General features: G+C 38.7%; 4 protein-coding genes across 6 annotated transcripts; 1 reads left to right on the forward strand and 3 right to left on the reverse strand.

Annotated features, from left to right (window-relative positions):
• The first annotated feature begins 7719 nt into the window (after nt 1-7719).
• Nucleotides 7720-10416, forward strand: krt94 (keratin 94). The gene is made up of 8 exons (XM_061988314.2): nt 7720-8213; nt 8354-8436; nt 8509-8665; nt 8748-8909; nt 9190-9315; nt 9702-9922; nt 10019-10032; nt 10239-10416. Exons 1-8 carry the CDS (start codon nt 7794-7796, stop codon nt 10286-10288), a joined length of 1233 nt encoding a protein of 410 aa, XP_061844298.1. The 5' UTR covers nt 7720-7793; the 3' UTR covers nt 10289-10416.
• Nucleotides 10417-37283: 26867 nt separating this feature from the next.
• LOC133624605 (stromal membrane-associated protein 1-like) lies at nt 37284-59790 on the reverse strand. Of its 3 annotated transcripts, XM_061988312.2 has the most exons (11): nt 59742-59790; nt 59501-59644; nt 57258-57391; nt 52769-52854; nt 51143-51218; nt 50979-51044; nt 50797-50875; nt 48496-48626; nt 46831-47035; nt 41160-41497; nt 37284-37937 (listed from the first exon to the last, which is right to left on the reverse strand). In XM_061988312.2, exons 2-11 carry the CDS (start codon nt 59616-59618, stop codon nt 37800-37802), a joined length of 1371 nt encoding a protein of 456 aa, XP_061844296.1. In that variant the 5' UTR covers nt 59619-59644; nt 59742-59790; the 3' UTR covers nt 37284-37799. The 3 variants fall into 3 exon arrangements, with proteins under 3 accessions (XP_061844296.1, XP_061844297.1, XP_061844295.1); XM_061988313.2 differs by having other exon boundaries at nt 50797-50872; nt 59501-59788; XM_061988311.2 differs by having other exon boundaries at nt 59501-59788.
• Nucleotides 59791-63280: 3490 nt separating this feature from the next.
• cenpk (centromere protein K) lies at nt 63281-97786 on the reverse strand. Its single transcript, XM_061987835.2, has 10 exons — nt 97697-97786; nt 89483-89581; nt 89349-89405; nt 85110-85173; nt 83397-83443; nt 83236-83318; nt 83031-83129; nt 68705-68825; nt 68541-68594; nt 63281-64144 (listed from the first exon to the last, which is right to left on the reverse strand). The coding sequence occupies exons 1-10, from the start codon at nt 97697-97699 to the stop codon at nt 63989-63991; spliced, it is 783 nt and encodes a 260-aa protein (XP_061843819.1). The 5' UTR covers nt 97700-97786; the 3' UTR covers nt 63281-63988.
• Nucleotides 97787-110645: 12859 nt separating this feature from the next.
• On the reverse strand, nt 110646-114999 carry lbx1b (ladybird homeobox 1b). The gene is made up of 2 exons (XM_061987834.1): nt 114672-114999; nt 110646-111613 (listed from the first exon to the last, which is right to left on the reverse strand). The coding sequence occupies exons 1-2, from the start codon at nt 114997-114999 to the stop codon at nt 111126-111128; spliced, it is 816 nt and encodes a 271-aa protein (XP_061843818.1). The 3' UTR covers nt 110646-111125.
• Between the last annotated feature and the right edge of the window lie 29180 nt (nt 115000-144179).

Genomic DNA, 144179 nt, shown 5'->3' on the forward strand with positions numbered 1-144179 from the left:
TTATTAGGTCTAGGGTGTGTCCAGCCTCTCGCCCAAAGTCATCTGGGATAGGCTCCAGCTTATCAGTAACCCACATGAGGATAGGTAGTATCAAAAATGACTGATTGAATTAATTTCTAGTTTGGCATTTTGCCAATCACTTGAACACTTATTTTGATTTGATTATTTCTATTGGATGTCATTAATTACAAACCCCATTTCCATATGAGTTGGGAAATTGTGTTAGATGTAAATATAAACGGAATACAATGATTTGCAAATCATTTTCAACCCATATTCAATTGAATATGCTACAAAGACAACATATTTGATGTTCAAACTGATAAACTTTTTTTTTTTGTGCAAATAATCATTAACTTTAGAATTTGATGCCAGCAACATGTGACAAAGAAGTTGGGAAAGGTGGCAATAAATACTGATAAAGTTGAGGAATGCTCATCAAACACTTATTTGGAACATCCCACAAGTGAACAGGCTAATTGGGAACAGGTGGGTGCCATGATTGGGTCTAAAAGTAGATTCCATGAAATGCTCAGTCATTCACAAACAAGGATGGGGCGAGGGTCACCACTTTGTCAACAAATGCGTGAGCAAATTGTTGAACAGTTTAAGAAAAACCTTTCTCAACCAGCTATCGCAAGGAATTTAGGGATTTCACCATCTATGGTCCGTAATATCATGAAAGGGTTCAGAGAATCTGGAGAAATCACTGCACGTAAGCAGCTAAGCCCGTGACCCTCGATCCTTCAGGCGGTACTGCATCAACAAGCGACATCAGTGTGTAAAGGATATCACAACATGGGCTCAGGAACACTTCAGAAACCCACTGTCAGTAACTACAGTTGGTCGCTACATCTGTAAGTGCAAGTTAAAACTCTCCTATGCAAGGCGAAAACCTTTTATCAACAACACCCAGAAACGCCGTCGGCTTTGTTGGGCCTGAGATCATCTAAGATGGACTGATACAAAGTGGAAAAGTGTTCTGTGGTCTGACGAGTCCACATTTCAAATTGTTTTTGGAAACTGTGGACGTCGTGTCCTCCGGACCAAAGAGGAAAAGAACCATCTGGATTGTTCTAGGCGCAAAGTTGAAAAGCCAGCATCTGTGATGGTATGGGGGTGTATTAGTGCCCAAGACATGGGTAACTTACACATCTGTGAAGGCGCCATTAATGCTGAAAGGTACACACAGGTTTTGGAGCAACATATGTTACGAAGATCCTGAGTAGTCTTGGGTTCAATCCCGGGCTCGGGATCTTTCTGTGTGGAGTTTGCATGTCCTCCCCGTGACTGCATGGGTTCGCTCCGGGTACTCCGGCCTCCTCCCACCTCCAAAGACATGCACCTGGGGATAAGTTGATTGGCAACACTAAATTGGCCCTAGTGTGTAGATGTGAGTGTGAATGTTGTCTGTCTATCTGTGTTGGCCCTGCGATGAGGTGGCGACCTGTCCAGGGTGTACCCCGCCTTCCGCCCGATTGTAGCTGAGATAGGCTGCAGCGCCCCCCGCAACCCCAAAGGAAATAAGCGGTAAAAAATGGATGGATGGATGTTGCCATCCAAGCAACATTATAATGGACGCCCCTGCTTATTTCAGCAAGACAATGCCAAGCCACATTCTGCACATGTTACAACAGCGTGGCTTCTTAGTAAAAGAATGCGGGTACTAGACTGGCCTGCTTGTAGTCCAGACCTGTCTCCCATTGAAAATATGTGGTGCATTATGAAGCGTAAAATACCACAACGGAGACCCCGGACTGTTGAACAACTTAATATATCTTATCTTTGCAGTCTATTCATTTGAATATAAGTTGAAAAGGATTTGCAAATCATTGTATTCTGTTTTTATTTACGATTTACACAACGTGCCAACTTCACTGGTTTTGGGTTTTGTAATTCTCTGGAAGACCAAGCCCTTATGAAGTGTATACAGAAGCAGAGTTACAATGCTATAACGGTGGGCTACATTCAAAAACATTATAATGTGTTTATGAGCAGCTAGCGTGATATCTATTTTTCGAATGCCAGTCAAATTTCCAGTTTTCTTTGGTAAATTCACATAAATTACCCTTCTTTTGAAGCACCCCCACCATTCCTATTTTTTTCCCCCCAGAATTTTAGCTTTCATGAACATTTCCGTGAAATTTCCCTTACTATGCAAATAATGACTTGTTGTGGTCCAAATGTAAGGGAAACACTTCAGTATGCGATAGGGATGGAATCTTACAACTCACGATCCGATTCAATTTCGATTTTTGGGGCGTAGAATCGATTCTCGATTCAAGACGATTCTCGATTCAAACTGATTCTCGCAATACATTATTTGGGATAAAATGATAATGAAACCTTTGTAAAACAGGTTACAAAAGCTACTCTTGGCTGTTGACCTATGCTGTACAGTATATGTGCAGCGAGTTAGCACAAAGATGACCTAAAAAACATTTGTCAAAATGTTTTTTCTATTTTTTATTGATTCTAAAAACTTATTTTGTGACATCATTATTCCTTGAGGCGTACATCTAAATCTGGCTTCAAAGAAATGACCAAACATGAGTCTCACCACTTATCACTGAATGTCACCGCAGGGGAGTGAGTGTGTTTTAGTAATGACTTATATATTATTTTGAGTCTTATTATTTGATTAATATTAAGGATTGTGTGGGTTAACATTGCAGTCATTGTATACATTGGCTATGAACAGTCGTGGTCAAAAGTTTACATACACTTGTAAAGAACATAATGTCATGGCTGTCTTGAGTTTCCAATAATGTTTACAAATCTTACTTTTTTGTGATAGAGTGATTGGAGCACATACTTGTTGGTCACAAAAAACATTCATGAAGTTTGGTTCTTTTATGAATTTATTATGGGTCTACTGAAAATGTGACCAAATGTGCTGGGTCAAAAGTATACATACAGCAATGGTAATATTTGGTTACATGTCCCTTGGCAAGTTTCACTGTAATAAAGCACTTTTGGTAGCCATCAACAAGCTTCTGGTTGAATTTTTGACCACTCCTCTTGACAAAATTGGTGCAGTTCAGCTAAATTTGTTGGTTTTCTGACATGGACTTGTTTCTTCAGCATTGTCCACACGTTTAAGTCAGGACTTTGGGAAGGCAATTCTAAAACCTTCATTCTAGCCTGATTTAGCCATTCCAATACCACTTTTGACGTGTTTTTGGTGTCATTGTCCTGTTGGAACACCCAACTGCGACCAAGACCCAACCTCCTGGCTGATGATTTTAGGTTGACCTGAAGATTTTGGAGGTAATCCTCCTTTTTCATTGTCCCATTTACTCTCTGTAAAGCACCAGTTTCATTGGCAGCAAAGCAGGCCCAGAGCATAATACTACCACCACCATGCTGATGGTGTTCCTGGGATTAAAGGCCTCACCTTTTCTCCTCCAAACATATTGCTGGGTATTGTGATCAAACAGCTAAATTTTTGTTTCATCTGACATCACATGGAACACAAATTGAGCTGTTTGGCCACAATAAGGCCAACCCCATTAAAAAAGCAATAAATTCCACTAATCAACCCTGATAAGGCATACCTGTGAAGTTTTGGACACACCTTCTCATTCACAACACAACTGATGGTCCCAACCCTATTGATAAAGCAATACATTCCACTGATCAACCCTGATAAGGCACACCTGTGAAGTGAAAACCATTTCAGGTGACTACCTCTTGAAGCTCATTGAGAGAATGCCAAAAGTGTGCAAAGCAGTAATCAGCGCAAAGGGTGGCTATTTTGAAGAAACTAGAATATAAAACATGTTTACAGTTATTTAAACTTGTTTTTGTTGAGTCCATAACTCCACATGTGTTCATTCATAGTTTTGATGCCTTCAGTGACAATCTACAATGTAAATAGTCATGAAAATAAAGAAAACACATTGAATGAGGAGACAAACTTTTGGCCTGTACTGTATTTGTACTACCGTGTGGCTGAAAGGAAACAAAGTAGAACTCTTCTCAGAATATTGTTGTGATATTACAAAAATAAAGTAGTCATTTTAGCGAGGGAATGTCAAAATTCCCACACACGTGTAATGCATCACTCTGAGACCAGCAGCCTGCATGACCACGACAAGAACACAAAATGTGGTGTTTTAATTAAGGGAACTGTAAAACTTTTATGAAGTAGTCCGCATACTTTTTAACTTCAATTTCATTGCAGTGTAGCATGTTTTTACTGCTCTAACTAAAAAGTTGTCTTAGTTTTCAATATGGCCGCCTAATTAAATCTGTACAGCATAGTTTAATAAAACATATCAGTGCAACCTCTCTCAGCAGTACCGCAGAACCAATCCCTGCTCATGCATGAAGAACATCAGAGGCATGAGTCACTTTCCTTTTGGTCGGGAGGTGATGACCTTGCAAGCCTCTCCCATCTCCACCAGTGGAGAGAAGTTGGCCCAGAGCCCAAAAGTGAGATAAGGAGGTACATTCACACACAAAACGACACACAATACACACTGTATCCTCCCTAAAACATGCAGTGAGAGAGGCCAAAAGCAACACACACACACACACACACACACACACACACACACACACACACACACACACACACACACACACACACACACACACACTCTTGTATTTGTTACCATCTTGAGACCTCTGAAAAATGCCTACCTCTTTAGGACCGCCATTTCTAGATTTATAAAGATTTGTATTTACAACATTAATAATATATACATACTATGCAAATATAAAAAAGCTTGTTGTGAAAAATGAGTTGGAATTTCACAGGAAAAAGGTCACAATTTCACAAGAAATACTTGGCAGCATTAAAAAAAAAAGTCATAATTTTACTCAACGCAAGTCAAAATCTTACAAGAAAATCTGAACATGTGTGCAGTATTATGATAGAAGTCGGAATGTTCCCCAATAATAGTCGCAATTTTACAGGAAAGGCTTAACATTTTGGCAATTTTATGAAAAGAGTCGTAATTTTACTCGACAAAAGTCACAATTTTATAAGAACACTTTAAAATGTTGGCATTATTATAATAATAATCTGAATTTTACTTGGCAAAATTATGACTTTTGTCATCATTTTGCCAAGTAATGAGTTTGATTAGTAACACATTATTTAAATGACACCATAAAACATTAATAACATCCAAACAATAATAGACAATTTTTTTTTTTACAGCATAAAGGGAATGGAACAAGTTTGGGGTGAAATAAATGGCCTAAAATACCACAAAGGAGACCCCCGGACTGTTGAACAACCTAACCGCAGCAGGTCTCCAAGTTTAAATTATTACAAATTCCTTGCAATAGCTGGTTGAGAAAAGTTTTTCTTAAACTGTGCAACAATTTTCTTTTCTTCAATTTTTCTGAAATAAGCAGGGGCGTCCATTATAACGTTGCTTGGATGCTAACATATGTTGCTCCAAATTTTCAAAGATGGCTCACCAAGTCACCTGACCTACTCTCGCTCTTACTCAAAAAATGTCTCTATTTTACAAGAACAACAAAAGAATTGGCAATATCATGATAAAAGTTTGAATTTTATATGACAAGTGTCACCATTTTGCATTAAAAAGTAATAATTTCACATTTAAAAAAGTTATACATTTACGAGAAAATGCTGCAATATTACAGAAACAGAAAGAATATGAGATACTGTACGTGTGTGCAGTATTATGATAGAAGTTGGGATTTTCCCCAATAATAGTTGCAATTTTACAGGAAAAGCTTAACATTTTGGCAATTTTATGAAAAGAGTCGTAATTTTACTCGAGAAAAGTCACAATTTTATAAGAACACTTTAATATGTTGGCAATATTATAATAATAATCTGAATTTTACTCAAAACATTTCTCTATTTTACAAGAACAAAAAAATTGGCAATATCATGATAAAAGTTTGAATTTTATATGACAAGTGTCACCATTTTGCATTAAAAAGTAATAATTTCACATTTAAAAAACATATATATTTACGAGAAAATGCTGCAATATTACAGAAACAGAAAGAATATGAGATATTGTTCCCAATTTTATAAGAAAAAAATCGACACATTGTGAGAAATAATATATATATATATTTTGAATTTGTTGTTTTTAATTGGTTTGTCTGCGATGAGGTGGCGACTTGTCCAGGGTGTACCCCGCCTTCCGCCCGATTGTAGCTCAGATAGGCTCCAGCGCCCCCCGCGACCCCAAAGGGAATAAGCGGTAGAAAATGGATGGATGGATAATTGGTTTGTAATCTTCATTATTTACTTCAAGTTATTACAGTGTGTCTCTATCTACATCCATCCCCATCCATCCATTTTCTACCGCTTGTCCATATTTATTAATTTTTTTTTAATACATTTTGGCCAAAGGGGGTGCATGTCAATTTCTCACACACACTTGTTATTAGATATGTTGGCCAGAGGGGGTGCATTTCAATTTCTCACACACACTTGTTATTACATATGTTGGCCAGAGGGGGGAACACTTCAAATTTTTACACACACTTGTTATTTCATATGTTGGCCAGAGGGAGAGCACTTCAATTTTTTTACACACACTTGTTATTATATATGTTGACCAGAGGTGGAGCACTTTTAAAACCGACACAGTCAATTTGAAAAATCCCTCCTTTTTGGGACCACCCTAATTTTGATAGAATTCACCACTCGGGGTGCAAATGAGACATTCTCTATTAGATGCAATGGTTTTCCGTAATTGGGACCGTGATTTCGGTCCTAACTTGTTCACCGGGTCCTCATATGGAAGGTATTTCATGCTCAGTGGCCTTGTTTTTAGAGTGTCCGCCCTGAAATCGGTAGGTCGTGAGTTCAAACCCCGGCCGAGTCATACCAAAGACTATAAAATTGGGACTTATTAACTCCCTGCTTGGCACTCGGCATCAAGGGTTGGAATTGGGGGTTAATTCACCAAATGATTCCCGGGCGCGGCCACCGCAGCTGCTCACTGCTCCCCTGTGGGGATGAGTCAAATGAAGAGGATAATTTCACCACACCTAGTGTGTGTGTGACAATCAATGACACTTTAAATCTTTAACTTTTTCCTTGTTGATGTCTCAAGAAGGGTAGAAATACAAGAACACACACACACACACACACACACACACACACACACACACACACACACACACACACACACACACACACACACACACACAGGAACTGAGGGGGGATGTTTAGTGTGATATGGTGAACAATGGGGCGGCGGATTCCTTTTTGTTGCTACCGTCAATAAGTAACAATATAAGCTGTCTCGTAGTTAAGAAGAACAACCCTGAGATAAGAAGTTACAAAACAAGAGCAAGGGTGAATGCATCATGGAGTCTTTTTTTTTTTTTTTTTTTTTACATGCAAAGTGTTTGATGATGTGAAAGTTGTGACAGTAACCAACTTTCCATTTGCATGCCACTATTCAAACTCGAACGAAGGAGACCAGACAAGCAGGTATTTAGATAAGCATGCAGAAATTATACAGTAGAGGTGTCACACAAACCAGCAGAACTCTGTGAAACATGAACACAAAAGCAGAAACACACACACATTCCATGAGAGTGCCCTCATAGGGGGAGAGAGGGGAAAAAACCCTGGTCCTTAAAGGAAAACAAATGGTGCGTCTGTTGAGCCAGTGGAGATCTTGCAGAGGAAAACTCCCTCTTCCCCTCCCTCCCTCCCCCTGCCAGGCCCGCCCCAGGACCAGCACTATATCAGGAGCCTGCTTCTCACTAACGGACTCCACTCCTGGTTCCAGTTCTCTAACTCCTCTCGTCTCCTCTCCTGAAGACTCTCAGCAGTTATGCAGTCCAGCTACAGCATCAGCAGCGGGCCAGCGATGATGTCCCGACAGAGCTACAGCTATTCAAGCAGAGCCGCCCCGAGGGCTCAGAGCTTGTCCGGACTGAGCTTTGGGGGTCCTCGCATCTCTTCTGCCACAATGCGCACCGTCTCTTCCGGGTTCGGCGGCGGCTACGGATCCGGAGCGGGCACCTTCGACCTGACCCACGCTTTGGACCAGAACACCGTTCAACTGAACGAGAAGGCCACCATGCAAAACCTGAACGACCGTCTGGCCTCTTACCTGGAGAAAGTGCGCTCCCTTGAGGCTGCCAACGCTAAGTTGGAGAAGCAGATCAGAGAGTACTACGAGCAGAAGGGCCCTGCAGCTGAGAGGGACTTCAGCAACTACTGGGCCATCATCAACGACCTGAAGGACAAGGTACTTCTGCACTATTGTCAATCATTAGAAAGTTTAGCAATGTTACCACCCTGAACCATGATTTGATTGACTTAACTCATCCTTGCTTCAAATGGTAATACTTGGAGTCAGTAAAACAAACTCATTGTTCTCCAATTAAGATCATGGGCGCCACCATCGGCAACGCAAACATCCTCCTCCAGATTGACAACTCCAAACTGGCAGCCGATGACTTCAGAACTAAGTAAGAAGATCTTACCATCTGCTAGCAAACATCGGATTGCCTTATCTTACCCTCTTCTCCAACGTTCACCAGATACGAACACGAGCTGATGATGCGCCAGTCTGTTGAGGCCGACATCGCCAACCTGCGCCGCCTGCTTGACCAGACCACTCTGACCAAAGCGGACCTGGAGATGCAGATCGAGGGCCTGCAAGATGAGCTGGCTTACCTCAAGAAGAACCACGCCGAGGTACCAGAAGCGTCAACCTGTCCGTCAGACACACACACACGTGACCGGATGTTTAAAATGTTAAAATATTTACGTTGTTTAGGAGCTGGCAGCAATGCGATCACAGCTCTCTGGCAACGTCAATGTGGAGGTTGACGCCGCACCCCAGCAGGACCTCAACAGAGTCCTGGAGGAGATGCGCGCCCAGTACGAATCTATCACCGACAAACACCGCCGCGACCAGGAGGCTTGGTTTAACGAGAAGGTAAACCAAATTGCAGTGAAAAACCCAACTAATACCTTTCGAAGGGCATTCAATCAATCGCAACTGAACTGTGCGGTTTGTCTTAGAAGACATTTCCCCTCTCATCCAAACTCATCAATTCATGCTCATAGCCTTAGATTGGTCAGAACTGAACCGTCCAGTTGCGTTCTACAAAAAACCTTCAGAATACGATGACCTGAATGAACTACAACATCCATAGACAACAGAATCCCTCCATTTAGTCTCTTCTCCAAGGTGATTTTCCATTTTCTCTCTCTAGTCTGCCGCCCTGTCTAAGGAGGTGACCATCAGCACAGAAACCATCCAGACGACCAAGACAGAGATCGGGGACTTGAGACGCACGCTGCAGGGTCTGGAGATCGAGCTGCAGTCTCAGCTCAGTATGGTAAGAGACAAAACAGAGCGCCTCACAATCCGGCCTTATATGAGCAAACCTCAAAGATGCCTCTCTTGTCCGCTGATAAAGGCTGCAGAAGGGGGGGGGCTTTTGAAGAATGTGTTCGGGGGGGGTGGTTGGCTGGGAGACGAAAACATTTCACAGCCGTTTGTCAGATCGTGGTAGACATAAAAGCGCTTGAAGGAAAGGGAAGGAATGCAGAACTTGGCTTTGTAAGGCCAAAGGTTCAAGATGGTGACCCTATGACTTTTGCAACAAAGATGTCAGTTATCATAATCCGGTTTGCTTTACTCCTCGGAGCTTTGAATGACACCCGCTGTGTTGATACTGCAACTAAACGCATGCTTCTGCGCCGCTTTGCCATGCCTATGCAGAAAGGGGCGTTGGAGAACACGTTGGCAGAGACGGAGTCTCGCTACAGCTCTATGCTGGCCAGCTTCCAGGGCACCATCAACATGCTGGAGGGGGAACTAGCCAACGTGCGCGCCAGCATTGAGCAGCAGGGCCAGGACTACAGGATGTTGCTGGACATCAAGACCAGACTGGAGCAGGAGATTGCGACCTACAGGAGCTTGCTGGATACCGAAGAGTCCAGGTAGAGCCAGGACACACATTTTGTGTAGAACCTTTCAAAAAGATCACAAGAACATTCCATTTATTCTTGTCTTTTTCCTTTTTCTTCTTGTGTAAGGCCAATTGTCTCAGGTGAGTGAGGCCCCGCTGGCAGTCATATCCTCCTCAGGAACCAGCGTCCACTGTAGTGGACTTTTGTGGGCAAAAACTCGGACAAAATAAATAGAGCAACCACAAATGTCCACTGCGGAGAACACTCGTTCTCAAGAGGTTGTATTAAACATGGCATAAACACTGCCATTAATGTTTACCCCTTTTCTTCCTCTTCTTCTTCCCAGGGAGCACTAAGACCACAGTCACAAAAACCACTGTGCGCAGTTCCAGCTAAAGGGTCCAGTCGACAGGACAGCACACACATGCAAACACACACACACACACACACACACACACACACACACACACACACACACACACACACACACACACACACACACACACACACACACAGACACACACTGAGTAATAAAAGCTGTTACACCAGATAAACAAAGTGGTAAAATAATAGAGAGGAGATGAAAGTTGTTTGATAAGGAGAGGAGAAGAAAATGGGCGGGGCACTATAGTAAGTTACTTGTATTAGAAATACCCTGACTATGAAGTACTGTAGGTCTTTAGCTCCCATTCTATTGCTGCCTTAGTCTGCCGACTTAAAAACACACCGACCTCCACATCACGTAGAACAAAAAAAGCACATTTTAAACATACGCACGAGTCTGAAAAGTCGGAAATGTAAGACAGGTCCCCTTTGGGTTTGTAAAACCACTCAGAAAAAAGTTTGTACGTGTGTGTGTGTTTGCATGTCTGTAAAAAAAAATAAACCTGCAAGAAAAAAGTTGTGTCCTTTTTTTGAATCTTTTCGCCATGACATGGTTGTGTTTGAGCGGTTGTCACGGCGACGGAGTACATTTTGGGAGGTGGGATACGGGCGATGGAAATGTGTGTTACGTAAGGGCGGTGTGGTCAGGAAAGGGTGAACAATGGTGCAAGTAAGCCATGTTCGACTTAGAGAAAATGCAAGCGTAAGATAAACAAGGCAAATGACCCCTGGGTTTACACAGAGGTTCTTTAACGAGACACGCCTAAATGGGTGACTAATCTTTGCCCTGGAGGCTGTCAAAACTCTTACTTGTGTTGCCTAGCAACGAGTACATGCATATTCCCGATATGGACACAAGCAATGTAAACACTGACAAACTGGTCAAACACACACAATATTGCTACTGGACTTTGGACCCGTGTAGTGCATGGGTGCAGTAATGAGGCGTTCTCTTTTTTCCAGCAACAGTGTCGTGTTTGCTTTGGACACGCACGCACACACACACACACACACACACACACACACACACACACACACACACACACACACACACACACACACACACACACACACACACGTGTTTGTTACCTTCTTGAGACCTCCGAAAAATGCCGACCTCTTTAGGACCACCCTTTCTAGATATATAAAGATTTGTATTTACAACATTAATAATATATACACACTATGCAAATATAAAGAAAGGTAAGCTTTTAGTTAGTTTTTAATTGTTTTGTTTGTAATTGGTTTTTAATCTTCATTATTTACTTCAAGTTATTACAGTATGTCTCTATATACATATTTATGTATTTTGTTTTGTTAATTTTGGCCAAAGGGGGCGCATTTCAATTTCTTACACACACTTGTTATTTCATATGTTGACCAGAGGGGGAGCACTTTTAAAACCGACACACAGTCAATTTGAAAAATCCCTCCTTTTTGGGACCACCCTCATTTTGATAGATTTCACCACCAGGGGTGCAAATGAGATCTCGAGTTTTTGTTTTTTGTAATGTGCTTAAAACCTCTAAAGGCTTAGTTGGCCACATGCGTGGACAGCACATTTTAGCTCTTATTTCCAAAATTGTGTACACTACTGAATTGGGGTCTTATGGCCCTTATGTGGACACTTATACTGCCATCTGGTGGTGTTAGAAGAGTATAACATACAATGGAATTTGGAAAAAAAAAGTGTAAAAATAAGAATTAGCATGTCACTAAACATGAAGTACACGTTTGTTATTTATGGACTAAGTACATCATATTAAAAGATGATTCTTAGTTTTTATTCTAATTAGGGTCCAATAAGCCCAAATAGCAAAGAGAAATAAAAAAAAAAACATGTAAACAAACAGCTTGGACTTAAGAGGTTTTAAGGCCGATGACAAACGAGTCACGGACCACAGATGGCCCCTGTGCCGCACTTTGGGAAACCCAGCTGTAGTTGTTTTATCATATATTGCTGCCTTTGCATCTGTCAATGTTTACTTATGTATGAACATTAAATCAACAAAAAAAATCCTGACTTTGGAGCAATGTTCACGGACTCTAGTATCTGGCTCTCTATCAGATACAACGGTTTTCCGTATTGGGACCATGATTTCGGTCCTAACTTTTTCATCGGTCCTCATATGGAAGGTACTTTTCCTTGTTGATTTCTCAAGAAGAACACACACACACACACACACACACACACACACACACACACACACACACACACACACACACACACACACACACACACACACACACTCACAAACATTCTTGTTACCTTCTTGAGACCTCCGAAAAATGCCGACCTCTTTAGGACCACCCTTTCTAGATATATAAAGATTTGTGTTTACAACATTAATAATATATACATACTATGCAAATATAAAAAAGCTTGTTGTGAAAAATTAGTGGGAATTTCACAAGAAAATGTTCACAACTTCACAAGAAAAACTTGGAATTTTGGCAGTATTATAATAAAAGACGTCATTTTACTCAACGCAGGTCAAAATTTTACAAGATAAACTGAACAATTATGCAATATTAGATAAAAGTTGGAATTTTACTCAATACCAGTGGCAATTTTACAAGAAAAGCTTAAAATGTTGGCAATTTTATGAAAAGAGTCGTAATTTCACTCGACAAAAGTCACAATTTTATAAGAAAACTTTTACATTTTGGCAATATTATAATAACAATCGGAATTTTACTTGGCAAAATGATGACAAAAGTCATCGTTTTACTCCAAAAATGTCCCTATTTTTATAACAACCACAAAAAAAATGGCAATATTGTGATAAAAGTCAGAATTTTATATGACAAATGTCACCATTTTGCATTAAAAAGTAATGATTTTGCATAAAAAAAGGTAATAATTTTACGAGAAAATATTGCAATATTACAGAAACAGAAAGAATATGAGAAATTGTTCCCAATTTTATAAGAAAGAAGTCAACACATTGTGAGAAAAAGACTGCTTTTAGTTCATTTTTTTGTTGTTGAATTTTTTGTTTGTAATTGGTTTTTAATCTTCATTATTTACTTCAAGTTATTACAGTATGTCTCTATACTGTATATTACCAAATAGTAGCACGGGCGTTTATTTCACAAAATCGATTTTGGAGACAGGCGTTTAAAAGAAGCAGGCGGTTATTTGCACAAGGCTTTTGTTTATTTTTGCACCAGCCTGCACCAGGCCATTATTTGGTTACAATGGTTACTGTCCAGTATGTTTTTTTCGTACAAAAAACTTTAAATGTAAAAGCTATTGTAAACATAAAAACAAAAAAACAAGAGATCAACATGAGATAAGCTATCAATTGACCTCAACATGGCAGTAGTGCAACAATTGTCAAATAGAATACCAATACTAAAGATAAATAAACTTTTTAAATAAAGCAGCCTACCGGGAAAAATAAAATTATGGTACCAAGTACTCAAGTATAAAACCCACCATCAAAACAGAACAATAATACTGTCACTTAAATAAAATAAAGGCTACAGTACTCCAAGTTTTAAATAAAGCAGCATACAGGAAAAATAAAATTATGGTACCAAGTACTCTATAAAACCGTCAAAACAATAATACTGCAGCAAACGCAACCCCAGTAGCATTTTAATCTAAATTATGCAAATAACAGCCCATGGGCGGCTATTTGGACATAGGCGGTTATTAGGAAGAGGCGGTTAATTCACAAAATGGGGTGAGAACCCGGGCGGCTATTAGGACATGGGCGGTTATTTGCCCAAGGACGTTTATTTTGTAATATACGGTATACATATTTTATTTTATTTTTTTAATTAATTTTGGCCAAAGGGGGCGCATTTCAATTTCTTACACACACTTGTTATTACATATGTTGGCCACAGGGGGCGCACTTCCAAATTTTACACAAACTTGTTATTTTATATGTTGGCCAGAGGGGGCGCACTTCCAATTTTTACACAAACTTGTTATTTTATATGTTGACCAGAGGGGGCGCACTTTTAAAACAGACACACAGTCAATTTGAAAAATCCCTCTTTTTTGGGACCACCCTAATCTTGATAGATGTCACCACCAGGGGTGCAAATGAGACATTCTCTATTAGATGCAATGGTTTTCCATATTGGGACCATGATTTATGTCCTAACTTGTTCACCGGTCCTCATATGGAAGGTACTTTTCCTTGTTGATTTCTCAAGAAGGGTAGAAATACAAGAACACACACACACACACACACACACATTACACAGAGGCCAGGAACTGCTAAAGCAAACCTCCCCCTAAAAAGCTTGAGGGGCCCATATTTGGATCCATCTAGCCATGCATAAGCATCTCTAGCACTCTGTTACACGCACTGTTTGTTTAAAAGTCCTACCCAACAATGCAAACACTCGGATAATTCAAAACAAGGATGATTATAATGTTTGTAGTATAAAGTAAACAACTACTACATGCTGGAGTATAACTTGATTATGTCCAAGTTGCCTTTTTAAAATGTGTCTTGGTTAAAAAAAATGCTGAATGTATGTTGTTTACTACTTTTTTGCCATGACAAGATGTCATATTGTCATATGTATATGTGCTTTGCTTGAGTCTTTTTCCTGGTCTCAAAGTAAGTCCAACTCTCAATCCCTGACCAATCGCAACAGAGTAGGCGTGGTCAAGCAGAAGTATTTTATGATAAGAAACTTGTTTTGTTATGTTAATAGAATATGCTACAGGCCACATAGGGCCCCTGACACACCTGGCTTAGTCCTTTAACAAGTACCAGGACAAGCATGTGGAAATGTTCCAAGAAGCACATCTAAGAAGCCTTGATATATATATATATATATATATATATATATATATATATATATATATATATATATATATATATATGTATATATGTAGCACCTCAACTTATGACCTTAATTGGTTCTGTGACGGAGCTCTTAACTTCAAACATTATCTCAAACCAACATCGGCTATTAAAATGATTTAATTAGTGCTCTAACACTCCCAAAAAATGCAGCACAATTTTAACATGCGACACGCCTTTAAAAAAACAACTTTTAGATAAGAAATATTGCATAAAAGCAACACAATAAGACATAGTACTAACAACAGCAGTTTTATGAAGAGACTTCCACAGTATCTCCTTTCAGCTGCTTCTCTGTCAAACACACCATCAGCAGCTGCTCTAGATAATAGATAATATTTCAACATTCTTAGCTGGCGTTGATTGCTCTGCTTCAGTATGGTACACACTGGCAGTGCTACACTCCAATTGCTTCACCAAGTTTGCAACACGCTCGGTCAAGTTGTTGATGGTTTCTTTCTTTAATTCAATGAATATCATCCACTTCTTCTCGGCACTATCCTTCACCCTTACTTTCTTCATTTCCATGCCTGGGAAACAAAGTTATTTCGATCTCCAGCTATAAGCTAATGCTCGCAAGTAAATTTTTGTTTGCGACCTAAAGCATGACTATTAACCCAGAGACAGCTTTTATCTCAAAACACTCTTAAGTCTTAAGTTGTATTTATTTGTATTTGTCTGGAGTCGCCTCAAGTGACACAGTGCAGCTTGACACGGCTTCCTGTCTTTTTTCTTAATCAGGATTCAAACATAGAAGCCGCCACTAATCAACGTGTGTTTATCTCCACTTCTGTAGTAGCCTTTTACTACATCTTCTTCATAAACGTAATTTATTATTTTATGGTTACATTTTAACAGTGGCGAGGTGTGCGTTTCCCACCGAGGCCTTCAGTGATGTCTGACTTTAATAAATACCCCTCAAAATACCAAAATGTATGTCCCCACATGACCACGGCTGGAGAAATACTATACAGAAACACAATTGTGCACTACTGGATATTGAATCACCTCAAAAGTGTACAAAACAGGCTATATTTCAGCACATTTAAAAATCACCATTTAAAACATACCTTACGTCAGTGGTCCCCAACCACCGGGCCACGGCCCGGTACCGGTCCATGGATCGATTGGTACCGGGCCGCACAAGAAATTAAACAAAAATAAAATAAAAAAATAAAAAAATAAATATTTTTTTTAATCAACATAAAAACACAAGATACACTTACAATTAGTGCACCAACCCCAAAAAAACTCCCTCCCCCATTTACACTCAATCACACTCATTCGTACAAAAGGGTTGTTTTTTTCTGTTATTAATATTTCTGGTTCCTACATTATATATCAATATAGATCAATACAGTCTGCAGGGATACAGTCCGCTAGCACACATGATTATATTTCTTTATGACATTTTTTTTAAAATAAACCCCCCTTCACCCACCCCCGGTCCGTGGGACAAATTTTTAAGCGTTGACCGGTCCGCAGCTACAAAAAGGTTGGGGACCACTGCTTTACGTGGTACTGTCAAAATCAAAATAATTGTAAAGAACATATTAAATGTGGAAAAATAAATAAATAAAATATTTGAACTTTTTCTTTGTGAGTTAAAAAAGTGAGAACCGATGATTTCTCTGTTGGCCGGGTATCGCTCCGGTACCCCTTCCTGTTTTTGTTTTTTTTAGCAAATTACAACTTGTGATTGGATTGTCACTTTGAAGTGACGAGTGAAAATCCAATCACAGTCACGTTCAGCGTAAGGCTACCTAGATGGGCTACTGTCAACAACTCGTGATCTGATTGGCTCTCGTAACGGTCTATCAACTGTCTATCGGGTAGAATTCATACGGCGCTGGCAACAAGCTAGCTGAATTCTGATCGGATAAAAGCTCTAACGTAAAAACAGGCAACAGTGGAGCCTAATAAGAAATGAAGAGAATATGATGAATACTTTATGGAAAGTAGATTAAAATATTTATCTATGATCATGATTTATGTTAGGCGAGCAGAGAAGGCCTTGCTGGCCCTAACGGCACACCACTGCATTTTAACAAGACGGCCCGTTTATCTTTAACCCAGCCTGCCTAACGTTTCCAAATAAAGTAGGGAAGGGATTCATATGGCCCCATTTCTGGGTGGCTCTTGCATGAAAAGAAGGTAGAGGGTTATTCACTTTGCAATGCAGTATGCTGAAAATGATGGAAAGCACCACTGTACGTCGGAATTTATGCAGTGGTCAAAGTTGGAATTGCCGCTAAACACATTTCAAGATATTCAACACAATACATAATAAAGTGGAAATTTGTCACGTTTCATGTGTCAGGTAAACGGGGTCATGTGAATCCACTTCCAACTGTAATATAATTATATCATCTTTAACATAAAGGCCTTTATCCATAATATGGTTTGCAAAGCCAGAGTCTGCACTTACTAGTGATGTTTGTGCATCACCATACCATACCAACTTGATTTGTAAAGCCTTTTCAAAACAACCACAGTTGAAAAACAAAGGGCTGTACACCACAAACAAGTAAACACACAAAAAGCAGATGAATACAAGCAAAGGACAGACTAAAATATACAGTCGCGATCAAAAGTTTACATGCACTTGTAAAGAACATAATGTCATGGCTGTCTTTAGTTTCCAATAATTTCTACAGCTCTTATTTTGTTGTGATAGAGTGATTGGAGCACATACTTGTTGGTCACAAAAAACATTCATGAAGTTTGGTTCTTTTATGAATTTATTATGGGTCTACTGAAAATGTGAGCAAATGTGCTGGGTCAAAAGTATACATACAGCAATGTTAATATTTGGTTACATGTCCCTTGGCAAGTTTCACTGCAATAAGGCGGTTTTGGTAGCCATCCACAAGCTTCTGCTTGAATTTTTGACCACTCCTCGTGACAAAATTGGTGCAGTTCAGCTAAATTTGTTGGTTTTCTGACATGGACTTGTTTCTTCAGCATTGTCCACACGTTGTCACAGATTGTTGGTGACGAACCCCAAGATGCAGAGAAGGCAGGAAAACATGATTTAATGTCAAAAATAAAGAAAACACAAACCAGGAACTTGAAGACAGGAAACAGGATACCAGGAAAACAGGAACGCTGTGACGACAAGTAGAAATGACAATCACATCGACAGCAACAAGTATTACAATGACAATACTCCAGCACAGACTGGCTGGCAAGGCAGGTTTAAATAGCATCTCGCTGATTGACACCAGGTGTGGCCAGGTGCCAATCAGCCGCAGCTGAGGGAACACAGCGCTCAGGGAGGCAAGCAGGAAACAACCAAAATAAAAGCGCTGACAGGAAATAAAGACAAACACAGAGGAAAAACCAAAACATAACCAAACTGTCAGGCACAGGCCTGACACATGTTTAAGTCAGGATTTTGGGAAGGCCATTCTAAAACCTTAATTCTAGCCTGATTTAGCCATTCCTTTACCACTTTTGACGTGTGTTTGGGGTCATTATCCTGTTGGAACACCCAATTGCGCCCAAGACCCAACCTCTGGGCTGATGATTTCAGGTTGTCCTGAAGAATTTGGAGGTAATCCTCCTTTTTCATTGTCCCATTTAAAGCACCAGTTCCACTGGCAGCAAAACAGGCCCAGCGCATAATACTACCACCACCATGCTTGACGGTATGCATTGTGTTCCTGGGATAAAAGGCCTCACCTTTTTCTCCTCCAAACATATTGCTGGATATTGTGGCCAAACAGTAAATTTTTGTTTCATCTGACATCACATGGACAAAGATAAGACCTTCTGGAGGAAAGTTCTGTGGTCAGATGAAACTAAAATTGAGCTGTTTGGTCACAATACCCAGTAATATGTTTGGAGGAGAAAAAGGTGAGGCCTTTAATCCCAGGAACACCATGCCTAAACTTGCCAAAGTACATGTAACCAAATATATTAACATTGTTGTGTGTATACTTTTGACCCAGCAGATTTGGTCACATTTTCAGTAGACCCATAATAAATTCATAAAAGAACCAAACTTCATGAATGTTTTTTGTGACCAACAAGTATGTGCTCCAATCACTCTATCACAAAAAAATAAAGAGTTGTAGAAAGTATTGGAAACTCAAGACAGCCATGACATTATGTTCTTTACAAGTGTATGTAAACTTTTGACCATGACTGTATATGCACATAAAAAATTATCTTAAGAGCAATTTGTTAGATAAAAGGCAGTTAAAAAGCTAGCATGACAGCAGCTGCAACAAAGACAGGGCCTTGATACAAAGCAGTAGGGGGTTTGTTTACATAGCAGCACCAGCCTGTGTGACGGAGAGGGTCAGAGAAGCAAACTTTTCCCAACAAGTACTGCAGAATAAAGTTGTTTTAACTGTCAGCTGTTTGTGGCATTTTTGCATGTGGAGGAGTTTTTGTCTTGGAAGTAAACAAGGACATCAAATGTATTCTTATAGTTCATGTTGGAAATCAAAAATGCAAAATATTCAGTAAAGGCTGTGCATATTTATACATGTGATTTTGTAGTTTTTAAGTCTTAATATATATTAAAACCGTTTTGCATTGTCATTATGGGGTATTGTCGAGAATTTAGTTTATTTCACTTTGGAAATAAGCTGTAACATAATACAATGTGGAAAAAGTGAAGTGCTGTGAATACTTTTCGGGTGCATTGTATTACCAAAAAAAAAAAAAACAGTAAACATTTGATTGCAAGCCGGTCACTCACCCTTTAGCTATGAGCCTCCCACTTACAGGGAGTCTAAACAACTAAATTCTTGCTCGAGCAAGTCGTAAAGTCTGCTAATGAGGAGCTCAAAGGCTAGAAAATAGACCTATGGTCAAATATATGATTTACCATGAAGTTATGACATGCCTACATGAGCCTTAGAGTTGGAAATGTTGCAAAATATATTTCATTAACACTATATTTATAAATGTGAAAAAAACTTGCAAATTTCATTAACACTATATTTATAAATGTGAAAAAAACTTGCAGATCAGGCCCGCGAATAAATGATCTATGGCCCAAGGGATGATATTTGATTAGTATTAGAACCGGTCCGCAGGCCACAGCCGCCTGCTGCTGTTTTGCACGCACCAATACTCCCATCAGTGTTGGCGCTAGGAATTTTCTAAATGGGGTCCCACAGTAAATTTTTGGGGTACCACTTTTTTCTAACCGTTTTGAAAACAAATGATGAATTTATGCATTGTCCTGTTGTATCTCACATTCTATATTGTGTTTTGGAAAAAGGTTGTCATAAACGTTACTTAATTCATTAAAAAAAAGAAATAATACAAAAGAAAACACATTTTTATGCATATGTAAATGTATTCAGATACAAACATTCATTCACTTTCTTCTTTCCTTCATGGAATAAATAAATACATCTTTTTTTCTATTATTTTTATTGTAATATTTTCAGAATGTGTTTGTTCTATTTTTGGCCAAAGTAACACAAAAAAAACAATCTGAAGTTGTCTTTATTTTTTAGTTTTAATGCCATGATTTTAATAGTCCGGCCCGCGTGTGCACATATGTTCCTCCATGCGGCCCCTGAACTAAAATGAGTTTGACACCCCTGTTTAGCCCAGCACAAATTAAATTAAAACCTGTCATGATAAAGAAAGAGATTGCTATATTATTAGAGCTGATTAAGGGTTCATGGTAGCCTTATCCAAATAGGGCCTATGTGGCAAGTGATGAAAGAAAATTAGAGAGGTTCTAGAACAGTGCCTTGCACATACTTGCCAACCCTCCCGGATTTTCCGGGAGACTCCCGAAATTCAGCGCCTCTCCCGAAAACCTCCCGGAAGAAATTTTCTCCCGAAAATCTCCCGGAATTCAGCCGGAGCTGGAGGCCACGCCCCCTCCAGCTCCATGCGTACCTGAGTCCAGTGTGCGCACACAAGGAGACAAAGCAGAAGAACGAGACCATAGTCGAAGAGTGCAGGGAAGACACTTCTCCAGGGCCGATGTATGCTCGGGGCAACACCTTTCACCTTACCCGGCAGTGGGTCTCCACAGCAAACAACTTTAGGGTGAATGATGAGTCCAGCGATTAGTTGCAAATCTTGCTTTATTGATTGCTTGCACACAGCCAATCCAACACAAAACCAACTAGTCCCTCCCCGCACTCACGCTACCGCTCCCTCTCTTCTCTTGCCCACACACTCACTGAAGTCACTCACCTCACATGCTGTCACCTATTAAAGGGCCACACACACACATACTCTACTCTCATAACACACAGTACAGTTAGTAGAACAACTGTGTTTTCATTACTGTGTATTTGATAGGTGCCATTGCCCCGGAATTATATTGCATTGTATTTTCAAGTACAACAATGAGTAGATGAGTGTTATGTGTGTGTATATGTGTAAATAAATGAACACTGAAATTCAAGTATTTCTTTTATTTATATATATAATAAAATAAATATATATATAACTAGAATTCACTGAAAGTCAAGTATTTCATACATATATATATATATATATATATATATATATATATATATATATATATATATATATATATATATATATATATATATATATATGTGTGTGTTGGTGTATCTTGTGTTTTTTATGTTGATTTAATAAAAAAATAAAATAAAATAAAAACCGATACAGATAATAAAAAAAACGATACCGATAATTTCCGATATTACATTTTAACACATTTATCGGCCGATAATATCAGCCTGCCGATATTATCGGCCGATAAATGCGATATTATCGGACATCTCTATTTCTCTACGAGCTATTGCAAAGAATTTAGCGATTTCAACATCTACGGTCCGTAATATCATCAAAAGGGTCATAGAATCTGGAGAAATTACTGCACGTAAGCGATGATATTACGAACCTTCGATCCCTCAGGCGGTACTGCATCAAAAAGCGACATCAGTGTGTCAAGGATATCACCACATGGGCTCAGGAACACTTCAGAAAACCACTGTCAGTAACTACAATTGGTCGCCACATCTGTAAGTGCAAGTTAAAACTCTACTATGCAAAGCAAAAACCATTTATCAACAACACCCAGAAACACCACCGGCTTCGCTGGGCCCGAGCTCATCTAAGATGGACTGATGCAAAGTGGAAAATTGTTTAAATTTCAACATTTTTTTGGAAATTGTGGACGTCGTGAACAAAGAGGAAAAGAACCATCCGGCGCAAAGTTCAAAAGCCAGCATCTGTGATGGTATGGGGGTGTATTAGTGCCCAAGGCATGGGTAACTTACACATCTGTGAAGGCACCATTAATGCTGAAAGGTACATACAGGTTTTGGAGCAACATATGTTGCCATCCAAGCAACGTTATCATGGACGCCCCTGCTTATTTCAGCATGACAATGCCAAGCCATGTGCTACAACTTCACTGGTTTTGTGTTTTGTACCACAAAGTTGACAACAGAGAGAAAGAAGAATGAAAGGAGTTTTCGAAAGGCCGGAAGTTTTGTGGAGCCTTTTTGTGCTGAAGAACGCTGATCGGTGGAACTATCTTGCAGTGTTTTTACTCAGCCGTAGTCTCTAAACTATATGCAGTTTATTGTTGTTTATTATTCTTACGAACTTCATTTCAATACGGGAAGCTACGAGAAGTGGACAGAATCTTTTAAACGTATTTTTGCGGAGACCTCAGGTGCTTACTACTCCAACTTCATTGGATAAATGTGGAAGAAAAGGAAGCCGCACACAAGAGGAAAGAAGTTAAATGAAATCAAATATTAACTTTTTACTTTATTACATGTTGTAAAAGTAGTCAGTGACACTCCATTTGTGTAGTTATTAGCCTCAGCCCGAGTGAACAGAATGCTAATGCTAACAAGCTAACGCTAAAGCCGATGTGTTCATGTTGTCGGCGTGTGATAAATACTGACATTTTTTTATTATCTATACTGTATATTGTTGAAATGGACCAAAAGGGATTGCCTGACCCTCACGAATTCATCATTTACCGAGAGGACAACTTTTTGACTGTTGGACATTGCGGACAAAAGCCTGACTTTTTATGAACAATTTAACTTTATTATATAAATCATATTGTTTTTGTACAAAACCCAAAACCAGTGAAGTTGGCATGTTGTGTAATTCATAAATAAAAACAGAATACAATGATTTGCAAATCCTTTTCAACTTATATTCAATTGAATAGACTGCAAAAACAAGATATTTAATGTTAGAACTGAGAAACGTAATTTTTTTTTGCAAATAATCATTACTTAGAATTTAATGGCAGCAACACATTGCAAAAAAGTTGGCACAGGGGCATTTTTACCACTGTGTTACATGGCCTTTCCTTTTAACAACACTCAGTAAACGTTTGGGAACTGAGGAGACCAATTTTTGAAGCTTTTCAGGTGGAATTCTTTCCCATTCTTGCTTGATGTACAGCTTAAGTTGTTCAACAGTCCGGGGTCTCCGTTGTGGTATTTTAGGCTTCATAATGCACCACACATTTTCAATGGGAGACAGGTCTGGACTACAGGCAGGCCAGTCTAGTACCCGTACTCTTTTACTATGAAGCCACGCTGTTGTATCACGTGGCTTGGCATTGTCTTGCTGAAATAAGCAGGGGCGTCCATGATAACGTTGCTGGGATGGCAACATATGTTGCTTCAAAACCTGTATGTACCTTTCAGCATTAATGGCGCCTTCACAGATGTGTAAGTTACCCATGTCTTGGGCACTAATACACCCCCATACCATCACAGATGCTGGTTTTTCAACTTTGCGCTAAAATCAATTCGGATGGTTCTTTCTTTCCGGAGGACACGACGTCCACAGTTCAAAAACAATTTGAAATGTGGACTCGTCAGACCACACAACACTTTTACACTTTGCATCAGTCCATCTTAGATGAGCTCGGGCCCAGCGAAGCCGGCGGCGTTTCTGGGTGTTGTTGATAAATGGCTCTCGCCTTGCATAGTCGAGTTTTAACTTGCACTTAGAGATGTAGCAACAAACTGTAGTTACTGACGGTGGTATTTTTGAAGTGTTCCTGAGCCCATGTAGTGAAATCCTTTACACACTGATGTCGCTTTTTGATGCAGTACTGCCTGATGGATCCAAGGTCACGGGCATTCAATGTTACGTGCAGTGATTTCTCCAGATTCTCTGAACCTTTTGATGATATTACGGACCGTGGATGGTGAAATCCCTAAATTCCTTGCAATAGCTCGTTGATAAAATGTTGCTCTTAAACTGTTCGACAATTTGCTCACGCATTTGTTGACAAAGTGGTGACCCTCGCCCCCTCCTTGTTTGTGAATGACTGAGCATTTCGTGGAAGCTGCTTTTATACCCAATCATGGCACCCACCTGTTCCTAATTAGCCTGTTCACCTGTGGGATGTTCCAAATAAGTGTTTGATGAGCATTCCTCAACTTTCTCAGTCTTTTTTGCCACTTGTGCCAGCTTTTTTGAAACATGTTGCAGGCATCAAATTCCAAACGATCTAATATTTGCGAAAGTTTTCCAGTTTGATTTGTAAATATCTTGTCTTTGCAGTCTATTCAATTGAATATAAGTTGAAAATTATTTGCAAATCATTGTATTCTGTTTTTATTTACCATTTACACAACGTGCCAACTCCACTGGTTTTGGGTTTTGTATTAGATTGCTTTGTATTTCAATTAGTTACTATTTGATATTATAACTGTGACCAAATATTGTCAGTTTATTTACATGGTATCAGTATAAAAATTTGGTAAACCATTCCTCCATAGGGCCTATTATTATTACAGTGACAACATACAAAGCAAGACTTGTAACAAGGGGGCAAGGGGCAAAAATTAGGCCCCAAGCTGCCAGCCACTAGGGGCACTTCTTTGTTTTCTGTCCTACCACATGGTGTGAAGCGTCGAAGGCGTTGAATATGGGGTATGGTGGCACGTGTCAGTGTGGCATTTATTTTCCGTGGATGCGTATGTGTGGTTAAGCCTGCAGAGTGGCTGTGTTCCGCGAACTTGGTGCTGTCACAAATGCGATAACACAGCCAGTCAGTCCAACAAATGTCAACAAACAACAGGTGTGTGTCCATGAGAGATAGAGAAGGAGTTTATTGCGTATTTGCTGCACTGTCCTCAACATTTTTAAACGACGACCTTACCAGGTCTCTTGCAGCCATGGGAAACAATCCATATTAGAATGTCTGTGTTTGAGCGATCCAAAACAAATTGAAAGTTTTTACTCTAAATTTCCAATTGTGGTCCTCAAATTCATCATGCTTTGCCATGCAGAGTAGACGGTGTCTCCAAGATGTTGTCCAGGTTGCGATTTTATTACAAAATCACAAAATTTGCAGTATATATATGTATGTATATATATATATATATATATATATATATATATATATATATATATATATATATATATATATTAGTCGAGGTTTCTGTGGTTTATCCGTTATACAGTGCTCAATACCGGGGTAGAGCGGATTATACGTTAGGTCAGGAAAAAAAACAGGCTATTTCATCTTTACAAGCCTGTTTCGCAGGTTTTCCTGCTCTTCAGGGGATTTTACATCCAATTGTATATTTATATTTTTGTATTTTACGCTTCATAATGCGCCACACATTTTCATTGGGAGACAAGTTTGGACTACAGGCAGGCCAGTCTAGTACCCGCACTCTTTTACTATGAAGCCACGCTGTTGTGACACGTGGCTTGGCATTGTCTTGCTGAAATAAGCAGGGGCGTCCATGATAACGTTGCTTGGATGGCAACATATGTTGCTTCAAAACCTGTATGTATCTTTCAGCATTAATGGTGCCTTCACAGATGTGCAAGTTACCCATGCCTTGGGCACTAATACACTCCCATACCATCACAGATGCTGGCTTTTGAACTTTGCGCCAAAATCAATCCGGATGGTTCTTTTCTTTGGTCCAGAGGACACGACGTCCACAGTTTCCAAAAACAATTGAAATGTGGACTCGTCAGACAACACAACACTTTTACACTTTGCATCAGTCCATCTTAGATGAGCTCGGGCCCAGCGAAGCCGGCGGCGTTTCTGGGTGTTGTTGATAAATGGCTTTCGCTTTGCATAGTCGAGTTTTAACTTGCCCTTACAGATGTAGCAACGAACTGTAGTTATTGACGGTGGTATTTCTGAAGTGTTCCTGAGCCCATGTGGTGATATCCTTTACACACTGATGTCGCTTTTTGATGCAGTACTGCCTGATGGATCCAAGGTCACGGGAATTCAATGTTACGTGCAGCGATTTCTCCAGATTCTCTGAACCTTTTGATGATATTACGGACCTTGGATGGTGAAATCCCTAAATTCCTTGCAATAGCTTGTTGATAAAATGTTGCTCTTTGTTTGACAATTTGCTCACGCATTTGTTGACAAAGTGGTGGCCCTCGCCCCATCCTTGTTTGTGAATGACTGAGCATTTCATGGGAGCTGTTTTTATACCCAATCATGGCACCCACCTGTTCCCAATTAGCCTGTTCACCTGTGGGATGTTCCAAATAAGTGTTTGATGAGCATTCCTCAACTTTCTCAAATTTTTTTTTGCCACTTGTGCCAGCTTTTTTGAAACATGTTGCAGGCATCAAATTCCAAATGAGCTAATATTTGCAAAAAAATTTAAGTTTTCCAGTTTGAACGTTAAGTATCTTGTTTTTGCAGTCTATTCAATTGAATATAAGTTGAAAAGGAATTGCCGGGATTCACCAAATTTGCATGAATTAGTGCGATCGTGAAATCGCAAATTCTAAGAGGTACTGATATAAATAAATGGAATACAACTTAAAAGTAAAAGTTGCATTACAACTACTCTGACGAGTACAATATATCCCAAAAGTGTCTTAAGTTAATGCAAGGGAGTAAATGTAGTGAGTTACCAACCACCTCCGTCATGATGCATCAGTTTAACCAAAGCCTGACGCTGGCATCTGGAGGAACGTGAAAATGGAGTACAGGAGAGAAGGGGCATTCTTTGCATGGTGTGAGCCGCGTTAGCGTTGACACACCAGCTGAGAGGAATGCCTAACCTCTCTGCAAAACGCTCTCTTGCCATCAAACCTCGCCGTGAGTAAGTGGGAGTGGGAGATGGAACATGACCACATGTCATCATGGCCTCCTGTGCATGCAGGAACACATCTTTATTTGTCTCTTCCTTCCTGCGGTAATTAGCATGCAGGCCGGCCGGACGGTAGGTGCCGGTTTAACAGGTAGAACTGGTTTCAAGTACAACACCCACTTTTAATCCCGGGAGTCAAAGACCAAGTAGGACCGACATGGGCGGGGCTTGTATTAGCTACCGATACACAATGTGCGCTCTTAATAAAGTGAAGGTTTACACAAAGAATGGCTTGGCTCACACACTGCATACCACATGCACCTGTCAAAGCCTCTGGTGGGGTGGGTTTGTTTGTTCTGGAACATATCCCAGTATGAGCCGGGTGAGGAAACAAAGAGGTAGTATGTTTTCACAGCGTTTTGTTCTCATCAACGATTCGCATACAACTGGCATTGCTGGGTGGAAAAAACTAACAAACACTGTGAAGCCTTAAAAGTGAGGATGAATATGTTGCGCGCGTTCGATTTTTCAAAGGCGCACAAATACACAGTCAAAAAACTATTTCAGAACCAGAATCAGAATCGTTTTTATTGCCATTGTTTGAGAACGGGTTCACAAACTAGGAATTTTTCTTGGTGCAATCGTGCAACATAAAACACATATAACACAGAATTTCATGCTTGCACTGTAAAAGCCGCCATTCGAAAAAGGCGGAACGATTAAATCAGGGGTGTCAAACGTACGGCCTGCGGGCCTGATCAGTCCCACGAACGCGTTTTATCTGGCCCGCGAGATGAGTTTGCTAAGTATAAAATTAAGATGAAATTTTAATGAAAGAAACTGCTGTTCTAAATGTGTCCACTGGATGTCGCAATAGCAATTATTTGTGTCCTCTGTCGCGAGGTCTGGGGACACATTATCTGGGCGCACGTAAATATGATTAAATAATTTGTATCCCCCTTCAACTTCATGTGTGACTAATGAAATAAGCCCAAATTCACAGGTTTTGGTGTAGATGATGCTAGATATGTACAGAATAAACCACATGATGTTAGTACATCAGTTGAGGAAAATGGGTAAATAATAATAATAATAATAATAATAATTTATATTATTATTAATTCCATCTTCTGATAGGTTAAAAATGAACACCGATGGGAGCATTTTAAAACTCTGCTAGACTCAATTCCACCTATTTCACTCATGAACATTATAACATCATTTATTCAGAAAGTAGAAATAACAACAAAGGAAGATAGAACACTATTAACAACAACATGCAAGTGTAAAAAAAAAAAACTACAACATTATAATTTGTATATTTTCAGCTTGTGCTTGTTCTATTTTAAAAAAAGAAAACAATCTGAAGTTGTCTTTATTTTTAAGTTATCATGCAATGATTTTACCAGTCAGGCCCACTTGGGAATAGATTTTCCTTTATGTGGCCCCTGAGCTAAAATTAGTTTGACACCACTGGATTAAATGCTCTTCCACTAGAGAGCAGACGATACATTTTTAATCTGCTTCATCTTCAAAGGCGCCCCTTTATTGTTCTGTTTGATACTTTTTTTGGTATGGTTTTATCCCCTTCATATGTACAACACTGAACATAGATTTTCAGCCCCCGCAACATCCTTGTGGCGCCCTCTAGAGAAGGTCACTCTGTAAGGATGAGTACCGAACTCGGTACCTTTATAGCAGTGATGTCAAAGTCTGTATCTATTTTTATCAATGGACACCTGGATGATATTTGATTAGTATTAGAACCGGCCCGCAGGCCACAGACACCCGCTGCTGTTTTGCACGCACCAATACTCCATCAGTGTTGGCGCTAGGAATGTTCAAAATGGGGTCCCATCAAGTCATAAAAATGGGGTTCCACAGTAAATTTTTGGAGTCCCACTTTTTTGGAAGCATTTTGAAAACAAATGATAAATGTATGCATTATCCTGTTATATCTCACATTCTATATTGTGTTTTGGAAAAAGGATGTCATAAACGTTACTTAATTCATTAATAAAAAATAATACAAAAGAAAACACATTTTTATGCATGTATTCAGTTATAAACATTCATTCACTTTCTTCTTTCCTTCATGGATCTAAACGTTACTGCTGCCAGTATTATTTTCTATATTTTCATTGTAAAATTTTCAGAATGTGTTTGTTCTATTTTTGGCCAAAGTAAGACAAAGAAAACAATCTGATGTTGTCTTTATTTTTTAGTTTTAATGCCATGATTTTAATAGTCCGGCCCGTGTGTGCGCAGATGTTCCTCCATGCGGCCCCTGAGCTAAAATAAGTTTGACACCCCTGCTTTATAGGTACCGACCGAAATCCGTTGGTACTACCGGGTATTGACTTAAACGGCATCTATTTTCGATAAAAAAGTGCTCGAAAGTAAGGCTCCACTTTTTAAGATAGCGCGATGCTAATTTACATTATATGCCATGTATACTACTGATTAGCATTAGCGATTTAACATGCCGATTTCAACACTTCCAAATTTTTCTTCAAGACCACCACGAAGATGCATGTTACAATAAAACATCTGTTTTTTAATAAGTACAATACTCCTGCGTGGAGAGATTACTGGTGTGGCCACAGACAATCCCTGGAGAGGTTCCAGTCTGAAGGAGGTGCTGGCTGTTCTAAATCCTGACCAGGTGTGGACCACTTCTCTATGATATGGATAAGGACCTCCTACGACCCTCTCCTTGCCCTAAATGGACTGGACTCTCACATTATCATGAATAATACAGCCCACTTGGCCTCCATTGCAACCGGTCCCCCCACTTTTCCAAGGTTTTTCCTTGTCAGGGGGATGTCACTGTGGTTTGTACAGCCCTTCGAGGCGCTGTGATCAAGGGCTAATTAAATCAACTTTAATTGATTAACTTACAGTATAAACACATTGTGGGGATCATCCAAAGACAAAGACTGGCACATTCAACTCAGTGGCAAAGACTACTTCTTCACTACGGCAACACATGAAGGACAAAGTGAAATGAATGCCTACTTGAATTATCAAACAAGATATACTAACTGGACAGCACAATAAATATCAGCTCAGTGTTAAATTAAAAACATACATTTTATTATTTCAGAGAAGTACTGGAAATTGGTACTGTTAAGTCCCTATACCAATTTACAAGGTACTTGGAAATCGGCACCATATTGGTTTAAATGTGAAAAGGTACCCATCCCATACCTATCAATTATATCTAAAAGGTACATTGAATTTTTCGTGAGATGGTTATGTGTAATGAGGTTGTTCTCATGCTTGATAAAGGTTGGGAGACTTGTTGTAATGGTGCACCCGCACAGTGTACTTTACAGTATGACAGGCATGCCTCTGCAATAACACGTTTTGATTGACACTGCCAAATAGGTATTCACAAAATAGCTGTGGTGGGGATCAAGTTAAACAAATAATAGTAATTTACAAAAGGCACTTGTAGTATGTAAAGCAGGTAATTTAGTTTATGATACTCCCTCAGGAAATGACATGAAGTGAGGCCGTATGCAGAATAGCTGCACTGAAGTTACAACTGTGACTGACTGACTGACTGAAGGTAATGAAACAGTGCCACCAAGGGCTGGTGTGTATAACAGCAGTGGTTTTGTTTACTAAAACCCAGTGAATTTTAAGTTTTTCATCATTGGGTCAAGAGGTAGAAAATGGATTGTACCGTTGTGTTCAAAATAATAGCAGTCCCACATCACTAGCAAGATAAATCACTGTTTTTGTTAGAATTTCCACTTCTACACTGCAAGTACGTTTCTAGAAGGGTTAGTAGAAGGAGCGTTGGCGTTTAACACACTTTTTGTGTCTTTTTACGCATTGAAATCAGAAAGGACGCAAAATCCCGGAAGGCCGACGTTTTGTTTACCATGTTTTCCAAAGTTGAGCTTACCCACCTCAATACTTTTGATGCATCGGTAGGGGTGAAAATGGCCTTAAATTGAAGATGACAGGAAATGCTGTCATCTTCAATTTGATTTCGGATATCCCATGTACAAATACAGGTAAAAGCCAGTAAATTAGAATATTTTGAAAAACTTGATTTATTTCAGTAATTGCATTCAAAAGATGTAACTTGTACATTATATTTATTCATTGCACACAGACTGATGCATTCAAATGTTTATTTCATTTAATTTTGATGATTTGAAGTGGCAACAAATGAAAATCCAAAATTCCGTGTGTCACAAAATTAGAATATTACTTAAGGCTAATACAAAAAAGGGATTTTTAGAAATGTTGGCCAACTGAAAAGTATGAAAATGAAAAATATGAGCATGTACAATACTCAATACTTGGTTGGAGCTCCTTTTGCCTCAATTACTGCGTTAATGCGGCGTGGCATGGAGTCGATGAGTTTCTGGCACTGCTCAGGTGTTATGAGAGCCCAGGTTGCTCTGATAGTGGCCTTCAACTCTTCTGCGTTTTTGGGTCTGGCATTCTGCATCTTCCTTTTCACAATACCCCACAGATTTTCTATGGGGCTAAGGTCAGGGGAGTTGGCGGGCCAATTTAGAACAGAAATACCATGGTCCGTAAACCAGGCACGGGTAGATTTTGCGCTGTGTGCAGGCGCCAAGTCCTGTTGGAACTTGAAATCTCCATCTCCATAGAGCAGGTCAGCAGCAGGAAGCATGAAGTGCTCTAAAACTTGCTAGTAGACGGCTGCGTTGACCCTGGATCTCAGGAAACAGAGTGGACCGACACCAGCTGGACTGCTGCTGAGTGGTCCAAAGTCATGTTTTCTGACGAAAGCAAATTTTGCATTTCCTTTGGAAATCGAGGTCCCAGAGTCTGGAGGAAGACAGGAGAGGCACAGGATCCACGTTGCCTGAAGTCTAGTGTAAAGTTTCCACCATCAGTGATGGTTTGGGGTGCCATGTCATCTGCTGGTGTCGGTCCACTCTGTTTCCTGAGATCCAGGGTCAACGCAGCCGTCTACCAGCAAGTTTTAGAGCACTTCATGCTTCCTGCTGCTGACCTGCTCTATGGAGATGGAGATTTCAAGTTCCAACAGGACTTGGCGCCTGCACACAGCGCAAAATCTACCCGTGCCTGGTTTACGGACCATGGTATTTCTGTTCTAAATTGGCCCGCCAACTCCCCTGACCTTAGCCCCATAGAAAATCTGTGGGGTATTGTGAAAAGGAAGATGCAGAATGCCAGACCCAAAAACGCAGAAGAGTTGAAGGCCACTATCAGAGCAACCTGGGCTCTCATAACACCTGAGCAGTGCCAGAAACTCGTCGACTCCATGCCACGCCGCATTAACGCAGTAATTGAGGCAAAAGGAGCTCCAACCAAGTATTGAGTATTGTACATGCTCATATTTTTCATTTTCATACTTTTCAGTTGGCCAACATTTCTAAAAATCCCTTTTTTGTATTAGCCTTAAGTAATATTCTAATTTTGTGACACACGGAATTTTGGATTTTCATTTGTTGCCACTTCAAATCATCAAAATTAAATGAAATAAACATTTGAATGCATCAGTCTGTGTGCAATGAATAAATATAATGTACAAGTTACACCTTTGGAATGCAATTACTGAAATAAATCAAGTTTTTCAAAATATTCTAATTTACTGGCTTTTACCTGTATATAAAGGGCATTCAATCAATCAATCAATCAATCTTTATTTATATAGCCCTAAATCACAAGTGTCTCAAAGGGCTGCACAAGCCACAACGACATCCTCGGTACAAAGCCCACATTCTTACTCAACAGCCATACATGTCACAGTAAGGGTGGCCGTATAAACAACGCCAACATTGTTATAAACCTGTGCCATATTGTGAAACCACACTAAACAACAATGACAAACACATTTCGGGAGAATATTTGCACCGCAACACAACATAAACACTACAGAACAAATAGAGTAAAACAACTTGCACTGAGCCCAGTCTATAAAATCCGCTACACCTCCCTGATACCGAAGTACATGTCAAACTACTTCCTTAACGTAAATGACCGCCATAACCACAACACCAGGGGGAGCTCCACAAACCACGTTAAACCCAGATTCCGATTTAACAAAGGTCTTAACTCATTCTCCTTCTATGCCACATCAATATGGAATGCACTCCCAACAGGTGTAAAAGAAAGTGCATCTCTACCCTCCTTCAAAACCGCACTAAAAGAACACCTCCAGGCAACTACAACCCTAGACTAACACCCTCCCCCCACCACATCCCACCTCCCCGGATTGTAAATAATCAAATGTATATACTTGTTCTTATGCTTTCTGAGCTCACTATGTTCACTACTCGCTGTACATATCCTAAGAAGTCAGACCTACACTGTTTCAATATACTCTGATGATTAACTTGTGTGATGACTGTATTATGCTGATAGTATTACAAACCCCGTTTCCATATGAGTTGGGAAATTGTGTTAGATGTAAATATAAATGGAATACAATGATTTGCAAATTCTTTTCAACCCATATTCAATTGAATGAGACACGACAAGATATTTGATGTTCAAACTCATAAACTTTATTTTTTTTTTGAAAATAATAATTAACTTAGAATTTCATGGCTGCAACACGTGCCAAAGTAATTGGGAAAGGGCATGTTCACCACTGTGTTACATCACCTTTTCTTTTAACAACACTCAATAAACGATTGAGAACTGAGGAAACTAATTGTTGAAGCTTTGAAAGTGGAATTCTTTCCCATTCTTGTTTTATGTAGAGCTTCAGTCGTTCAACAGTCCGGGGTCTCCGCTGTCGTATTTTACGCTTCATAATGCACCACACATTGTCGATGGGAGACAGGTCTGGACTGCAGGCGGGCCAGGAAAGTACTCGCACTCTTTTTTTTACGAAGCCACGCTGTTGTAACAAGTGCTGAATGTGGCTTGGCATTGTCTTGCTGAAATAAGCAGGGGCGTCGATGAAAAAGACGGCGCTTAGATGGCAGCATATGTTGTTCCAAAACCTGTATGTACCTTTCAGCATTAATGGTGCCTTCACAGATGTGTAAGTTACCCAAGCCTTGGGCACTAATGCACCCACATACCATCACAGATGCTGGCTTTTGAACTTTGCGTCGATAACAGTCTGGATGGTTCGCTTCCCCTTTGGTCCGGATGACACGATGTCGAATATTTCCAAAAACTATTTGAAGTGTGGACTCGTCAGACCACAGAACACTTTTCCACTTTGCATGAGTCCATCTTAGATGATGTTGGGCCCAGAGAAGCCGGCGGTGTTTCTGGATGTTGTTGATAAATGGCTTTCGCTTTGCATAGTAGAGCTTTAACTTGCACTTACAGATGTAGCGACCAACTGTAGTTAGTGACAGTGGTTTTCTGAAGTGTTCCTGAGCGCCAATGTGGTGATATCCTTTAGAGATTGATGTCGGTTTTTGATACAGTGCCGTCTGCGGGATCGAAGGTCACGGTCATTCAATGTTAGTTTCCGGCCATGCCGCTTACGTGGAGTGATTTCTCCAGATTCTCTGAACCTTTTGATGCTATTATGGACCGTAGATGTTGAAATCCCTAAACTTCTTACAATTGCACTTTGAGAAACGTTCTTAAACTGTTTGACTATTTGCTCACGCAGTTGTGGACAAAGGGGTATACCTCGCCCCATCCTTTCTTGTGAAAGACTGAGCATTTTTTGGGAAGCTGTTTTTATACCCAATCATGGCACCCACCTGTTCCCAATTAGCCTGCACACCTGTGGGATGTTCCAAATAAGTGTTTGATGAGCATTCCTCAACTTTATCAGTATTTATTGCCACCTTTCCCAACTTCTTTGTCACGTGTTGCTGGCATCAAATTCTAAAGTCAATGATTATTTGCAACAAAAAAAAATGTTTATCAGTTTGAACATCAAATATGTTGTCTTTGTAGCATATTCAACTGAATATGGGTTGAAAATGTTTTGCAAATCATTGTATTCCGTTTATATTTACATCTAACACAATTTCCCAACTCATATGGAAACGGGGTTTGTAAATATTTGTACCATGAATTGATTAACGTGGACCGCGATTTAAACAAGTTGAAAAAACGTATTCGGGTGTTACCATTTAGTGGTCAATTGTACGGAATATGTACTGTACTGTGCAATCTACTAATAAAAGTCTCAATCAATCAAAGACCCAGAATTCCCTGCAGTACCAACTCTTCCGGGACGCTACACTATTTTATTTGGTAGAGGGTTTAATTATAAGTGTGAACAGTAGATGGCAGTCAAACATAAGAGATACATCTCAAGTAAACTACATCAACATTTTAAATGTCCCATTGAAAATATAGCACAAAAATCTATCAAAATGTTTTAGTAGTAAATATTTTAGTGCCATTTCTAATATAAAGTAGTGTAAAGTTCTTACTTATATCCGTCAATAAACTTGCCATGAAAGCGCAAAAACATACCGGTGTAGTGAGTTCACATTATTCACGTTTAAGACCACCTTTTTCCAAAACACAATATAGAATGTGAGATATAACAGGATAATGCCTACATTTATCATTTTGTTTTCAAAACGCTTACAAAAAAGTGGAACCCCAAAAGTTTACTGTGAGACCCCAGTTTTATGACTTGATGGTGTCCACAGAAAAGTATAGAAAACCAACAGACCCAACAGGAATGACGTGCATGCTGTTGATTCTGTGAAAGAGAATCATTTACTTAAAGGGGCGTGTTCAAAAAATAGTTCAATTCATGAGGTCATTGATTATGTGAAAAAAAAAGGTGTTAAACAGGTGGCCCTTATTTAAGGATCAAGGCAACTGACGCTGCATATGCTGGCTGTGCATTTGCCCTTGAAAAACAGAGTAAAAGGGGTCGTTCAAGACACTGTTCAGAAGAAGAGCGTTCTTTGATTAAGAAATTAATAAAAGAGGGGAAAACCTATAAAGAAGTGCAGAAAATGATAGGCTGTTCAGCTAAAATGATATCAAACGCTTTAAAATGGCAGCCAAAACCAGAAAGGCGAGGAAGAAAAAGAAAAACGACTATTGGAATGGATGGGAGAATAACCAACATGGCAAAGGCTCAGCCAATGATCAGCTCCGGGAGGATCAAAGAAGATCTAAGATTGCCTGTGAGTACTGTAACAATCAGACCACGTCTATGTGAAGCCAAGCTACCAGCAAGCTACCAGCCGTTAAAAAAAAAAGACTTGTGCTTAAGCGGTTTCAATTTGCCAAAGAACAAATTGACTGGCCGATAAAGAAATGGCGTAACATTTTGTGGACTGATGAGAGTAAGGTTGTTCTTTTTGGGTCTAAGGGCCACAGACAGTTTGTCAGACGTCCTGCAAACACTGGATTCAAGCCCCAGTACACAGTGAAGACGGTGAAGCATGGTGGTGCAAGCATCATGATATGGGGATGTTTCTCGTTCCATGGTGTTGGTCCTATTTATCGCATACCAAGGATCATGGCTCAGTTTGAGTACATCCGAATACTGGAAGAAGTCATGTTGCCGTATGCTGAAGAGGAAATGCCCTTGAAATGGGTGTTTCAACAGGACAGTGACCCCAAACACACTAGCAAGCGAGCAAAATCATGGTTCCAGACAAACAGAATTCAAGTAATGGAGTGGCCAGCACAATCCCAGGACCTTAATCCCATTGAAAACGTGTGGGCTGATATAGAAATTGCTGTTCATGAGGCGCAAAACCAAGAAATGCAGAGGAATTGTCGAACGTAGTACAATTGTCCTGGGCTGCAATACCGGTTGACCGGTGCCAGAAGTTGGTCGACTCCATGTGCCAGTGAAGTAATCAGAAACTGTGGTTAGGCAATTAAATATTAGTTAATGATTCTCAGGAAAGTTGAATCCGCAAGCCTTTCTTAGTTTATACAGTACATTTGAGTTTGGTAAAGAAAGATGTCAACACTGCTATTTTTTTGTTTTATATTTCTTGACTTTCTGTAAAATATTATCAAATTCAATTACTTTTGTTGTAATATATCAATTTTTTGGCTTTGAAATAGAATGTGTAGTGTCCCCGATGCATTTGTGTTCATTAAAATACAATTTGAAGAATGTTGGTTTATTCAACTTTTTAAAACACACTGCTATTATTGTGAACATAACATAACTCTTTCAGTTTGACCTTTGAAGTTCTCAACAAAGATGACGTACAAAGCTATTTATGATGTCTTTATTTTTTTTTATAGGGGAACCACAGGTACTTTAAAAGGTTATACAGCGCTGTACACTTGAGAGAAGCGCAGACAGACTGGATAAGTCTAATCTTCTCCTGTTAAATACTATTTATTTAAATGTCCTTTAATCTTATAATGATACAGTGATACAATAAAAGCTCGTCTAGCTGGTCCTGCACGTTTTCTGATATGTCAATATCATTTTTGTTAGGACAGTTATCTCCTTGTATTTGTTTTCCAAAAAAGGAAAATAAAAGCGATGATCAAAAACCATACGACAGGCAGAAACTGCCAGGCGGTAAGACTCCCAGTTCACTCACACAATAGAGAGAAAGAGAGACAGAGAAAAAGGAGAAGGGAAGTAGAGATAAAATGTTTATGTTCTTGAAGGCTGGTCCATGGTGGAAAGACAGTTCCTAGTGAGGCTCAGAGAAGCACAAATGTTTTGCACGTTCTGCAACCGCCACTTTCCCTCTGTTCGTCCGTCACCAAAAAAGCTCACTTCCATAGCTGCGTGCTCAGAGTCTGGCCGGATCCTGGCGCGGCCGCCCAACCCCCCATAGCTGATGGGGGCTGACCGAAGGCCATGTGTCCTGCTGCACCATTTAGATGCAACCCTGACATCTGCTGGCTCATCTGGGGATGGCAGACACATCACAGTCAACACCAGTGCAGGAAAATAACATAGAATTAAACTACAGCAATCAACTTTTATCATCTCCTAAAAGTATATCTTCATTGTACAGAATAATAACATATAAGAGGTCTGCAATCCCATTGCTTAATATGGGCTTCTGTGCACCACTTTCACTTTTTGTAAATAAATATAATAAATTACAGTAAACCCTTATTTATTGTTGTTAATTGTGTCAATTTCCATGAAGTTGGATTTATTAATTAGAGTGTTGTCCCGATACCAATATTTTGGTACCAGTACAAAAATGTATTTCGGTACTTTTCTAAATAAAGGGGACCACAAGAAATGTCATTATTGGCTTTATTTTAACAAAAAAATCTTAGGGTACATTAAACATATGTTTCTTATTGCAAGTTTGTCCTGAAAATAAAATAGTGAACATACAAGACAACTTGTCTTTTAATAGTAAGTAAGCAAACAAAGGCTTCTAATTTAGTCTGCTGACATATGCAGTAACATATTGTGTCATTTTCCATTCTATTATTTTGTCAAAATTATTAAGGACAAGTGGTAGAAAATGAATTATTACTCTACTTGTTCATTTACTGTTAATAGCTGCTTATTTTTAGTTTTAACATGTTCTATCTACACTTCTGTTAAAATGTAATAATCACTTATTTTTCTGTTGATAGATACTTTACATTAGTTTTGGATGATACCACAAATTTAGGTATCAATCCGATACCAGACATGGATCAGACATTGTTAAAAGTACTCATGTGTCCAGGGAAATATTTCCTGAGTTTATAAACATAAATAAATAAATAAATAAATAAATAAATAAAGATTTTGTGATGCTAAGAAATATCGATGTGATCATAGTAGTATCGACTAGATACGCTCCTGTACTTGGTATCATTACAGTGGATGTTAGGTGTAGATCCGCCAATGGCGTTTGTTTATATTGTAGCGTCCCGGAAGAGTTGGTGCTGCAGGGAATTCTGGGAATTTGTTCTGTAGTTTATGTTGTGTTGCTGTGCAAATATTCTCCCAAAATGTGTTTGTCATTGGTGTTTAGTATGGTTTCACTATATGGCACAGGTTTATGACAGTGTTGGCGTTGTTCATACGGCCACCCTTAGTGTGACATATATGGCTGTTGAGTAAGTATGACCTTCATCCACTTATGTGTTCTGTGTTCAAAATCAAGTATATCGAATTGATGGTTAAAGAATGTTCACAGTGTCATCTTGTTATGTCTTGACGTTTGTCACTTAAAGACCATTTTTTAGCTATCACTCATTCTTCAGGCTTGATGCTTGAAATAAATATTTGTTGCCATGGAGACAAGGTTAGCGAGTTACAACACTGCTGACTATGGATAGCCATTAGACGCTAGCTAGTTAGCCATGTCTTAAAGCACCTCTTCCTGAGGCCGTTTCAGTGTCATAACGTCTAGTTATCAAGCCAAAATGTGTCCGTTCTTCCTTTTCTGTCTACACATTGTGTCTGTTTGCAAGTACTCTGTGATTGTGCACTGCCGAACATGCTCGTCTGCAAGACACCGTCACGTCGGGTGGGTTACCGGTAGTTTTTAGAGGCAGTATAGTGCCGAATATGATTCATTAGTATTGCGGTACTATACTAATACCGTACAACCCTAAATCAATATAAATCAAATATTGTCATAGCAAGCTAGAGCATAAAAAAGTAAATACAGTTTAATATTATGAAATCCCTCCCACAGTCACTTTTCCACTTGGACTGGATGCTGCATGAGGCTGGGCCAATCAGTAGCCACGATACTGAACAGTGCGCTCTAATTGGTTTGTTCTCATCTAGTGGCCAATATATAGAGGGGTTCAGATTTTTTCACATTTCCCACAATGCATTGCCGATATCCATATTGAAGGACGGAAGTTAGTGAAACGCTAATTGTCGCCAATATTTTATCTCGTAATATTCATGATGCCAAAGACGTGTGCCACTGTCACCTGCCACAATCAAGGTGGGAGAGATATTAATAACTTGTATTGCGTTCCAAAACTTATTTCTGGACACACAGAAGAGTTAATGGCGAAGGAGAGAATGGATTGCTGCCATCAATCGAGATGTAACGTGCTGACTACGTCGTGTTTGTTCGGATTATTTCAGGTAAAACATATTGATGAAAATAGTACTCACTTCTCTTATCCGGACTGTAGCCTCCACATAAAACAAAAGTGAAGTGACATGAGAACAATGTTCTCTCAATCCTGCCTTACAGTCACAATGTGCTCAGATGACATTAGATTGGTTATCCACGATTATGCAGGATGTCAAACTTGGGTTGGATCATTTCTGTGAGTGCATTACTCTACCCTGGCTTGACGACACAATGTCCACTGGGTTTATACAGATTAACATAAACATCACAAACCCATCCACAAACAAAGCCGTCATAGCTTTCTAGACGGTTATAATTTTGAAAAATCTAAAAGTCTTTCAAAGTGTAAAATGGGCTGGGTTTAACAATTAATTAGTTCACATAGTCCAAGTATGAGACATTGAGGAAGATGTCGTCTCTGCCCAACTCAGACTTGTCAATCTTGTAAGGATCCTTGCATTTAATTACGGCTGTTTGCTCCTTGTAACGACAAAGGGACTTCTTATATAATGACACAGTATTTCTCCATCGTATCACAGCCAGTGCAATGTTATTTTCCACTGAATAGTTCGGAAATATTACGTGTAGCGCTATCAAGAACGATGACGTTCGCCCTTCAAAATGGATGCACTCCTAGGAAAAATCTGAACGCCTCCCTACTACCGTAGTATTGATCTTTTTAGTTCATTGAGCCATTCATTGTATGCTTGAAAATGCTTAATTTAGGCCCAAAGTATGTACAATGTGCATAACAATAGATACATATTCAACCTCTGTTTGAAGTACAATGTGAAGATGGACGACTGTAAACTATATAGAGCGTTATGTCTGCCTTCTAGTGATCCACATTTCCACTGCAGCCAAACCCCAAACCACTTCCTGTACAATAAAACATTTGATACTACCGTACTAGTTGTGTAAAATCGTGTTATCAGACATACAATTGTGTGCATTACAGGCTAAAAAGCATGTAATAAGTAAGGAAAAACATATTCTTGTCGATACAAGAAGGGAGTAGGAATACCTACTTGAAGTAGCAATTTTGAAGGATTATAGGCATTTCTCTGTGTGATACCTGGGCCATGTTCCACTGAGCTTGTTGACCATGCTGGATGGCGTACATGCCCTGAGCAGGCACCATGCCTGCAGGCATTGCACCGCCATGTGGCGCCATCATTCTGGGAGCCATGCCCATCACGCCGCTACCGGGGGCGTTTCCCATGAAACCGTTGGGCACCGTCATTCCAACCATCATACCCGGACTAGGCCCCATCATGGCCGCACCGCTCTGTGCCATCATGGCGCCCATGACGGTTGTAGGCGGCATGGCTGTGCCCATGCCAGGGAAGGCCTGATAACCGGCAGAAGTCTGGACAGGAAACTGCATCTGAGAGGGGCCCATGAACATGCCGGCTGATGGGAGGAAACGTGAAAGACAGACAATAGGGAATACATATTAATATTAATGTACTGAGACGAACCAGGCATTCCTATTTAGAATGTACAAAATCATAAACATCAACTTGCTCATTCTGGCTTTAGCTTTTTAGCTAACAAACTAACTTTTTATACTAGAAATTATTTGTTTTGTAATGAAAATTAAAATACAGGATATTTACATGAAACTCAACGGTAGAGCTACCGAGAAGAGGAAAAAAATAGTCTATAATAAATATAAAATGAAAAAAAACAGCTACAGTGAGTACGGAAAGTGTTTAGACCCCTTTAAATTGACTCTGTTTCATTGCAGCCATTTGCTAAAATCAAAAATGTTTTCATTCATTTCTCATTAATGTACACTCAGCACCCCATCTTGACAGAAAAAAACAAAAGTTAGAATTTTTTGCAAATGTAATAAAAAAACCCTGAAATATCACATGGTCATAAGTATTCAGAGAGAAACACCCTTTAGAGCTAGTACATCCACGAGTCTTCTTGGGAATGATGCAACAAGTTATTCACACCTGGATTTGGGGATCCTCTGCCATTCTTCCTTGCAGATTCTCTCATGTTTTATCAGGTTGGATGGTAAATGTTGGTCTCTCCAGAGATGCTTAATTGAGTTTAGGTCAGGGCTTTGGCTGGGCCAGTCAAGAATGGTCGCAGAGTTGTTCCGAAGCCACTCCTTTTTTATTTTAGTTGTGTGCTTTGGGTCATAGTCTTGGCCGCATTCATCTTTCCTTCATTTGCAACCAGTTGTCCTGTCCCTGCAGCTGAAAAACACCCCCGTAGCATGATGCTGCTACTATCGTGTTTCACTGTTGGGATTGTATTAGGCAGGATGATGAGCAAAGCCTGGTTTTCTCCGCACATACAGCTTATAATTAACGCTAACAAGTTCAATCTTGGTCTCATCAGACCAGAGAATCTTTTTCCCATAGTCTGGGAGTCCTTCATGTGTTTTCGGCAAACTCTATGTGGGCTTTCGTATGTCTTGCACAGAGAGGCTTCTGTCGGGCCACTCTGCCAAAAAAGCCCTGACTGGTGGAGGGCTGCAGTGATAGTTGACTTTGTGGAACTTTCTCTCATCTCCCTACTGCATCTCTGGAGCTCAGCCACAGTGATCTTTGGGTTCTTCTTTACCTCTCTCACCAAGGCTCGTCTCCCACGACTGCTCAGTTTGGCTGGATAGCCAGGTTTAGGAGGAGTTGTGGTCGTCGTAAACTTCTTCCATTTAAGGATTATGGAGACCACTGTGCTCTTAGAAACCTTGAGTGTTGCAGAAATTATTTTGCAACATTAGCCAGATCAGTGCTTTGCCACAATTCTGTCTCTGAGCTCTTTGGCCAGTTACTTCGACCTCATGATTCTCATTTGCTCTGACATGCACTGTGAGCTGTAAAGTCTTATATAGGCAGGTGTGTGCCTTTCCTAATCAAGTCCAATCAGTTTAATTAAACACAGCTGGACTCCAACGAAAGAGCTGAACAATTTCAAGGTGAATCAGAAGAAATGGACAGCATGTGAGTTAATCTCAGAAAAGGGTCTGAATACTTATGACCATGTGATATTAAGTTTTTATTTGTAAATACATTTGCAAAACATTCTACATTTCTGTTTTTTTCTGTCAATATGGGGTGCTGAGTGTACATTAATGAGAAATAAAATGAACTGTTTTGATTTTAGCAAATGGCAGCAATGAAACTAAGAGTGAAAAATGTAAAGGGTTCTGAATACTTTGTGTACTCGGTATCATAGTTCTATAATTTCCAATTGTCTTTGAGGCCGTGAGTACAGGCTGACCTTTAATTAGGGATTGGGGTTGGGGAGTGAGCGAGAGAAGACGGCTGCATGTTAAGAAGAAGTTTGCGGATGTTATTTTGGTGTGCTTTCAGATGATTGATCCACCACCAACGTCCGTGAAGATGCGACAGTATTTTATATAAACATGGAACATAACGATCCGGGAGATTTTTAACTTCAGTCAGACCATTTGCGTGAGTCTCTTGCAGAAATTGAAGAGTTGGTGGCTCTGCGTGGAGTCCACGAGTTGACTAGTTCTCAGAAGTAGCAGCTGTAGCTAAGGATTATACCAGGTCCAATGGAACATTGATATCGAAAAACAAAAACAACAACTCTTATGTTTGCACATGCAAACATAAGATTTTTTCATTAAAAACTGCTTTGGAAACCTCTGTCCAAAGTGGGAGTAAAACTGTGCTTTTTGGTTTGCGTGTCAAGAAATGTGCAACATTATCTTCTGACGTTAACTTATCGTTTTGTGTAGCGGCAGACTTATAACCCGCACAGGTCATTAAAAAATATTCATGTTTTCTGGGCTCTGTGAAAGTGTGCACTGATGTAGAAAATAACGTACTCGTCATGGTACGTCTGAGATCTCACTATATTGATGAAGAGAGGCAGTATAATACCCACAAGGTCATCTGTGGCTACTTTTTCGGGCTTCTGATTGGAAAAAATGTGCCTGACAGCCTGTTTTTGTGTGAATGCAGAGTGTTCAAATGGATACAGCCTAAAGACGGTGAGGAGCTAAACCGAATGTATCATAAATCTGCGGGGATTACATTTCTTGGTTTATAGCAAAAAATACAGTAATTTGGTTGCTGTCTGGTTGTTGGTGTGTCATGGGTGGAGGACAAATACCGACATGCACACATACTGTACATGCGACTTTATTGGGATTGCTCCATGACAGTTACATTTGCTAACCACTCAGGGCTGTCCCGAGCAAAATTTGGGCCCTGAGCAGAATTTTATTTAGAGCCTCACACCCTCCCTGTTATAAAAAAAAACAAACAAAAATGTTTTACATTAATGTAAAACCATTTTTATACTTTTTAATTAAACTTGAATTTAGTCTGATGCATTCATGGGAAATAAATTGTTCAGTAATATATATTTTTTTCTTGCAAAATAAAAATGTTTACGTAATTAAAACATAAATCTATAGACCTGTTTTGCGTTTACCAACCACCTTTCATAATTGAAAGGTGCCCAAATAATCCACAAACCCAAATTAAAGCCACGTCATGTATTCAAAGGATGGGTTTTATGTAAGGTACTTTTACCCCGGTTTTGATCTGGAATTTAAATAACATAAAAATACAGCCCTCCCTTGTTTGTCGCAGGTAATTGGGACCGAACATGACCACGATGTAAGGATTTCCGCAAAGTAGGATTATTATTAATAAATCGAATATTTTCATATTTAGAGCATAAAATACTGTTTACAACCTTTAAATACACTTGTTACCATTATGAGAGCCCTCTAAACATGAATGTCACTTTTACACTCGTTTCTTCCAAGTGAGTGTTTGTTCTATAGTAGATTACAGTACTGTATTTTCAGATAGGCCGGAGAACCCTCCAAGGTCGTCAAGGCTTCCAGCACGACCACTACGTGAAAATACTTCCATCACATCCTGCGTAATTCCTCTAAGTTAGAACTGGGCTTTGAGGGATGAAACCAATGATGTAAATTGTTTTGCACAAAGTTGCCATAGTTACGACCATTAGCTGTAATGTTAGCAATCCATTCTAGCTTTGCGTGTGTTATGTGTTATGGATATAGAAGATGAAGTGCATCAAAAAAGTTAATCTCCACTAGGGCCGGGCAGTATACCGGTGTTACAGTTAATACCGTTATATTTTAGAAAGGGATATATATATATTTGAGACAATACCAACCGGTATCATTTGCTTTTCTCTGCGGCTAATGGGCGCAGCACAGGGCATTTTCTTTGGCTCAATCCTACCCCTTATGTTTTTACGTAGGCTTCTTTGACGCACAATGACAACACAACAAACTTTTCAAAAAGAATTTGGCGGCTCCAGTGCAGACTTCTCGACACCCAAGTGATGCAATGTTTTGGTCACCGACTGCATTTGGTTATTGGTAAGTGACTACAGCTTTATTTAAACATACACCCATTTTCTTGAGAACCTACATCTCTCCTTGTAGCCACTTTATCACTAATCTCATCTGTTTGTTGTTCAGTTCTGTTAGCGACTTTGCACAGCTGCTAGCAATGGCTCCTCTCTGCTGCATGCACGCTGTGTCAAATGTTTAGCTACTCCTCGGCATGAAAGTGCTTCTCCCCAGAGAACGTGCGCTGTTCCCCCTAGCCCTAGTATAGCAGCTGGGTGTCTATAAAGAGTAGTTTCAAACTGAACAGCCAGTGGCCCTCACCGCAGTGAGCAAGTAGAAGCTACAGTTATGCCCCCGTACAAGCTTGAGGCTATAAACCTAACGTTAATGAGCAAAATTAATGAAAACTGCTTTGACATAGTAATGGTTAACTAACGTACGACATGTACGTTACTTTGTACAACAAAAATAATTTGAGTACTCTCAACACTGGTTATCTAGCCAAAAAACACTTTGGCAACATTAAGCACTTTAAACGTTGTGTTTAAGATACCGGTATAAATTGCATATCATCATTCGGCCTAAACACACCGGAATATCAGTGTTGGTCCATATTGCCCCGCCCTGATCTCCACCTTGGCCAGGCATCTGCTGATAGCTGATAGTTTACAGCAGTTTCAGCTAGATCATTCAAGTGCTCTGCCGAATGTTCGATGCTATTTCCAGCAGTTGTCGTTCAACATTATAGCATGGGTGTCGAAAGTGTGGCCTGGGGGCCATTTGTGGCTCGCAGCTCTGAAAAAACGAGTACAAATAAGAAAAAAAGATATGATGTAATAAGAAAAGGCTGAAATATTAAAATGAACAATGATACACTGTCACCAAAGCTGACAAATTGTTTTAGGCATTTTTACAAAAAAGATAAAAAATTCAGAATGGCCCTCGCATGATTAAATTTTTCAGACACAACCTGCATTAAAAGCTCACCATTGTGGAGATGTTTTGATGAGGCAGGAGGTGATGACAAAGTGCATCAAAAAGTTGTTCTGCCAAAAGTTAACTAGAGATTGTCGCGGTGAAGATAGAGTACAAAACAAAATTGGCCGCCTATTGTTAGCAGTGTAACCCTTAACCCGGAAACGGAACTCTGCTTGGTGAATATGTTCACATTGCCACAACATAATGAATAGAAAGAAAGCGAATACAGCACTGTAATACATGTAATACACATAAAACATATTTTAACACTTAATTAAAGCATGTAGAATATGCTTTACAAAAAGTTTACGAAAGTAAGTTTGTTTTTATTATATCTGCAATGTGAAGCCATGAGATTTGAAGCGTGACGTAGTGCGGGACGACAGTAGCTTGACCTTGTTGTAATATTTTATACAATGGTATGGGAAATTTGTCTTACCAGCAGGAGCCTGCTGCGACATGTTGTTGGTTCCATACAGCGACAAAATAGAGTCCTTGGACAGCGGCTTCTTTGCACTGTCTTCAGTCTTAGATGTGTTGCTGCTGCCGTCACTAAACAGGTCGAGGTCACCCTGTCCTGACCCTCCACCTACTGCTGCTGCTTGGACTTGTGTGGGAGTTCCTGCCACGGTGCTGGAGCTTGCCTAGGTGGATGAAAACCATCACTCTGAGCCCCATCGATGCCGAGGGTAAACTGATAGAGCATAACTATCAATTGACGATCAAGGCTTCCAATGAATCAAAAATGACAAAAACTGTAGAGTAGAATGACAACTAGTGTAATGTAGGGGTTCTTTAAACTTTTTTTGATCTTGGGCCCAACGTTCCCACTACAGAGGGTCCCACTCAAATATTAACACTAAATTAGTAATTTTAATGGTATTCAATTATTATATCTAACCTACTTACAGTTTATAACCCTGTCAAATAGTGGAAAACCATGTGTTTAAAACAAAGATTAGTATTTATTTACACAAACACTAAGATAGGGTCAAGCTTTTTAGACCAATAAGTATTAACCAAATATATTGCATTAGAAGGGACTCATAAATAACTGATGAAAAATAAAAGGTATACAAAATTATTTTGTGCTCAAATAAACTCATTTAAAATAGGGTGATTGGCAACACTAAATTGGCCCTCGTGTGTGAATGTGAATGCTTGTCAGTCTATATGTATTGGCTCTGTGATGAGGTGGCGACTTGTCCAGGGTGTACCCTGCCTTCGGCCCCTGTGCAGCCGGTGTAGGCTCCACCCTCCCTGGGGGGAGGGGACAAGCAGTAGAAAATGGATGGGTGGATGGATGGAATAATGAATGTTTCTTAACTAACCTGTCATTACAAATATATTGCAAATGAAAATACAGCTTCACCACTTTAGTCATAATTTTTGCACGTAAGAAACTTCAATGATTTTAGTGCCAGACTTCTTCAGTTTGTTTGATATTGTTATTACTGCCACAAGTGGTAGAGAAGTGTAATACAACTAAGTAAGGCTGTGGCCCATACGGACCACAGCTGAGAAAGATATTTTTGGCAGATATTTGCGGCCCAGCAATGGACCCCTGCCCTATGGTTAAGAGGTATTTCTCATACATTCATTTATTTGTGGCGGCCGGCCATAAATAGATTTGGTGCTACATATTCACCCTCACTCGAAAACACATTATAATGCACCCGGTCTGCCAGTGAATAAAAAGACAAAGCAGAAGGGATCAGTGTTTAGGAATTAGAGCCTGATAGTATCTTTGCTAAAAAGCTACTAGAAACAAATCTAGTGACAACTTAAGGAGACTGACATGAAAGAAGGTCTTTTCAACAGGCAGAGGATGCTGTTCGGGCCACCTCGCTCCATCTAAAAGCACTTACAGACAGCTCTGTCTTGGGCAGTAAAAAAAACTATGAAAAAAAAGCAACAGAAAAAGGTAGTTTCCTCGTATTATTTTTGCTGTTCATGTTTTTTCTTACCGAGTCAAGGCCAATTGTGAAAATGTGACAATTACATCACTCCCGCCACACATTGATTGTGTTGATAAACTGATTGTATGCAATAAGTGTGGACAGTTCACAATATTTTGGACCATAGAGTTCATGTTTGGCTCTACCTGAGAAAACGAAGCAGCTGGCGTGGAAGAGGGTAGTGGGTTGGACACCATAGGACCAAATATATCCAGATCGTTATTGTTCTGGCTTGTGCTCATTATGCCATTGTTGCTTGGTGCAGCTGCCGGTGCATCTATCACGAAAACAAAACAATATACATTTTAACTTTTAAGAATGAAACACACTAAGTTGGTGAGCCCTGTCAGGCACTTGCAATACAATTCAGTAAAAGTTTTGGAAAATCACGTTTATATGTCAATACATGAAAAATAATTTAATGGATCGTCCATCATAACAATTTTTTTATCATGTGTTCTACCAACCCAGACACTTGTGAGGAAGCAGGATTATTAAAAAAAATAAATAAAAATGACTACCACCACCAATGATGTACACATTGACAAAAAGAAAACAATGGCAACCAACACGTTCTCTCTTTAATTCATGAAAATTGTGCTGATGAACGTCCGTAAGTCCCAGGTTGTCCAATATGCCTCCACCCAGAGTGCGTATCTTGGATGAAGGTACACAGTGACAGACCTACATAACGGGGGAGAATGCGACCAGAATCTGTGCAACTATTTTCATTTAAACACATAAGAATAGGGTCCTAAGAAAAATAGGTCTGTTATTTGTGTGTGATTAAAGTAACCTAGTGTTGTTTGCTACATTGAAACACTTAAAAGTTACAAGTCAGCAACAAGCGTCAGACACTGAGTCAGCAACTTAAACTTCCTGCCGACAAAATCCTCTCCGATTCACTGGTATAACATTTTTCGTGCAGAACAGCTGGAGGAAGATTTAACTTTTCATTATAAGCTAAATGTTATGTTGCAGCTGCCTGCTGGTGGATATACAGAGTATAACATGAAATGCACAATATACTAGTGTCTTTATAGACAATATGGCTTTTAGGTTTCCCCAAGGGAAGGGATCATCACCCCCAACACACAAAAAGAAAGAAAGAAAGACAGAGACAGAGACAGAGACAGAGAGAGAGAGAAAGGTATGCTCCATAGTGTGACTTTTACAAAGGTGGAAGGGAACACACCTTATTAAAACCAACACCTGTCATCAAGTCTTCAGTCATTATTATTGCATTATAGTTTGCAGTGTGTGAAACTTCACAGCAAACATTCCGCACATTTTATATTGTGTTTCCATTTTTAAAAAGTGGTACACAGAACCATAACAATTGCATTCTTGCTTAAAAAACAAGCAAAAAACTATTTTCACTTAAGAATTGTAGAACACAAACGTGCCTAAAATGTTTCTTTAAAAAATACTAGATATCCTACACCATTACAAGTGTTTGTTTAGTGTCATGTTTCTCTTTTTTGTTGAGTTCATTGTTGTCTACTATTTACATAGCTGACAAAGGTATCGCTATCAGCGTTTAACGTTTCAAACTGCACAGGAACAACATGAACTCTATCGCTGGGTAATTTTCATAATTTCCATTATATACTTCACAATATTGAGATAAGAAAATACTCTTAGGATGATGCATATATAATACATAAAACAGTAAATTGACAAGTGAGCCTTACCACACACACATTTATGACATAAATGTGATTAGAAAATGTCAGTGTTTTAAGCATATATGCATTATATACAAATATGTATATATATATATATATATATATATATATATACATATAAATTACACACATATTTATATAACACACACACATATACATACATATATTTATATAACACACACACACACACACACACACACACACACTCACACTCACACTCACACTCACACTCACACTCACACTCACACTCACACACATATATATATATATAGACATATATGCATGTATATATATTATTTGTGTGTAGTTAGCAACTTAGCAAATTGTTAGCTGCTTCTGATCGGACTACTTTTGCGTTTATGCACGCGTTCCCTGGTGGGACAGTGGAAATCCTTAATGCCAAAAAAAATTCTCAAACTAATGAGCAATTTTTATCCAATATAATTAGTAAGTGAAACATATGGACGGACAATTGAAAATATATATGTTCCGTTAAAACACTAATGGTAACAAACTAGCCGGTGGGGTTTCAGTTATATTTTTTGGTTTGAAAAATGTAATTGTAAGTTTCAAACAGCCCCTTTATGTGGCAGGTGAGTGCATCGCACACTGCTATATCAACGCTCTACCTCATAATGAGGTCCCTAACACTTTCAAGATATCCGTCTCACAAGCTTAAACAATAAACACTCATAACAATGCATCATTTTTCAAGCGATAAATCCATGACCTATATATCGATGTTCCATGGAGACTCACCAAGTCCTAGTAGGTTCACAGAAGGTTCTGGTGTCTTAACTGGGCTGATTTTGGGGGCTGGCCTAGACTCTTCACTCTTCTTAATATAAAAGGTGAACAGACAAAGTTGATTAGTGGAGGCAAAACATCACTGATGAAAGCCGAGGAGAACGTGTGAATGTGTACAGTACATGGTGACTCACCTTTGTGTAAGATGACACCTTGCTCCCTCGCTCTGTCTCTTTCTCTTTCTTATTGCACTCTTTCGGCTTAGGAAAACACAGATCAAATTAATCCAGAAATCAGAGGCACTGATCATTATTGAGCGATGAATGGTAAAAAGGTACAAGAATAAAGCTCAACATACACTGCCTCCGTTGGTCACATTCTTACTGTAGTATTTCTTCTTCTCATATTTATCCCTGATGAAGAATTCAACTGCTCTGAGGTCACAATTAAGGCAAATTCAGTCAGTACACATGATAAAAAGGTACACAATCAAGAGGTGCAATACAGCAGCATTAAGAAAGCTCATAAAACACCATCAGATACCATATTTTCCAAACTACAGGCCGCTACTTTTTTCCCAAGTTTTGAACCCCTGCAGTTTTAACAAAAGTGTGGCTAATCTATGAATTTTTCTTTGCAAACAGCTACATTAAGCAAAGGAATCTAAAGATACACTTTAAGAAACTGTTCAAACTTAAAGGCTTTACAAAGTTAAAGGAAAAAGAATCCTGATAAACATTTTGTATTTACTTAAATAGGAGAAAATATTTTTCATTTCAAAGGACGAATAAAGACATCATGACTTTTCTGCCGCGTTAGACACCGTTTGGAAACAATTGAGTATGTAAATTAACATTTACTAAATCGTTCTATGTAAATATCTAATTTCACAACATACCTGTATATACCTGCGACTAATATATGAAAAAAAAAACATTTTAGTGGGTGCGGCTTACTTAGCAGTGCGACTTATAGTCCGAAAAATTCAGTAACACTATTAATACTGCTTATCAATTTGAATTCTCTTCCTTGCCCCTTGTTTGTTTTAGCCCTTGACACTTGGTTTAGCACATTCACGTCAATCAAGTGGGGTCTGATTTCTCTGTCGGGTAAGTGGGGTGAACCAAAGGTTAAGGCCACACAGCCCTCGAAACAAAGTGAGCTCGGGACCTAGCTTGCTGGGTAGAAATTCATAGTAGCACACTATAAGGTCTTTTAAATGTTTGTGTAAATAGAAAATTACAGCAAAACAATCAATCCACCATAGAATTGATAAAGTAAGGTATCAATATAAGGTGTGTCAGAAAAGTTCCAAGACTATGTTTAAAATTATTGTGTTCAGACAAATCTTTTTGTGTAAGAATTGTTTCGGCTGACACTTCAGCCTTCGTCATAGCTGTCGTAGCTTCCTGGTGTGACATGTCTGAAAACAACCATTTGTCTGAAGAATTTTAAACATAGTTATGGAGAAGACAAGATGTTGATCACATTCTCTATCTAAGGCGAGTTCTTGCCAGACAAAAAAAACAGCATGTCTACAAAGAGATCCTGTGGCATTTGCATTGTTCAGTGTAGGACAACTCATGACTTATTTATCATGACAACGCTCCTGCCGGCAATGCCTTCAGCATCAACGAGTTCCTGGTCGAGAAGAACATCGTCATGCAGGAGAAACACCCAACTCACCCCATTTTGATGACATCAAAATTGCTATGACGAGAAATAATTTCCAAGAGTGCATAAAGGTGTGGCAGTAAAGGCTAGGAAAGTGCAATAGACTGATTACTTAGAAGCAGAAACCTACCGGATATGGATTTTGAAGTGTAGCTTTTAAGACACCCGTGCTGAAAAAGTTCCCACACACTTTGTTTATCATTATCATTGGCTGTCTTTTTATTCTTGATTTGTTGTCCTTTGAATTTTATAGCTAAGGGGTTTACATACAGAGTGAAAAGGTCAGGTATTTGGAGACATTGAAGGATACTGGTCTGTTTGAGGTCTTCTGAAGTTCTCTGGAAGGTTGGCTTCATAACGTTGCCTGGCCCTAGTGTTTCCCATATCCTGTATACTCTAGGGAAACAGAACACCAATGAATAAAGACATTTAAACATTCACAAATACACTGCCTGGCCAAAAAATTTCAAAACCTACACTTAAGTAAGCAAATAGGCTGCAGTTGTTCAGGCCAAGGTTAAACATGGTGCTGTGCCCAAGGATGGAAGTCATCTGACTAACTGAATATACTGAATGACCATATTATGCAATCAATTATTTTTTTCTTTCCTGATGGCGCACACATATTTTCTAAGATGACAATTGTGCTGAAATTGTGAAGGCTCAGAGAGCATGATACATTATTACTTCGAGGCACTGCCACAGAGTCCAAACCTGAACCCAATTGGGATTCTCAGGGGATGTGCTGGAGAACACCTGCACATCTATACAACACAAGTCATAAATACAAGATTTTGGTGACATTTTAATGCAACTTGAACAGAGATAAACGCTGTGACAGAAGCTTGTGGAAATGATGCAACGGTGAAAGTATATTTAAAAGCTAAAAGCAGCCCAATAAAATATTAGTGTGTTTGACCTTTTTTGGCCAGGAAGAGTATGTAGAGGTGTGTACTTTCATGGTGAATGCATGTATAAATGATTCACTTAAAAAGGGTCCTTTTACGTAAAGCCAACATTTTATTACCTATTAATACCTGTGTTTGGGATGTGCATAATTCCCGAAAATTTTAAATCAAACCAAGGAGGCATGGCGGAGATACTGTATTTATAAAACAATCTTGCCTTTCATCATACTTCCTCCAAACAAGCTGTTTGGAATTTTCCCCATTTGTGACTTTTTTCTCCATTAGTAACATCAGCCTATTATTAGGGGTGCAACAATTGATTTTACCGATTTGATTTAAATGATAATTTGAGGTTGTAGATACGATTAGGGGACGGTATTAGTTTATTTAGACCGATAGAATACAAAACAATTTAGGGAGTTTAAATCGATTCAGCAACGGATTCTATTTGATTCGATATTTGTGGTTGCCAATACAATTCAGATACGATCTCATTTTTTTTTAGAACGATTGTATCCGAAACTATTCAGTGAGTTGAAATTGATTCAGTAACTTTATAGCAAACAAAAATCAACCAGTGTGACTGTGAAATAAATACTGAATACTGGACATTGCAAGGGAAGTTTCCTATATTCTTGTAAGGGAATGAGGTATAAATGAATTATGAATACAAACAAGCAAGTAAACAATCTATGGCCAATTCATTCACATCTCATTAGAATAAAGTACAAACAACACTTTCGGTTGGATTAACAAAAGGAAACCTTTTCTGCTGTCACTATCAAAACAATTTCAACAGAAGTACATTAACCAACATTTTAACAGTAGATTTACCTGCTGCTTCTTTTGTTTTTAAACATAAAAATAATACAACATTAATATCAAATATAAAATGCAACCAACTTAAGAAAAATGTCACAAATTGGGTAAATTACTAACAGCTTGTTTGGAGAAAATATAAAGGGAGGCAAGAGTGTTTTATACATACAGTCGTGGTCAAAAGTTTACATACACTTGTAAAGAACATAATGTCATGGCTGTCTTAAGTTTCCAATCATTTCTACAACTCTTATTTTTTTGTGATAGAGTGATTGGAGCACATACTTGTTGATCACAAAAAACTTTCATGAAGTTTGGTTCTTTTATGAATTTATTATAGGTCTACTGAAAATGTGACCAAATCTGCTGGGTCAAAAGTATACATACAGCAATGTTAATATTTGGTTACATGTCCCTCAGCAAGTTTCAAGTTTAGGCGCTTTTGGTAGCCATCCGCAAGCTTCTGGCAAGCTTCTGGTTGAATTTTTGACCACTCCGCTTGACAAAATTGGTGCAGTTCAGCTAAATGTGTTGGTTTTCTGACATGGACTTGTTTCTTCAGCATTGTCCACATGTTTTCAATGGGGTTTAAGTCAGGACTGTGGTAAGGCCATTCTAAAACCTTAATTCTAGCCTGATTTAGCCAATCTTTTACCACTTTTGACATGTGTTTGGGGTCATTGTCCTGTTGGAACACCCAACTGCGCCCAAGACCCAACTTGATGATTTTCGGTTGTGCTGAAGAATTTGGAGGTAATCCTCTTTTTTCCATTGTCCCATTTAGTCTCTGTAAAGCACCAGTTCCATTGGCAGCAAAACAGGCCCAGAGCATAATACTAGCATCACCATGCTTAACGGTAGGAATGGTGTTCCTGGGATTAAAGGCCTCACCTTTTCTCCTCCAAACATATTGCTGGATATTGTGGCCAAACAGCTCAATTTTTGTTTCATCTGACCACAGAACTTTCCTCCAGAAGATCTTATCTTTGTCCATGTGATCAGAAGCAAACTTTAGACTAGCCTTAAGGTGTTGCTTCTGGAGCAAGGGCTTCCTTCTTGCATGGTAGCCTCTCAGTCCATGGCGATGCAAAACACGCTCGACTGTGGACACTGACACGTTACAGCAGCTTCCAATTCATTGCAGACCTGCTTTTTGGTGGACAGTTGCTCTTGGGACCTTAAGCTGCTTTGAAATGGCTCCAAGTGACTTTCCTGACTTGTTCAGGTCGTTGATTCATTTTTTCAGATGTGTGTTGAGTGCTTTTGACTTTCCCATTGTCGCGTTTGTAACCGAGTCTAATGACTACATCACATGAGCCCTATTTAAATGGTCTCAGAGAAGTCAACAGGTGTCATCAATAATAATCACTCACATGAAGTTAAGAGCCCATGCCATGGAGCTAATTTGATTTGATTGTAACTTTTCTACATCACCAAAATTGACAATGTATGTTGCTGTATGTATACTTTTGACCCAGCAGATTTGGTCACATTTTCAGTGGACCCATAATAAATTAATAAAAGAACCAAATTTCATGAATGTTTTTTGTGACAAACAAGTATGTGCTCCAATCACTCTATCACAAAACAAAGGGAGTTGTAGAAATTATTGGAAACTCAAGACAGCCATGACATTATGTCCTTCACAAGTGTATGTAAACTTTTGACCATGACTGTATGTCCGCTATGCCTCCATGGTTTGATTTGAAATTTTCGGTCCCAAATACACATGAACAGGTACCATTTGGTAAGAAAATTGGTTTTGCATAATAGGTCCCCTTGATGTGTTTGTGTGCATTTAAGTGTAACAATAGCCTCAATTGTAATTTAACTAAACTTGAAAAGTGTGAGACAGTTCTTACAATATGAGGCACAACTCCCTAAGACAGTGTTTTTCAACCTTTTTTGAGCCAAGGCACATTTTTTGCGTTAAAAAAATCCAGAGGCACACCACCAGCAGAAATCATTAAACAACTAAACTCAGTTGACAGTAAAAAGTCGTTGTCGCAATTGTTGGATATGACTTTAAACCATAACCAACCATGCATCAATATAGCTCTTGTCTCAAAGTAGGTGTACTGTCACATCACGCCGTGACTTATTTTGAGTTTTTTGCTGTTTTCCTGTGTGTTAGTTCTTGTCTTGCGCTCCTATTTTGATGGCTTTTTCTTTTTTTCCCCAGTATTTTCCTTTGAGCGATATTTCCCGCATCTACTTTGTTTTAGCAATCAAGAATATTTCAGTTGTTTTTATCCTTATTTGCGGAGACATTGTTGATTGTCATGTCATGTTCGGATGTACTTTGTGGACGCCGTCTTTGCTCCACAGTAAGTCTTTGCTGTCCTCCAGCATTCTGTTTTTGTATACCTTGTAGCCAGTTCAGTTTTAGTCTCGTTCTGCATACCCTTCCCTAAGCTTCAATGCCTTTACTTAGGGGCACTCACTTTCATTTTTGGTTTAAGCATTAGACGCCTTTTTACCTGCACGATGCCTCCCGCTGTTTCCGACATCTACAAAGCAATTAGCTACCGGCTGCCACCTACTGATATGGAAGAGTATTACACGGTTACTCTGCCGAGCTCTAGACGGCACAGACACTCAACAACAACACATAATTGGCAGACTATAATTACCGTACTGGTTTGCAAAAAATATTTTTAACCCAAATAGGGTGAAATTAGATAATCTCCCACGGCACACTAGTGGTTGAAAAACACTGCCCTAAGATGGTAAATGGTAAATGGGTTGTACTTGTATAGCGCTTTTCTACCTTTTCTTTAAGGAACTCAAAGCGCTTTGACACTATTTCCACATTCACCCATTCACACACCCACATTCACACAATGATGGTGGGAGCTGCCATGCACGGCGCTAACCAGGCCTATCAGGAGCAAGGGTGAAGTGTCTTGCTCAAGGACACAACGGACGTGACTAGGATGGTAGAAGGTTGGGATTGAACCAGTAACTCTCAGATTGCTGGCACGGCCACTCTCCCAACTTCGCCACGCGAAGAGAGTGATATATACAAGATATATCAAAGTAAAATACAAAATTATTTGGAAGAAACAATACCTGAATTTGATCTGAGGTCCACTGGTCCAAGTTCACCGATTTCACTCGGGATATATGTACACCAAGGTTCCTATGGATGCCGGCACATCGGATGCAGATAAACACCCCCAGGTTCCAGGACGCCCATCTCGGACCTGGTAAAAAAAAAAAAAAAAAGATGACCCGTTGGTGGATCAGACCACGCTAAAGTATGACTATGCATGACTTCTTCTGTATTATGATGATAGTATATATATGTATCATGAATCAATTTAAAGCGGAACATTATCACCAGACCTATGTAAGCGTCAATATATACCTTGATGTTGCAGAAAAAAAGACCATATATTTTTTTAACCGATTTCCGAACTCTAAATGGGTGAATTTTGGCGAATTAAACGCCTTTCTATTATTCGCTCTCGGAGCGATGACGTCACAACGTGACGTCACATCGGGAAGCAATCCGCCATTTTCTAAACACCGAGTCAAATCAGCTCTGTTATTTTCCGTTTTTTTCGACTGTTTTCCGTACCTTGGAGACATCATGCCTCGTCGGTGTGTTGTCGGAGGGTGTAACAACACGAACAGGGACGGATTCAAGTTGCACCAGTGGCCCAAAGATGCGAAAGTGGCAAGAAATTGGACGTTTGTTCCGCACACTTTACCGACAAAAGCTATGCTATGACAGAGATGGCAAGAATGTGTGGATATCCTGCGACACTCAAAGCAGATGCATTTCCAACGATAAAGTCAAAGAAATCTGCCGCCAGACCCCCATTGAATCTGCCGGAGTGTGTGAGCAATTCAGGGACGAAGGACCTCGGTAGCACGGCAAGCAATGGTGGCAGTTTGTTCCCGCAGACGAGCGAGCTAAACCCCCTGGATGTCTTGGCTCACACCGTCCCTTATGCCACCGAAGATGATCAAGAGAAGAATATCGACCCTAGCTTCCCTGGCCTGCTGACATCAACTCCAAAACTGGACAGATCAGCTTTCAGGAAAAGAGCGTGGATGAGGGTATGTCTACAGAATATATTAATTGATGAAAATTGGGCTGTCTGCACTCTCAAAGTGCATGTTGTTGCCAAATGTATTTCATATGCTGTAAACCTAGTTCATAGTTGTTAGTTTCCTTTAATGTCAAACAAACACATACCAATCGTTGGTTATAAGGCGATCGCCGAATTCGTCCTCGCTTTCTCCCGTGTCGCTGGCTGTCGTGTCGGTTTCGCTTGCATACGGTTCAAACCGATATGGCTCAATAGCTTCAGTTTCTTCTTCAATTTCCTTTTCGCTACCTGCCACCACACTACAACCATCCGTTTCAATACATGCGTAATCTGTTGAATCGCTTAAGCCGCTGAAATCCGAGTCTGAATCCGAGCTAATGTCGCTATAGCTTGCTGTTCTATGCGCCATGTTTGTTTGTGTTGGCATCACTATGTGACGTCACAGGAAAATGGACAGGTGTATATAACGATGGTTAAAATCAGGCACTTTGAAGCTTTTTTTTACGGATATTGCGTGATGGGTAAAATTTTGAAAAAAACTTCGAAAAATAAAATAAGCCCCCGTGACTCCAAAAGGGAATAAGCGGTAGAAAATGGATGGATGGATGGAAATAAAATAAGCCACTGGGACTGATTTTTAATGGTTTTAACCCTTCTGAAATTGTGATAATGTTCCCCTTTAAGTGGACCCCGACTTAAACAAGTTGAAAAACTTATTCGGGTGTTACCATTTAGTGGTCAATTGTACGGAATATGTACTTCACTGTGCAACCTACTAATAAAAGTCTCAATCAATCAAATTACACCATTTTGTAGAACACGTAGTGTGTGAATGTCGTCTATCTGTGTTGGCCCTGTGATGGGGTGGCGACTTGTCCAGGGTGTACCCCGACTTCCGCCTGGATGCAGCTGAGATAGGCTCCAGCACCCCCCGCGACCCCAAAAAGGGACAAGCGGTAGAAAATGGATGGACGGATGGACGAAGGGAACAGCTGGACATGTGCTTTGAATACAGGAAGTTGGGAAAGACGACATGCTGTCATATAGCTGTAAGGCGTTAGCTTGCTAGTTAGCCACTTAGCTTGAGGGCACTCTTGCGGTGTCAGCTGACTACGCTAGTTCCACACATTGGAGTTGGCTTGTTAAGCTAACACAGATAATTCAATGGGGTTTTGACACGTATAGGAAAGTGGAGGTAAAAAGACAGAATATTGTTTTAAAACAACACATTTTTCGACAATCTTAAGTGTGTACCTTTCGCCTCGCAGTCGGCACAGTACTTGTTGTCTTCCTCTCGGAGCATTTTGGACAGGATGGCCTGGTGCTGCTCATTCAGCTTCTGGGCCTTCTCTCTCTCCGAGCGGGTCGTCATGTTCGCTTCTTTACTCACTCGTCAGACTTTAAAAAAAAAAAAAAAAAAACCTACTATAATCCGTCGATGGTCGAGAAAAGTTTCCAATAAAAGAACATAATCGGAAAAGCGAACGACACCTACTGGTATGAAAACACCCGGAACCGGAATCGCTTCTCCGCCCACAGGAATTCTCCAGATGACGCGAGCGACCACACGTGATTGGACGGCCGTGGTGACGTCACGTGACGCACCGCGTTTCGACACAGTCACGTTTCGATTGAAAAAAAAACACAAAAAAAACACAGGTCACGTTTTTCAACTTTCTGGGAAAAAGAACTCCCGGAACACGTTCACTTGTCCTTAAATGACATAAACTTGGGGCACATTGAGTAAAACATTTGATAGTTTTTGAACAGGAAATGCATTAGTACGAGGAACAATAGACAAGGCAAAGCATATACTTACCTGACTAAATCCTTAAAAAAAATTACATTAACGACAAAATAGAGGAAAACACAAATGTATCATGAATCAACCCCGACTTAAACAAGTTGAAAAACTTATTCGAGTGTTACCATTTAGTGGTCATTTGTACGGAATATGTACTTCACTGTGCAACCTACTAATAAAAGTCTCAATCAATCAAAAACTTCACTGTGCAACCTACTAATAATCCATCCATCCATCCATCCATCCGTTTTCTACTGCTTATTCCCTTTGGGGTCGCTGGAGCCTATCTCAGCTACAATCGGGTGGAAGGTGGTGTACACCCTGGACAATAGTCGCCACCTCATAGCAAGGCCAACACAGATAGACAGACAACATTCACACTCACATCCACACACTAGGGCCAATTTAGTGTTGCCAATCAACTTATCCCCAGGTGCATGTCTTTGGAGGTGGGAGGAAGCCGGAGTACCCAGAGGGAACCCACGCAGTCACGGGGAGGACATGCAAACTCCACACAGAAAGATCCCGAGCCCGGGATTGAACCCAAGAGTACTCAGGACTTTCGTATTGTGAGGCAGACGCACTAACCCCTCTGTCACCGTGCTGCCCCCTACTAATAATCAATCAATCAAAAGAGATGTCCGATAATGGCTTTTTTGCCGATATCCAATATTCCCATATTGTCCAACTCTTAATTACCGATTCCGATATCAACCAATACCGATATATACAGTCGTGGAATTAACACTCTATTATGCCTATTTTTGTTGTGATGCCCCGCTGGATGCATTAAACAATGTAACAAGGTTTTCCAAAATAAATCAACTCAAGTTATGGAAAACAAATGCCAACATGGCACTGCCATATTTATTATTGAAGTCACAAAGTGCATTATTTTTTTTTTAACATGCCTCAAAACAGTAGCTTGGAATTTGGGACATGCTCTCCCTGAGAGCATGAGGAGGTTGAGGTGGGCGGGGTTGAGGTGGGGGGTAGCGGGGGGTGTATATTGTAGTGTCCCGGAAGAGTTAGTGCTGCAAGGGGTTCTGGGTATTTGTTCTGTTGTGTTTATGTTGTGTTACGGTGCGGATGTTCTCCCGAAATGTGTTTGTCATTCTTGTTTGGTGTGGGTTCACAGTGTGGCGCATATTTGTAACAGAGTTACAGTTGTTTATACGGCCACCCTCAGTGTGACCTGTATGGCTGTTGACCAAGTATGCTTTGCATTCACTTGTGTGTGTGAAAAGCCGTAGATATTATGTGATTGGAACGGCACGCAAAGAAGTGCCGTTAAGGTTTTTTGGCGCTCTGTATTTCTCCCTAAGTCCGTGTACACAGCGACGTTTTAAAGTCATGAATTTAACTTTTTGAAACAGATACCGATAATTTCCGATATTACATTTTAAAGCATTTATCGGCCGATAATATCAGCAGTCCGATATTATCGGACATCCCTACATATTACACATACAATTAACTTTAAGAAACCATGATCAGATGCAATCAATCTACAGAGACAGCCGTCACAAAAATGACTAATGATCTATTGCTAACCATGGATGCTGATGCGTCATCCATGTTGCTGCTTCTTGATCTTAGCGCTGCTTTCGATACCATCGATCATAATATTTTATTAAAGCGTATCAAAACACGTATTGGTGTGTCAGACTTAGCCTTGTCTTGGTTTAACTCCTATCTTACTGACAGGATGCAGTGCGTCTCCCATAACAATGTGACCTCGGACTATGTTAAGGTAAAGTGTGGAGTTCCCCAGGGTTCGGTTCTTGGCCCTGCACTCTTCTGCATCTACATGCTGCCGCCAGGTGACATCATATGCAAATACGGTGTTAGCTTTCAATGTTATGCTGATGACACCCAACTCTACCAACACGCCGGATTATAGTCACCTGGAGGGATGTCTTAATGAAATTAAACAATGTCAGCTAACTTTTTGCAACTCAACGCTAAGAAAAGGGAAATGCTGATTATCGATCCTGCTAGACACCGACAACTATTTAATAATACCACCTTAACATTTGACAACCAATTACACAAGGCGACTCGGTAAAGAATCTGGGTATTATCTTCGACCCAACTCTCTCGTTTGAGTCACACATCAAGAGTGTTACTAAAACTGCCTTTTTTCGTCTCGATTACTGTAACATATTATTTTCGGACCTCCCAATGTTTAGCATTAAAAGATTACAGTTGGTACAAAATGCGGCTGATAGACGTTTGACAAGAACAAGAAAGTTTGATCATATTACTCCTATACTGTATATACCTTTATATACATATATACCTATACTGGCTCAGCTGCGCTGGCTTCCTGTGCACTTAAGATGCGACTTTTGGTTTTACTACTTACGTATAAAATACAAAAGCAGTGTTTTTCAACCACTGTGCCACGGCACACTAGATCATCTAATTTCACCTATTTGGGTTAAAAATATTTTTTGCAAACCAGTAATTAGTCTGCCAATTATGTGTTGTTGACTGTCTGTGCTGTTTAGAGTTCGGCAGAGTAACCGTGTAATACTCTTCCATATCAGTAGGTGGCAGCCGGTAGCTAATTGCTTTGTAGATGTCGGAAACAGCGGGAGGCAGCGTGCAGGTAAAAAGGTGTCTAATGCTTAAACCAAAAATAAACAAAAAGGTGAGTGCCCCTAAGAAAAGGCATTGAAGCTTAGGGAAGGCTATGCAGAACGAGACTAAAACTGAACTGGCTACAGAGTAAACAAAAACAGAATGCTGGAGGACAGCAAACACTTGCTGTGGAGCAATGACGGCATCCACAATGACTATCAACAAAGTCCCCACAAAGGAGGATAAAAACAACTGAAATATTCTTGATTGCTAAAACAAAGAAGATGCAGGAAATATCGCTCAAAGGAAGACAAGAAACTGCTACAGGAAAATACAAACAAAAAAGAAAAAGCCACCAAAATAGGAGCGCAAGACAAGAACTAAAACACTACACACAGGAAAACAGCAAAAAACTCAAAATAAGTCACGGCGTGATGTGACAGCTGGTGACAGTACACCTACTTTGAGACAAGAGCTATAGTGATGCATGGTTGGTTATGGTTTAAAGTCATATCCAACAATTGCGACAACGACTTTTTACTGTCAACTGAGTTTTGTTTTTTAATTTCTGCTGGTGCAAGAAATGTATCAACGCGAGGAACAACAGAAAACATACATAATACACATACAATAGGACCATACGATGCAGCACTGCCTCGTCTGTCCTCTGCTACCCAACCAGTGCAGCTTAAAAGATCTCGCAGAGTTCAACGACAATGCAAAAGACTGTGTGAAGAAATGGGAAACAGTCATATAACCACATGCATCAAAGACACGAAAAGAAGAAGAAGACACATACAATTAACTTTATGAAACCATGATCAGATGTATTACATATTTACATAATGTGCATGAGGGGTAAAGTGAAAACAAAATATACTAAACAAACATGACATAGTCTACTGTACATTATACAAACATTATAGTGGTTACCTATCACTTTCTTTTGCACCTAAATATTGAGCCATCTCCACGTCATGCAGTGTAGCTGTACAGTGCAGCAAACCACAAAAAAACAAAACAAAAAAATACATTTGACAGATCTTGTCGCATGTCGGTTTTTGTCCTACGGATACACAGTGCATCCAGAAAGTGTGTTTTAGAAAGGGATGCCAGTTTTTGTGGCTGTACTATTGCATATTGTATGAACCTCACTTCTCCCTCACCTTAAGAGCTGTGCTGGATCGTACATATTTCAGAAAAAAATATGAATGAATTCCTTTTTGAAATCAGGCTGCCACTTAAGAACATTTTGGATGCGCTGTAAACAGCAATGCTTCTATTCACTGATAGTTTTCACCAAAATGACCAGATACCAGGTATGAAAAAGGAAACCGAAATGCTCAACTGCTTCAGAAAAAAGTTTCCAGGCGGATCTTGAAGTTGTTTTCTTGATGTCTCACAGCAATACCATATCGGAGCAGCATCTCTACGTATGGCGGCCAAAAAGTGGAGTCTATTGTCACGTAAGGGTCATGTGATGTGTTCAGGACCTTGTTCATGAGCAGCTGAAAGGGACAAGAGACAGTGGTTATAGGTAAGCTGTGAATATGGTGCAGTCTTTTCCATACATTCATTTATTTGTGGTGGCAGGCCAAAAATATATATTTGGCCTTTCCCCCAAGCAGGGCTGGGCGATATGAACGAAAAAGTATATCTCGATATATTTTTACTTAAACTCGATATTCGATATATATCTCGATATATTTTGCGGTGAAAGTATACATATAAAGATATTAATTTTTGAGCGAGATTCAGTGAAATTGAAGTGAATGACAACTGTACTGTAAACAGTCAGCGGCACTTTTATTAATCCACTTAGTCAAGATGGGTATTAACAGCACAGAAAAGAAACCGTCTAAGTAGCATACATAACATAAATAAAATAGAAAAAAAATATTCCAACATAAAATAAATAACATAGCTGTGCAAATAATACAAAATGTATCAAACTCAGATAACAAATACATTTGCAGGCAGACAATTTTTAATTCCCAGTCGACGATGTAATGGACTGTCATAATTGTACGGTTCTGGTCAGTGCCAAGTAAGTAACTTGACTTATTTGTGCGACTATGATATCCCTCACATCGGCAGCATTTCTCTTGCGAAATATGCCCGACTTGGCAACTGGAGAACAATTTTGATTTGGGGTTACATGGTAAACAACTCAAATGAATGTTTTAACCAGACGCATGCATTTGTCCAAATGTGGCCAAGTAGACACATTGTGTGTTTCCTGGACGTGGTCTACATCGCTAAAAGAAACATCGAAAGAAGACAATTCCTCTGCCATCTTGCACTAGTTTTTTAATATATAAATCACCCACTTGAATATTCCCTCTTCTCTTCTACGACTCTCTCGTCATCATTTGGGATGTCTGTTGCGATTTCCCTTCCTGGTTCCATGACCCGCCTTATCTTGCCTCTGTTTGGCCTGTCCCTAATGTTTTGCCCTAATCTCAACCAATCGTGTCTCGTCATTATAAACAACCAACCAATCAGGGATGTTCTTATACGTGCGAGCTTTTCTTGGAAGGAGGAAGGGGAGGGGTTTAGTAGCCCATGAGAGGGATTGAGAAGCGGGGGAAAACAAGGAACACAACAAATAAGCGGTGTTTGGTCATTTTAACATGAAATAAATTATATCGATATATATGTTCTTAATTCATATCTTGTCTAAAAATATAGCGATATATCTCACAAACTCGATATATCGCCCAGCCCGACCCCCAAATAGCCACTAAGCAGAAAAAAGAACAATAGTAATGATTCAAATTTATATAGCTCTTTTCTAGACACTTAAAGCGCTTCAGAGAATTGAGAACCCACACATTGATGGCTAGGGATGGGAACTGATAAGATTTTTCTGGTTCCGCTTCCACTTAACGATTTGGTTCCTTAACGGTTTTCTAATCGATTCTTATTTGGAAAGAAAGAGAATGGAAAAGTGGATAAGCCTCCATCCATCCATCCATCCATGTTCTACCGCTTGGCCCTTCCGGGGTTACGGGGGGTGCTGGAGTGTATCCCAGCTGCATTTGGGCGGAAGGCGGGGTACACCCTGGACAAGTCGCCAACTCATCACAGGGCCAACATAGATAGACAGACAACATTCACACTCACATTCACACACTAGGGCCAATTTAGTGTTGCCAATCAACCTATCCCCCGGTGCATGCCTTTGGAGGTGAGAGGAAGCCGGAGTACCTTCTCATTGTGAGGCACACGCACTAACCTCTGTGCCATCGGTGATGAAGCCCCTTCTCGTAAAAACTGTCATTTGTCTATCATTCCTTAATTGTCCAGAAATGCTGATCCGACTCTTTAGCACCAAGAGTATGCCCTGTGTATTTCCCATGACATTTCTCCTAACCAGTCCCTGAACTGGGGGTCTTCCTTTCACTCACTCTTGAAATTGGACTGTCTTCCAGATATTGTCATTTACTTCTGCAGGCCTCAAATTTTTACTTTTTAAGGTCAAAGCAAGTGTTGCCTTAAAGTAGGGCTCATATTTTAGGGCACAAAGGCAAGTTAGAAGGGCACCAAGGCAAACATTATTTTCTTTTGAGGTAGGGGCTCCAAAGCATGCATAAATATGTATATGCGTGTATATATATATATATATATATATATATGTGTCCTGGGCATGACGTTAAAGTGCATCCGGCAGTGGAGGCTACTCTATGGGGTCTTGGGGCACTAGGAGGTTAACCCCTTTACTACTGTTACCCCAGGTGGCCCTTGGCAAAGGCCTAGTACCTGACTGCCCCCGAGCCTGGGATACGTTGAAGACCTCAACGGCGGAGCAGGCGGAAGACGGTAGATGTAAAAACCACCATAACGGCTGCGATGGCGGAAGAAGGCAGCCCCGCATCCATGTGGGCCCAGTTATGGGGAAATAACAACCCAAAACCTAAATGGTGGAACAAGCGGAGGATGATTGCTAATCCTATAGAGCGTCACAATGGCTGGGATGGCGGGTAAAGGCTGCAGCAGAAAAGGGTCCCCAGTCGTCTTGGACTCCATGCCACTGGACCCTGACCCGGATCTGTCAAGGATCGTGTGGTGACTGTCTGTGCACCAGTCTCCCCACATTAAACAAAGTCACGCACAGGCATCCTCCATAAAGGGATACCCCCCTACCAGGAGGTTCGTCATACTCGCTTCGAGTGACCGCCGATGATGATTTTTTTATATATACATATATATATATATATATAAACTGTTTTTTTTATTCATTATTAATATAAACGTGTCAGCTTTTTGTCATTTCATGATGCCTTTATTTCTATTTTTACATTTTGATAGAGGGAGGTATTTTCCGTCTGTGTCATATTTCTTTAAGTGTAGCTTGATCACTGTGTACTAAGACAGCACAGCCCGAGTATGTATGTAATGTACAACTGAATATCTTAGTTACTCAGACTGCAATGTGTTTGTACAGTTCAGATTGGGTAATGTCATCTCTTAATGGGGAAATACGTTAATGTCTTTTGCATTCTTGTTAGCATTTAAGATGGCTAATAAGCTACTCCTAGTCCGGGGTCAGCAACCAGCGGCTCTTTAGCACCGCCTTAGTTTTATGATGTGCGTGAATGCACAAAGGGGAGCTTTGTTGACGTTATTGTAATGCGTGGAGTGCTAATAACCCATGCTAACATGCTATTTAGGCTAGCTGTGTGTACATATTGCCTCATTATGCCTCGTTTGTTGGTATATTTGAGTACATTTAATATCCTTTACTTATGTCCTCTGTATATTTAATTTAATATTTGCATGTTTCATGAAACATTATCTGTATGGAATATTGGCTGCATTTTTAATTGTGTGCCATGTTGTTCCAGACCACAGCAAATGCTACCATGTTGTTGCAGACCACAGCAAACGTTACCATGTTGTTGCAGACCACAGCAAACATTACGCAGCTTGCAAAGATTGAAATAAATCCATTAGAAGAAGACAGCCTGTCCTTTCCTTTAACTTGGGCACACACATCTATACCTTTGGCAGTTTTAAGCCAGTAATTTCCAGGAGTTATCTAACCCTCTGAGACACTTTGTTGCCTTCATTATAACACTTACATAATAAGGCTTTTAACTTTTTGCGGCTCCAGACAGATATTTTTTGTATTTTTGGTCCAATATGGCTCTTTTAACATGTTGGGTTGCTGACCCCTGCCCAAGTCAGTCCGAGAGTTTCTCAAAGTGTTTTTTTAATCTATCCCGGTTTTCGATAATTCATATTTAAAACTGTAATACTAACTTTCTGGAATTTTATTGCGGTTATCATTAATACGGTTTATTGTTACATCCCGAGCCGCGGGAAATGATCCAATATCACTCACTTTAACTGATCCGACAACACATTTTTATTAACTATACTGTAAATGTATCTATTTATGTCAGCGACGTACAGTGCCAAGCAGAACAAGTACATGCTCTTCCACTAAATGGCAGAATACTCATAGTTAAACTGTATCAACATGTTGCCAGTCATAGAACATTTTGTTTGGTGTGAAATATTTCAAGGGTAAACTAAAGTTGGCCCAATCAAGTTTGGGGAACACTGATTTATGCAACATCGCTGCAACAAATCCACAAATGCAGGAGACATCCAAGGTTTACAGCAGGGGTCCCCAAACTTTTTGAATGGGGTCCGCATTGGGTTAAAAAAAATTGACTGTAAGAGAGCACACTTGCCGCGCGCTTGCCCGATGTCACGTTTTCCATGGGAAAATGCATTTGTAGACATTATGATTTGCCTGGGTATCTAGGAGACCCCAAGAGTAACAAGCGATAGAAAACAGATCAGAAAGCTAATAAAAAAATGTATCCGCGGGCCTGATTTTGTACGCTGGCGGGCCGTAGTTTGGGGACCACTGGTTTACAGAGTGCAACCTACCTCGAGAATGTCACTGAGTGAAATCAAATCTTCATTTGTTTCCTCTGGGATATTCTATATAGAAAAAAAAATCATATTGAGCTATATTTGACTAGAAACGGCAGATATGTTGCATGTGTCTAAGCTGCAACAACAATGTCACAACAACAACAACACCAAGTCACCTTCTTGTTTGCACTGACCGGGGGTGGAATGTGTTTTTCTAGAATTTCTCCCAGAGACTCCATGAGTTTTTCCTGGTAGACTTTCATTTTCTGGATCTTGTCCTTGGTGTCCAGCAGCACACTAGAATATAGGTGGACACACACGATCAATACAATCATTTTCATTTTCAGGAATGACAAAATGTGTGCCTGCTTGATGAATAAAATAGGGTACAAGGTTTTTTCTGACAAATAGTGACACCATAAAAAAAACTTTTTCCACCAAGGGCAAAACACTGAAAAATTAAAGCATGTAGGTACCATTTTGATATTTTTCATTTTCAAAATGTAATGTAATGTAATTGTAACCATTAGTACTCCCCTCAATTTTGGTGAATGTCATAAGTTTTGGGGACCCAAAAGTGTCTCAGTCATTAAAGTGTTAAAAACAGGTCATATAATAATTTATATACAGTTGTGGTCAAAAGTTTACATACACTTGTAAATAACATAATGTCATGGCTGTCTTGAGTTTCCAACAACTCTTATTTTTTGTGATTGAGTGATTGGAGCACATACTTGTTGGTCACAAAAACATTCATGAAGTTTGGTTCTTTTATAAATTTATTATGGGTCTACTGAAAATGTGACCAAATCTGCTGGGTCAAAAGTATACATACAGCAATGTTAATATTTGGTTACATGTCCCTTGGCAAGGTTCATCGCAATAAGGTGCTTTTGGTAGCCATCCACAAGCTTCTGGTTGAATTTTTTACCACTCCTCTTGAAAAAATTGGTGCAATTCAGCTAAATTTGTTGGTTTTCTGACATGGACTTGTTTCTTCAGCATTGTCCACACATTTAAGTCAGGATATTGGGAAGGCCATTCTAAAACCTTATGGCACGGCGTTCCTGGGATTAAAGGCCTCACCTTTTCTCCTCCAAACATATTGCTGGGTATTGTGGCCAAACAGCTCAATTTTTGTTTCATCTGACATCACATGGACAAAGATAAGACTTTCTGGAGGAAAGTTCTGTGGTCAGATGAAACAAAAATTGAGCTGTTTGGCCACAATACCCAGCAATATGTTTGGAGGAGAAAAGGTGAGGCCTTTAATCCCAGGAACACCACACCTACCGTCGAGCATGGTGGTGGTAGTATTATGCTCTGGGCCTCCTTTGCTGCCAATGGAACTGGTGCTTTACAAAGAGTAAATGGGACAATGAAAAAGGAGGATTACCTCCAAATTCTTCAGGACAACCTAAAATCATCAGCCCGGAGGTTGGGTCTTGGGCGCAGTTGGGTGTTCCAACAGGACAATGACCCCAAACACACCTCAAAAGTGGTAAAGGAATGGCTAAATCAGGCTAGAATGAAGGTTTTAGAATGGCCTTCCCAAAGTCTTGGCTTAAACGTGTGGACAATGCTGAAGAAACAAGTCCATGTCAGAAAACCAATAAATTTAGCTGAACTGCACCAATTTTGTCACAAGGAGTGGTCAAAAATTCAACCAGAAGCTTGTGGATGGCTACCAAAAGCACCTTATTGCAGTGAAACCTGCCAAGGGACATGTAACCAAATATTAACATTGCTGTATGTATACTTTTGACCCAGCAGACTTGGACACAATGTCAGTAGACCCATAATAAATTCATAAAAGAACCAAACTTCATGAATGTTTTTTGTGACCAACAAGTATGTGCTCCAATCACTCTATCACAAAAAAATAAGGTGTAGAAATTATTGGAAACTCAGGACAGCCATGACATTATGTTCTTTACAAGCGTATAAAAACTTTTCAACACAACTGTAAGGATAGGCCGTAAGGTGAACCCGTTTTTCGTTTCATCTCGTTCCCATGTCTGGGCACTTAATATTTTTTGGTTCTTAAAAAATATATTTTGGTTTTCAATGAGAAAACAATAGTTCTCCACTGGACATCCAGGCAAATTTTTTAAATTAGTGTTTAGAGTCGGGACTATTTCTTGCTTGGCGTAACAATATTTTCGTCTCAAGAGGTGACGTTTTTGTCACATGCTTCACATTCGACCAATCGGGTAGCCGCGCAGATCCAAGATGGCGATGTCAACAACGTCTAGCGATGAAGAGGAAAATACTCCAAAACACCTTAAAAAAGTTCGAAAAAGGAACAACAAAACATGCTACATGCATGCTACGTCTGTTAGGAATGAAGAGGTAAGTGATTTCACTATCAGAAGGTGGGGTACTTCAATCAATCAATCAATCAATCAATCAATGTTTATTTATATAGCCCTAAATCACAAGTGTCTCAAAGGGCTGCACAAGCCACAACGACATCCTCGGTACAAAGCCCACATAAGGGCAAGGAAAAACTCACCCCAGTGGGACGTCGATGTGAATGACTATGAGAAACCTTGGAGAGGACCGCATATGTGGGTAACCCCCCCCCTCTAGGGGAGACCGAAAGCAATGGATGTCGAGTGGGTCTGACATAATATTGTGAGAGTCCAGTCCATAGTGGATCCAACATAAAAGTAAGAGTCCAGTCCATAGTGGGGCCAGCAGGACACCATCCCGAGCGGAGACGGGTCAGCAGCGCAGAGATGTTCCCAGCCAATGCACAGGCGAGCGGTCCACCCCGGGTCCCGACTCTGGACAGCCAGCACTTCATCCATGGCCACCGGACCTGTGCCCCCCCCCTCCACAAGGAACAGGGGAGCAGAGGAGAAAAGAAAAGAAACGGCAGATCAACTGGTCTAACAGGGGGGCTATTTAAAGGCTAGAGTATACAAATGAGTTTTAAGATGGGACTTAAATGCTTCTACTGAGGTAGCATCTCTAATTGTTACCGGGAGGGCATTCCATAGTACTGGAGCCCGAATAGAAAACGCTCTATAGCCCGCAGACTTTTTTTGGGCTCTGGGAATCACTAATAAGCCGGAGTTCTTTGAACGCAGATTTCTTGCCGGGACATATGGTACAATGCAATCGACAAGATAGGACGGAGCTAGACCGTGTAGTATTTTATACGTAAGTAGTAAAACCTTAAAGTCACATCTTAAGTGCACAGGAAGCCAGTGCAGGTGAGCCAGTATAGGCGTAATATGATCAAACTTTCTTGTTCTTGTCAAAAGTCTAGCAGCCGCATTTTGTACCAACTGTAATCTTTTAATGCTAGACATAGGGAGACCAGAAAATAATACGTTACAGTAGTCGAGACGAGACGTAACGAACGCATGAATAATGATCTCAGCGTCGCTAGTGGATAAAATAGAACAAATTTTAACGATATTACGGAGATGAAAGAAGGCCGTTTTAGTAACACTCTTAATGTGTGACTCAAAGGAGAGAGTTGGGTCGAAAATAATACCCAGATTCTTTACTGATTCGCCTTGTGTAATTGTTTGGTTGTCAAATGTTAAGGTGGTATTTTTAAATAAATGTCGGTGTTTAGCAGGACCGATAATCAGCATTTCCGTTTTCTTGGCGTTGAGTTGTAAGAAGTTAGCGGACATCCATTGTTTAATTTCATTAAGACACGCCTCCAGCTGACTACAATCCGGCGTGTTGGTCAGCTTTAGGGGCATGTAGAGTTGGGTGTCATCAGCATAACAATGAAAGCTAACACCGTATTTGCGTATGATGTCGCCTAGCGGCAGCATGTAATTACTAAAGAGTGCAGGGCCAAGAACCGAACCCTGAGGAACTCCGCACGTTACCTTAACATAGTCCGAGGTCACATTATTATGGGAGACGCATTGCATCCTGTCAGTAAGATAAGAGTTAAACCACGACAAAGCTAAGTCTGACATACCAATACGTGTTTTGATACGCTCTAATAAAATATTATGATCGACGGTATCGAAAGCAGCGCTAAGATCAAGAAGCAGCAACATAGATGACGCATCAGAATCCATCGTTAGCAGTAGATCATTGGTCATTTTTGCAAGGGCTGTCTCCGTAGAGTGATTTGCCCTGAAACCGGATTGAAAAGGTTCACAGAGATTGTTAGACACTAAGTGTTCATTTAGCTGCTGTGCGACAATTTTTTCGAGGATTTTCGAAATAAAGGGAAGGTGGGACACCGGTCGGTAGTTTACCATGAGGTCAGGATCAAGGTCAGGTCTTTTGAGCAGAGGATGAATACCGGTAACCGCTTTCTTGAATGCTAGGGGAACAGTGCCAGAGGAAAGTGATACGTTTATAATATTTAGCACTGATAGACCTAATAATACAAAAAGCTCCTTGATAAGTTTCCCAGGAAGTGGGTCAAGTAAACATGTTGTTTGTTTTATCCCACTTACACGCCGTAATAGTTCCTCTAATGTTATTTCATCAAAAAGAGAGACTATTTTGTATTGCAGTATCCGTCGTAGATACAGTTGTATCTGTGTTAATAAAACCCAGTTGTAGCTGGGATGCGTTGTCTTTAATCTCCTTTCTAATGAGTTAAATTTTCTTATTAAAGAAATTCATAAAGTCATCTGCCGAGTGGGTGGAGCTATTGGGAGGAGTCCCTTGTTGGGTTAGCGATGCTACTGTACTAAACAAAAATTTAGGGTCGTTTTTGTTGAGGCGGATGAGATTTGAGTAATATTTAGCTTTAGCTAAGGTAAGCATGCGTTTATACGATATTAAACTATCACTCCATGCTTGATGGAAAACCTCAAGCTTGGTCGCGCGCCATTTGCGTTCCAACTTTCTACATGATAATTTATGAGCTCTGGTTTCTTCTGTAAACCATGGGGTGCGCCTTTTAGGGGCCCTTTTTTGTTTTAGCGGTGCTATACTATCAATGGTTTTGCGCAGGGCATTGTCAAAGTTGTTAGTTAGGTTATCAATAGAGCCGACATCATTTGGGAATGGTGCCATTACCGAAGGCAGTAGGTCAGCAAGAGTCATCGTTGTGGCAGCATTAATGTTGCGGCTGCTATAGCAGTTATTATTATTATTACTTTGTTGACAATGAGTCAGAACTTCGAATTTTATAAGGTAATGATCGGACATTACTTTAGTATACGGGAGTACCATAACTTTGGAGGTGGTGACACCCCTGACCAGCACTAGATCTATCGTATTACCGTTGCGATGCGTAGGTTCATGTATTATTTGTGTAAGACCACAGCTATCAATTATAGTCTGGAGCGCCACGCACTGAGGGTCCGATGGGGTATTCATATGGATATTAAAGTCCCCCATTATGATTATATTGTCTGCGTGCGTCACTAGATCAGCAACGAACTCTGAGAATTCATTGATAAAGTCCGAGTAGGGCCCTGGGGGGCGGTAGATAACAGCCATATCGAGAGGCAGCGGTGTGACAGACCTCATAGTAAGCACCTCAAACGATTTGTATTTATTATTTAGGTTAGGGGTAAGGTTAAAGTTTTCATTGTATATTAATGCGACACCCCCACCCCTTTTAAGGGGACGGGCAATATGCGCATTCGTATAGTTAGGAGGAGATGCCTCATTTAGCGCAAAAAAATCGCCTGGTTTGAGCCAGGTTTCGCTAAGACCAATGACGTTAAGATTGTTGTCTCTAATGACCTCATTAACTAATAACGTTTTGGGAGACAATGATCTTATGTTTAAAAAGCCCATATTATAAGTATTGGGCTGTTTTGACGAGTTTTTGTTTAAATTATCCGTAGTAGCAATATTAATCATGTTGCGTTTATTATACGTAGTGCACTTTAAATAGTTACAGGAATTGTTTAAAACGGTGACTTTGCTGTGATGGCGAGTCTCATAAAGTAGCCGAGACATTCAAATCCTGTATCGATGTTGAATTTAAAGATATTCCTGATGACGCTGGGCTTCACCCGACTTGTTACCGGCGGTTCATTGATAAGAAGCGTTTGGATTCTGCCGAAATACTGGCCAATCGGCTGGATGTGGGTCAAGATGAGTTTGTGGCATCGGACAACACTTCAGTCTCGACAAGTGACATTCCAAAGAAAAAACTAAGATCAAAAACGGGCCTGCCTATCGGTCCTGCTGGCCCTGTGCTCCCTGCCATTTGGATCATTTGCAAGAAAACGGACAAGAGAGTTACTGTGGGAGGCAAACGGCAGAAGGATCATCTTTCACAGGCACAAACGCTTTCAGCAGGTAAACACACACACACACACACTCACACACACTTACACACACTTACACACATACAAACCATTTAATCATCTTTTATTTTTAGGCCAGTTGATGAACGCTGCCAGGATAAAGCAAAACAGTAGCATTCTCTTGCATATTGAAGACAGAGACTGTGTGGCCATGGAAGTGCGGTACCACAAGTCCTGTTCCAGATAGTACACCAGCATCATGACAAAGTCTGATGTAACAGTTACTGGAACCGCAGATGAAGAAGTGTGAGTTATTAAATTGCATTATCAATTATATACACACTATAAATTACAATTCATATTATAGATGCATGACAGATACAGTGTCAATAATTATGAAATGAATATAGAATAAATAAAAGTTTCACTTTTTGAATTGACTTTTCCATGATATTACATTTGTTTTAGATGCACTTGTAAAGGCTGTTTGTATGTAGCTACAATCTTGACTACATACCTTTTGGCACATATTAAATGTGTGTGTGTGTGTGTGTGTGTGTTTCTTTTTAAAAGTGAACCAACCTTTGATGCCAGCTACAACATATTCTGCGAGAGGATCATCCGCCAAAGGATAATTGTTAATCAGGAGGTGCTGAGAATAAACCAGCTACGACGAATGTTTTTAAATACGGTGCAAAAACATGAAGATTGTGATGCTTCAAACTACAGGTAACAACAGAAGCTTTTTTTGGCAGCGATGTGAAACACTTTTATGCTGGAAAATATCAAAATAATAAATAATTTAAAAAAAGGCTTTGATAGTATATTTAAACTACAAACCCCGTTTCCATATGAGTTGGGAAATTGTGTTAGATGTATATATAAACGGAATACAATGATTTGCAAATCATTTTCAACCCATATTCAGTTGAATATGCTACAAAGATAACATATTTGATGTTCACACGGATAAACATTTTTTTTTTGCAAATAATCATTAACTTTGAATTTGATGCCAGCAACACGTGACAAAGAAGTTGGGAAAGGTGGCAATAAATACTGATAAAGTTGAGGAATGCTCATCAAACACTTATTTGGAACATCCCACATGTGAACAGGCAAATTGGGAACTTGTGGGTGCCATGATTGGGTATAAAAGTAGATTCCATGAAATGCTCAGTCATTCACAAACAAGGATGGGTCGAGGGTCACCACTTTGTCAACAATTGCGTGAGCAAATTGTTGAACAGTTTAAGAAAAAACTTTCTCAACCAGCTATTGCAAGGAATTTAGGGATTTCACCATCTACGGTCCGTAATATCATCAAAGGGTTCAGAGAATCTGGAGAAATCACTGCACGTAAGCAGCTAAGCCCGTGACCTTCGATCCCTCAGGCTGTACTGCATTAACAAGCGACATCAGTGTGTAAAGGATATCACCACATGGGCTCAGGAACACTTCAGAAACCCACTGTCAGTAACTACAGTTGGTCGCCACATCTGTAAGTGCAAGTTAAACCCCCCCCCCCCCTTCAAGGCGAAAATCGTTTATCAACAACACCCAGAAACGCCGTTGGCTTCGCTGGGCCTGAGCTCACCTAAGATGGACTGACACAAAATGGAAAAGTGTTCTGTGGTCTGACGAGTTCACATTTCAAATTGTTTTTGGAAACTGTGGACGTCGTGTCCTCCGGACCAAAGAGGAAAAGAACCATCCGGATTGTTATAGGCGCAAAGTTGAAAAGCCAGCATCTGTGATGGTATGGGGGTGTATTAGTGCCCTAGACATGGGTAACTTACACATCTGTGAAGGCGCCATTAATGCTGAAAGGTACATACAGGTTTTGGAGCAACATATGTTGCCATCCAAGCAACGTTACCATGGACGCCCCTTCTTATTTCAGCAAGACAATGCCAAGCCACGTGTTACATTAACGTGGCTTCATAGTAAAAGAGTGCGGGTACGAGACTGGCCTGCCTGTAGTCCAGACCTGTCTCCCATCGAAAATGTGTGGCGCATTATGAAGCCTAAAATACCACAACGGAGACCCCGGACTGTTGAAAAACTTAAGCTGTACATCAAGCAAGAATGGGAAAGAATTCCACCTAAGAAGCTTAAAAAATGTGTCTCCTCAGTTCCCAAACGTTTACTGAGTGTTGTTAAAAGGAAAGGCCATGTAACACAGTGGTGAACATGCCCTTTCCCAACTACTTTGGCACGTGTTGCAGCCATGAAATTCTAAGTTAATTATTTTTTGCAAAAAAAAAAAAAAAAGTTTATGAGTTTGAACATCAAATATCTTGTGTTTGTAGTGCATTCAATTGAATATGGGTTGAAAAGGATTTGCAAATCATTGTATTCCGTTTATATTTACATCTAACACAATTTCCCAACTCATATGGAAACGGGGTTTGTACTAATACTTATGAATATATCTTTATTTACACCCTTGTGCTCCTCTTTCCCTGTGTTCTTATGTTGCAGGCAGGATAAATTAAAGAGAAGGCTGACTCTGGACTTTCCCCAACAAGCGCAACATCTGCAAACTGTTTTTTGTTGAGACATTGTCTGCAGATAAGCTGATAGATAGGCTACCTCATCCATCAGGTACAGACACAACTGAGTCAACTGAAGTAAGCCAAGGTGAAAGTGACACTGAACACATAGCAAAAACAACAGCTGGTCCGCAAACTACTGAGAACACGAGGACACTTTATAGTGCAGTGCTGATATTGAAGCAGCTACTATGTGACTCTCCCGGTATGACGTGCCCCTGGCCACCCACATCAGATGATTTAAATGTGTCCGATGTAAAATCTGTTGTGTCACTTGAACTGTACAATGTTATTGCTTGGATTGTAGGTGCAACAGAGGAACCAACATTAGCCTGTTATGTTGATATTCCAGAAGATGTGAACCTAAAAGTGATATCTGTTTGTCAAGACATTATGTATCTTGCATCTAAAGGTCGGAGGCAGACACCCAAATCATTATGTCTTGGTCTAAGTATTCGGCATTTAACAGGTTCCTCACAAGTTGTGTCACTGCTGAGTGGACTAGGACATTGTGCTTCATGAGACATTCTCTCAAAAGGTATAATGTCTGCCCCTTCACCCAATGGCAATGGATGGCACATTGCGGATGGGGAGTTAAAGGGGAACATTATCACAATTTCAGAAGGGTTAAAACCATAAAAAATCAGTTCTCAGTGGCTTATTTTATTTTTCGAAGTTTTTTTCAAAATTTTACCCATCACGCAATATCCCTAAAAAAAGCTTCAAAGTGCCTGATTTTAACCATCGTTATATACACCCGTCCATTTTCCTGTGACGTCACATAGTGATGCCGATACAAACAAACATGGCGGATAGAACAGCAAGTTTATAGCGACATTAGCTTGGATTCAGACTCGGATTTCAGCGGCTTAAGCGATTCAACAGATTACGCATGTATTGAAACGGATGGTTGTAGTGTGGAGGCAGGTAGCGAAAACGAAATTGAAGAAGAAACTGAAGCTATTGAGCCATATCGGTTTGAACCGTATGCAAGCGAAACCGACGAAAACGACACGACAGCCAGCGACACGGGAGAAAGCGAGGACAAATTCGGCGATCGCCTTCTAACCAACGATTGGTATGTGTTTGTTTGGCATTAAAGGAAACTAACAACTATGAACTAGGTTTACAGCATATGAAATACATTTGGCAACAACATACACTTTGAGAGTGCAGACAGCCCAGTTTTCATCAATTAATGTATTCTGTAGACATACCCTCATCCGCTCTCTTTTCCTGGGGGTCTGGCGGCAGATTTCTTTGACTTTATCGTTGGAAATGCATCTGCTTTGAGTGTCGCAGGATATCCACACATTCTTGCCATCTCTGTCCTAGCATAGCTTTCGTCGGTAAAGTGTGCGGAACAAACGTCCAATTTCTTGCCACTTTTGCATCTTTGGGCCACTGGTGCAACTTGAATCCGTCCCTGTTCATGTTGTTACACCCTCCGACAACACACCGACGAGGCATGATGTCTCCAAGGTACGGAAAACAGTCGAAAAAACGGAAAATAACAGAGCTGATTTGACTCGGTTTTTGAGAAAATGGCGGATTGCTTCCCGATGTGACGTCACAACGTGACGTCATCGCTCCAAGAGCGAATAATAGAAAGGCGTTTAATTCGCCAAAATTCACCCATTTAAAGTTCGGAAATCGGTTAAAAAAAATATATGGTCTTTTTTCTGCAACATCAAGGTATATATTCCCCTTTAAAGGTCACATGGATGACTACAAATCCTGCCCCGGATAGTGTGTTAAAGGGGAACATTATCACCAGACCTATGTAAGCGTCAATATATACCTTGATGTTGCAGAAAAAAAGACCATATATTTTTTTTACCGATTTCCGAACTCTAAATGGGTGAATTTTGGCGAATTAAACGCCTTTCTATTATTCGCTCTCGAAGCGATGACGTCACGTTGTGACGTCACATCGGGAAGCAATCCGCCATTTTCTCAAACACATTACAAACACCGAATCAAATCAGCTCTGTTATTTTCCGTTTTTTTCGACTGTTTTCCGTACCTTGGAGACATCATGCCTCGTCGGTGTGTTGTCGGAGGGTGTAACAACACGAACAGGGACGGATTCAAGTTGCACCAGTGGCCCAAAGATGCGAAAGTGGCAAGAAATTGGACGAATGTTGTTCAAAATACGAGGGTGTGGGGAAAGTCGACGAAATGGTCAGTCGTTTGTTCCGCACACTTTACCGACGAAAGCTATGCTACGACGGAGATGGCAAGAATGTGTGGATATCCTGCGACACTCAAAGCAGATGCACTTCCAACATTAAAGTCAAAGAAATCTGCCGCCAGACCCCCATTGAATCTGCCGGAGTGTGTGAGCTATTCAGGGACAAAGGACCTCGGTAGCACGGCAAGCAATGGTGGCAGTTTGTTCCCGCAGACGAGCGAGCTAAAGAATATCGACCCAAGCTTCCCTGGCCTGCTGACATCAACTCCAAAACTGGACAGATCAGCTTTCAGGAAAAGAGAGCGGATGAGGGTATGTCTACAGAATATATTAATTGATGAAAACTTTATTTATTACTCGCGGTTTTACGTAAATTATTATACATAAACTGTGTTTACCAATAATTAATATTGCAACACTTAAAAACAAACACATACCAATCGTTGGTTAGAAGGCGATTGCCGAATTCGTCCTCGCTTTCTCCTGTGTCGCTGGCTGTCGTGTCGTTTTCGTCGGTTTCGCTTGCATACGGTTCAAACCGATATGGCTCAATAGCTTCAGATTCTTCTTCAATTTCGCTTAAGCCGCTGAAATCCGAGTCTGAATCCAAGCTAATGTCGCTATACCTTGCTGTCCATCCGCCATGTTTGTTTGTATTGGCATCACTATGTGACGTCACAGGAAAATGGACGGGTGTATATAACGATGGTTAAAATCAGGCACTTTGAAGCTTTTTTTTTAGAGATATTGCGTGATGGGTAAAATTTTGAAAAAAACTTCGAAAAATAAAATAAGCCACTGGGAACGGCGTGGCGAAGTTGGTAGAGTGGCCGTGCCAGCAATCGGAGGGTTGCTGGTTACTGGGGTTCAATCCCCACCTTCTACCATCCTAGTCACGTCCGTTGTGTCCTTGGGCAAGACACTTCACCCCTTGCTCCTGATGGCTGCTGGTTAGCGCCTTGCATGGCAGCTCCCGCCATCAGTGTGTGAATGTGTGTGTGAATGGGTGAATGTATGGCGTCACATTAGTGCCAAAAATCCGAGCGCATAAAACCTGTTATCGCGTGCTGATTCTCCACTTCGTACGCGCGCGACACCCTTTTGCGCGCGCGTGGTGCCTTTCTGCGCGCGCGCCGTCTCGGTCTGTGCGCTCTCCGTGTACTCCTGGCATCTCTCCTCGCGCTGTCTGTTTCTTTTTGGCACTTTGGGGGCGGGTATGCTTAGACGGCCCCTCCTTTCTGATTGGCTCTGAGCATTTTTCCTATGACCAATGATTCTCCAGCGTAGCAACGTTGTAGCCATCTTACTTCGGACAGCTAGCCTCAATCATTACATTGATGTCAATGGTACATGTACTAATTAAATTACCATAACTTGCTTGATTTTCGACCAATTAACAAACGGTTTGCCTTGTTACAAATCTTATTACATGCAGATATGACATAGGATGCTGTACCTGTTGAAAGTACCTCTTTCGCTTTAAAAAAAAAAAAAGACTTAATTGTGCAACATAGTTGTGTAGGGTCAGTGTTAGTCAGTTCTCTGATTATTTTAAACTGTTTCAGAATACATTATTAAAAGGCTATTTTTATCATTTTAAAAACAAAATTCAAAGATTATTTCATACATTTTATCAAAAGAAATTCCATAAATTAGAAAACAAATGTTCAAGAAGAAGTGAAAATATAAAATAATGTTATTGTTGGATGTTATTGCTGGTGGACCAGTTCTGGCTGAAAGATGTGATTAAGGTGTTTGTTGTCTTATTATTTATTTGGGTCACATTTTGTATTACCCTGTATTGTGTTTATGTGGTATGAAATAACCTTCATCAGTCGCACCGGCCGAAAATGCATAACAAAGAAGGGAAAAAACATATATAAGTCGCACTGGAGTATAAGTCGTATTTTTTGGGGAAATTTATTTGATAAAACCCAACACCAAGAATAGACATTTGAAAGGCAATTTAAAATAAATAAAGAATAGTGAACAACAGGCTGAATAAGTGTACGTTATATGAGGCATAAATAACCAACTGAGAACGTGCCTGGTATGTTAATGTAACATATTATGGTAAGAGTCATTCAAATAACTAACATATAAAACATGCTATACGTTTACCAAACAATCTGTCACTCCTAATCGCTAAATCCGATAAAATCTTATACATCTAGTCTCTTACGTGAATGAGCTAAATAATATTATTTGATATTTTACGGTAATGTGTTAATAATTTCACACATAAGTCGCTCCTGAGTATAAGTCGCACCCCCGGCCAAACTATGAAAAAAACTGCGACTTATAGTCCGAAAAATACGGAATATATTTTTTATTGCTGCTAGTATTTATTTATTAGATGCCTTTTACTGAATATGCACAATATTCTATGAATGTTACGTGATAAAGCCTTTTATACTATATTTTTTGGTTTTGTTTCATGTACTGTATGTGATTGTATGTCTACTTGGACGTTGGAGTCTGCAATAAAGCTTGATGATCTATATTGTTTTACTTTCAATGTTTAAATATCTGTAGATCAACTTCAGATCTATCCGTTGACCTAAAGTTTGAATTTTCTAAAATGTTTTATGCCTTTTTGTCAAGGAACCCCCTGTTTAATGGGAAAAACACAAACGATATTTTCCCCCCAAAAATGTTCGAAGTAGAATATAAAATTTAAAAAGGTAAATAATTCATAACAACATTGCTTTTGGTTATTTGTTTTTTTTTTTTTAGCAATGATGGTGTTAAAAAAAATGACTACCGATACATGTATTGGGTATCCAAAAGGGCCCCCATCACAAAAGTGTTACAAACAATTCATATATTAATATATGATATATTATTTTTACTTTCAAGGCTTAAATCTTTAGATCAACTTCAGATCTACAGAATCCGTCGATTATGAGTTTTTAGTATTTTCTTTTAGGTTTTCTAATGTTTTATTCCCTTTTGATTTATTTATACGGCAAAGTGAACGCGAAGTAATTTGAGCACTGAATAGGTCAATAATTCATACAAACATTGATTTTTAATTCAAACCAACATTGATTTTAATTAATTTATTATTTTTTGAGTGATGACAGCTTTCAAGTAAAAGACATCTTGCATTGCAGCTTTGCCCTATTAATGTCAATATTGCAACATTTTCTCTTTACATTACACCTGTTTGTGCTTTTATCCCACTTTTGTATATTTTTTTCTTGGTAATAGCATTTTTAAAATAAGCCGTGGGCCGTGAAAAAAAAGAGTTGCGGGCCGCAAATGGCCTCGGAGTCACACTTTGGACACCCCTGGTTAAAATGCAAGCCAATATCATCCAATATTTATTCTTCGGCTGATACCAGATGTATTTAAGATCGGGACACCTATAATAAAAACTTTACAGTACACACAATTTACAGAATAACCGCAGAATATACAATATATGTATTATAAGAGGTACAGTTATGCATGTATTTTTCAGGAGTAAGAATATATTCATATGGTTTACTCAGGCAGTATTACTATGACATATCCTGTATATTAAACTATACTTTGCCGTCACACTCACCTGTGTTCTGATAATTTCTCATTTTGCTCTTGTATGAGATTAGCATGACTGGTGGCAGCATTTAGCACCTGCCTTTTCTCTTCCAACCACTTCTCTTCACTGGAACACACAAAAAGACAAAAAGCAAGGAATGCGGTAAGTAGTCAGAGCACAATGCATGACGGGAGACTTAAGACGCTTAAGCAAAAAAAATAAAATAACGTACAGCTTTTTAGTTTCTCTCAAGTTGTCTCTCTTTGCTTCAACACAAGAGAGAACCATCTCAAGTTCAGAGCACAACTTGCGCATCTGTGGAAAACAGAGAATTTAAACATGAATGTTATGTCGTAACCATACACCTTTTTTGTACACAATCACATACAGTACCTCTTCCTTTCCAGCTTTAAGTAAAACTTCAGGGTTTTCTGCCAGCACTACACAGAGTAAAACAAATAACAGAACATTTAAATGCAATTCCTTTCTTTGATTTGTTGCCTGGGTTACACAAAATCCACACTCTCACTTTCTTGATATATCCAGGATCTGGATATACAAAACCCAAAACCAGTGAAGTTGGCACGTTGTGTAAATCGTAAATAAAAACAGAATACAATGATTTGCTAATCCTTTTCAACTTATATTCAATTGAATAGACTGCAAAGACAAGATATTTAATATTCAAACTGAGAAACGTACATTTTTTTGGCAAATAATCATTAACTTAGAATTGAATGGCAGCAACAAGTTGCAAAAAAGTTGGGACAGGGGCATTTTTACCACGGTGTTACATAGCATTTCCCTTTAACAACACTCAGTAAACGTTTGGGAACTGAGGAGACCAATCTTTGAAGCTTTTCAGGTGGAATTCTTTCCCATTCTTGCTTGATGTACAGCTTAAGTTGTTCAACAGTCTGGGGTCTCCGTTGTGGTATTTTAGGCTTCTTATTGCGCCACACATGGGAGACAGATCTGGACTACAGGCAGGCCAGTGTAGTACCCGCACTCTTCTACTACAAAGCCACGTTGTTGTAACACGTGCAGAATGTGGCTTGCTGAAATAAGCAGGGGCGTCCATGAAAAAGACGTTGCTTGGATGGCAACGTATGTCACTCCAAAACCTTTATGTACCTTTCAGCATTAATGGTGCCTTCACATATGTGTAAGTTACCCATCACAGATGCTGGCTTTTGAACTTTGCACCTATAACAGTCCAGATGGTTCTTTTCCTCTTTGGTTCGGAGGACACGACAACTTCAAAAACAATTTGATATGTGGACTTGTCAGACCACAGAACATTTTTCCAATTTACATCAGTCCATCTTAGATGAGCTCGGGCCCAGCGAAGCCGGCGGCGTTTCTGGGTGTTGTTGATAAATAGCTTTGGCTTTGCATAGTAGAGTTTTAACTTGCACTTACAGATGTAGCAACCAACTGTAGTTAATGACAGTGGTTTTCTGAAGTGTTCCTGAGCCCATGTGGTGATATCCTTTACACACTGATGTCGGTTTTTGATTCAGTACCACCTGAGGGATCGAAGGTCACGTGCAGTGATTTCTCCAGGATTCTCTGAACCTTTTGATGATAAAACAGACCTTAGATGGTGAAATCCTCAAATTCCTTGCAAAAGCTCGTTGAGAAATGTTGTTCTTAAACTGTTCGACAATTTGCTCAAGCATTTGTTCACAAAGTGGCGACCCTCGCCCCATCCTTGGTTGTGAATGACTGAGCATTTCATGGATACTGCTTTTATACCCAATCATGGCACCCACCTGTTCCCAATTAGCCTGTCCACCTATGGGATGTTCCAAATTAGTGTTTCATGAGCATTCCTCACCTTTCTCAGTCGTTGTTGCCACTTGTGTCAGCTTTTTTGAAATATGTTGCAGGCATCAAATTCCAAATGAGCTAATATTTGTAAAAAATAAAAACATTTTCCAGTTCGACAGTTCAGTATCTTTGCAGTGTGTTCAATTGAATATAGGTTGAAAAGGATTTGCAAATCATTGTATTCTGTTTTTATTTACAATTTACACAACGTGCCAACTTCACTGGTTTTCGGTTTTGTACTCTGAATGTTATAATGTCTGCATTGTTACTTACATTGAGGTTCCACTGTGTGCCACCGGTCCAGTTCGGCTTCGGTTGCCAACAGCCGATTCACTGACTTGAAAATACATATGTCATTAATACTCAAATACATATACTGTACATGATTGTCACTACTTTTACATTAGGGCACATAAAAAAAATAAAAGTAGTTCGATACCCTTGCACAGTACACTTCTATAATCCCCTACACACTGTACTATTAATTATTTGTCATGCTATTGTCAGAGAAGTATTAACAATTACTGTTTGTTATTGTGGTTTATGGTAGTTTACTGAACTAGCATTTATAATATTTTGACACTTCGGCTTGATAAACTGTATTTTCTTGACTAGAAACCGTTACTTTTTTTCCCACGCTTTGAATCCTGCGGCTTTTAAAACAGTGCGGCTAATTTATGGAGTTTTCCTTGTTAACGGCCATAATGTTTTGTATTCAACAAACAGTTTTCATATAACACTGACGGAGACACTGAAAAGTGTGTTTGTGCTATGGCGCCATTTTTTTGGACGAATTTGCTCAGTGCAGGGGTTTTGGGTTGAAAAAGTACTTCTAGTTTCGTGCCTTGAACTGGAAGTACTATATTTCCCGGACTATAGAGCGCACGGGCATATTAGTCACACCCACTAAATTTGAGGGATTCCCCCCATATATTAGCTGTACTGGACTATAAGCCGCAGATATATACGTTGCGAAATGTGTTATTTACACAGCAAGATTGTGCAAATGTTTATTTGCATACCTTAATTGTTTCTAAACGGTGTCAGTAACACGGCAGTAAAACGGCTGATCAAACAAAACACAAGTTATCGTCATGAACCCACTAGCGAGCGAGCTGGCTCGCTTTCCAGTCAGCTTAACAGACTCAATAACTCCACTGTGAAGTTATGGAGAATTTACCGAGGAATTTGTGAAACTGAAACAATACAAAAATAATGCCATTGTAAGCTAGTAATACTAACACAGATACCCGTAAAAGTGTTAGCACATTAGCTAATGCTAACGAAGCTAGCGTCATTACATTACAATAGCAAGTACACATATGCATGAAAACACTCTTACAGACGTCACACATGAGACGGTTTAGTAAGAATAAACTGTTTTAGTTATACTGTAAAACTTATGAACGATGCTTGTAGTCATAAATGAAGAATCCATACGAGTAGAAACGCTATTGACAGCAAGAAGACTCAACAGCAATTGTACTTCCTAAAACTACTACCGGTAAATGGAAGGACACTGCAGCACCTGCAGTGAGCAAGCTCGTCTAAAAAATGGCGCCATAGCACTAACAATAAAACACAATCTCAGTGTATTAGCTTGTTTTTTTCCCTACACTTTTTATAATGCCCTTGAGCAAAGAAAAATCCATAAATTACCCGCACAGTCTTATAAGCCGCAGAGTTCAAAGTGTAGGGAATAAATAGCGACTTAGAATCCGGATTTTATGGTATATCCCATTGTGTCTACTATTTGTCTAGCGTTTCTGCTCAAAATAATTCTTCACTCATCACTCCAAGTAACGATTGTAAGTTTGACAATATAACTAAAACCGTTCATACTTACTGGACCGTCCCATGCGTTAGGTCTGTAGGAGTGTTTTCCTGCATATACGTGCTATTGTAATGTAATCAAGCTAGCGTCGTTAGCATTAGCAAATATGCTAACACCAGCACAGTACAGTGCAAGCATTTTAGTTGCATTTGCTGAAGTTTAAAAACAAAAAAAACGAATGCACACGTGCGCATACAGATTTGAACAATTTCATTGCATTTTACTCCCAAAATCAATCCATCCAAAGTTGTTAATGCGAGACTAAAATGTTCACCTATCTGTATAGAGTGTTTAAAAATAAACCCAAACCATTACCAATAACCAAATGGACAAGTGATTGACGTAGAACTGTCCTCCCCTTCCTCCATGCACAGAGGGGAGCTGAGTTCGAGTAGCTCACACACATCTTAAACACGGAATAAACAAGGTCTTAATTGGAGGAACTGGTCAGTAAAATACAACACCTAAAATACTTGACTGCACTGTAACTACGAGGGTTAGTTAGTTTCAGTTTATTTCAAACATGCAATACCATTTCGACGGAGGGAATATTGAACAACAAATCATTGATTTACAAACCCCGTTTCCATATGAGTTGGGAAATTGTGTTAGATGTAAATATAAACGGAATACAATGATTTGCAAATCCTTTTCTACCCATATTTAATTGAATGCACTACAAAGACAAGATATTTGATGTTCAAACTCATAAACTTTATTTTTTTTGCAAATAATAATTAACTTAGAATTTCATGGCTGCAACACGTGCCAAAGTAGTTGGGAAAGGGCATGTTCACCACTGTGTTACATGGCCTTTCCTTTTAACAACACTGCGTAAACGTTTGGGAACTGAAGAGACACATTTTTTAAGCTTCTCAGGTGGAATTCATTCCCATTCTTGCTTGATGTACAGCTTAAGTTGTTCAACAGTCCGGGGTCGCCGTTGTGGTATTTTAGGCTTCATAATGCGCCACACATTTTCAATGGGAGACAGGTCTGGACTACAGGCAGGCCAGTCTAGTACCTGCACTCTTTCATTATGAAGCCACGTTGATGTAACACGTGGCTTGGCATTATCTTGCTGAACTAAGCAGGGGCGTCCATGGTAACGTTGCTTGGATGGCAACATATGTTGCTCTAAAACCTGTATGTACCTTTCAGCATTAATGGCGCCTTCACAGATGTGTAAGTTAGCCATGTCTTGGGCACTAATACACCCCCATACCATCACAGATGCTGGCTTTTGCACTTTGCGCCTATAACAATCCGGATGGTTCTTTTCCTCTTTGGTCCAGAGGACACGACGTCCACAGTTTCCAAAAATAATTTGAAATGTGGACTCGTCAGACCACAGAACACTTTTCCACTTTGTATCAGTCCATCTTAGATGAGCTCAGGCCCAGATAAGCCGACGGCGTTTCTGGGTGTTGTTGATAAACGGTTTCGCCTTGCTTAGGAGAGTTTTAACTTGCACTTACAGATGTAGCGACCAACTGTAGTTACTGATAGTGGGTTTCTAAAGTGTTCCTGAGTCCATGTGGTGATATCCTTTACACACTGATGTCGCTTGTTGATGCAGTACAGCCTGAGGGATCGAAGGTCACGGGCTTAGCTGCTTACGTGCAGTGATTTCTCCAGATTCTCTGAACCCTTTGATGATATTACGGACCGTAGATGGTGAAATCCCTAAATTCCTTGCAATAGCTCGTTGAGAAAGGTTTTTCTTAAACTGTTCAACAATTTGCTCACGCATTTGTTGACAAAGTGGTGACCCTCGCCCCATCCTTGTTTGTGAATGACTGAACATTTCATGGAATCTACTTTTATACCCAATCATAGCACCCACCTGTTCCCAATTTGCCTGTTCACCTGTGGGATGTTCCAAATAAGTGTTTGATGAGCATTCCTCAACTTTATCAGTATTTATTGCCACCTTTCCCAACTTCTTTGTCACGTGTTGCTGGCATCAAATTCTAAAGTTAATCATTATTTTGAAAAAAAAAAAAAAAGTTTATCAGTTTGAATATCAAATATGTTGTCTTTGTAGCATATTGAACTGAATATGGGTTGAAAATGATTTGCAAATCATTGTATTCCGTTTATATTTACATCTAACACAATTTCCCAACTCATATGGAAACTGGGTTTGTACCTGACAAACTTGCCATTCAAACAATACAAACAAGAACGTACAGCCATGAAAGCACTTTCAATCTATTTATTAAGCAAAGTAACACAAACCAGTGAAAAATTCAAAAGAGCTGCCGTCAGAACCAACAAACTGCTGCTGCTAGCCTGTCGAGCTAACAAAAACAACTAGTTTACAAGTTAGTATTATTCACTTACAATGGCATTATTTTTGTTTTGTTTCAGTTTGATAAATTCACCAAGACGCCACCGTGGAGTTATTTAGTCTGCTAAGCTGATTGGAGAGCTTGCTTGACTTCTGTTTTGTTTGATCAGCCGTTTTACTGCCGTGTGACAGGAACCGCTTGGAAACGATTAAGGTATGTAAATAAACATTTATAAAATATTTTGTACCAGTAAATACCTGCAGCTTATGGTCCGGTGTGGCTAATATATGTAAAAATATTTATTTCTTCTCAAATTTGGTAGGTGCGGCTTAAATAGCCCTACAAATACGGTGTTTCCTCCAATTTCACATTATGTGGCCTCACCTGTTCTTGGGGATTTTCGCTTAAATCTGGCTCACATAGAATAATCTCATTTTGAAGCTGAAAAAAAAAAAAAAAAGTATTTTGTTAGGTTCCAAAGAAGTGTAAGTTGAATTTGCACGAGAACACAAAAGTACCTTTTCCAGCTGTTCAAACTGCTGCTCACATCTGATCATTAGCTCCTCCTGCGCAGCTTTTGACAGCTTAGACTCGGCATTGTCAGCGGGCACTTCATCCTGGGCACACAGGGATGGGTGGCGTAAGAAGGAACAATGGGCACATGTATCCTGCCAAGGCCAGCCCATGGCATAAACATTCTACGTCAGGGGCCACATCGCAGTCAAGGCTGCCCTCAGAGGGCCACTTGTAACAGTGAATGTAAGAATATAAAAGTATAATGGCCTCAATATATTATTGCCTATGCATTTGTTTATTTGATTTTTGTACGTACAAATTGATGGATAACTTGCTTTGAAATCGTAAGTCAAGGTGACAAGCAGATATTTAAGTATTTATTGTTATTTTTACAAACTATCATACGGTATATAATAATTAGGGGTGCTAAAAATGGTTATTTATCACATTCGAATCACGATTTTTTAAGTAATTTTCAAAAATCCATCCATCTTCTTCCGCTTATCCGAGGTCGGGTCGCGGGGGCAGCAGCCTAAGCAGGGAAGCCCAGACTTCCCTCTCCCCAGCCACTTCATCCAGCTCTTCCCGGGGGATCCCGAGGCGTTCCCAGGCCAGCCGGGAGACTTAGTCTTCCCAGCGTGTCCTGGGTCTTCCCCGTGGCCTCCTACCGGTCGGACGTGCCCTAAACTCCTCCCTAGGGAGGCATTGGGGTGGCATCCTGACCAGATGCCCGAACCACCTCATCTGGCTCCTCTCCATGTGGATTTCAAAAATCGAATTTATTTTATTTTTTTGGACGAATTAATGAAAAAAAACAAAATACTTTAGGCCATCTCTATGCTTACTTGGTGCACGTATGTGTGATACGTCAGAAACTAAAAGAAGGTTTTGTAACCTGTAAGCTGTTTTGTTATGGTGTTATTATTATACCAATTAAATACATAGCAAAAATCAGTTTGAATCGAGAATCGTGTTGAATCGAGTATCGATTATGAATCAAATCCTCACCCCAAGAATCGGAATCGAATGGCGAGGTGCCCAAAATTCACACCAATAACAATATTTGTATGCATATCAAAGTTTAAAACACGAAATTTCATGTATTGTATACATTATCTGGTAACACTTTAGTATGGGGAACACATTCACCATTAATTAGTTGCTTATTAACATGCAAATTAGTAACATATTGGCTCTTAATTAGTCATTATTAAGTACTTATTAATGACTTATTCTGCATGGCCTTATTATACAACCCTAACCTTAACTCTAACCAACTAACTCTAAATGTTACTTAGAATGTTACCCTAGTGTCCAAATACCTCTAAATTAAGTATTTGTTACTTAGAATATGTTCCACATACTAGAGTGTTACCCATTTTTTTTCTGTGAAAATGGAAACAATTAAAACATTTAGTAAGAAAGTATGAAGTATCCACATTATTTCAAGGCTTTCGCGGGCCACATCATAAAACGTGTCGGGCCGGATCTGGCCCCCGGGCTTTGAGTTTGACACATGTGCTCTACGTGGTTGTTTATAGCCACAACCACACATGGACTACATGATCATGGACTGGAATTTTCTGAAGATGTGACGATTTATTTCCTTTCATTTAAATCAGTCAGTTCAACAATATGATGTCATACAAGTTTAAATAAAATCAGTTTTGCTGTGACAGATGTCAAAACGTCATCAAAGTTCACGTCTATGCATTCACACAGAGCGACAACAATTAGGGAACCAGGAGTTTGTGATACAAGAAAGGTAAAAATATGATACAACTAATTGCGGACAATGTTATGTTTCAGTTTCACTTTTGCATCTCATAGCACAGAACTGTGGTGCATTCAAGACACCTTGATTGAAGTTTGACACAAAGTGTGGGGGATGAGGTTAGAACAGGCCTGGGCAATTAATTTTTACTCGGGGGGTCAAATTTAGAGAAAAGAAATGTGTCTGGGGTACTACACACACACACACACACACACACACACACACACACACACACACACACACACACACACACACACACACACACACACATTCTTGTATTTGTTACCTTCTTGAGACCTTCGATAAATGCCTACTGTTGCGTTCTGACCAGATCATCCTCCCAGGGAATTTAAGTTGCTGGTCAATCCCAAGTTCTTTTGATGACACATAAGCTGAGTAAGAAGGACCACCAGAGACAGAATAGGTATTTTGTAATTTATTTCCAAAGCCTTGGAAACAAACGTGAGACCAATCCAGTACAGAAGCATTCACTAGCGCAGCTAAAATGGTCTGACTAGCATCACGGAAATCACTCTTCTATAATGTGTCCCTCGCCCCCACCCTCCAGAAGTAATACAAACGTCCATTGTTCAACTCTGAGAAGAGACATGAAGCGATAAGATAAGAGAAAGGAGTATTGCTACTCCCTGCATTCCGAGCTCAAGGTTGACACACACAGTACTTGTAGACAACCAAAAGAGAACAACTGGAAGAACACTAGCTGTTTTGTAATATGACTAGGAAAATAAAGAAGTAACACTTAAATATGGATAAATGTAAATATCTGCCTCCGTCACTACCTCTTTAGGACCACCCTTTCTAGATATATAAAGATATATATTTTTAAGAACACTAATACAAAACCTCACAATGTCTGATTAAATGCTAAAAACGTTATGACAGACCACCTTAAAAAACGGAATGGAATTTTAATTTTTTTTAACTGACTGAGACACCCAGAATGTACATGGAAATAAAGAATGTGGGGTTTACAATATTAACTATGAACGATAAAACACTGAATATTGACAACATATGAACCTCACATATTCGACATATTTTACAATCAAGCGAAACGCAAAAAAACCGCAACAAACAGCGAAATATGAATGCTAAGGGTAAAAAAAAAAAACACGTGTGATCTGATATATCACTAAGCTTTAGAAGTTTGTTGTAAAAATCTCCTTTCGCGTCTGTCCCTGACACCCACATTTCAGGCTCTGTGGAAACGCTCCCCACCCACACTGCTTGGTGCCTCGTCTGAGCTGCTGTGACTTAGATTACCGTAGTAACTAATTAGATGACCATAGTACCTAATTAGATTACCAAAGTAACTAGTATATCATGCAAAAGATTCCAACCATTGAAATACTTTGTATAGTTCAAGACTTACATCATAAAGGCAGCTACACATTCCATCTTTAAAGATCTAAAATAATTATTAGGGAATGTCCGGCGGGCCAGATTGAAAAGCTTAATTTGGCCAGGTCTGGGACAGAAGGTACCTCAGTTTACTGATGTGCTCTAATTGGACTGCAAAAACACTTCCACGAGACCCTGATGCAAAAGAGGCAAAAACATGTTACACACCGAGAGCAAGCCAAGAGCAGGCATGCTAACTGCAACTCATTCCGACAGAACACCAGCCCCGTGCATGCAGGAATACTTTTCTGGACTGTCTTCTGGTAAGCCTATTGCTGTCCAGAGTTACAATTCTCATCATCTTGTATTGACGACGGGAGAGTTCGAAAGTTTATTTTGAAACTTCTCCAGCAATAAAGCAAAACATGTTCTAGACTAAAAATCACTCCGTATTCTCTACTGCGCGCTAGTGTTACCATATGAGTTATTGTGCAGAAATATGGGGAAACAACTACAAAAGTCCACTTCATTCATTAACTGTGCTACAAAAAAGATCAGTCAGAATAATACATAATGTTGGATACAGAGAACATTCAAACCCTTTATTAATTGAATCGAAAATAGTGAAATTCCACGACATAGTGAATTTGCAAACAGCTAAAATTATACACAAAGCAAACTATAACCTGCTACCCAAGAATATACAACACTTCTTCTCAACAAAAGAGAAATATAATCTTAGAAAAAAGTGTCATTTAAAACATTTGTAGTCACGTACAACACTTAAGACCTTCAGTATATCAGTATGTGGAATTAAAATATGGAATGGATTAACCCGCGGCTCTTTAGTGTTGCCCTAGTGGCTCCCTGCAGCATTTTAAAAAAAGGATTAAAAACGGAAAAAGATGGGGGAAACATTTTTTTTTTTTGGTTTACCGTATTTTCCGCACTATAAGGCGCACCGGATTATTAGCCGCACCTTCTATGAATTACATATTTCATAATTTTGTCCACCAATAAGCCGCCCCGGACTAAAAGCCGCGCCTACGCTGCGCTAAAGTGAATGTCAAAAAAACGCTGCGCTAAAGTGAATGTCAAAAAAACAGTCAGATAGTTCAGTCAAACTTTAATAATATATTGAAAACCAGCGTTCTAACAACTCTGTCCCAAAATGTACGCAAATGTGCAATCACAAACATAGTAAAATTCAAAATGGTGTAGAACAATAGCAACATAATGTTGCTCGAACGTTAATGTCACAACACACAAAATAAACATAGCGCTCACCTTCTGAAGTTATTCTTCATTCGTAAATCCTTCGAATTCTTCGTCTTCGGTGTCCGAATTGAAAAGTTGGGCGAATACGGGATCCAAAATGGCCGGTTCCGTCTCGTCGAAGTCACCGGAGTCAGTGTCACTGTTGTCCAGCAGTTCTGTGAATCCTGCCTTCCGGAAAGGTCGGACCACAGTTGTGACCGAAACTATCTGCCCAGGCATTTACGATCCACTGGCAGATGTTGGCGTATGTCGACCGGCGCTATCTGCCCGTCTTAGTGAAGGTGTGTTCGCCTTCGGAGCTGTGTGAAAAAAGCCACACGGCCTCTTCGCGTAAACTTCCCTTAACCACTCGCTCATCTTTTCTTCATCCATCCATCCCTTCGAGTTAGCTTTTATGATGACGCCGGCTGGAAAGGTCTCTTTTGGATGGGTGGAAGTTAGCATGGCAAGCTAGAACCACAGTGAAGGATGACTTCTCATTCCCTGTGGAGCGAATATTCACCGTACGTGCTCCCGTTCCACAGTGCGGTTCAGTTGCTGTGAAATACGGTAGTAATCCGTGTGCGGATGGAGAGATTGCGTCTTTTTATGAACCGGATCGTTTTGTAGGAGCCATTTTGTGGTCTTTACAGATGTAAACAGGAAATGAAACGTACGGTGATATCCGCGCGTTTTTTCTTCTTCTTCCGGGGGCGGGTGAAGCGCTTCCTGTTCTATGGGGGCGGGTGAAGCGCTTCCTGTTCTATGGGGGCGAGTGCTTTCCTTGGCGGTTGCTTGCGTAGAAGAAGAAGCGCTTCCTGTTCTACCGGGAAAAAAGATGGCGGCTGTTTACCGAAGTTGCGAGACCGAAACTTTATGAAAATGAATCGTAATAAAGCGCACCGGGTTATTAGGCGCACTGTCAGCTTTTGAGAAAAATTGTGGTTTTTAGGTGCGCCTTATAGTGCGGAAAATACGGTAGTATGTTTTTTGTTTGAGGACAAACATGACATAAACCTTCCAATCCAATCCACTTGATTTGTTGTTAGAAAGCCCAGTTTAATATGCTTGTATGTATACTTCACTGATGAGAGTATTTGGTGAACATCGTTTTGTCCTACTAATTTTGGTGGTTCTTGAACTCACCATAGTGTGGACTGTGACACAACGGTTTGTTTACATGTAAAATCTTCCACTCCTTCTTTGTCTCATTTTGTCCACCAAAAGTTTTATGCTGTGCGTGAATGCACAAAAGTGTGATTTGTTGATGTAATTGACTTGTTGGAGTGCTAATCAGGCATATTTGGACAGTGCGTGACTGCAAGCTAATCAATGCGAACATGCTAATTAGACTAGCTGCATGTACATATTGCATCATCATGCCTCATTTGTCGGTGTATATGAGCTCATTTAATATCCTTTACTTTTATCCTCTTTGTATGTAATTTAGTTTTACATGTCTCATGACACATTATCTGTATGTAATATTGGCTGCATTTCTGTGCCATGTTGTTCCAGACCACAGCAAACATTACTTAGCTTGCCAAAGATTGTAATAAATCCATTAGAAGAAGACAGTCTACCGTTTCCTTTAACTTGGACACACACATCTATACCTTTGGCCATTAAAAGCCTGTCATTTCCAGGAGTTATTTCATCACTTCTAAGTAGCCTATGATTTACCGGTACTAATGGTTTCTAATGTTGTAAAAACGTGTAGAATAAATATCAAATTTCAACATTTCTGTCAACAAAAATTTTGATAGTAGGCTATCATAGCTAACATAGACACGTACATCATGTGTTGCCGTCATTATAAGACTTATCTGTCTGACAGATTTGTTTTTTGTATTTTTGGTCCAATATGGCTCTTTCAACGTGTTGGGTTGCCGACCTCTGAATTAACTAAAGAAATCAAACAATGTACTAATATGATCCATTTCAAGAAACTCTTCAAACTTAAAGTGTTTACAAAGTACAAAGAAGAAGAACCATGATAAACATTCTGAATGTATTTCAACCATCCATTAATTTTCTAGATACTCTTATTTATCTCACCATATGAAATATAACGTACGTCACTAATTATTATACATTTTTAATGTTACTAGTTATGGAGTGAATAAATTGAGAACAGGAAGCGAACACAGGTTTTAGCAACTGCTATGTAAAGGAAAAGGGGTAGGATTAAATAAGCTCTGCTTCTTCCTACTCCTTTTCAAACACGTCAATAATGAATAAAGCAAAACATGTTCTAGACCAAAAATCACTTCATATTCTCTACTGCTCGCTAGTGTTACCATATCTGAGTTATTGTGCATAAATATGGGGAAACAACTACAAATGTGCGCTTCATTAACTAACAGTGTTACAAAAAATATCAATAGTTGGAATTGGGGGTTAAATCACCAAAAATGATTCCTGGGCGCAGCCACCGCTGCTGCCCACTGCTCCCCTCACCTCCTAGGGGAGTGGGTGCCCGAGCTTTCAGCCGCTCTGCCCCACATCTTTGGAACTCTTTACCACCAGACCTTCGCAACTTAGATTCAATATCCCTCTTCAAATCAAGACTCAAAACACACCTATTCCTGACTGCTTATTCATTGTAATCATATTTTCTTCTCTATCTTTGTTGTTGTTGGGTTTTTTTATCCAATTTGATTTTGTACGGTGTCCTTGAGTGCCCAGAAAGGCACCTTATACATAAAATGTATTACTATTATTATTATTATTATGGGTCAAATGCAGAGGACAAATTTCACCACACCTAGTGTGTGTGTGACAATCATTGGTACTTTAACTTAACTTAATAAGAACAATACATAATGTTGGATACAGAGAACATACAAACCCTTTATTTATTAAATCACAATTATTGAAATTCAACTATTTGGTGCATTTGCAAACAGCTAAATTATACACAAAACAAACTATAACCTGCTACCCAAGAATGTACAACAATTATTCTCAACAAAAGAGGAGAAATATAACCTTAGAGGAAAATCTAATTTAAAACAGGTGTATGCACGTACAACACTTAAAACCTTCAGTATATCAGTATGTGGAATTAAATTATGGAATGGATTAAGCAAAGAAATCAAACAATGTACTAATATGATCCACTTCAAGAAACTCTTCAAACTTAAAGTGTATACAAAGTACAAAGAAGAAGAACCATGATAAACATTCTGAATTTATTTCATCCATCCGTTCATTTAGACTTAGACAAACTTTAATGATCCACAAGGGAAATTGTTCCACACAGTAGCTCAGTTACAAAGGTTGGAAAGGATAATGCAGGTTTTATAGGTTTTCTACATAATCTTATTTATCTCACCATATGAAATATAACTTACCTCACTAATTATTATTTATTTTTTAAGTTACTAGTTATAGAGTGAATAAATTGAGAACAGGAAGTGAACAAAAGTTTTAGCAACTGCTATGTAAAAGAAAAGGGGTAGGATTAAATACGCTCTGCTTCTTCCTACTCCTTTTCGAACATGTTGAAAAGATTAACTGGAAATTGTGATGTATCATGTTGTATGCATGCATGTTACAAATAAACTCAAACTCAACTCAACACATCCTATACGTGTAAAAAGTGAGGATTACATGTCCAATGACTTCCGAAAGTGTCATCTTGAAATATGAACTCTATCCGTCATCATTCATTTCGATTACAACTCGGGCAGCTGTCATTTCGTTTATCATTGCAGATCCGTGATTCAGCTGTTTAAAATACGACATGTTCAAGTAGCGTACGCGCCTACAACACCAGCGGAGTCATTGTAAGATCATAAATGAAGGGACAAATGCTCACCATAATTGTTTTGTGTTCCTGCAGACGCTTCTTCTTTCGCAAAACCGCGCCAATGTTGATGACGTCAGTTTCCCGCGCTTTCGGAGAGTGTTAAAGAGCGTCAATGCTGCGCTGGCATGCGCAGTCTCATTTTTAAAAGACGTCTCAAGCGTTTATAGTTGTAAAACCTAAACCATTTTTTAAAGTATATTAATAGATACATTTTCGTGGCCTGCTATTAAACTTTGACCTATAGTGTAATTTTTTTTTAAACATTTTAAAACTAATTTCTGGTCCTATCTCGACTAAAAGAACCTAACAGAACATTTCACTGACTTTTCACATTTTAAAATGTAATACACAGAGCATTACAGTTCATTACACCAAATTGTTGCATGGTTGCAAGGCAAAAAACGTGGTTAGTATTATTTATTATTTATTATTTATTATTTATTATTTATTGTTTATTATTTATTATTTATTATTTATTTATTTATTTATTCACTGTTCGGTTACAAACAGAGAACAAGGAATTGGGATAACATTGTTATGATATGAAAAGGGGTAGGATTAAATAGGCTCTGCTTCTTCCTACTCCTTTTCGGACGTGCTGTAATGAAACTGGAAATATGTGATGAATTACATTGTATCGTATGCATGTTCCAAATAAACTGACACGGAACGGAACTGAACTGAACTGTAGTGTGGTGTACATGCCTTTGCCCCAATCTACCAGCAGATGTCACTGTTTCATCGTCAACATTCTGCTCGTTTCCTCTATTTTAGCTCTCATGTATTTTTAATGAAATTCTCAGAGATCAAATTGTCCATACGAAAAGAATGGGATAAAATTGCTATGATATGAAAATGGGATAGGATTGAATAAGATCTGCTTCTTCCTACTCCTTTAGCCATTTTGATTGAGACTTCTATTGGTAGATTGCACAGTACAGTACATATTCCGTACAATTGACCACTAAATGGTAACACCTGAATAAGTTTTTCAACTTGTTTAAGTCGGGGTCCACGTTAATCAATTCATGGTAAATAATAAACAAGTAATACACAGCAACTCTACTATTCACTCATTTGTCCTTACTTAAGTTACTGTGCAGAAGTTTGGGGAAATAATTATAAAACCAACATACATCCCTTAAAAATCTTACAAAAACGGGCACTTATATAATTATCCATAATGTGGGCTTCAAGGAGCACACCAATAGCTTATTTTTAAGGTCAAAACTGTTAACATTTCCAAATTTAGTGGAATATTTGACAGGGCTTATCGTGTTTAAAGCAATAAATTATCAATTGCCTGCAATTATTCAAAGTTTATTCATAGAAAGAGATTTGGGGTATAACCTCAGAGGAACGGTGTCAGGCTTTGTCCCTGACAGTTTGACTGTGTTAGTTTTTTCTCTGCGTTTGTCTTAGTTTTCTGTCAGCGCTTTTATTTTGTCTTTATTTCCTACTTGTCTCCCTGAGTGCTGTGTCCCCTCAGCTGTGGCTGATTGGCACCTGGCCACACCTGGTGTCAATCAGCCAGCTGCTATTTAAACCCGCCTTTTCCTCCAGTCAGTGCTGGATCATTTTCATTTTCATTGTCATTGTCGTTCCTACCTGTCGTGTCGTTGTTCTTAATACTTGTCGTTGTAGCTCTGTCTACTTTTGTTTCACTCTGCTCATGTCCTAGTTCCTTCGTGTCACAGTAAGTGTTTTTGGTTTCTTGTCCATTGTTAGCCTCTGTGCTATTTTAGTTCATAGCCAAGTTTGTTCTCCGCCTTGTGCGCGCCTTTTGTTACCCTTTCGTTTGTTGTTTTGCCTTAGTGTTTAATTAAATCATGTTTTCTCGTACAATGCCTTCCGCCTTCTCTGCATCTTGGGGTTCGTCAACAACACACCTTGACAAACAGCAAAATATAAACACGCTTTAGCACTTAAAACAAGGAAAAGTTTTTGTGTCAGTCTGAGGGGTGAAAATATGGAACAGCCTGAGTGATGAACTCAAACATAAGGATGATACTTGAAACCGATTTTCCCGGTTGTTCGAAAAGAAAAGAACCGAGTCCTCGGACTCAAATCCCTTTTTGAGAATCAGTACCCGTTATCGAGACCACTATAGTAAAGAAAAGAGTTGGTTCTTTATTTGAATCCCGTCCCGACCAGAAATGCCCCGTGGGACATCACAAGAAATGTCGTCACGTAGCTGTCATTAGGCGCAGATAGGGAAAGCAGGAAAAACAATGGACTGGAAAAAGCGCTCCAAGGTGTAATAAAGTTAAAAACAAAAGGTATAATCCAATCAATAACTTTACTGAGAGATTTGAGCAGGGTACAAACACATGACGAACACTTTTAAGACCAACCGGAAACATAGCAACCAGGCTAGCAACACACCTCCTTTACGGCAGCTGTCGCAACGTTCTTAAAGCAACCGCAGCACATACATATAGCCATCCATCCATCCATTCATCTTCTTCCGCTTATCCGAGGTCGGGTCGCGGGGGCAGCAGCCTAAGCAGGGAAGCCCAGACTTCCCTCTGCCCAGCCACTTCGTCCAGCTCTTCCCGGGGGATCCCGAGGCGTTCCCAGGCCAGCTGGGATACATAGTCTTCCCAACGTGTCCTGGGTCTTCCCCGTGGCCTCCTACCGGTCGGACGTGCCCTAAACACCTCCCTAGGGAGGCGTTCGGGTGGCATCCTGACCAGATACCGGAACCACCACATCTGGCTCCTCTCGATATGGAGGAGCAGCGGCTTTACTTTGAGCTACTCCCGGATGACAGAGCTTCTCACCCTCCTAACCCTGCAGCCACCAAACCGGATCCCCTCAACGCCTTGACTGCGCTTAGAAATTCTGTCCATAAAAGTTAAGAACAGAGTCAGTGACAAAGGGCAGCCTTGGCGGAGTCCAACCCTCACTGGAAACGTGTCCGACATACTGCCGGCAATGTGGACCATGCTCTGACACTGATCATACAGGGAGCGGACCGCCACAATCAGACAGTCCGATACCCCACACTCTCTGAGCACTCCCCACAGGACTTCCCGAGGGACACGGTCGAATGCCTTCTCCAAGTCCACAAAGCACATGTACACTGGTTGGGCAAACTCCCATGCACCCTCAAGGACCCAGCCAAGAGTATAGAGCTGGTCCCCAGTTCCACGACCATGAAGAAAACCTCACTGTTCCTCCTGAATCCGAGGTTCGACTATTCGGCGTAGCTTCCTCTCCAGTACACCTGAATAGACCTTACCGGGAAGGCTGAGGAGTGTGATCCCACGATAGTTAGAACACACCCTCCGATGGTGGTGGTTCTTAAAGAGAGGAACCACCACCCCGGTCTGCCAATCCAGAGGTACCGCCCCTGATGTCCACGTGATGCTGCAGAGTCTTGTCAACCAAGACAGCCCCACAGCATCCAGAGCCTTAAGGAATTCCGGGCGGCTCTCATCTACCCCCGGGGCCTTGCCACCGAGGAGCTTTTTAACTACCTCAGCAACCTCATCCCCAGAAAAAGGAGAGCCCACAACAGATTCCCCAGGCACTGCTTCCTCATAGGAAGACGTGTTGGTGGGATTGAGGAGGTCTTCGAAGTATTCCCTCCACCGATCCACAACATCTGCAGTCGAGGTCAGCAGAACACCATCCTCACCATACACGGTGTTTATAGTGCGCTGCTTCCCCTTCCTGAGGCGGCGGATGGTGGTCCAGAATCGCTTCGAAGCCGTCCGTAAGTCGTTTTCCATGGCTTCCCCGAACTCCTCCCATGTCCGAGTTTTTGCCTCCGCGACCGCTGAAGCCGCACACCGCTTGGCCTGTCGGTACCTGTCCGCTGCCTCAGGAGTCTTATGAGCCAAAAGAACCCGATAGGACTACTTCTTCAGCTTGACAGCACCCCTCACCGCTGGTGTCCACCAGCGCGTTCTACGATTACCGCCACGACAGGCACCAACTACCTTGCGGCCACAGCTCCAATCAGCTGCCTCGACAATAGAGGTGCGGAACATGGGCCACTCTGATTTAATGTCCAGCACTTCCCTCGTGACATGTTCAAAGTTCTTCCGGAGGTGGGAATTGAAACTCTCTCTGACAGGAGACTCTGCCAGACATTCCCAGAAAACCCTTACAATGCGTTTGGGCCTGCCAGGTCTGTCCGGCATCCTTCCCCACCATCGCAGTCAACTCACCACCAGGTGGTGATCGGTAGAAAGCTCCGCCCCTCTCTTCACCCGAATGTCCAAAACATGAGGCCGCAAATCCGATGACACAACTACAAAGTCGATCATAGAACTGCAGCCTAGGGTGTCCTGGTGCCAAGTGCACATATGGACACCCTTATGTTTGAACATGGTGTTCATTACGGACAATCTGTGACGGGCACAAAAGTCCAATAACAAAACACCACCCGGGTTCAGATCCGGGCAGCCATTCTTCCCAATCACGCCTCTCCAGGTTTTACTGTCGTTGCCAACATGAGCGTTAAAGTCCCCCAGTAGAACGAGGGAATCACCCGGGGGAGCACTCTCAAGTACTCCCTCAAGTGAATCCAAAAAGGGTGGGTACTCTGAGCTGCCGTTTGGCGCGTAAGCGCAAACCACAGTCAGGACCCGTACCCCCACCGGAAGGCGGAGGGAAGCTACCCTCTCGTCCACTGGGTTGAACTCCAACGTGCAGGCTCTGAGCCTGGGGGCAACAAGAATTGCCACCCCAGCCCGTCGCCTCTCACTGCTGGCAACGTGTGTACATATATATACAATATATATGACATGATCTCCCTTTTTTAACTTTAGTTTTTCTTTCCTTATAAACAAAACAAAATCACACTGTATATGTGTTGTCTGTCTAATTATAAATAATGCAGACGAGGCGTGTTGGCTGAGTTCTTGACGTTTACTTTCACAGCGTGCTCATAACCTCATTCTTAGCTGCCGGGTGGCGACATGCAACAACACTTTTCGGGGCTACCGCGCAAGCTCGTCACTCCCGTTGCATGCTGGGTAGTGTAGTTGTTATATTCCCTAGCTCATAACATCACATCTTCCCCCCTATAAAGAAATAATGTTAACGCAATAAAGTGTATTTCTTCTTTTAGCTTTATTTGTATTTTTTTTTAGCATTTTAACCACATTTGCAAACAGCCTTTCTCTTCATAGAATTTTCTTTCAATAAAGAAATAAAGTGCAAAAATGTCAAAGCATCATAACAAACAGTTATGTCAAATAGCAGCAGAAGTGCACTTTTTGGAGAGCTGTATTATTTTCAGTTTTGTGCCCAAGGGACTGATTATATTTAACACTATATTATTATTTATACACCTATAGTGTTCACAGAGACAGGTTGTTTTCGTGTTACTGTATATATTTGTTTTTCTGAAAAATCCCACTTAATATACTTTGGGTAACAACAGTCAATATTTATTTATTTTATTTTATTTTATTAGGGGGGGGGGGGTAACAGTCAATATTTATTTATTTATTAGATTTAATTTTTTTCTTATATAATAAAAGTGAGCTTTTGTTAAACCAAATATTGTGTGTTTTTTCCCATATACAACAACCTATCTGGACTCGATAAGAGAATCGATAAGGAATCGGTTCGATAAGAGGATTCGATAATAGGCTCGAACTCGATAATTTCTTATCAAACATCATCCCTGTTCAAACACTGTCCAAACATTGAGCATTTTAAGAAATTGCACAAATGTAATATTTTGGTTGGGTATAGTGAGGTCTAGGCTTTTTTGAACATGAGTATGAATGACTTATATGACTTACTTATGATGATATATTGAGAATTGTAAGCACATAGTTCTGGGCAAATTGAGTAATGTGGATCCAGATGAATGTGATAAAATGTGGTTCAGAGGAAACTGGATATTAGTTAAAGTACTGTAACTGCCTAAAAAAAAAAGGGGGTGGGGGGTTCAATAAGTTTATGATTCTTCCCATTACCCTTTTGAGATATGTTTAATTTAATTTGATTTAATTTTATTTTATTAATTCAATTTTATTTATTTTTTGTGAAATAATATTGCCATTGAACACAAGACTGTTCAATGGAGGTATGTATGTATATTTTGTACTACATGTATGATGTGGAGCTGACTATGACATACTCAATAAACAACGAAACAACTGGAAATATGTGATGCATTACATGATGTATCGTATGCATGTTCGAAATAAACTGAACCGAACTGAACTGTAGTGTGGTGTACATGCCTTTGCCCTAATCTGCCAGCAGATGTCACTGTTTCCTCGCCAACATTTTGCTCGTTTTTTCTATTTGAGCTCTCATGTATTTTTAATGAAATTCTCACAGATTATTAGTTGTCCGTAGGAGAATAATGGGATACAATTGCTATGGTATGAAATGGGGATAGGATTGAATAAGATCTGCTTCTTCCTACTCCTTTTCGGACGTGCTGTAATGAAACAACTGGAAATATGTGATGCATTACATTGTATCCGAAGAAACTGAACTGAACTGTAGTGTGGTGTATATGCCGTTACTCTAATTTGCCAGCAGATGTCACTGTTTCCTCGTCAACATTTCGCTCGTTTCCTCTATTTGAGCTCTCATGTATTTTAATGAAATTCTCACAGAGATTAGTAGTTGTCCATATGAGAAGAAAAAATATGAAAATAGGTAAATACACGCCTCAGACAAAAGTGGTGAGGTGTAATTTATTTGGATTATGTACAGTGAATTATAGTGGGGGATATAGTGTGCACTGCCTCTGCAAACCCAACTCATATATCATCTTTACCACACAATGTTCTTAGTCTAGTTCATTTATCTAGCTGAAAAAAAATATTTCATGATATAGTGTATACTAACAGTGGGGTATTTATCATCACAAAACTCCTGCATGTACAAATACTGCTGCACATACTGTATCATAGACACACTTCTACTACAGTTGTTATTATGCATGATTTAAAGGTAGGCTGTTTTCTGTTCATGTTGTGTCAGTTTGGTAAAATTAAGTGTTTGGTGCAAATTGTTCCACTTAGTGGGCGTACTTTCTCTGCTTTCAAGCTGCCTGGAAAAAACCCCCCACTATATATTATTTGAATGATCAACTAGAATTTGATTAATATGCAAATTTGCCACCAAACCGTTCCATGTGAGCCTTCAGCAAAGCCTAATTAATCAACAGTTAAAGGAAATTAATACATACATCAATTCTGTCAGAAACATGCTTAGCTCAATCGCCCGTAAAATTGAAGTTTGAAGTATTAACTGGCTCTGCAGGAAGGCTATGATTAAAACTCTGCATTCCCACTCCATTTAGATATATAGAGTGACTTAACTGCAGGCTAATATCAAGTCGTTCATTGGTCTATTTTTACCACCACCACCACCACCAACAACAACAACAACAACAACAACAATAATAATGCTTTATACTTTTTAAGGCCTATTGCCAACCCCATTCTTCCATTTCTTTAATGCTGTCACTCGACCTGCAGTGTCTCAAAAATTCATTTTGCTTTGCACCTGAGACTGTTTTCCACAAGGTGCAAATAATCAAATAAAAGAGAAACCACAGGGAGGCCAAGGGGAGGACTGTACTATTGTTTCAGTAGGGACTCATGCATCAAACTTCAATTTTCCGGACGATTGAAGTAGTGATTTTCCCCCCATCTCGAAGTGAAATACTGAAATACATTTAAGACCTCCAGATTAATTACCATGAAGTGGTCCCACAGACTGTAATATTACTTATCATGGGGCCGCCTGACAAGCCTCCATAAAATAAACAAGTGAAATCCATAAACTTGGCCTGCCTTAACACTCCCTTCATGACTATATGTGCTTGATTCAGGAAGGATGGAATATAATAGAAATAGAGTAGAATGTTCAGCAAGACTCCCAACTCATTGGCAACAATACATAATAATTGTACTGCGGTGTTGGTTATTGTAGTTTTTATTCATTTTATTATTTTATTATTTTAAATTTTAATGTATAGAACCACATACTGAGCAATTAACCACAGTTTCCTTGGGTTATGAATCAGTGGTAATAAGTGTCTTATTTACTGTACTGAAATATTTATTTTAATTGATTTGTATTATTGTATAGCACTGCTTCATAACATAAGCAAAATATTTCGCTTATGTTATGAATCAGTGCTAATTATTTTCTAACTCACTTTACTCAATTTTTTTATTTTTCCAAATTATTTGTATTATTGTAATTTTAATGTATATAACTGCATACTGAGAAGTTTAATATATTTTGCTTAAGTTATGAAGCAGGGTTATTTTCTTTTCATATTTTACTGCATGACTTTATTTTTTAATGATTTGTATTATTGTTATTTATTGAGCAATTAAACACATTTTGCTTATGGTATGAAGCAGTGTTAATTATTTTCTTTACTTAAATACTTAATTTGTTTAATGATTTACATTATTGTAACTGCATATACTGGGCAAAGAAACACACTTTACTCATGTTAGGAAGCTGTGGTTCTCAACCTTTTGTCAGTGGTATATTATATTATAATTCATTTATATATTTTTGGTTGGAAAAATAAATAGATAAAACAAAGAATTAAAACAGCATTTTATCACTTTCTAATTCTGCATGTGCTTATCTGCAGTGCATAATGAAACATAATTATTGTCGAGAAAATAGCAATAATTAATCCATGCATTGAAAGCTTTGTGCACATATATAGTTTTTAGAATTTACAGATGTCTTCCTAAATTATATATATATATATATATATATATATATATATATATATATATATATATATATATATATACAAATTCAAAAAATGCCTTATTTCCGCCCCAATCATGTTGTTGTTGTTATGTTTTGCCTTTCTTGAATTAAATTGTATTTAAATTAATCCCAATTTAATTGTTAAGATCTTGAATTAAATTACAATTAAAATATTTGTTCTTTTACTTTTTGTTTTCATCCTATATCACAATAACATCTACAATAAAAGGTATAGACTATTCAGTGTGGGGATTTTTTTGCTTTCGAGTACCATTCTCAAATCAAATTTAAATGTAAATAAATGTCAATTTAATTATAAGATGCTACATTAAATTAAATCTCATTTAATTAAATATGTGTTTCTTTTATATCTTAATATATTACAGTAACATGTATAAAAGGTGTGGACTGTTCACTGTTTTTGTTGTTGTTTTGCCTTATTGTACCCCCACTGTGTTTATATTAGAAACTTCTCGGTATGTTTTCCAGGTGTGCCTAATGTTGTGGCCATACAGGATTAATGGGCTTTTAATTAGGACTTGGGGATGTACAATAGTCATACAGTCCTATATATTCAAGTTTTAAGATGTGGAAAAAAGAAGAAGCAAACACTATAAAACAAGTCCCAAAAGAGACAGGCCTACTTATCATTTCTTTCAACAAAGCGGGTTAAACTGGAGGCAAACCTTTTGAGTTGCTGCTCTTTTTTCCCCCTCTCCCATCACCATGTTTTCTACTTCATTAAACTCCTGAAAGACAAAAGAAATAAAGAAGAAAACAAACAAAAGGCTCCCTAAGCAGACTTTGGCATCAATGCCACAACTCTTTATGGGCTGCCTGCTTAACATTAAACAAAAAAAAACCAAAAAAACAAAACTTTCCAATCTTGTTTAGAAACCCTTCTTGGACAGAAGTCAAACATATTATCCCCCGAACACAAAAAAAAGGCCACTTTCATTGTAATTCATTGACTTGTTGTAAACGGCAAGGCAAAGAAAAGGGCCAGACAGATGCCCTCATGAAGGCAGAGTCTATGTAGGCTTTGTTCACACCCACTTAAACTGGTTAAAAGGAGGGTTAACGCAATCCATCAAATTGTCTGAAATTGTGAGGAAATTTCCAAAACCATATGGCCTCCAAACGTTTTTGTGCGGTGGGACACACTTGTCTCAGTATTGCGGCCGGCGGGGGGTCGGCCCTGCGCCTTTGTGGCTCGTCCCATCAGGGAAGGCGGCTCATTTGTCCACACTTTTCATGCTTTACGCTCAAAATTACACAAAAAAGGGCCTCCATAAAAGGCCCTGAAACTTTGCTTTTTTTTGCTGTCTTTATTTGCCGGGGGCCAGATTTGTGCTTCTCACATAAATTTTTGGCCCCCGAATGGAGAAACACGTCTGCGGGTCAAGAAGCCACGCTACGCATTTAGGACGTGAAAGGAGAGGAGAGAGCATCCTCCTATATAAGCAACACAAAGGGGTAAAATAGCCTAGCACACAGGTGTCAAACTAAAGACCCGGGGGCCAAATCTGGCCCGCCGCGTTATTTTATGTGCTCCGCAAAAGCCTTTAAATAACATGCGTTAATAAAATGCTTAATCTTTTTTTACTAAACATATTTGTTAAAGTTAAAGCACCACTGATAGTCACACACACACTAGGTGTAGTGAAATGACTCTGTGCATTAGTTTTTCATGTTTTAGTGTCTTACTGTATATCAGGGGTGTCAAACTCATTTTAGATCGGGGGCCACATGGAGAAAAATCTACTCCCAAGTAGGCCGGACTGGTAAAATCACGGCACGATAACGTAAAAATAAAGACAACTTCAGATTGTTATAATAATAACATAGCATAATAATAACATCCCCTTGTTTCACCCCCTGGGAGGTGAGGGGAGCAGTGAGCAGCAGCGGTGGCCACGCTCGGGAATCAAAAGGGTTATTTTCCTTTTCACATTAAAAATCATGCACCGCATGCAATTGCATTTCTTTTAAAATTCAATATCGTCAAAATCAAAATATCACATTATTATTATTATAGTCCAAAACATTTTTTTTGTTCAAGTAAAAATAAATATCTGCCTGACGTATTATTTCAAAACAAATTATTAGTCAATTTGTAGACTGTAAAATTGACAATAGATTTGACGGTTAAATTCCGCCGACTGAGGTTTTTTGTTTTTTTTTACTGTAAAAACAACTTTGGTACTGTTTTTTTTCCCCACATACAGCAGGGGTGTCAAACCTATGGCCCGAGGGCCGGATCAGGCCCGCGAACAGGTTTTATCCAGGTTTGCTAAGTACAAAAATTAACCTGAAATTTTTGAATGAAATAAACTGCTGTTCTAAATGTGTCCATCGAATGTTGCAATAGCAATTATTTGTATCTCTGTAGTGGATGCTACATATGTACAAAATAAACCACATGATGTTAGTACATCAGTCAAAGAAAAAGATCAAACTACATAAATAACATCCTTTAATTTGATTTTGATATCATTTTTTTATCTTGATAGATGGAAAATTAACACCAATGAGTTGACTGATGAACATTAGCACATCGTTTAGTCAGAAAGTATAAATAACGACAAATAAAGATAGAATACTATTGACCGCAACATGTAAGTGTAAAAAAACAACAACAACATTATGATTTGTACATTTTCAGAATGTGCTTGTTCTATTTTTAAACAAAGAAAACAATCTGAAGTTGTCTATATTTTTAAGTCACCGTGCCGTGATTTCACCAGTCCGGCCTACTTGGGAGTAGATGTTTCTCCATGTTGCACCTGATCTAAAATGAGTTTGACACCCCTGATATACAGTAAGACACTAAAACATGAAAAAACAAGCAAAAAAACAACAACAAGATTTTAATGTAAAAAACAAACTGGCAGATCTTGAATTTTACCGCTAAAAACAGCGGTATTGTTTTTCCATTCCATTTATTAAATTTTTTTTATATGCTGTAAAAAAAAACACTGCTTTTACTGTAAAATTCTGGTGACTGAGCTAAATGTAAATATTCTTTCTGCAGCTTATGTAAAAAAATATCTTGTTTATGTATTATATATATACACAAGCGGCTCTGAGATGTGGCCCTCAATGAAAACGAGTTTGACACCCCTGGCCTAGCATATATAATATGTCTAAACAGGCGCCTTTGATAAAGAATTATAGCAGGGGTGTCAAAAGTATGGCCCAAGGGCCGGATCAGGCTCGCGAACAGGTTTTATCCAGCCCGCAGGATGAGTTTGCTAAGTATAAAAATTAACCTGAAATTTTTGAATGAAATAAACTGCTGTTCTAAATGTGTCCACTGGATGTGGCAATAGCAATTCTTTGTATCTTTGTAGATGATGCTACATATGTACAAAATAAACCACATGATGTTAGTACATCAGTCGAGGAAAATGATCAAACTACATAAATAACATACTGTAATTTGATTTTGGTATAATATTTTTTATCTTGATAGATGTAAAATTAACAACAATGAGTTGACTGATGAACATTATCACATAATTTATTCAGAAAATATAAATAACGACAAATAAAGATGCAATAGTATTAACCGCAACATGTAAGTGTAAAAAAAATAATGATTTGTACATTTTCAGAATGTGCTTGTTCTATTTTTAAACAAAGAAAACAATCTGAAATTGTCCTTAATTTTAAGTTATCGTGCCGTGATTTTACCAGTCCGGCCCACTCGGTAGTAGATTTTTCTCCATGTGGCCCCCGATCTAAAATGAGTTTGACACCCCTGATAAGACACTAAAACATTAAAAGTCAAACAAAAAAAAAACATCAAAACAACAAGATTTTACGGAAAAAACAAACAAACTGGCAGCTCTGTTGCTTGAATTTTACCACTAAAAACAGTAGTATTGTTTTTCCAATCCATTTATTCAAATTTTTTATATGCTGTAAAAAAAAGTTTGTCTAAGTCTAAGTCTAAAACTCACTGTTTTCACTGTAAAATTCTGGTGACTGAGCTAAATGTAAATATTGTTTTGCAGCTTATGTAAAAAAATATATTGTCAATGTTTTATATATGTATATATATACACAAGCGGCTCTGAGGGCAACCATAACTGCGATGTGGCCCTCAATGAAAACGAGTTTGACACCCCTGGCCCTAGCATATGTAATAAGACAAAATAGGCGCCTATGTAAAGAATTAAAGGAAATATTCCGAAAAAAAAGCCATTTTATTATTCCCATTGTTGCCTATGTACATTGCAGTCTGTGCAGTAACTGGTTTGCAAATCCTGATTTTTATAAGAAAAGGCACTTATAGGTGTACAAAACATGTATCCAAACAATCCAAAAAAATCACCGCAATAACAACAACAAAACAAAAACAAAAGTTCAATTTTTTTCCGTCATAATGTGAAGGGACAAATATTTAAATAAAGTCCAAAATAAATACATCACAAATCATGCATTTCCATGCAAACAATAAGAACAAAAAAAAAGAACTGGGGTGTTAAAATGATAATAATAATAATAATAATAAATTACAAGTGTGGTTTTTGACCGTATTGCTTTGATTGCAAAGTTGTTACTGTATTCATGCGTGTTCATATAAAAGTATAATTACATTTTGGTACATTGTTCTGAAAAGTGAAAGTCCTTTTCCTGTTTATTCTAGTGTTCTTCGCCCTCATTTTTGTCTGTCAGTGCAACCCCACGCCGCGCCGCATTAGTCATCCACGTCAATCTCCACGTCCTCGTCCTCCGAGCACTCTTTACTCGTTGTGTGGTCCGAGAAAGGAGACAGCGGGGCCCTGCGCAGTTTCTGCCCGAGATCGAGCTCCTGCTGGCCGCCCCGCGCGGGGGACTCCGGGCGCGGATGGCCCAGCGTGCCGTTGGCGCATTTCTCCAGGTCGGCCAGCTTGGCCAGCTTGTCCAGCGGGACCTGACCCACCGCCTTGGCGGACTCCACGTCCGCCTTCATCTCCTCCAGGTCCCGCTTTAGCTTGGCTCTCCGGTTCTGGAACCACGTGATGACCTGCGCGTTGGTCAGGCCGAGCTGCTGCGCGATCTGGTCGCGGTCCGCCGGAGACAAATACTTCTGGTACAGGAAGCGCTTCTCCAGCTCGTAGATCTGGTGGTTGGTGAAGGCCGTGCGGGACTTCCGGCGCTTCTTCGGGGTGGTTCTCTGGCCGAACAGGGTCATGCCGTCCCGGCCTGCGGAGGAGGGCGGAGAACCGTTAGTCATTGCGCATGTGCAAAAATGCATTTTCAAAATAAAGTATGTTACAAATGCATAAACACAAATTATTCCAAAGCGATCCAACACTAAAATGACTTAAGGCAATAATGAATTAGAATATAGTAAAATATTTTTTTTTTTTTAAATTTTTATGAAACACTGAATTGTATTAGCTGTAAGCTATAATCATCATCAAAAAGGATGAAAGACATTTAAGAAATAAATGATCAGGAACTACTTTTTTATAAGGAAACAAGCCGTCGTTGCCATTTCCTTGAAATAACACACACATGTAAAACACATAAAAAATATATATTGTAAAAAGGCTCAGATGTGACCCCGGTATAGAAAATAGATGTATGGTACAAATGTCATTTTGATTACATATTTTTTCACATTTACATATCCTCCTGAGCGTCCTCTACAGGGGACATGAATGGAAGCCTTAAATTCAACAATAAATTGCTCAACATTAAAACAAACAAAACATGGCTCAATGAGTTTATGCAATTTTCGATTAGAGTACTTGTACATATGTTTTAATGAAACACCATATTTTATTAGAGATAAGCTATAATCATCTAAAAAATGAATTCGGAAATACATTCTATATCATCCTGATTGTCCTATACAGTGTTTTTTATTTTTTATTTTTTTTATGAACCACTTGCTGTAAGCTATCAAAAATGATAAGATAAATTTAAGAAATAAATAACATATCCTCCTGAGCATCCTCTACAATGGACATGACTGTAAACCTTAAATTCAACAATAAATTCCTATAAAAATAAAATATGGCTCAATAAGTTTATGCACTTCTCGATTAGAGTACTATTTTTTACATGTATACATGTTTTAATGAAATATTTTATTAGGGATAAGCTATAACCAATATAAAAAAAAAATCAGAAATACATTCCATGTCATCCTGATTGTCCTATGTAGTGGATACGAATCTCCAAAACAGTAATTCAACAATGAATTATTAAAAAAGAAAAAAGAAAACATATTTTTTCTCATCTAGATTAAAGCACATGCATTATGACATGTTTTTTAAATGTTTTCATTTTTTATTTTATTAGCTGTAAGCTATAGTTTTTTAAAATTTTTTTTAAAGAAAAACATTTTTCTCATCTCGATTAGAGCACATGCATTATGACATTTTATTTTTTTAAATTTTTTTTATGAACCACTGAATTTTATTAGCGGTAAGCTATCAAAAATGATGAGAGAAATTTAAGAAATAAATTACATATCCCCCTGAGCGTCCTCTACAGTGGACATGACTGGAAACCTTAAATTCAAAAATATATTATACTCAACATTAAAACAAATAAAACGTGGCTCAATACGTTTATGCACTTCTGGATTAGAGTACAATTTATACATGTATATATGTTTTAATGACATATTTTTTTTAGAGATAAGCTATAATCAATACAAAAAAATTCAGAAATACATTATATATCATCCTGATTGTCCTATGCAGTGGACACGAATCTCCCAAAAAAATAATTCAACAATTAATTATTTCTAAAAAAAGAAAACCTATATTTTTTCACATCTCGATTAGAGCACATGACATTGTTTTTTTTTTAAGGAAACATTGAATTTTATTAGCTGTAAGCTATAATTATAAAAAAAATAAGGTGACTGGTAACACGTTTTCAAAACATAAATTCAACAATAAATTAGTAAAAACATTTTCTTGTGCATCTCAATTATGATATTGTTTTTTTGAAACATGGAATTTTTTTAGCTCTCAGGTATGTATAATCATAAAAAATGATGAGAGACGTTTCGAAAATAAATTCTATACCTCATGAGCGTCCCCTGAATTAGTTTTTGTACTTCTGGAATAGAGCACATTTTTAACATACACTGAATTTTATTAGCTGAAAATAATTCAGAAATATATTATATTTCTTCTCAGCGTCTTCTGCAGTAAACATGACTTTGCAAAAAAAAAAATACCAAAAAAAAATAATATATATATATATATATATATACTGTATATATCATCAATAAATTAGAGTATAGTAAAAAAAAAAAAAGGTTTGCATGCACTTCTCGATTAGAACACACTTTGTATGTAAAAATAATAATAAAACAATTAAACACTACTTAATTAGACGACAACCACAAAAACAATCTGAATGAAATCCAACATCCTCTGCAGTGCACACGACATTCCAAAAATATTAATCAAAAAAATACATTAGAATAAAGTAACAATAATTGACAACCATAATAAAAACTCGTGCTCAATGAAAGTAACTTTTTATGGACATTTTTTTAACAAAACACAGCATTTTATTAGATTTTATAAAAAAAAATAAAAAAAATAATATATACGTCCCGGCTACATATATATATATATATATATATATATATATATATATATATATATATATATATATATATATATATATATATATATATATATATATATATAATGCATTTTATAAAAATGATACAGAAATAAATTCTCTATCTAATCTTGAGCATCCTCTGCAGTGGACATTTGTGTCTTGCTATGGTAATTTTCTATATACCCCAAGTGTGTACAGTAACACACACACACACACACACACACACACACACACACACACACACACACACACACACACACACACACACACACACACACACACGCACGCACACGCACACGCACGCACGCACGCGCAGAAACACAAGGCCAAAAAAAAATAAGTCCACTGCAGAGGACGCATGGTGCATGGGAGGGATATTGGAGAGGATATTGAAGAATTAAAATAAATGCTATTTTCTCATCTAAATGAATATTACAATGTATGTGAATTATATCGGCTGAATCATTGCATATATATATATATATATATATATATTTATGCATATATATATACAGTATACTGTATATATACTGTATAGGCTATTTCATCCCGACAAGCCTGTTTCGCAGCTTTCCCTGCTCTTCAGGGGAGTTTTGTAGATATTTCTATATATATGTGTATATATTTATTAGTAAAAGTGTTGCACCATGCATGCACGTACCTTCCGCCGCCTGCAGCACGCTGACTTCCAGGCCCTTGAAGGTCTTGCTGGCCAGCTCCTCCAGGGCGCACAGAGGCGAGGTCTGGGTGAGCAGAGCGCGGCTCGACAGGGGCAGGCTGGAGGCGCGGTGCTTCTCCGTGGACGAGATGAGGTGAGCGGTGCCACAAATGGTGTAACTTCTCTTCACCGACGGCTTGTTGAGGATGTCCTCGATGCTGAAGGGGGTGAGCGGCTTGTTGGAGTTGGCGGGGGGCGGCAAGTGGTCCAGCGGGCTGCGCCTCCTGCTCTCCCCCGCGTCGCACTTGGCCACTTCTTTGGAGGTCATCATTTGGAGTTGGTGCAAAATGACACCCCAAAAAAAAAAAAAAAAAAAAAAAAAAAAAACCACACTAAAAAAAATCAGGGGTATAAAGTGGAGATGGAGGAAAAAGTCACATAACAGAGAAAGGTGGATGGTTTTAATCCAGAAGTGCGCAAGGGGGGGAGAAGAAGATCCGCTGCAGCCAGGAGCCTCCTTGCAAATGGCGACTTGACGATTACTAACAAGTTATCATTGACTGCTAGCTAATCAATTATTTCCACTGGCACTTTCACCCTCTTCCCTTTCACTCTTTGACTATGTTGCAGTCCGGCGCAGAGCTTTTTGCGACTGGGGGTGGGGGGGTGGAGGGTGGGGGTGGGGGGGATAGGGGGGTCCCATTAATTAGGACGCATGGCTGGAAGGAGGAGGAGCCCGGCGGAATTATCATGCCTTGTTCTCATCTCATCTTTGCTCTCATTTAGTCGTGTGGTGACTTTTCCAGAATAGCTTTGTGCGCTAAATGAGGAGAGAGAGAGAGAGAAAGAGAGAGAGAGATAGAGGGATGGAGAAGACCCGGGGAGGGGAGGGGAAGAACCGGGGGGCCCACTTGCAGGGGAGAGAGGGAGAGAAATAATCATATTTAAGCCTTTTTTACGCGTAAAAGTTCACTTCTGTTTGGATTACATCGACAAGAAGTTTTTTTTTTTTTTTTTTTCCTCCAACGGTGGATGATTGTTTGTTGCGTAAAGGTAATATAGAGACGCGCCATAGATCAGCCGTGATGACGCGTCCTCAGGGGCCGCGCGCGGGCCTCGAAAAGCGCTCATAATTCAGACCATGCATTAATTTTTTTATTTTTTTATTACTTCATCTTTCTCTCAAACATTCCTTCAGGTTTGCTATCGCAGGTTTAATGTATTAATCATTATTTCTAATATCTTTCTTTAATCTTAATTTTAATTCAAATGTAGAATGAACGTCATATGTTTATGTTGCATATCATATTGTGAGGATATGCAAAACATTTTTTATTATTATTGTTAAACACATTTGAAAATGTAATTTCAACATCTCCCCCTGTCATTGTCGCCGACAATGTGTTATTAAAAAAAACAAAAACTTATGCATTTTTTTTAATTGCTCATTTCAAATGTAGAATTTTGTTCGTTTACTAATGCAACGTTTTGTGCTGTAGTCATACAAAAAAGTATGGAAAATTAGGAAAAAAAACCCCACATTGTTTACCAGGATTTCACAACAATATCATTTCACAGTAAATACTGCAATCAAAGTGAAAAAAATACTGTAAAAATTATAGCACCCTTATATTTCACAGTAAATTACTATGAATGTTAGGTTAATAATGTACATTTTACTGTACATTTACAATGGAGGTGTTTACAGTGAAACTTAGAAGTATTCTTCAATAATTATGAATGCATCTAAAACGCATGCAAACGTATTCAATATTTACTTAATAACAATAAGCCATGCATTTTTTGATAGATAAATGCTATACTGTACACTGTGAAAAATAGCATTTCACAGTAAAATACATGCAATCAAAATGAACTCTAACCTTGCAACAAATGACTGTAAACATTACAACACCCTTATATTTCACAGTAAATTACCATAACTGTTACATTAATTAATGCAAATTCTACTGTAAATGTACAATGTAAATGTTTACAGTGGAACTTACAAGAATTCTTCAATAAATGTAAATACATTTAAAACACATGCAAACTTATTTAATTAGTTATTTTTATGTCAGCATTAAATATTTACTGAATAACAACAAGCCATGCATTTTTAGATAATACAGTTTCACAGTGAAATACTGCAATCAAAATGAACTCTAACCTTACAACAAATTACTGCAAAAATTACAGCGCCCTTATATTTCACAGTAAATTACTGTGAATGTTACTTTAATTAATGCAAATGTTACTGTAAATTTACAATAAAAATGTTTACAGTGAAACTTAAAAGTGTTCTTCAATAAATATTAATACATTTAAAACACATGCAAACTTATTTAATTAGGCTAAGTTATTTCTTACACGGGAATTAAATATTTACTTAATAACAATAAGCCATGCATTTTTAGATAGATACATGCTGCTACACTGTAAAAAAACAAAAAACAAATTCACAGTGAAATACTGCAATCAAAATGAACTCTACAACCTTACAACAAATTACTGTAAACATTATAGCGCCCTTATATTTCACAACATTCAACTTCACAGTAAATTACTGTGAATGTTACGTTAATTAATGCAAATTTTACTGTAAATTTACAATAAAAATGTTTACAGTGGAACTTAGAAGTATTCTTCAATAAATATGAACACATTTAAAACACATACAAACTTATTTAATTAGTTATTTTTATATCAGAATAAATTATTTACTTAATAACAATAAGCCATGCATTTTTAGATAAATAAATGCTGCTATACTGTAAAAAAAAAAAATACAATTACACAGTAAAAATACTGCAATCAAAATTAACTCTAACCTTACAACAAATTACTGTAAAAATTATAGCACCCTTGTATTTTACAGCAAATTACTATGAATGTTATGTTAATTAATGCAATTATTACTGTAAATGTACAATGAACATGTTTACAGTGAAATTTATAAGTATTCTTCAATACATATGAATACAACTAAAACAATGCAAACTTATTTATTTAGTTATTTTTATATGGGAATGAATTATTTACTTAATAACAATACGCAATGCATTTTTAGATATATACATGCTGCTATACTGTAAATAAAATAGTATTTCACAGTAAAAATACTGCAAGCAAAATGAACTCTAACCTTACAATACATTACTGTAAAAATTATAGCACCTTTATATTTCACAGCATTTAACTTCACAGTAAATTACTGTGAATGTCACATTAATTAATGCAAATTTTACTGTAAATATACAATAATAAATGTTTACAGTGCAACTTAGAAGTATTCTTCAATAAATATGAATACATTTAAAACACATGCAAACTTATTTAATTAGTTATTTTTATATGGTAATTAAATATTTACTTAATAACAATAAGCCATGCATTTTTAGATAGATACATTCTGCTATACTGTAAAAAAAAAAAAATTTCACAGTAAAAATACTGCAAACAAAATTAACTCTAACCTTACAACAAATTACTCTAACAATTATAGCGCCTTATATTTCACAGCATTTAACTTCACAGTAAATTACAATTAATGTTATGCTAATTAATGCCAATTCCACTGTAAATTTACAATGAAAATATTTATAGTGAAACTTAGAAGTATTCTTCAATAAATATGAATGCATTTATGCAAACTTATTTAATTAGGTTAAGTTATTTTTTATATCATAACTAAATATGTACTTAATAACAATAAGCCATGCATTTTTAGATAGATACATGCTATACTATAAAAAAAAAAAAAACAACAACAACTTTTTCACAGTAAAATACTGCAATCAAAATTGACTGTAACATTACAGCAAATTCATGTAAAATGCATGCAAATTCATTAGTGGAAGTTTGTGTGCCCTTATGTTATTTCACAGTAAATTACTGTAAATGTTACTGTGAAATCCATGTATTATTAGCCACAATTCCTTGTAAATAATTCCATAACACTTTAAAAATATTATTTTTTATTTATTGTTGTCAGCTGAGACTATTGCACAAATGACCCCCTTTACACCTTTCCACGCCCACTTCAGTCACACCCTGCTTTTTCTGTCCAGCTGACCTCCTTTCGGTTTGCATAAGTGATTCAGATGGACTCGTTATGTGGAACCCCTGTCCTCCAAAAATGCTCCTGCAGTCTGCAAAGGCCCCTCCCCTCTCTCTGCTCTTCCCCAACCAGGTGTTGATGATTGGGCCGTGCAGGCACACTGCGGTCTGTTAGCTCCAAGTGGCGTCCAGCGATGTGTTAGTGACCTCATGCAAGGAGACGCAGCGCCCGCTGCAAGCTCAGACGGCTGTTAGCCGACAGCTGCGGGGGGAGAACTGTACACATTGTAGCCATTTTGTGAGACCCCAAAGTTGGGTGTCAGGTCTCTACTCTCCCAAAGGCCTCTTAACTCCCAGCACAGCAAATATAGATGGGAATAGAGACAGAGTGATACCTCAGCTTGTGTCCCTCTGTATAAAACATGTACTGTATAAATCACACATCATTACAGGAAGGGTCACTCTCGGAGGCGTGCCATTGGACGCTTTTTCTTCGCCAAGGCCGGGCTGTGATTGGAGGAGAGCGGATTTATCTGGCGGTGGGCTCTCCGGAGAGGCGGCCATATTTTATGTGACTGGAGATGTAATAACAGGCCCCTTACAAATCCCTGACGGCCCGGCTTTTTCCCTGCCTTGCAGTGCTGTTGGAAGCTTAGTTCACAGCCATTAGCGCAGTGAGAACAGTAGAAGCAGTAAGAACAGTAAGAATACAGTAGGAAAAAAACAAGAACAGCAAGAACAGTCGGATCACTACTAATCATTGACAGTCCAAGCACATTGACAGTACATTTTTTTAAAATCTGATTAATCACACTTTTGAATTTGGATTAATCATGATTAATCACAAGTTGTTATGCGCTAAAATAATTTAAATTAATTTAGAAAATTACACAAAAACTTTATAATTTGACAGAATTAATGTTAACTAGTGCTGTTTAATGATGCATTTTTAAAATCAGATTAATCACACTTTTGAATTTGGATTAATCATGATTAATCACAGGTTGTTATGCGCTAGCAGGATTTAAAGTAATTTAAGAAATTACACCAAACGGTATAATTTGACAGAACTAGTTTTAAATCGTGCTGTTTAATGATGCATTTTTAAAAATCAGATCAAGCACTCTTTTGAATGTACATTAATCATGATTAATTCATGCACTACCATAATTTAAATTAGTTAAGAAAATTACACCAAAACTGTATGATTTGACAGAACTAATGTTAACTAGTGCTGTTTAATGATGCATTTTTAAAATCAGATTAATCACACTTCTGAATTTGGATTAATCATGATTAATCACAGGTTGTTATGCACTAGCATAATTTCAATTAATTTTTAAAATTATACCAAAACGGTATAATTGGACAGAACTATTTTTAACTAGTGCTGTTTAATGATGCATTTTTAAAATCAAATTAATCACACTTTTGAATTTCGATTAATCATGATTAATCCATGCACTATCATAATTTAAATTAATTAAAAAAAATAACACCAAAACGGTATAATTGAAATAACTAATTTTAAGTAGTGCTGTTTAATGATGCATTTTGTAAAATCAGATTTAAAACATTTCTGAATTTGGATAAATCATGATTAATTACAGGTTGTTATGCGTGAGCACGATTTAAATTCATTTAAGAAATTACACCAAAACGGTATAATTTGACATAACTAGTTTTAACTTGTGCTGTTTAATTATGCATTTTTAAAATCAGATTAATCACTCTTTTGAATTTGGATTAATCATGATTAATCACAGGTTGTTATGAGCGAGCATAATTTAAATTAATTTAGAAAATTACACAAAAACGGTATAATTTGACAGAACTCATTTTAACTTATGCTGTTTGATGATGCATCTTTAAAATCAGATTAATCACATTTCTGCATTTGGATTAACCATGATTAATCAGAGGTTGTTATGCGCTAGCATGATTTAAATTAATTAAAAAAATTACACCAAAACGGTATAATTTGACAGAACTAGTTTTAACTAGTGCTGTTTAATGATGCATCTTTAAAATCAAATTAATCACACTTTTGAATTTAGATTAATCATGATTAATCCATGCACTAGTATAATTTAAATTAATTAAAAAAATTACACCAAAGCTGTATGATTTGACAGAACTAAAATTAACTTGTGCTGTTTAATGATGCATCTTTAAAATCAGATTAATCACATTTCTGCATTTGGATTAACCATGATTAATCAGAGGTCGTTATGCGCTAGCATGATTTAAATTAATTTAAAAAATTACACCAAAACGGTATAATTTGACAGAACTAGTTTTAACTAGTGCTGTTTAATGATGCATCTTTAAAATCAAATTAATCACACTTTTGAATTTAGATTAATCATAATTAATCCATGCACTAGTATAATTTAAATTGATTAAAAAAATTACACCAAAACTGTATGATTTGACAGAACTAAAATTAACTTGTGCTGTTTCATGATGCATTTTTAAAATCAGATTAATCACACTTCTGAATTTGGATTAATCATGATTAATTACAGGTTGTTATGCGCTAGCATGATTTAAATTAATTTAAAAAATTACACCAACACGGTATAATTTGACATAACTAATTTTAACTCGTGCTGTTTAATGATGCATTTTTTGAATCAGATTAATCACTCTTTTGAATTTAGATTAATCGTGATTAATCCATGCACAAGCATAATTTAAATTAATTCAAAAAATTACACCAAAACTGTATGATTTGACAGAACTAAATTTAACTTGTGCTGTTTAATGATGCATTTTTAAAATCTGATTAATCACACTTCTGAATTTGGATTAATCATGATTAATCGCAGGTTGTTATGCGCTAGCATGGTTTAAATTAATAAAAAAAATTACACCAACACGGTATAATTTGACAGAACTAGTTTTAACTAGTGCTGTTTAATGATGCATTTTTAAAATCAGATCAATAACTCTTTTGAATTTAGATTAATTATGATTAATCCATGCACTAGCATAATTTAAATTAATTAGAACAATTACATCAAAACTGTATAATTTGACAGAACTAAATTTAACGTGTGCTGTTTAATGATGCACTTTTAAAATCAGATTAATCACACTTCTAAATTTGGATTAATCATCATTAATCACAGGTTGTTATGCGCTAGCATGATTTAAATTAATTAAAAAAATTACACCAACACGGTATAATTTGATAGAACAAATTTTAACTTGTGCTGTTTAATGATGCATTTTAAAAATCTGATTAATCACACTTCTGAATTTGGATTACTCATGATTAATCACAGGTTGTTATGCGCTAGCATGATTTAAATTAATTTAAAAAATTACACCAACACGGTATAATTTGACAGAACAAATTTTAACTTGTGCTGTTTAATGATGCATTTTAAAAATCTGATTAATCACACTTCTGAATTTGGATTAATCATGATTAATCACAGGTTGTTATGCGCTAGCATGATTTAAATTAATTAAAAAAATTACACCAACACGGTATAATTTGACAGAACTAATTTTAACTTGTGCTGTTTAATGATGCATTTAAAAAAATCAGATTAATTACACTTTTGAATTTAGATTAATCATGATTAAACACAGGATGTTATGCACTAACATAATTTAAATTAATTTTAAAATTTTACACCAAAATGGTATAATTTGACAGAACTAATTTTAACTAGTGCTGTTTAATAATGCATTTTAAAAATCTGATTAATCACACTTTATCACACTAGCATAATTTAAATTACACGTTGTTATTAATCCATCCATTTTCTACCGCTTGTCCCGTTCGGGGTCGCGGGGGCGCTGCATTCGGGCGGAAGGCAGGTTGTTATGCACTATCATAATTTAAATTAATTTCAAAAATTACACCAAAACGGTATAATTTGACAGAACTAATTTTAACTAGTGCTGTTTAATGATGCATCTTTAAAATCAGATTAATCACACTTTTGAATTTGGATCAATCATGATTAATTACCGATTGTTACTTGCCTGTGTGATTTAGATGAATTTAAAAACATTTTAACTAGTACCGTCAAATGATAATAAAAAAAAAAAAATCAGATTAATCACACTTTTGAATTTGGATTAAACATGATTAATCACAGTTTTTTTTTCCATCTTGCATAATTTAAATTATTCAAAAAATACCCCCAGGTTATTACTTGCTTGCATAGTTTGGATAACATTAGAGAAATGCCCCAATATTTGGACACAAATGCAATATTTATTTCAGAATGTCATATAGGACCATTTAAAAAAATGTTTTAATTGAATGGACATCAATTATTGGATCGAAACTTGCTAACAGTTTGACTTAAGTCCAGCCAGGGTGTATTTTGTCACAAAATGTGTCACATAGCAAACCAGTCGGAGTTCCCTTCGTCATCTTTGCACTGATGTATGCATTGACCTGATCACTGACTGTAGAACAGCCTTTCAGGTAGTCATCCACGATTAGGGTAAAGGAGCATGTGCAGGCAAACTAAATTATAAGATAAATCTGTGTACATATATGAATAATGTGATAACTTTTTGTAATTAATCAGATGAGTTAATTTGGACAGCTTTATAGTTTTAACCAAACTATTGTGGGCTTGTGGAAGACATTATATCAACCAATTTGGTTACATTGGAATATAACATAAGTATCATTAGGCATCTGCAACCTTCACTATTAAAAGAAAACATTTTCTGCCTCTTCCACTTAAGAAAAAGAGTATAGAGCCGCAGAACGTAATACATATAATAAACTTTTAAAAGTTGGCATCTTTTTAATTTTTTATTTGACAGGAAGAACAATCTGTCCACGTGAAATTAAACAATGTTTTCTTTTGTCTTTTATTTTAATTACAGAGAGCTCATGTCATTTAATAGCATTTAAGTGCCACCAGGACAAAAAAGTCCTCAGGGAGTTAAATAATTTTTGGATTTGTTATTTCTTCTACTTTTTTTGCTCAAATCTCTCAATCAACTCCAGTTCTACATGTTTATTTTTTAATTTTTTTTTTAATTTTAACCTTTTGATTATATATTTTGAAAACTCTTTGTGAAATGACTTATTATCCTTATGCCAATAGAGTAAATGTATAAGACAAAGGTGTCAAACGTACGGGCCGAGGGCCGGCTAAGGCCCGTGAACAGGTTTTATCCGGCCCGTGGGATGAGTTTGCGAAGTATAAAAATTAACCTGAAAATTTTGAACGAAAGAAACTGCTGTTCTAAATGTGTCCACTGGATGTCGCAATAGCAATTCTTTGCATCTTTGTAGATGATGCTACATATGTACAAAATAAACCACATTATATTAGTACATCAGTCGAGGAAAATGATCAAATTACATAAATAACATCCTGTAATTTGATTTTGATAGCATTTTTTTTATCTTAATTGAAAATTAACACCAATGAGTTGACTGATGAACAAAATCACATAATTTTTTCAGAAAATACAAATAACGACAAATAAAGGTAGAATACTATTAAATGCAAGTGTAAAAAAAAACCAACAACATTATGATTTGTACATTTTCAGAATGTGCTTGTTGTATTTTTATACAAAGAAAACAATCGAAGTTGTCTTTATTTTTAAGTTATTGTGCCGTGATTTTACCAATCCGGCCCACTTGGGAGTAGATTTTTCTCCATGTGGCCCCCGATCTAAAATGAGTTTGACACCCCTGGTATAAGGGCTGGTATACTGGTGTAATTATCAGGCCTGAAAATTCATTTTGTATTAGTAATAAAACGGCATTGTTTTAATTTTTGCTGTGTCAGGTTCCAAGCCAACAGCCGTTTAGTATCACGGGACAAAAAAGTCCCTATTGACTATCATTACAACTGAAATGTGTACAGTCATTACAAAAAAATAATCATGCACTTTCTAATTTCAGGGATTAATTTGTGAGAAAAATAGCACAGACAGCACTCACTTGGGCGAAAATTGTTTTCCAATTTATTGTTGATTTACTTGTTGATCACTTGCCAGGAGAACGGTACATTTCGGACTGCATTGTGCCGAGTGTGACAATTGGTGGAGGAGGAATTATGGTGTGGGGTTGTTTTTCAGGAGTTGGGCTTGGCCCCTTAGTTCCAGTGAAATTAACTGTGAATGCTTAAGGATACCAAAACATTTTGGACAATTCCATGCTCCCAACCTTGTGGGAACAGTTTGGAGCGGGCCCCTTCCGCTTCCAACATGACTGTGCACCAGTGCACAAAGCAAGGTCCTTAAAGACATGGGTGACAGAGTCTGGTGCGGATTAACTTGACTGGCCTGCACAGAGTCCTGACCTGAACCCGATAGAACACCTTTGGGATGAATTAGAACGGAGACTGAGAGCCAAGCCTTCTCGACCAACATCAGTGTGTGACCTCACCAATGCGCTTTTGAAAGAATGGTAAAAAAATCCTATAAACACACTCCGCAACCTTGTGGACAGCCTTCCTAGAAGAGTTGAAGCTGTAATAGCTGCAAAAGGTGGACCGACATCATATTGAACCCTATGGGTTAGGAATGGGATGGCACTTCAAGTTCATATGTGAGTCAAGGCAGGTGGCCAAATACTTTTTACATATAGTTCAACTCAAAAAGTGTATATAAACAAATACCATTAATACACATTTAGGTAACAGACTATGTTTGCCCTGCTAGTTGAAATATCAAATATACAGAACAACAAATGAAATAACTTACTTTTGGCTTTCATGGCCTGCAGAGGTTCTGCATGAGGCAACTTCCTGTTCATGTTGTTTGTGTAACATTCTAAATGTTTCAGAGGGGGTCTTTTAGGGTTATTCAATTGGGGAGAGACTAACATATTAGCAGCAAATTCCTAAAAACATTAAGGTGCACTTTTAGAGAGAAACTTGGACAAGTGTAAACACATTGGCTATCCGTGCATTGACATTTGAACCTCTCAAAGGCCACCATCCACTGCAGTTGACACTTGTATTTATAAGAAATGGACCAAAAACAAATATCCACAGAGGATGCAGGTTTTTAAAATAAGAATAATAGTGAATGGAGATGTCTAGACCTCTGGTTTCTTAACTTGTTTTAAATGTGGCCCCCAGAACAGATTAGTTGAACAGTCCTATGTAGGGTTGTAGGGTATACCGGTATTAGTATAGTACCGCGGTACTAATGAATCATATTCGGTACTATACCGCCTCTGGGTTCCCTCCGGGTACTCCGGCTTCCTCCCACCTCCAAAGACATGCACCTGGGGATAAGTTGATTGGTAACACTAAATTGGGCCTAGTGTGTGGATGTGAGTGTGAATGTTGTCTGTCTATCTGTGTTGGCCCTGCGATGAGGTGGCGACTTGTCCTGGGTGTACCCCGCCTTCCGCCCGATTGTAGCTGAGATAGGCTCCAGCGCCCCCCGCGACCCCAAAGGGAATAAGCGGTAGAAAATGGATGGATGGATGGATGGATACCGCCTCTGAAAAGTACCGGTCAGGATCTACACCTAACATCACAACATCTTCTTTTCGTTTAAAAAAAAAATCATATTATGTTTATAAAGTCAGGAAATATGTCCCTGGACACATGAGGACTTTGAATATGACCAATGTATGATCCTGTAACTACTTTGTATCGGATTGATACCCAAATTTGTGGTACCATCCAAAACTAATGTAAAGTATCAAACAACAGACAAATAAGTGATTATTACATTTTAACAGAAGTGTAGATAGAACATGTTAAAAGAGAAAGTAAGCAGATATTAACAGTAAATGAACAAGTAGATTAATAATTCATTTTCTACTACTTGTCTTTAATAATTTTGACAAAATAATAGAATGGAAAATGACACAATATGTTACTGCATATGTCAGCAGCTAAATTAGGAGCCTTTGTTTGCTTACTTACTATTAAAAGACAAGTTGTCTTGTATGTTCACTATTTTATTTAAGGACAAACTTGCAATAAGAAACATATGTTTAATGTATCCTAAGATTTTTTTGTTAAAATAAAGCCAATAATGCCGTTTTTGTAGTCCCCTTTATTTAGAAAAGTACCGAAAAGTACCTAAAAGTATCGAAATAATTTTGGTACCGGTATCGGTACCAAATTATTGGTATCAGGACCACACTAGTCCTATGTTAGGGTAACAGGACTGAGTGAAACCCAAGGCACACGGCTAAAATGTAAATTTTAACAGATTTATTCCCTTTTCCCCCGTTAAAAGTAACACTTATATGTAAAAAAAAAAACATTTCAAAATTATTTAAATGATTCTATTTTTATGATAAAGTCCCATTTTTGGAAGTGGATACAGACAACAAATGTTAGTTTTAAAGTGTTCAAGGTCCTTCAAATACATATTTTATATTGTACTTAATAAAAATGTAATCAAATTAATGTGCAGGACACATTGCCTAATTAAAAAAACTAAAACAATAGGGTTAATTTTATGGTGAATTTATTTTATTTCCTTAGGATGCAAACGACGCAATTTCGGTGGAATGGCCCTTAAACATTACAAATGTCCTCTTTTTGTAACATTGCATGCATAGGTTGTGTTTTATAAAATATCAATTGTTTATATTGTGACAACTTTATGATAATTCACACTAGAATTTCCTATACGTTTGACGGATACAATACATGTTTGTTTACACAAGGCCTTTACTGGTTAAACAATTGAATATTGTGGTTAAAAAACAGTTTATCTTCTTTTTTCGATTTTTTTTTATTAATCAGTCCAACAAAACAATACACAATAATACAATAATAATACAATTTCAATTCCAAAACCAGCAACATTCAGAATAGCAATCAACAGAGCAATTGAGAGGACACACAAACATGCACACAAAACAATCCAAAAGTAGTCAAACAAAAATGAATAACATCAAGAACAGTATCAATATTAATAACAATTCCAACATAGCAGTGATTAGAATCCCTCATTGACATGATCATTACAGCCATTTATACAAAATAAAATAAAAACATTTAAAAAAAATGAACGATAATGTCACAGTGGCTCATAAGCTTGACAACACATTGTGTCCAATATTTTCCACAAAGATAAAATAAGTCATATTTTAGGTTCATTTAATAGTCAAAACAAATTTAAATAATGGATCCAATATTCCAATATATGACTCATTATTATCTAAACTAAATGCAGTTTTTTCTACTGATATCATCTCCATAGCTTGTGTATACCAGTCAGTAAAAACAGTTTCTAAAATATTAGAGTCAGATATGATAAAGATTATTTCTAAACAATAATATGATTTTTTCCCGCTTAATAAGGAACATCACTTGGTTATTGGTACGATTAAACAAGTTCAAAAAGGAGAAGGATAAAGCAGAATCTATTTGAAACTACCCCTTAGCACAGGGGTGTCAAACTCATTTTAGATCAGGGGCTACATGGAGAAAAATCTACTCCCAAGTGGGCCAGACTGGTAAAATCACGGCATGATAACTTAAAAATAAAGACAACTTCAGATTGTTTTATTCGTTTAAAAATAGAACAAACACATTCTGAAAATGTACAAATCATACATTAAAAAACAGTAAAAAAAAGAAAAAAGAAAAAAAGAAGCAGTTTAGTCCCCAAAAATGTTGCCGTCAAAATAAAAGTGGATTCTTTTTAGATTTAAAGTACCGTAAAAACAAAAAAATGACAGTACAGTTTTTGAATTTATAGAAACTCATTTTACAGTGAAATTCTTTGGACTGAGCTGCAAGTTTTTTTTGTTTTTTTTTACCATAAAAATATTTTTACAGTGTAGAGCAGTGGTTCTAAAACAGAGGTGTCAAACTCATTTTAGACTGTGGGCCACATGGAGAAACTGGTAAAATCACGGCACGATAACTTAAAAATAAAGACAACTTCAGATTGATTTATTTGTTAAAAAATAGAACAAGCACATTCTGAAAATGTACAAATCATAATGTTGTGTGTTGTTTTTTTACACTTACATGTTGCGGTTAATAGTATTCTATCTTTATTTGTCGTTATTTATACTTTAAATAAATGATGTGATATTGTTCATCATGTTCATTTTCAATCCATCAAATTATACAAAAATCAAATTTCAGGATGTTATTTATGTAGTTTGCTCATTTACCTCAACTGATGTACTAACATCATGTGGTTTATTTTGTACATATATAGCATCTACAAAGATACAAATAATTGCTATTGCGACCTCCAGTGGACACATTTAGAACAGCAGTTGTTGTTGGGTTTTTTCTTACACTTACATATTGCGATTAATGGTATTCTATCTTTATTTGTCGTTATTTATACTTTCTGAATAAATGATGTGATAATGTTCATCAGTCAAATCACTGGTGTTAATTTGCAATCTATCACGATAAAAAAATAATATAAAAATCTAATTTCAGGATGTTATTTATATAGTTTGCTCATTTTCCTCAACTGATGTACTAACATTATGTGTTTTTTATTTTTTATTTTTATTTTTTATTTTTTTACATATGTAGCATAAGCTACATAGATACAAAGAATTGCTATTGTGACATCTAGTGGACACATTTAGAAGAGCAGTTTCTTTCATTAAAAAATTTCGGCTCATTTTTATACTTAGCAAACTCATCCCGCGGGCATGTCTGTTACTGATAATTAATTGACAACATATATTTTATTAATGTATTCATTCATTACAATATTTATTATTGTTTTATTTGTGGAATGACATATTCATTCATCAATATTTCCTTCACTCTCATTTTGTTTTTTCAATTTTTGTTCACTTCTTGTGTGAGCAAAAAATGAATAGGTGCAGTGTAAAAACACAAATGCATATATAAGGATACACAATGTATCATATTATTTAAACAAAGTGTTTTTAAAAACGATGTTGTCTTTTTGTCCGTGCGGTGAAATTGATGTGATTTCTTTCACCACCTTTGAGAGTTGGCTGAATGGATAAGCAGGGACATAAAAAATGCAGCTGAACACACCAGTCAATAAATTACACGTCAGGACATTCCCCCCCTCCAATGTAAGGCGCAGCTAAAACAGGTGCATAGACTCCCAAGAAATACAAGAAGCACAGACATTGCCCCATGGGGAGTGCATAATGCAGTGTTTCTCTTTCTCTAAAGAGACCTTTTCATGGCTCTCTGCTTAGGACAGAATCACTGCCATGAACACTTCGCCCAGTAGATATTGTTTACATGAATGCCTTTATTGTACAAACTTGAGGCACATTGTGGGAAGGGTGTAAACACAAACATGTGCGGGTCATCAAAAGCACAATTAATGTTATTATTCTCAGGCCCCGAGCGGCAAAGGCTGCGAGAGCTCTATTGTCATTGCTCCGTGCATTATTTCTCTCCAACTTCCATCGCAACTTTGAGGCCCCTAACGTGCACAAAAACTCACCAATTTTTGCAATTAAACTATTTTTTTCCTTTTGTCTTTTATTTTAATTATAGAACTCTTTTAAAAAAAAAAGAAGCAAACTTTTTAGAAAAAATCAGAGGGAGCTATGGCAGAAGGGCCACATGTGGTTCCACAGCCGCGGGTTGCACACCCCTGCTCTAAGTTATATGTCATTTAACAGCATTTTTAAGTGCCACCAGAGTTCAATCATTTTTGGATTTATTACTTCTACTTTTTGTTTGCTCAAATCTCTCAATCAACTTCAGTCCTAAATAAACATATGTGAGATGTTTTTTTTTTTTTTTTTTTTTTTTTTTTTTTAACCACTTTGAATGCCAATTTTAACTAATTATATCAGTTTTTATCTTATGGAAACTTTGTGTTAAATTACTTATTATCCTTATTCCAATATAGTAAATGTATAAGGTGTACATTATCAGGCCTGAATATACATTCTTTATTAGTAATAAAACGGCATTGTTTTAATTTTTAATTTGTTTTAAAACGCTACTATGCAAAGCGAAAGCCAAATTGTCCAACAGTTTAAGAACAACATATATTAAAAAAGTAATTTCACCATCTATGGTCCGTAATATCATCAAAAGGTTCAGAGAATCTGGAGAAATCACTGCACACAAGCGGCAAGGCCGAAAACTAACATTGAAAGCCCATGAAAATCGATTCCTCAGGTGGTACTGCATCAAAAAGCGACATCAGTGTGTAAAGGATATCACCACATGGGCTCAGGAACACTTCAGAAAACCACTGTCAGTAACTACAGTTCATCACTACATCTGTAAGTGCAAGTTAAAACTCTACTATGCAAAACGAAAGCTATTCATCAACAACACCCAGAAACGCTGCCGGCTACGCTGGGCCCGAGCTCATCTAAGATGGACTGATGCAAAGTGGAAAAGTGTTCTGTGGTCTGACGAGTCCACATTTCAAATTGTTTTTGGAAACTTTGGACGTCGTGTACTCCGGGCCAAAGAGTAAAAAAACCATTGTCATCGGTGCAAAGTTCAAAAGTCAGCATCTGTGATGGTATGGGGGTGTATTAGTGCCCAAGGCATGGGAAACTTACACATCTGTGAAGGCACCATTAATGCTGAAAGGTACATACAGGTTTTGGAGCAACAAATGTTGCCATCCAAGCAACGTTATCATGGACGCCCCTGCTTATTTTAGCAAGACAATGCCAAGCCACATTCTGCACGTGTTACAACAGCGTGGCTTCATAGTGAAAGAGTGCGGGTACTAGACTGGCCTGCCTGTAGTCCAGACCTGTCTCCCATTGAAAATGTGTGGCGCATTATGAAGCCTAAAATACCACAAGGGGACTGTTGAACAACTTAAGCTGTACATCAAGCAAGAATGGGAAATAGTTTCACCTGAAAAGCTTCAAAAATTGGTCTCCTCAGTTCCCAAATGTTTACTGAGTGTTGTTAAAAGGAAAGGCCATGTAACACAGTGGTAAAAATGCTCCTGTGTTTTTGTTTATTTTGTTTTATTTTAACCCTTTGAATGCCAATTTTAAGTAATTATATAATTTTTTTCCTTTTAAAAATTTGCGTAAAATGCATGCTTATGCCAATATAGTAAATGCATAAGGGCTGGGAAACTGGTGTAATCATCAGGCCTGAATGTAATTTTTTTATTAGTAATAAAACTACATTGTTTTAGTTCTTGCTGTGTCAGGATCCAAACCAACAGCCGTTTAGTACCATGGGACAAACAAGTCCCCATTGACTATCATTACAACTGAAATGTGTACAGTCATTACACAAAATAATCATGTATTTTCTAATTTCAGGGATTACTTTTTGAGAAAAATAGCACAGACACCACTCACCTGGGCTAAAATAGTTATCCATTGTATTGTTGATTGACTAAATTATTTGAGATACAGTCGTGGTCAAAGGTTTACATACACTTGTAAAGAACATAATGTCATGGCTGTCTTGAGTTTCCAATAATTTCTACAACTCTTATTTTTTTGTGATAGAGTGATTGGAGCACATACTTGTTGGTCACAAAAAACTTTCATGAAGTTTGGTTCTTTTATGAATTTATTATGGGTCTACTGAAAATGTGACCAAATCCGTGCAATATTCTCCAACTTCAATTGCAACTTTGAGGCCCCTAACATGCACAAAAACTCACTCAAAGTTTCAATCAAAGTTTATTTTTATAGCCCTAAATCACGAGTGTCTCAAAGGGATGCACAAGCCACAATGACACCAATTTTTGCAATTTAAAAAAATATTTTGTAGCTACCGAACACATCATTTTAAAATTGACTCTCAAGTGCCCCCTTGAAAATGTTTTAAAATTAGCCCCTGCCACAAGATGCACGTCCATAATAACAGGATGCACATAAAAGTCTCAAAAACCTATATTTGAAAACAAACAGGGATTCGGCCAAATAAAAACAGAATACAATGATTTGCAAATCCTTTTCAACTTATATTCAATTGAATAGACTGCAAAGACAAGATATTTAACGTTCGACCTGGTAAACCTTATTTTTTGCAAATATTAGCTCATTTGGAGTTTGATGCGTGCAACATGTTTCAAAAAAGCTGGAACAAGTGGCAAAAAAGACTGAGAAAGTTGAGGTTGTCATGGAAGGTCTGATTTGTTTTAAAATATGCACATTGAACTTATTTTTGCTGTGCGCTTAATTTGTTTTTTAAAAGAAAGTGTTTGGTCCAACGTACTTGATGTCCTCTAAAACAGTCAATAGTCTCTATTTATATAGCACTTTTACTATACCTGCACAATAACCAAAGCGCTTTATATTATACGTCACATTCACCCCTTCACACGCACATTCACACACACATTCACACAGTGATGGCGGAAGCTGCCATGTAAGGCGCTAACCACGACCCATCAGAAGCAAGGATGAAATAAGTGTCTTGCCCAAGGACACAACAGCCGTGACGAGCGATTCGAACCAGAAACCCTTAAGTTGCTGGCACAGCCGCTCTAGCATCTGAGCCACGCTCTAGATCTACAAACCCCAAAACCAGTGAAGTTGGCACGTTGTGTAAATTGTAAATAAAACAAAATACAATGATTTGCAAATCCTATTGAACTTATATTCAATTGAATGGACTGCAAAGACAATATATTTAATGTTTGAACTGGAAAACTTTGTTATTTTTTGCAAATATTAGCTCATTTGGAATTTGATGCCTGCAACATGTTTCAAAAAAGCTGGCACAAGTGGCAAAAAAGACTGAGAAAGTCTGAGAAAAACTTATTTGGAATATCCCACAGGTGAACAGGCTAATTGGGAACAGGTGGGTGCCATGATTGGGTATAAAAGCAGCTTCCATGAAATGCTCAGTCATTCACAAACAAGGATGGGGCGAGGGTCACCACTTTGTGAACAAATGCGTGAGCAAATTGTCCAATAGTTTAAGAACAACATATCTTAAAGAGTAATTTCACCATCTACGGCCCGTAATATCATCAAAAGGTTCAGAGAATCTGGAGAAATCACTGCACGTAAGCGGCAAGGCCGAAAACCAACATTGAATGCCCATGAAATTCGATTCCTCAGGTGGTACTGCATCAAAAAGCGACATCAGTGTGTAAAGGATATCACCACATGGGCTCAGGAACACTTCAGAAAACCACTGTCAGTAACTACAGTTGGTCGCTACATCTGTAAGTGCAAGTTAAAACTCTACTATGCAAAGCCAAAGCCATTCATCAACAACACCCAGAAACGCTGCCGGCTACGCTGGGCCCGAGCTCATCTAAGATGGACTGATGCAAACTGGAAAAGTGTTCTGTGGTCTGACATGTCCACATTTCACATTGTTTTTGGAAACTGTGGACGTGGTGTCAAGAAAACCTTCGTAACCAGCACAGGTCACTACACATCAGCTGAATAAGTTTATTTGTGTTTTGTGCCAATTTGCACTTTGAAGACAGTAGTTTTACTAATCGGCTGTGGCGGGCCGTGCGTTTCTCACCTAGGCCTTCAGTGATGTCCTACTTAGTCCCACTTCACCTCTCAAATTACCATAATTGATGTCACCACATGGACACGGCTGGAGATAATTTACAGAAACACAGTTGCACACTACTGTGCATTGAAACCTCTCAACAGTGGACTAAACTGTCTATTTTTCGGCGCGTTTAACATTCAATAAACCCGCTTCAGCAATTAAAACATATCTTACCTGGCACTGTCAAAATTAAAAGAATTGTATAAAACAAATGACACATGAAAAAATTAAGAAATAAAATATTTAAACTCACAATTTGTAGCACCCATTCGACACCGAAAAGGCAGTGGTACCGCTCGTAGTCGGTAGTTTATCGTAGTCGGTTGATTCGTGTGAAAGTCGCGGGCAAACTATTTCACCACCGTGATAACTTCCGGTGTTGGTCGACCTCGTCTCAAAAGATCTATCCATCCATCCATTTTCTACTGCTTGTCCCTTTCGGGGTCGCAGGGATCTATCCATCCATCCATCCATTCATTTTCTACCGCTTGTCCTTTTTGGGGTGGCGGGGGGTGCTGGAGCCTATCTCAGATGCATTCGGGCGGAAGACGGGGTACACCCTGGACAAGTCGCCACCTCATCGCAACGCAGGGATATAGTTTCTCTTAAATATCCTTCTTGAAAATAGCCTTGCAAATATATATCTGCCACCTCTCCTTCTTTGTGAGTACCGGTGAGTTTTCTGTGGCTTTCTATGGCTCGTATGGCTCCGGTGCCACTTCCTATTCTCGCAACTTGTGATTGGATACTCACTTGGGACTCCCAAGTGAGTATCCAATCACAGGACGCGTAAATGTCACGTTCAACGTTAGGCCAGATAGAAGGCCTTACTGACAACAACTCGTCATCTGATTGGCTATCGCAATTGTCTATCAACTGTATGTCCCCGTTCACTTACAGTGCACGGACGCCTGAATTGTTGATTCTAAAATTTGGTACAGCATGGCAACATAAAATAGCTGAATTCTGATTGGATACAAACTAAAACTAAAAACAACAGCACTGGAAGGAGCATAATATGACATGAAAGGAATATGAATACTTTTAGATATTTAAAGAAAGTCAATTAAAAATGACTTTCATCTTTAATTATGATCATGATTTCTGGTTATGTTTGGCCAGCAGAGAAGGCCTTGCTGGCCCTGATGCCACACTAATTGCTATCTACTGTTGAAGTACAGACTGCAGGGATAAACAGCATACGTATAATAGAGTGTATGGGTGTGTATACATATATATGTCATTTCAAATAGGTAGCAGACTTTATAATAATAAATCATAGCTTGTATACATAGCTTTATAGGAATTAAAGCCGTTGAAATAGACAGTTTTATCAACATTTAAGACGATTTAAAACATAATATAACTTTAATGTATGATATTTTTTCAGCCGACGGTAGTAGTTTCAGTCAGCGTGAGGGGGGCGGGGCATAGAGACCACCTGAAAAAAATTCCAGTTCTTGACCGAAGGGGGCTGTTGTAAATTCACTAGTATTACTGTTGTTTTAGTGCAGGAATTGTTCTGTTTATTGTTTGCATCAGGCACCTGACTGGGCAGCTAATGGATCCTCAGGCCGCGAAGGGGTCCTTTTGAAGCCAGCAGTTATTCACATTATTGCTGGTTTCGCCACAGCTAATGAAATTGGGGTTGAAAAAAATGCACGGATATTTTACTGGCTACCTCCCTTTTGAAAATTCCAGACACTCTGAACAATATAAGGAAGTGGTTCTTAACCTTGTTGGAGGTACCGAACCCCACCAGTTTCATATGCGCATTCACCGAACCCTTCTTAAGTGAAAAATAAAATGTTTTTTTTCAAATTCAAGACAAAGTTGTATGTTTTTGGTAACACTTTGATATGGGGAACATATTCTAAGTAACAAAGTCTTAATTTAACGTTATTTGGTTAGTGTTAGGATTAGGGTTATAGGGTTAGGGCCAGGATTAGAGGGTTAGGGTTATAATAAGGCCATGCCGAATAAGGCATAAATAAGTACTTAATAATGATTAGTTAAGAGCCTATATGTTACTAATTTGCATGTTAATAAGCAACTAATTAATGGTGAATATGTTCCCCATACAAAAGTGTTACCATGTTTTATTAATATTGCACAAAATGAACCATGCATGAACATCACCTTGTTCAAAGAATAAAACCAACACAGTGCATAAACTCACAACAAATTACACACCTGCAAATCAGTCTGACTTCTGCTGTTGCCGTATCCGTAATACGCCGATAGGGAAAAGTTTTTATTTACTCGATGAGTCGGGTGTGTCTTGATCTCCGCCGAACCCCTGAGGCCGACTGACCGAACCCCTAGGGTTCGATCGAACCCATGTTAAGAACCACCGATATAAGGCTTTTTAAGGCCTTGAAAACTCTAAGTTGTATTTAAAGGGGAACATTATCACAATTTCAGAATGGTTAAAACCATTAAAAATCAGTTCCCAGTGGCTTATTATATTTTTCTAAGTTTTTTTCAAAATTTTACCCATCACGCAATATCCATAAAAAAAGGCTTCAAAGTGCCTGATTTTAACCATCGTTATAAACACCCGTCCATTTTCCTGTGACGTCACATAGTGATGCCAACACAAAAAAACATGGGGGAAAGAACAGCAAGCTATAGCGACATTAGCTCGGATTCAGACTCGGATTTCAGCGGCTTAAGCGATTCAACAGATTACGAATGTATTGAAACGGATGGTTGTAGTGTGGAGGCAGGTAGCGAAAATGAAATTGAAGAAGAAACTGAAGCTATTGAGCCATATCGGTTTGAACCGTATGCAAGCGAAACCGACGGACACGACAGCCAGCGACACGGGAGAAAGCAAGGACGAATTCGACGATCGCCTTCTAACCAACGATTGGTATGTGTTTGTTTGGCATTAAAGGAAACGAACAACTATGAACTAGGTTTACAGTATTTGAAATACATTTGGCAACAACATGCACTTTGAGAGTGCAGACAGCCCAATTTTCATCAATTAATATATTCTGTAGACACACCCTCATCCACGCTCTTTTCCTGAAAGCTGATCTGTCCAGTTTTGGAGTTGATGTCAGCAGGCCAGGGAAGCTAGGGTCGATATTCTTCTCTTGATCATCTTCGGTGGCATAAGGGACGGTGTGAGCCAAGACATCCAGGGGGTTTAGCTCGCTCGTCTGCGGGAACAAACTGCCGCCATTGCTTGCCGTGCTACCGAGGTCCTTTGTCCCTGAATTGCTCACACACTCCGGCAGATTCAATGGGGGTCTGGCGGCAGATTTCTTTGACTTCATCGTTGGAAATGCATCTGCTTTGAGTGTCGCAGGATATCCACACATTCTTGCCATCTCTGTCGTAGTATAGCTTTCGTCGGTAAAGTGTGCGGAACAAACGTCCAATTTCTTGCCACTTTCGCGTCTTTGGGCCACTGGTGCAACTTGAATCCGTCCCTGTTCGTGTTGTTACACCCTCCGACAACACACCGACGAGGCATGATGTCTCCAAGGTACGGAAAACAGTCGAAAAAACGGAAAATAACAGAGCTGATTTGACTCTGTGTTTGAGAAAATGGCGGATTGCTTCCCGATGTGAGAGCGAATATTAGAAAGGCGTTTATGTCGCCAAAATTCACCCATTTAGAGTTCGGAAATCGGTTAAAAAAATATATGGTCTTTTTTCTGCAACATCAAGGTATATATTGACGCTTACATAGGTCTGGTGATAATGTTCCCCTTTAAGACACTTTAATGATCCGCGGGGATCCTTAGTAGGGAAAATGGACAGCTGGATAATTGTACTCTGACGAAGAGTTCATCAAATATATTTTAACACAGCTCGCTCAACAGAACATATATATTTTTCAAAGTGTCTTTATTTTTCACAATTACTAATTATTAAGCATTCCAAGAGAAGCAACTAAAAATTTGCAGTTTTGTTGTTTTTACGATAAAATATCAATTCAATTATAGCGGACATTAGTAGGTAAACGTTGCCAAATCGCTGCTGATAGCTGACAAAACACAAAGCTAACGCACGTGCCTGGCTGTTATGTATGTGTAGTTATGTCATTAATTGTTAAATGCATTTATTTATTTGATGTAGGACACTGCATATTCAATCCAATCAATCCAATCCAATCCACTTTATTTATATAACACATTTAAACAACAAAATGTTTCCAAAGTGCTGCACAACAATATTAAAAACAATTAAAAACAATATAAAATAGATATGATTAAAAACGATTTTAAAGGGTAAAACTAATTAAAACAGTAAATAGAAATCACAATTTTAAAAACACAGAGGACAACAGAGGACCACACAACTCACGTAGTGTTAAAAGCCAGAGAATAAAAGTGTGTCTTAAGACGAGACTTAAAACACTCCACTGTGGGAGCAGTTCGAACATGGAGGGGCAGAGTGTTCCAGAGCTTTGGGCTGACCACAGAGAAGGCCCTGTCTCCCCTGGTTTTAAGTCTGGTCTTGGGCACCACGAGCTGGAGCTGGCTCTCGGACCTCAGAGCGTGCGCAGGATTGTAAATTTGGATGAGGTCCGAGATATAATGAGGTGCCAGTCCATATAAAGCTTTAAAAACAAACAGCAAGGTTTTAAAATCAATTTTAAGATGAACAGGGAGCCAGTGCAAACTCAAGGATTGGGGTTTTATGCTGGCGTTTCCTGGCCCCTGTTAAAAGTCGTGCTGCCGCGTTCTGGACTAACTGCAACCGGGAGAGAGCTTTTTGGCTAATACCAGCATAAAGTGCATTGCAGTAGTCCAGGCCACTTGAAATAAAAGCATGCACGACTTGTTCAAAAAGGTTAAAAGATAAAAACGGTTTTACCTTTGCTAAAAGACGAAGATGATAAAAACACGATTTTAAAACGCCATTGACTTGTTTGTCAAGTTTAAAATCGCTGTCTATAGTGACGCCAAGGCTGGTGACTTTGGGACGCACATAATTTTGCAATGGTCCCCAGTCAGTGAGGGCCGGACCAAAAACTAAAATTTCCGTTTTTCCCTCATTCATTATTAAAATATTCTGGGCTAACCAAGCCTTGACGTCGCATAGACAGTTGAGAAGGGGTGTCAGGGGGCCGTGGCCTTTTGAAATCGGCATATAAATTTGGCAGTCGTGTGCATAAAAGTGATAAGACACTCCATGCCTCTTAAAAATCTCTCCAATCGGGAGGAGATATAGAGCGAACAGGGTGGGGCCTAGAATTGATCCCTGGGGGACACCACAGTAAAGCGGAGCAGAAGAAGAGGTGGCGTCCCCCAGCCTGACAGAGAAGGACCTTTCTGACAGGTAGGATCTGAACCACTCTAATGCAGTCCCCCTGACACCCACACAGTCTCTCAGGCGATCTAAAAGAATTGTGTGGTCGACTGTGTCAAAGGCAGCTGTAAGATCTAAAAATTCATCAACATAGAGCAACAATGTAAATATGCCGGAGTTTGCACAATAGCTAATTTTCATCCGTTGTCCTAAGTGTCGGAAGAGGGCTGGATATAATGCTTACAACAAAAGTTAGCGTCCGCTATGCAGCTGCTTAGGGTTGCAGATATTCACTTTAAAGGGGAACTGCACTTTTAAAAACATTTTTTGTCCGTCATTCATAATCCTTTTGTAAAACAATAACATGTATCTTTTTCTTTTCTGTGCATTCTAAATAGTGAAAGACCGCTAGCAAGAAGTGGCTAACAATGCAGGTAATGGGAGTCATCTATTCCGCCTGCAAAGCCCTCTAAAAATTATTCTAAAAACCACCAACAATACTCCATTTACTTTTGTACATGCCATGACATATTACCAAAGTATGAGCAACATTGTTATTGTAAAAGCTAACACAGAGGAACTACTTTTAGTAACACAGCACCTTGCTCACAGAGAGGTAAGCTAGCTACTGAGATACTCAGCTGCTGCTGCTGAATCACCTCTGAGTTTGTAAAATGTATTGCTGGATTATAAATCATGCCCTGTATTGTAAGTTGTAAACCGCGCAGATGATCAAATTTTCGATTCAATCTAAACTCCTCTATGCCTGAGGCTATGTCCACACTAAGCCGCATAACCCCTTAAACAAATAATTTGTCACGTTTGGGTCGCATCTTTATGCGGGGTCGTTCTCCCAGGAATGTAGACAGACCACTCCGGACAAAACCTGCAGGTAAGAACATGATTTATTCTCAAAAATAACGCAAAGTACCAAAAACAGAAAACAAGCAAAAGTAATAACGTGTTGATCGCACTCGAAACTAAACTACCACTTAGCATTCAAGATTCAAGATTCAAGATTGTTTATTGTCATATGCACAGTTAAACAGACAGTTTGCCATACAATGAAAATCTTACTTTGCTAGTCCACCCTTCAACAAGTCACACGGTACTTAGCTAAAAATAAAAAATAAAAATAAAAATGTATATACAAGGCACAGTAAGTAACATAACATTATTGCACATTCTGATTGACAGTCAACAGTACAAATATGGAGCTGACCTTGGGTCACAGTAGCAGTTAAAGTGTCTTTAGTGATCAAAGGTGAAAAGTGTCTACAGTGATGGTTCACGGTTCGGGGGTGGTCATGGACTACAAACAAGCAAAACTTACGTAGACAAGGCTACCACTTAGCATTGGCTAGGAGACACGCAAAACTTACGTTGACAGGTTGCTTGAAGCAAACAATGACGCCAGCCGACTGAATGGCAAAGGCAAGCTTAAAGGCCTACTGAAATGCGATTTTCTTATTCAAACGGGGATAGCAGGTCCATTCTATGTGTCATACTTGATCATTTCGCGATATTGCCATATTTTTGCTGAAAGGATTTAGTAGAGAACATCGACGATAAAGTTTGCAACTTTTGGTCGCTGATAAAAAAAGCCTTGCCTGTACCGGAAGTAGCAGACGATATGCGCGTGACGTCACAGGTTGTGGAGCTCCTCACATCCTCATTGTTTACAATCATGGCCACCAGCAGCGAGAGCGATTCGGACCAAGAAAGCGACGATTCCCCCATTAATTTGAGCGAGGATGGAAGATTCGTGGATGAGGAAAGTGAAAGTGAAGAAGAACTAGAGGGCAGTGGGAGCGATTCAGATAGGGAAGATGCTGTGAGAGGCGGGTGGGACCTGATATTCAGCTGGGAATGACTAAAACAGTAAATAAACACAAGACATATATATACTCTATTAGCCACAACACAACCAGGCTTATATTTAATATGCCACAAATTAATCTCGCATAACAAACACCTCCCCCCTCCCGTCCATATAACCCGCCAATACAACTCAAACACCTGCACAACACACTCAATCCCACAGCCCAAAGTACCGTTCACCTCCCCAAAGTTCATAAAGCACATATATATGTCATCTTTCGGGAATGTAAACAATGAAACACCGGCTGTGTTTGTGTTGCTGCAAATGCCCGCAATACACCGCTTCCCACCTACAGCTTTCTTCTTTGCTGTCTCCATTGTTCATTGAACAAATTGCAAAAGATTCACCAACACAGATGTCCAGAATACTGTGGAATTTTGCGATGAAAACAGACGACTTAATAGCTGGCCACCATGCTGTCCCAAAATGTCCTCTACAATCCGCAGGCGTCATCATACCGAGACGTTTTCAGCAGGATATTTTGCGCAAAATTTAAAATTGCACTTTAGTAAGCTAACCCGGCCGTACTGGCATGTGTTGCAATGTTAAGATTTCATCATTGATATATAAACTATCAGACTGCATGGTCAGTAGTAGTGGGTTTCAGTAGGCCTTTAAATAATGACTCTGATTAGTGCTCGGGAAGCAGGTGAGCGGGCGAGCGCTAATCAGAGACAGGTGAACACAATGAGCAACCATGTCAACCAAAACAAACTCAGAGGTGCACAAACAAGAACTAAAGGAGTCCATAACTAACAGAAAATACAAAACATGATCCAGACCACAGATCATGACATAATTATTTAGCCTAAGCCTCGTTTCAGTCACACTAAACCAGCGTTTAAGGTTCCCCTCCTCGGATAATTTTTTACACGGGTAAGTGCGCAGTGTATTTCTTGAATCTCCAGCTCTTAGCTTTGTATGGACTCATTGATTGTTTACAAACTGAGTTCGGAGAGGAAGTGAAGTAGGAAGACCGCAGCCCCACACAGGAAGTGACGTGAGAAAGAAGGCGCCACAGCCAACTTCATAACAACCGCAGCCAACCACTGGAAATATGGAGGCGAGTCATCCAGACATGCCCGTGTTTCTCCTTCTTCTACATGTGCAGACACTTGTGGAAATCACACATGAATACCTTAAGAGAAAGCGATTGCAGCTATTTCAGATACAACACTTCTTAGACGACAAGAGAACTTTCCAATGTCCAGGTCAGCTGTGATTCTATTTAGCGAAAAACTTTGTCCATTTGTCGGAGGAGAGGTAACGAGAATGCGAGCTCCCGTGGATGTGATAAAAAAAAGGTAGCGCATACCTGGTCGTCGAGGGAAGACAAACTACGGAAAACGGCGAATGCTTTTGGACTGGCAAAGCAGACTGTATCAGTTATTGTCCGCCATGTATGTCGCGGACTCAACGTCTAGGTCCAGAGTATATAAAGTCACCAAAAACGAATGGACAATGAAGGTGAAGGCAAAAGAATGAGAAGTGTCCTGACCAGATATCTAGATCCCTAGATTGATTGATGTAAAATGTTCTTTATCACATTGTTTACGTATCTAATAAAGATTTGATTAATTTTTGATGTTTTGGTGTGATTCACTACAATAGGGCCCCACAGCACACTGGATTCCAGTTAATTGAAATACCACAACACTGGCTATTGTTCAGATTAGTTAAAGTTAAGAACTTGCACATAAAGCAACTATGACGTGCACATTTTCCGTGCATACGTATTAGGTAGCGCTGCGCCGGCGGACCGGGGGGGGGGGGGGGGGGGGGGTGTCTTAAACGGTGGCATTGTTGTGTATGGACACGGACAAAGTTAGGTGGGATTTACCCTGGATAACTTTATCCGGCTTAGTATAAACAAGGCCTGAGTGAAGATTAAGATTTATTCATCATCTAAACAGGGAGCAAGAGTCAAACATATATAAACATCCCATCAGTCAGCATCTCAGTGAGAGCGGATATTGTTCAGTAAGTGATTGTTTTATTGTTTTATATTGTTATATTATTTTGTATTTTCTTGGTCAGCATTTATCAATATTGCTACATGATGTTTATTATTTCACTAGAGCTGAAGCTGCTTATATTCATCATGTGCCATAAAGTAGTCATTGTTGGCTCTCACAAAATCTGCCATGATTAGTAATAGTCGTTGTTGTTGATGGAAATAGCGATCGTTGCTATGCCAGGAAAAAAGTTCTGGTAATTCTTAAAATGACCAACATACTATGTATATATATATATATATATATATATATATATATATATATATATATATATATATATATATATATATATATATATATATATATATAGTATATTATCATTAAAGTGCCTGCTACTATATTACATATATACTTGCAGCATGTATATAAAACTGTGTTAGAGGTTTTTCAGAGTGCTTTGTAAATATTTATATAGCGCTTTACTGTACCTTTGCTTTGCATTATACGCCAAATTCACCTATTCACACATACATTCACACACGGATGCTAGAAGCTGCCATGCAAGGAGCTAGCTATGACCCATCATGGGGGAAAATGGGTGAAGCGTCTTGCCCAAGGACACACGTCCGTGACTAGGACGGCGGAAGCTAGATCCAAACCAGCGACCCTTAAATTGCTGGAACGGTCGCTCGACCATCCGAACCATGCCGCCTCCCTTTATAGGCAGAACAGATCAATCCCCATTGCCTGCATTGTTAGCCACTTCTTGCTAGCAGTTGTTTACTATTTAGGATTAGCAAGACATGTGACAAAGATGTGTATTTTTGTCTCACCTTTTAGTGGATTGTGGATGATAGACAACATTCCAAAAAAAGGTGCAGTTCCACTTTAAAAGGGAAATATATTCAGCCTGTCGATTAATTACCAACTG

The sequence above is a fragment of the Nerophis lumbriciformis genome, linkage group LG27 (assembly GCF_033978685.3).
Source record: "Nerophis lumbriciformis linkage group LG27, RoL_Nlum_v2.1, whole genome shotgun sequence".
Taxonomy (NCBI): domain Eukaryota; kingdom Metazoa; phylum Chordata; class Actinopteri; order Syngnathiformes; family Syngnathidae; genus Nerophis; species Nerophis lumbriciformis.

Coding starts and splice junctions, on each gene's coding strand:
- krt94 (XM_061988314.2), top strand. CDS start 7,794: ATGCAGTCCAGCTACAGCATCAGCAGCGGGCCAGCGATGATGTCCCGA. Junction 8,910..9,189: donor AGGCTTGGTTTAACGAGAAG/GTAAACCAAATT, acceptor TTCTCTCTCTAG/TCTGCCGCCCTGTCTAAGGA. Junction 9,316..9,701: donor TGCAGTCTCAGCTCAGTATG/GTAAGAGACAAA, acceptor ATGCCTATGCAG/AAAGGGGCGTTGGAGAACAC.
- LOC133624605 (XM_061988312.2), bottom strand. CDS start 59,618: ATGACGACCCGCTCGGAGAGAGAGAAGGCCCAGAAGCTGAATGAGCAG. Junction 51,219..52,768: donor AGAAGACCTCAAACAGACCA/GTATCCTTCAAT, acceptor TTGTGACCTCAG/AGCAGTTGAATTCTTCATCA. Junction 50,876..50,978: donor AGGTGTCATCTTACACAAAG/GTGAGTCACCAT, acceptor TTTTATATTAAG/AAGAGTGAAGAGTCTAGGCC.
- cenpk (XM_061987835.2), bottom strand. Junction 83,444..85,109: donor GCACACAGTGGAACCTCAAT/GTAAGTAACAAT, acceptor TACTCTGTGTAG/TGCTGGCAGAAAACCCTGAA. Junction 68,595..68,704: donor CGGTCAGTGCAAACAAGAAG/GTGACTTGGTGT, acceptor TTTTCTATATAG/AATATCCCAGAGGAAACAAA.
- lbx1b (XM_061987834.1), bottom strand. CDS start 114,999: ATGATGACCTCCAAAGAAGTGGCCAAGTGCGACGCGGGGGAGAGCAGG. Junction 111,614..114,671: donor CGTGCTGCAGGCGGCGGAAG/GTACGTGCATGC, acceptor CCTCCTCCGCAG/GCCGGGACGGCATGACCCTG.